This window comes from Bos indicus x Bos taurus, chromosome 17 (assembly GCF_003369695.1).
Source record: "Bos indicus x Bos taurus breed Angus x Brahman F1 hybrid chromosome 17, Bos_hybrid_MaternalHap_v2.0, whole genome shotgun sequence".
NCBI lineage: Eukaryota > Metazoa > Chordata > Mammalia > Artiodactyla > Bovidae > Bos > Bos indicus x Bos taurus.
In genome coordinates, this window is record NC_040092.1 from 56,508,876 (window position 1) to 56,653,054 (window position 144,179).

At 39.2% G+C, this 144,179-nt stretch overlaps 1 protein-coding gene across 4 annotated transcripts; it reads left to right on the forward strand.

The window, feature by feature from the left end:
• Positions 1–3,678: 3,678 nt before the first annotated feature.
• On the forward strand, positions 3,679–96,780 carry IL15 (interleukin 15). Of its 4 annotated transcripts, none has more exons than XM_027567412.1 (7): positions 3,682–4,696; positions 80,457–80,555; positions 81,674–81,771; positions 83,617–83,701; positions 90,788–90,832; positions 92,796–92,933; positions 96,376–96,780. In XM_027567412.1, the coding sequence occupies exons 2-7, from the start codon at positions 80,544–80,546 to the stop codon at positions 96,484–96,486; spliced, it is 489 nt and encodes a 162-aa protein (XP_027423213.1). In that variant the 5' UTR covers positions 3,682–4,696; positions 80,457–80,543; the 3' UTR covers positions 96,487–96,780. The 4 variants fall into 4 exon arrangements, 2 of the variants coding, with proteins under 2 accessions (XP_027423213.1, XP_027423214.1); XM_027567413.1 differs by lacking the exon at positions 3,682–4,696 and adding an exon at positions 34,479–34,600; XR_003515281.1 differs by lacking the exons at positions 81,674–81,771; positions 83,617–83,701; positions 90,788–90,832; positions 92,796–92,933; positions 96,376–96,780 and having other exon boundaries at positions 3,679–4,696; positions 80,457–80,535.
• Positions 96,781–144,179: the final 47,399 nt, after the last annotated feature.

The following is a 144,179-nucleotide window of genomic DNA, read 5'->3' on the forward strand; positions in this document are numbered from 1 at the left end:
TCTCCATTAGTAAAACGGAGATAATAGTTGTTCATATTTCATAGCATTATCATGAGGATTTAATGAGCTAATATTTGTCTTAGTAGGCACACTTCTAGGAACTACAGAAATAGAAGCTAGTATTGCTCTACCTCTGACAAAGCAGTAATTTAAGAAACTCTTAAAAACTTTCTTTAAGAGGAAGAATGTTGCTCTTTGTTGTCAGGACCACCAAAAAGACTGGAAGCAATCTCGAGGTAAGGTTTTAATCAAAATGGCACCTTGAGGGGTCCCAGTCTATGTTTTACATAGACCAGAAGGTCAGCTTTTTCTTGTTCTGTCATCTGCTCCTTAGGAGAACCATAAATAAGGTCACAGTCGTGGACTTTGAACACGAAGTCAGATGAGCTAACTTTCAACTGCTTCGATGTAGTCACCAAAGCTACAGAAAACATTCGTTAGCCATTTATTTTAAAGAAGACTAGCCAATTAGGTAATATTGTATTTTGAATGAAAAATCAGATGTTAAAATTTATTCCATTATTATTTTATTATTATTTTAATTCAAAGGAAGATTATTATCGTCACTTCTGTGAGATTTAGTTAATTTTTACTTCTTTCTACATGGTACTTTTATTAGTTACCTTTAGGCAATTTCATCAATCTTGGCCTTTGCTTTTAATTTATACAGTGGGATTTACTTGTTCATTGGTGTGAGCAATTTTTAATACCCTGCCAAACAGCCTGTGGCAACTGAAAATACAAGTTGCATACTTTAGATTTCTCTTTTTGAGGCACTGCAACAAAAACATGCTGAAAACCCAACCTCATTGAATTGCATGCATTTATATAACCAGTTCAAATATACATTTTTGTGTGTAATTGAGAAAACAAATTTGACCTACATGCTCAGGAGGCAAGTATGTAGTTGAGCAAAGTCTCTCCCATGGCCATCATCAGTTTCAATTTCAATTTGTCAATTTAAAAAATATTCACAACCTAACAGCTGAGAGTTATGGCTTTTTTCAATGGGAATTTTTAAACCTTTGAGCCTGGGAGACAGCATCTCAAGTGACCCTGAGAGAACTGTGCTGAAGAGGCAAGGGGAGAAGCCAGATTATATACAAGTTTTGCAACAAAGGGCAGGTAGTCTGAACGTCATATGATTGCTGTTAATTAAAGAAAACCAGATATCCCAAGTTAAGGAACTTAGAGCTTTCTATGTATGGGAAGATGCAAGAGTCTAAGCTCACGGAAATCATTCCTTTCCTTTGCATCTCAGCTATCTGGGGCCAGTTTCCAGTGTTTTTCACATCCTGAGCTTCCTTTCCTCAGGGCTCACCATAGGGAGTGGCTGTAGTCCCATGGCTGCTAGCTCGAAGGTATTCTTCTCCTTCCTGAGTGCCCTTAGGGTTCACCAGCTCGCACTGGAGGGTTGCAATCGCTGATGATTGTGACATCTTTGTTCACTGATGACGTCACATGTGTGTGTGCTCAGTTGTGTCCGACTCTTTACAACCCCATTGACTGTAGATGCCAGGTTTCTCGGTCTCTGGAATTTTCCAGGCAAGAATACTGGAGTAGGTTGCCATTTCCTACTCCAGGGGTCCTTCCTGACCCAGGGATCAACCTGCTTACCATGTGTCTCCTGCATTGGCAGGCAGATTCTTTACCACTGAGCCATAGGGCAGGAAATATTCCGTTCCTCAACTTTCTTGTCATTTGTGTATTTTATCTCCTGACTAAATGCTTCATATTTCATTCAGTCCATCTTGTTCTAGAGTTTATACATGTATTAGAAGCTCAATCAACATCCAGAGACCATTTATACTGATTGTATTTTACAGTTTGGCTACATGAAGAAAATTCCCATCAGTTTCACAGCACCATGAAAACTTCTCCAGTAGCTCAGAAAATTCATGACAGCCACGTATTAAAAGTGTGTTGTCAGACACTGATGTCTCTCAGCCCTGGGGTCAGCCAGAGCCACCAGGCTAGTGAGCTCCAGCTAAGAGTAACTTTTTTAAAGTGCTCTTAGGCAGCCAAGTGCAGCATGTAATGACCTGACCTCTGGTGGCGGTGATATTTACTTCTGCTAGTTGTTGCTGAGTGAAGCCAAAGAGGGGCCTTACTATCTGGACAACTGCTTCAGCCATCAGCTGCAGATCACACAACATTTGTAGGGGGGCTGAAGGAGGTATGGGAGTTCATCTTGCAGGAGCCAAGAAAGACTGAAGCAGTTCAAGTCGATGAGCAGACACAGATCCACTTCTCTGTCATTAATTTCCATATTCACATATACACATGCTTTGCCTTTAGGGCTGCCTATTGTAACAGAAACCAATCCTGTACACACCTGATCTCAGGATGCATGTTTGTTCTGCAAATCAGAGTTTCAGTGTATCGTTAGTCCCCTGCATACAAAAATCTCGGAGTTGAATTCCGAGAGCACATTCCTTAAGTCCAACAAAGTTAGCCTAGGTGCCCAACTAACACAGTCAGTTATATAGTACTGTACCATAATAGGTTTATAACACTTTTCACTCAAATAGTACATAACACATGCAAAAAATAAACATTTTAAATCTTATAGTACAGAACCTTGAAAAGTACAGTACCATGTATCAGTACCAACTACATCACTGTTACTTTTACCTTGCTTCCAGAGATTCTGAGCTTGAAATATACTGAGCTACTATACTCTATACAGTGCTGTACAGTAAAGTGCACAAAAGCAGTCACTTGTAGACAATGCACATACATGACAATGTATGCCAGACAAATGAACTAACTCATATGATTGGATGTGTGAATGCACATTTGCATCTTTGAAAGTTTACAACTTGAAAGTTTGTATGTAGGGGACTTAGCTTTGCCATGGACAAGTCTGATTGGATTTTAAATCACTGGCATTATCATAGGAAAAATCAGTATTACATTGTCTTAAAACAGAAAAGAATAATTGCTTTATTTCTTTAAATATAATTTCCAACTATGGTAAAATTTTGAATGGTTGTAAAAGAGTATTTACATTTTCATCTCATTTTGTTGACAGTGACTACCTAGAGCTCAAACTTTTCATAAAAAGTGAAGTGATTTTATATGGAACTTTAGGTACATTTAATATTTAAATCACTTCTAATATGTTTCTATTTTATTTTTAACATGTTTATGTGATGCAAAAGAAAGTTAGTTAAATGCTTTACCAAGCTCTGGGGAGCCTTATTTTTCCTATGACATAACTCTGAAAAATTTGGGGAAGCACCCTTCCCTTAGGGATTTTCAGTGATTCACAACGTGTGCAAGATTCTCCAAAGTGCCTCCAAAAAACTGAAACCTCTTCTGCAGGCTTTAAGGCATTAGAATACCTTAGCCTCAAGGAACTTGGTTCTTTCAGCAGTAACACCCTACAATAACAACATTTCACACGGTCCTATTGTAATATGTCACACTGGACTATGCACTAGACTGGGAAAGTGGCCGGCAGACAGGCTCCCTTCAAGTTCATTCACCCTCCGTGCCAACTGCCTTGGACAAAGTAGTCGCCTAGATGTCTTCCTTCCACGGTTTCTTTAGTAGAACTTCAGCTTCCAGTCTACCTACGGGGAGGGTCAAGGTCTGAGGCGGCCGCCCATCCCGACCCAACACGTTTTCCCTCTCCTGCAGACGCCTTGGACCTGCGCCGCACCCAGGTCTCAGTCGCAGCTCAGACAGCCTCGCGTCCCATGGGCCCGTGGATGCGGCAGATGGACTTCGGGTCACCTTCTCGCTCCTTCCCTGCATGTGTCCCAAGAGGGAGGGATAGGCCAAGGCCACGGCCAGCGTCCCAGGAGGCGGGGCAGGAGCGCCTAGCCTGCCTTCCTCCCCTCTGCCCTCCAGGTTCTGCGCCCCCGGGCTTGGCACTGGAGGACACCTCCCAGGGGGCGTGGAGCCAAGACACCTGGGGCACCCGGCAAAGAGCTGCTGCCACCCACCCCTCCCCCAGCCTGCGCTGGGGGTGTTTATCTTGGCCGTTCCTCCTCGCTCTCTTCTCTTTCACTTTTCTTTTCGTTGGGGGTTGGGACTCCTTGGGTTCCAGGCGCCCAGGGAAACCCCAGCTGATTTGTTTGTGGCCGCAGAGGCCCGACGCCCGGGAGGGGAGCCGGGTGACCGCGCCCGCCCCGCTGCACTGCCTGCCGCCCCTGACCCTGCAGCCCGGAGTCGATGGAGGTACAGAGCTTGGCTTCTCTGCTTCGGGAGGGGAGGTGCTGGTGGCTGGAAAGGGCAAGGGAATTTTCCCCGAAAGCCTTCGTCTCGGTCCCCTCCCAGCACTGGCCGGACCCACCCGTCTCCCCGCCGACTAGCTGCCAGCCGGGCCGCCCCGCCCTCTTACGGGGGAAACACTTGACCGCGACTTCGGTTTTCGGTGGCGCTAGGCGCAGAGGTTTTTCCCCTTCTGACCCTTTATTCCTGTCGCGGGCTCTCCACGCCATCCTCCGCTTCCAGCCGAGCACAGACTGCTAGTCCACTTGCGGCTCCCGCGCGGGTCCCCCGCGGCCCCGCGGTGCGCTCCGCTCTTTCTGCGTCGCGGGGTGCTGTGCGCTCCACCTACTCCGCGCCGGGAGGCGGAGAGCAAGGGAAGCGCGCCTGGCCGAGCTGCGGGGTTCGGAGAAAGGGAAGTCCTACCGCACAGAGCACTGAGTTCTGCACCTCATCCAGCTCAGAAAGTTCAAGTAAGGTACTGCAGTTCCCCGCTTCTTCCCTCCCTCCTCCCAAACCTCCCGCCGACCGTTGCCAACTCGCCAACCGGTGCCAACTCCTGTGTGAGCTTGCACGTCTGACTCTGTGTTTGTCAGTCAAATTGCCCTCCTCTTTTTTGATCAGGACACTTATCTGCCTTGGAAGAGGAATTTATAGAATGGCTACCTTTTGACAGTCAGGCCTGGCTTTATATTATTTCCGGAAAATCCGTGCTAGAAACTTCAAAGAAATGCAGGAGACTTGTACTGCTGTGAACTGCTTATTCAAAGGGGCTTTAAATGAAAATGCAGTTAATTTTTCCAAGTGTTGTTGAGATGTTGCAAGCATATACAATGTATTTGAACGTAGCTTATAATGTATTGAATTTAACTTGATTTTCTATGCGTTTAAAAGTTTCTTAACGTCGAAGTATACGTAAAGCAGGGTTAATTTTTAAATGATGCTTAAAATAGGTTCTTAAATAGGGTGAATCAGAAGTTTCAAAACTGGAAGTAAAGTGGTTGTCACTAGCGATTCCCATTATGTTTTTAAAAACTACCGTCTGATGTTATGACACTGGTGATGGCATCTCCTTGTAACTGATAGGCATTCTCATTTTGTCAGTGTGTTTAAAGCGGCTTAGTTGACTTGACTGAATAAACAGATGAGATCTAGGTGGTTACAGCATCCTACTCTGCAGAGGTGGATGTTCTATGATAATGCATCAAGGTACAAGATACATTAAACTCCTGTCATTTTATTGGAAAGCAGTGCAGAGGGCATGATAGCTAAAGAGGGAGCAGGTACAAAGAGACAAACATAAAGATATAGAAAGGAAAGGACTGATGACAAAGCAATAGCCATTTTAGAGTTAAAAAAGTGTGAAAAAAATTAAAATTTTGCTTAATAAAGTTAAGAAGTCTAGAAGACTGTGAAGGTTTGTTCTGGTAGGCAGAAAAGGCACATCCTTGTATTTCTTCCTCGGTTTTCTCCTCTCAGAATTTTGATCATACCCAGAATGGCCTTTCCAGCAGGATTGTCTGCTCTAGGACAGGGTGACAGAGGGGTTAGGTTGGGTGCTGGCCTGGACTTCTGGTAGGCAGAATGTTCACCGTTCTCTGCTGATTTGGAATGGAAACTCCAGAACCTGATTTAAAGCTACAGTTTCTGGAATTAGGAATTTTCCTACAGCTTACTAGGTGGGTTTAAGAAAAACAATTTGATGCTTTTTGTTTTAATCCATGAAATTAATATGTAAATGTCAACAGCTGTATCTCAGGACATAATGTTTGTCAGTGAAATACATGTTTATAAATTTCTTTGGAGGAAGGGGGAAAGCAGTGGTCTAAAGTTTGATAATTGAAAAATTTAAATCCTAGAAGGGTCTCCATCTCAGGTTTTATCAAACCTGGACTTTGGGAAGGCTGTGAATAAAGGGACTTTTTCTGAGGAAAATAGCCATAACTCTAACGATCTTTTTAAATGGATCTTGAACACAAAACAGTTTGAAAAACATTAAAAACTTACAAAACTGCCCTTTCTTCCTGTCTCCCATTGAGTATACTAAGTTCTATTCATTATGTAACAGTTCTTTTGCAGGTTAGTTAGTGATAGTGAAGAGAGTGATAATGCAGAGAGTCCTATTTCAGGTCCACAACTTGAACTATCGGAAATAATATGAATCATAGCTAACACTTGATGACTTCTTATTATGTCCCAGACATTGTTCTAAATATGTGTGTAGTTTTTTTTTTAAATATCATAATAAACTTTTGTGGTAGTAGGGACTGGATTTTATAACTGGGGAAATTGAACCATAGAGTAATTAAATAACTTTCCCCAAGTCACAGAGTGAGAAAGTGGTCGAGATTTAAGAACACCAGTATTTATGAAGGCTATTATTTCCATAGAAATATTTCTCACAATTTGATAGTGACAGCCATAATTTCATTGCAAGGTAGTGTGAGATAATGATGGAACACTGGTTTTATAGTAACACTTATATGGTACTTTCATTCTAACATTATTAATTATATATTTAAAGATTACATTTAGGAGCAAATAGTAGTCACATCACATGGATGTCTATATGAGTTTGGTCCTTGAAGAAAATCTTTTTATGGTTCCTGAATGAAAACATTTGTCCATTTCACCTAGTTTTTGCTGATAGAGCTTGACAAATGGTAGGCAAATGTGGATTGATGTATGTCTGTATCTTGCATTCATCCAAGTGAAAGGCTGGGATTGAGGGAGTCTTCAGAAGACACATAACACAGGGGAGGTGGGTGTGGTCAACTGTATGGGAAGTCTCCTTTTCAGAAGATATTTATGGTCTGAGGGTTGGCAAGAAGCCAGCTTCTTTCTTTAGCTCAATATTAGCTCTTATATTTCTTGATCCAGTGATTACAGATTATTGTGTGAGACTATTGAGTTGAACATTGTTTATATGCTGGCTGGTATCCTATTTTATGGATTGGGTAGAAACATCCCATAGGAAAGTTGAGAGAACATTTGTGAGTTTTGCTAGTAGTATTTACTCCTAATTAATGGTGAATTTTATTAAAATAACTGCAGTCAACTTTGTATGTGTTACTATTTACTAACTTGCTGCATGTTGGGGAATGTTACCCTTTTTTTAAGTTATTCAGTATTAGAATCAGAAATAGGAAATAAAATGCTCTGACCTCAGCTCAGTCCAATGGTAGTATTTGTACACATTCTATATCTGGAGGTAGAGTATGTATACACATATATTTTCCAGTGTTTTATCCCACTGAAAATCTAATGGTGCACGGCAGGTCATTTTTTGGAAGAGCAGAGAACTGTATATGGACCACATGAAAATGAATTAAAAAAAGTCAGAATGCCGATTAGGTGGCCATGTTCTAAGTCGTGTCTTTTCCAAATGCTGAAGGAGAGTGACAGAAAGTGTTTGGTTAAGTAAAGGAACTGAAACTGAAAATGATCCCAGAAGAGGAAAATATGATGACTGTAAGGTTGGGGGTGGGGATTCTAATGATCTTTGTGACATACCAGCCCAGTGACATAGGCAATGAAACCTGCACCACTGAAGTCTCCTTACCGGCTCTTCTGCTCATATGCCTTCTGACACAACTTTGGGAGAGGAAGTACTTTGGCCCTTGAATGACAGCAGTTTAAACTGTGAGATCTACTTATATGAGACTTTTTTGGACAGTAAATACCACAGTGCTAGGGTATCCATGGCTGGTTAACTCTGTGATGCAGAACTATGGACACTAAGGAACCGCGGTACCCAGGGCTTGCTGTAGGTTACAGCAGACTCTCCATAGAGCGGAGTGTTGGAGCCCCAACCCTGCATTATTCAAGCGTCATCTGTATCATTTGCACACTTTTAGCACTGACTGCTAACATTTTCAAATTATTTTCTAATTGAACATTTTAGTTAGATATTTAGCCATATATTTTTCCAACTTGTTTGCTCTCCTTACCCCTCCGTGAGCTTCCCAGATGGCACAGTGGTAAAGAATTCGCCTGCCAATGCAGGAGACATAGTTTCCATGGAAAACTGCATGGACAGAGGAGCCTTGCACCCTACAATTCATGGAGCTGCAGAGTCAGATGCAATTAAGCACACACAGAAATACACCTCAGCACCAAAAAAAAGCATATACTTCGAGATTTCATTTTAAAATAAATATTAATATTTATATTGTGAAAATTATTATTTATGTTATTTTAAGCATAGTTATTAGTACACAACTAACCAAAATAACCCATTCACTTTTGATAAGTAATTATTGCTGCTGCTGCTGCCGCTAAGTCGCTTCAGTCGTGTCCTACCCCCTGCAACCCATAGATGGCAGCCCACCAGGCTCCGCCGTCCCTGGGATTCTCCAGTCAAGAACACTGGAGTGGGTTGCCATGTCCTTCTCCAACGCATGAAAGTGAAAAATGAAAGTGAAGGCGCTTAGTCGTGTCCAACTCTTAGCGACCCCATGGACTGCAGCCCTCCAGGCTCCACTGCTTTGACTTAAAAAAGTGTCTCTAATAGTGTCTCCCCCTTTCCCCTATGTTTGACACCCTGGACAGGCAAGGCACGAAGTAGGATTCTGAGTGGGAGCGAGGTCCACCTTTCTTTTGTAAAATGGGAAAAGCATCGTTATGAAAGAGGAAGAGGGAAAAGAGAACTTGCTAGAAATCTGCTTGCTTCAGGGTCATTTCAGGCATACCATTCATAAAAAGGGGCTCCTATGGAAGTAGTGGATCTAGAAATTCATTTCTTTAGAACTCTCTGTGGTCGTTCAGACCTTGGAAAGTCATGGAGGTTCCCTGATGAGCTCTGATCTAGTTCAGCCTTTTCCCCAACAGCCCCTTCCCATGGTTTCCGGACTGCCAGGGCTCACTGTGCTTCAAAGCAAGTGTGTGTGTTTGTCCACACACATGCGTGAGTGCGCCTTGTGGGGCAGACAATAAAAGAGGGAATCTGGCTGCAATAGAGTCTTCCCAATGATAGGACTGAAGAGTAGGTTCTAGTCAGGCTTAGACAGCCTTTGTAGCTTCATTTCCAGTCACCTCTTCTGTGCTCCAGACACATTTGCCATACATATGCCTCATCACTCCTTGTCAGCCAAGTGTCCTGCTCACAAAGCCCACCCTCTCTAACTTTGGCTGCCCCTTTCTACTGCCCAGGAAAAATTATTCTTTTCCTCCTATGAATGTATTTGGTGCTGTCTACATTCCTCTATGGGCTTCCCAGGTGGCACTGGTATAAAGAACCTGCCTGCCAGTGCAACAGACATAAGAGATGCAGATTTACTCCATGGGTCAGGAAGATCCCCTAAAGGAGGGCATGGCAACCTACTCCAGTGTTCTTGCCTGGAGAATTCCATGGAAAGCAGAGCCTGGCAGGCTACAGGCTATAGGGTCGCAAAGAGTTTAACATAATTGAAGCAACTTAGCAGGCACACGAACATTCCCCTGTAATAGCGTTTCTGTCTGTGAATTCATCTTATTATGTGTCTCTACACTTATATTCTGAGTAAAGACAGGACAGTGTGTCCCATGTCCCCAGCCAGGGGTTGGACACGTAGGTGACTTCCATTGACCTCAGTGATCATTGAACAGTTTAACAGCTAGGCAGAGGCAATGCAAAACAGGTAGGAAACAAGCAACTCAGCAAAACACTTTGCTGGAACATTATCATATAGGCAGTATCTTAGGAAAATTAGTGTAGGATAGGCTTTACTGAAGAAAAGAAAGAATTGGAGCTAAGGAAACCAGCCAGAAGTCCATTCAGGGATATGCTCTTGTTCCTATCATCTTCTCAAGGACCTGCCTGTGTCATTCTGCCTGCTAAGTCGCTTCAGTCACATCCGACTCTTTGGGATCCTTTAGACTGTAGCTCGCCAGGTTCCTCTGTCTGTGGGATTCTCCAGACAAGAATGCTGGAGTGAGTTGCCATGTTCTTCTCCATGGGGTCTTCCCAACCCAGGTCTCCTGCATCTCCTGCATTGGCAGGCAGGTTCATTGTTACTAGTACCACCTGGGAAGCTGAGCTAATGCTAGCAATTCTTCTTTTTTTAAAATTTGTCATCAGTTTTTCTTCTGTCTCTAGTGAGTCTTTCCTTCACCATGCAGCTTTGCTATAATTTTTCCCATTAAAAAGACTCTCTTGATCTCGTGTTTCTCTCCAGCTACCACCTGGTTTTTCTGTCCCCGTTTTATAGGACAACCTTGATAGAACAACTCTGGTCCGTATCCAGTGTATCTTTCTCATCCTCTCTTGACCCAGCGAGATGGTCATCCCCACCATCCTGTGAAAAATGCACTTGTCAAAGGTACCAGGAACCCACGAGAAATCCAGTAACCAGAGCTTGGTCTGCTTCCTAGGTGCCACATTAGCAGAACCGGAAGGTTCTTTGTATGGCTTCCAGGGAATCCCCCCTCCTCATTGTCCTTTTTCCTCACCAGCATCAAATTTAGTCTCCTTTGCCACCTCACCTTCTTAACCTCTGAATAAAGGCATCTGAGGGCTCAGTTCATGGCCTTTTCTCTGTCTATGCTCACTCCCTTGGTAATCTTGGTCTCTTGGCTTTCAATACCTTCCTAAATGATGACTCATCAGTGTATGTGTTAGTCATGACCCCTCTCTGAATTCCAGTTATACACAAAAGTCCCTTCACCACCCCCAATCAGATATCTAGTGCTCATCGGATTCTTGTGAAGTGAAAGTCACCCAGTTGTGTCCAACTATTTGGGACCCCATGGACTGTAGCCCGCCAGGCTCCTCTGTCCATGGGATTTCCCAGGCAAGAATACTGGAATAGGCTGCCGTGCCCTTCTCCAGGGGATCTTCCCCACCCAGGGATTGAACCCGAATCTCCTGCATTGCAGGCGGGTTCTTTGCTGTTTGAGCCACCAGATGGTAAAGACCTGGATTCCTGAATTTACCCCCAAAATTGCTACACCCATGACAAGTCCATTCTTGTAATTGCACAGATCACCAATCAACCTATTAACCGTGGAGTATTCCTTTCTTCCCCTTCACACCCTGCCATTTATTCTGCTGAATCACTTAGCTGTGCCTTCAAAACAGATCCCATGTCTGCTGAGTCCAGGTCACTATTATCCTGTCTCGAGATACAGTGGCAAGAATGGGTCCCTCTTTTGCAACGCTTGTCCCTCCCTTCGGCCCTGCCAAAGTTTCAGTTATCTGTTTTTACTTACGTTTTTCTTATCTACAAACAGATGAAAACCACTGCAGTATGTCGTGGCTTAAAAAAGCAATATCATGTTATTTGTCATGATTCCGAGATTTGGGCTACATGCAGCTCCTCTAAGGCTGCCGGGAGTGACGCACCCAGGAAGATTTCCTCATCTTCCTGCCACACACCCAGGTGGATCTAGCACCTGGTGTCTACAGTCTAGCACTGGACTGGCTATGAAATTAAAGGCACCTCCTTTCTTTCTTCCTTTTCCATAAGAAATAGTTCTTATTAGCGGTTGAGCATGCCATTTCTTTAGAGATTTTAGGGATCTAGAGACTTTCTCTGTCCTTCTTTTTGTTTAGCCGGTGGTGCTTTTATGGGGGGTACATTTTTCTTATAAACCTTGGAGGCTTCCCATTTGTCTATTAAGGATCGGTCCATTGGAAAAGACATACCCAGAAAACTCTTGAGACAGGCTGCAGCTGACCTTGACTGTGAGTCAGAATGCTGTAGGGAAAACCTTCAAGGTCTTAGGAAACTGCTTTTCCTCCTGGACAGGGTCTATGAGGTGCCACCTTAAATCTCTTCTAGGTCTTAATGAGACATCTTCCAGCCACATGCTTGATTTAATATTTAACCTCAGGGGACACTGTACTAATAGACCCTGGATTTGATCTTTGTCCTAAGACTGCTTCTTTGAGAATCTTGTGTTGCCTCGAGAGGCAAGAAGGACAGTAATTTTTGTTTTCCAACCTAACAAGTCCTAGTTTGAATGATTTCCTCTAAATACAACTTGAACATTTTAGTTCCTCTTTCTCTTCCTGTAATTAATCCTAGGTCACAGAGTAAAGCCGATTATCACATTCAGAAATTTTCTTAGCCAGGTCCACAAGTTTTTATTAGACACATTTTCTTTTGTTCATACTATTGCAGGCGGTTGTGCAGCATGGAATCACCTTCTCTCCAGCTTCTAATAATGATTTCATCATACCGTTTTAGGCTCTAACAGTGAGTATCCTTGCTACATACTCCTCAGGTGTCTACTCCTCACCTGAGCTCATATCAATTTCAGTCAGTTATTAATTACTATGTATTTAACTACCCCCAAATTTAGTAGGGTAAGATAAGAATTATTTTATATGTTTGAAGCTCCAAGTGTAGAAATTTGGACAGGACCCCACGGCAATGGCTTGTCTCTATGTCAGAATGTCTGTGATCTCAGTTGTTATGACTCCAAAGGTCCAGGATTTTCTGAGATTGTACAAGAAATTGGGTCATGTGTGGGGCCTCGGTTCTGCCTGTTGCCTGGTTTCCTTTGTTCTTCTCCACTTCACTTTTTCTACGTGACTAGATTGGACTCATTCGCAACATAGTGGTCTCAGGGTTGTCAGACTCCTCACGCAGTACCCAGCTTCTATAAAAGAGGAAGTGGAAACTGCCAAGGCTCGGAAAGCCTAGGTCTGAAATTCCCAGACTGTCCAGTTTGTCTCATTTTATCAGGAAAAGCAAGTCTGGAGGCCATCTCGATTCAAGAGGAGAGGGCATAGACTCAGCCTCCTGCTGGGCTGTATGTTATGCTTGTTCCTAGAAGGAAGATGTTGCTTAGTGGCCACTGTCTTGGAGATCATCTGCCACACGTTGTGATCCTGTTAAAGCCTTGATCCGGTCATGCCACTCCTCTATTCAGAACTCTCCGTTGCCTTCTCATTTTACTTCAGTAAAAGCCAAATTCTATTATAGTAGTCAATAAGGCCCTCAGTGATTTGTCCCTCTGTTACCTCATCTTCTCCTCCTCTTTTAGCTCAAGGCTTTGGTAACTCTGACAACCTTTCTTTTTAAAAATCATGTATTTTCAATGGAAGGATAATTGCTTTACAACATTGTCTTGGTTTCTGCCATCTATCAACATGAATCAGCCATAAGTATGCATATGTCCCCTCCCTCTTGAACCTCATTCCCATCTCTCACCCCATCCCACCCCTCTAGTTTGTCACAGAGCCCCAGTTTGAGCTTCCTGAGTCTTACAGCAAGTATGGTAATGTGTATGTTTCCACTCTACGCTCTCCATTCGTCCCACCCTCTCCTTCCCCTCCCATGTCCACAAGTCCGTTTTCTATGCCTGTGTCTCCATTGCTGCCTTGCAAATAGGTTCATCGGTCCCATCTTTCTAGATTCCATATATATGCATTGATATATGGTATTTGTTTCCATTCATTGTGTGTACTGCGCTGTTCTTGTCTCCGGGTCTTTGAACTTGCTATTCTTCTGCCTAGAATGCTTCCTTTCAGGTGTGGCCCACTCCCTTACCTCATGCGGGGCTTGGCTCAAATACCCGCCTTGCTGGGAGGCTTTCCCTGACTGGTGTACTTCCTGTTGCATTTCCACGTACACTCTCTCTCAGCTCAAACATTTCTCCAGACACCCATAACCACCCGACATACCACCAGGTTTCTGCTACCTTATCCAAAACACTTAGGGTCAGATGTCTTTGGAATTCAGATTTTTTTCAGCTTTTGGAAAGGTAATTGCGATAGACTGAGTTGTGTCTCTCCCTCTCCCCACCAAATCCACATATAGAAGTTCAGCCTCCAGTGTGACGACATTTGGAGACAGTGCTTTCAGGAGTAATTCAGGGTAAGTGAGGTCAAAAGGTCAAAAGGGCGGGGCCCTAATGGACTAGAACTGCTGTCTTTATAAGATGAGGAAGAGACCCTAGGAGTCCACATGTACAGAGGAAAGGGTGTGTTCAGACCTAGTGAGAAGGGGGCTGCCTACAAGCCAGGAAGCAAGACCTCACCAGAAACCAACCATTCCGGCACCTTGATCTTGTACTTCCAGCCTCCAGAACTATGAGAAAATAAATTTCTGTTGTGTGACCCACCCCATCTATGGTATTCTGCAATGGCAATCCTAGAAGAACAGACTAATATAGTGACATAATGCCTTTGCTATATATCATGTGACAACTATGGTATATAGTAAGCTTATTCAGGAAAGCTACTCAAAAGTGAAACAGATACAGATCTAAGTAGTTTTATGCCAGTCCATGTTTTGTTAACCAACAAATTAAGCAAAACCTTCAGTTCTTAGAGTCTTTTCAATGTAAGATTTTCAGATAAGGGATGATGTTTTATTCAGTCATGTTTGTTAATTCCCACCTTTCCCCATTTGTACATGAGCTACAGGAGAGCATTTTTATTATTTTGTTCATTGGCATATCCCCATCATCTGTTAGTGCCTGGCAAATGGTTGTGCCTCATAAATATTTGCTGAATGAATGCCAAAGAATACGATATGTTCAAAGTAATGGGGAATAAAACAAGAGCTATGTCAAGGAAGGTCTAATTTATTCATATGTTTTATTTGTTCATAGAATTTATTTGTAATAATTTTGAGTGCCTACTATGGGCCAGACACTCTTCGAAGCCCTTGACTGGCTTTGATTCAGTTGGAGGTTCAAAGTGCAGGGAGGATCCTGACGACTTTCAGATTTTAATCTTGGGAGTCAGGAAAAGTAAACCCTGTAGGAACCGATATGGATTGTGGCTAAAATGTGAGGGGAAGTCAGGGAAATGGATGAGTTTCATTTTGGAAACCTCAAGATTGAGGAAAAAGTGGAAAAGAAAGCCAAAAATGTCCGGTGACTCATTAGAAGTACTGCACTAAAGACTGGGTGGGCTATTAGTCCAAGAGATGTTGATTTATGAGTTCACTGTCAGGAATTACTGACTGAAGCCAATTGTGTGAGTATTTCTCCAGGAGGCAAATGTAAGTAGAGAAGACCAGAGGCCCATTACTGAGCTGGCCACTCCAGAAAAGGAAATGCTCAGAAAGGATTTTCAAGAAAGGGTTGGCCAATTTCCAGGTCTTCAAAAAAGAATGTTAGGCTTTTCACATCTTCTAACCCTTGCTTGCATATCATATCCACACTGTCTGCTTCTGTTGTGATGGATTCCATACCCCCATAGGCCTATTCTTACACACAAATCTTTTCTTTTTCTAATTGAAGTATAATTGACATGTAAATTCTATGAGTTTCAGGTGTCTGACATAATGATTTGACTTTTGTTTATATGGCAAAATGATCACCACCATAAGTTCAGTTAATGTCTGTCACCACAGAGAGTTATCATTTTTTCTTATCATGAGAACTTTTAAGATTTATTCTCTTATCAACTTTCAGTTATGCACTATAATATTGTTACCCAGGGATTTCCCCAGTGGCTCAGTGATAAAGAATCTGCCTGCGGTGCAGGAGACACAGGAGACATGAGTTCTATCCCTGGGTAAGGAAGATCTCTTGGAGACGGACATGGCAAACCCACTCCAGTATTCCTGCCTGGAGAATGCCATGGACAGAGGAGCCTGGCGGGCTACAGTCTCAAAGAGTTGCAAAAAGTTGGACACGATTGAAACAGACGAGCAGGGCACAATTGTCTTATAGTCACCATTCTGCACATTACAACCCCGTGACTTATATTCTAACTAAAAATTTATGCCTTTTGACACCCTGCACACATTTTGTCTCTACCTCTGGAAACCACCCATGTGTTCTATGAGTTACTTCTTCTAATGTAGTTCTCTTGACAAAACCTCAAGTTTACCTGCTGTCTGTACATGGATTCTAAGTCGCCTCAGTCATGTCCAACTCTATGTGACTCTGTGAACTGCAGCTCGTCAGGCTCCTCTGTCTGTAAAATTCTCCAGGCAAGAATGGGTTGCTTCAGGGGATCTTCCGGACGCAGGGATTAAGCCTGAGTCTTTTATGTCTCCTACATTGGCTTACCTCCTCTCTAGCCAACTGGAAACATTGATCACATCCTGTTTTGTGCTCTCTCCACTGATGGATGCTTCTCTAAGTATCTGCAGTATTTTCTATATTGACTCATGTTCTTATTACCCATCTCCTCAGATAAATGATACCGGTGGTGCAAAGGATGACAAGAATCATGATGGAGTTGGAAGGGCTAAAGTTTGGAAAACACTGTGTCCTCATGTGCCAGGCACTTGCCTGGTACATGGTAAAACTCGAATAATGTTATTATTGTTGTCAGTAATCTTTCACATATTGCTGAGGGGTCAGGTAATAATACTAGGTTCTGAGAAAAGGAGTTTGACTGGAAATAAATCATGAGTGATCACATAGCTCTTAGAATGTCCCAGCACATACTTTTATTGTCAGGATCAAGAAGGGAGATAGAATTTTCTGAGAGTCTAATTTGGGCCAAACTACAGATAGAATCTTTACGTTCATTTTTAGATAATACAGGTGAGCTTCTTAGATTAGTGTGATGGTTTTTAGAATTGACTGAAAAAAATAGGGTTGTTTAATATTTCTTTTTCCAGTTTTATTATCTGAGAGGATAATTTTAATCAATTACAAAGTAAATGCTTCACTAAGTGAAAGGAAGTAGAAGCAAGCCACACCCTATTTTCTAAATTCCTTCAAATAGAAATTCTTTGGTTTTCTTAATTCAACAATATTTGCTAAGTATTTTGGAAAAAAAATATTCAATAGTACAAAAAAGATGAGAAAGCTTTTGTAAAAATAGTAGTAGCATTAATACTTAATTTATTTGATGCTTCTTTCCCTGGGAGGCCAAGAGAACAAATGTGCAGTCATAGCAATACTATTTGTCACTTTAAAATTTGCAGTAATTCTAAATGTGACTTTTTTAAAATCTATATTTCATATTTTAAACTTTACTTCTAGAAATAAAGATTCTCGTTTTGTTTTGTGAAGGACCTCTAAAACTTCAGACATGTGGTTTTATGTTGGCATATTACATTTAATATTGATATAGTTCTCTTCTATACTTTGACCTCTCAATTTAAGACACATTCCTCAGCCTCTGTAGTTCATAAAGCATTGGCTTGTAGGGATGGTTTTGAATCAGGTAGGATAACAACAGACCAGAAACTCTCCCAAACAATAGCAGATATTTATGATTTATTGAATACCTTCTCTGTGCTTGGGTGTCTATCAAGTGCTGTGAGAGATAAACACATGAACCAAACATGATGACTTTTAGGAACTTGTTATCTAGTGGAGCAATGAATATTTGTATATGAAGAGCCAAGTTACCCAGGACACACTGTCCATTCTCTGAACAATCCATATTTTCTTTCATTGCTAAATGCACAGACATGCACATCCCTCATTGAGAATACTTCAACCAACATCTCTTCCTCACCTCTTTGTCCTGACTCACTTACCTGGTCCAGGTGTCTCATTTTGATATTGTTTTCTCTGGGACTATTTCCCCTAAGACTCCAAGATTGGGTTAGGTATCTCCCATTCTTAATTTCATGTAATAAATATTTCAGAACAGTTGGCCTGCTCTATTTGTTGGGTGCCATAACCTCAGGATCAACCAACTGCAGATCGAAAATACTAAAAAAAAAAATCTAGAAGGTTCCATAAAGCAACTTGAATTTTTGGCTCATTGGCAACTATTTACATAACATTCATATTTAGTTAGGTATTACAAGTAATTTATAGATGGTTCAAAGGAGAAGGAAATGGCAACCCACTCTGGTGTCCTGGCCTGGAGAATCCCATGGACAGAGGAGCCTGGTGGTCTGCAGTCCATGGGCTTGCCAAGAGTCAGGCACACCTGAGCAACTAACACACTTCAAAGTATACAAGAAGATGTGTATAGGTTATAGGCCAATATGCCATCACTTTATATAAGACTAGTATCCATGGGGTTCCTTGGACTAGTCCCTGGTGTATACAGAAACAGGGCTGTGGTTAGCGTTTATTGTCAGCCACATGCGAAGCACTTCACTTGTGTAACCCTCCCAAGCTCCTTAAGGTGTTTACATCTTCACCACTTTTCCAGTGATGCAACTGAAGCCGCAAGAATTTAGGTGACTGGGCCAGGCTCCACAGTGAGATGGAATTAGACTTTTAACCCAGATCTCTCTCCAGAGCATGCACTGTTCACCTAGTTGGTGCTGCCTCAGTGTAAAAACTAATATGAGATATAAAGATTAAATGGGAGGAGATAAAATTATCATTGTTTATAAATGAAAGTTCTGAATATTAAGAAACTACTACAAGTAGTTGGCAAGTTCAGTAAGATTGCCAGGCAGAAGAACAATGGAAAATCAATAGCATTTTTCAACACTAAATAGAATGTTAGCTAACATAACAAACAATAATCACAGAGCAGACTGACTGAAAACCACAGGCACAGGAAACTAATCAATCTGATCACATGGACCACAGCCTGTCTAACTCAGTGAAACCATGAGCCATGATGTGTAGGGCCACCCAAGATGGACTGGTCATTGTGGAGAGTTCTGACAAAACGTGGTCCACTGGAAAAGGGAATGGCAAACCACCTCAGTATTCTTGCCTTGAGAACCCCATGAACCATATGAAAAGGCAAAAAAGATAGGACATTGAAAGATGAACTCGCCAGGTCTGTAGGTGCCCAATATGCTACTGCAGATCAGTGGAGAAATAACTCCAGAAAGAATAAAGAGATGGATCCAAAGCAAAAACAACACTCAGTTGTGGATGTGACTGGTGATGGAAGTAAAGTCCAATGCTGTAAAGAACAACATTGCATAGGAACCTGGAATGTTAGGTTCATGAAGCAAGGCACATTGGAAGTGGTCAAACAGGAGATGGCAAGAGTGAACATCAACATTTTAGGAAATCAGCGAACTAAAATGGACTGGAATGGGTGAATTTAACTCAGATGACCATTATATCTACTACTGTGGGCAAGAATCCCTTAGAAGAAATGGAGTAGCCATCATAGTCAACAAAAGTCTGAAATGCAGTACTTGATGCAATCTCAAAAATGACAGATTGATCTCTGTTCATTTTCAAGGCAAACCATTCAATATCACAGTAATCCAAGTCTATGCCCCAACCAGTAATGCTGAAGAAGCTGAAGTTGAATGGCTCTATGAAGACCTACAAGATATTCTAGAACTAACACCAAAAAAAGGTGTCCTTTTCATTTTAGGGGACTGGAATGCAAAAGGAGGAAATCAAGAAATACCTGGCATAACAGGCAAATTTGGCCTTGGAGTACAGAATGAAGCAGGACAAAGGCTAATAGAGTTTTGCCAAGAGAATGCACTAGTCATAGCAAACACACTCTTCCAACAAAACAAGAGAAGACTCAACACATGGGCATCACCAGATGGTCAATACCAAAATTGGATTGATTATATTCTTTGCAGCCAAAGATGGAGAAGCTCTATACAGTCAGCAAAAACAAGACTGGGAGCTGACTGTGGCTCAGATCATGAACTCCTTATTGCTAAATTCAGACTTAAATTGAAGAAAGTAGGTAAAACCACTTGACCATACAGATATGACCTAAATAAGTCCCTTACGATTATAAGTGGAAGTGAGAAATAGATTCAAGGGATTAGATATGAGAGACGGAGTGCCTGAACAACTATGGGGGGAGGTTCATGACATTGTACAGGAGGCAGGGATCAAGACCATCCCCAAGAAAAAGAAATGCAAAAAGGCGAAATGGTTGTCTGAGGAGGCTTTACAAATAGCTATGAAAAGAAGAGAAGCAAAAGGCAAAGGAGAAAAGGAAAGATATACCCATTTGAATGCAGAGTTCAGTTCCAAAGAATAGCAAGGAGAAATAAGAAAGCCTTCCTCAGTGATCAATTCAATGCAAAGAAATAGAGGAAAACAATGGAATGGGAAAGTCTAGAGATCTCTTCAAGAAAATTAGAGATACCAAGGGAACATTTCATGCAAAGGTGGCCACCATAAAGGATAGAAATGGTAGGGACCTAACAGAAGCAGAAGATACTAAGATGAGGTGGCAAGAATACACAGAACTGTACAAAAAAGATCTTCATGACCCAGATAATCACGACGGTGTGATCACGAACCTAGAACCAGACATCCTGGAATGTGAAGTCAAGTGGGCCTTAGAAAGCATCTCTACGAACAAAGCTAGTGGAGGTGATGGAATTCCAGTTGAGCTATTCCAAATCCTGAAAGATGATGCTGTGAAAGTGCTGCACTTAATATGCCAGCAAATTTGGAAAACTCAGCAGTGGCCACAGGACTGGAAAAGGTCAGTTTTCATTCCAATCCCAAAGAAAGGCAATGCCAAAGAATGCTCAAACTACCACACAATTGCACTCGTCTCACACCCTAGCAAAGTAATGCTCAAAATTCTCCAAGCCAGACTTCAACAGTATGTAAACTGTGAACTTCCAGATGTTCAAGCTGTATTTAGAAAAAGCAGAGGAACCAGAGATGAAATTGCCAACATCTGTTGGATCATGGAAAAAGCAAGAGAGTTCTAGAAAAACATCTACTTCTGCTTTATTGACTATCCAAAAGCCTTTGACTGTGTGGATCACAACAAACTGTGAAAAATTCTGAAGGAGATAGAAATACCTGCCCACCTTACCTGCCTCCTGAGAAATCTGTATGCAGGTCAGGAAGCACCAGTTAGAATTGGACATGGAACAACAGATTGGTTCCAAATCTTGAAAGAGTATGTTAAGGCTATATATTGTCACCCTGCTTATTTAACTTATCTCCAGAGTACATCATGAGAAATGCTGGGCTGGATGAAGCACAAGCTGGAATCAAGATTGCCGGGAGAAATATCAATAACCTCAGATATGCAGATGACACCACTCTTATGGCAGAAAGTGAAGAATTAAAAGAGTCTCAAAAGTGAAAGAGGAGAGTGAAAAAGCTGGCTTAAGGCTCAACATTCAGAAAACTAAGGTCATGTCATCTGGTCCCATCCCTTCCTGGCAGCTAGATGGGGAAACAGTGGAAACAATGACAGACTTATTTTGGGCTCCAGAATCACCACAGAAGGTGACTGCAGCCATGAAATTAAAAGACTCTTGCTCCTCGGAAGAAAAACTGACCAAGCTAGCCAGCATATTAAAAAGCAGAGACATTACTTTGCCCACAAAGGTCCATCTAGTCAAAGCTATTGTTTTTCCAGTGGTCATATATGTATATGAGAGTTGGACTATAAAGAAAGCTGAGTGCTGAAGCATTGACGCTTTTGAACTGTGATGTTGAACTCTTGCAAGGAGATCCAACCAGTCCATCCTAAAGGTAATCGGTCCTGAATATTCATTGGAAGGACTGATGCTGAAGCTGAAACTCTAATACTTTGGCCACCTGATGCAAAGAACTGACTCATTGGTAAAGACCCTGATACGGGGAAACATTGAAGGCGGGAGGAGAAGGGGGACAGGATGAGATGGTTGGATGGCATCACTGACTCAATGGACTAGAGTTTGAGTAAACTCCGGGAGTTGGTGACAGACAGGGAGGCCTGGTGTGCTACCGTCCACGGGGTCACAAAGAGTTGGACATGATTGAGTGACTGAACTGAACTGAACTGAAATAAGCTATACAGTAGGTTCTCATTAGTTATCTATTTTATCTTAAATAGAGCTTGATAATATTCGATGGGGTCATCCAAATAAATACATGAATGGATTAATGATATCCACTAAAAAATCTCTAGTAAACATCACACATATAGAACTTTAAAAAGCATTTTCTTTACTTTTTAGAGATTTCAACGCAACTATTTTAATCAGCAACTGAAGACCAAAATAATAGTAACAACGCATTTTCATGGAGTACTCACTATGTGCTAAGTAGTATTTTAAGTGCTTTCTATGTTTTGCTTATTTAAATATTAATAGACTCTTAAGGGGCTTCCCAGGTGGTGCTTGTGGTAAAGAACCCACCTGCCAATGCAGGAGACATAAAAGATACAGGCTTGATCCCTGGGTCGGGATGATCCCCTGGAGAAGGACATGGCAACCAACTTGAGTCTTCTCTCCTGGGGAGTCCCAAGGACAGAGGAGCCTGGAGGGCTATACCGTCTGAGTCGGACACAGCTGAGACACTTTGGATGCACACACACACAGACTCTTCTTTACTTATCTTTGTTTCCTCTATCTTCTTGCTTCCTCCCAAAATTATTTCACAAACGATAAATGAAGGGTGAATTTTTCAGAGGTCTCATATGCCTGTGGATATAGTCATTTTGTCTGCACATTTAAATAATGGTTTCCCTGGATATTTGATTTTAGGTGCAAGGCTATTTTTCTTCAACAATGTGGGGACTCTATTATCTTCTTGCATCTGGTGTTTCTTTCAAGAAGCCTGATGTCTGTCTGACTTTTGTCTGCTTTCGCTGTAATGAATATTTCCAAGGTTTCTCCTTGGCCTGAATATTCTTGAATGCACTAAAATATTCCTGACTCCGAGTTTTTAATTTAACTTCTTTGCTACTCTATTATCGTCTTTATTTTGAGGTCTTATATTTGCAATTTTAGCAACATCTTGATTATTGTATTCTCATTTCTGTCCTTTTTTTTGGTTTGCAGACCACAAGTGGACAGAAGTTGAAATTTCTGCTTTCATCTTCCATGTCATTTGACTCTTCCTTCCTTTTCCTTATGTAATTGTTAGCCCCAAATGCCTCTGAGGACAATGCCTGATGTAACTGTGTAGCTCATTCTTCCACTCTACCGTGGTTTTCATCCTGCATTCAAGCTATTTGGCTAATTCCTTACTTTATCACTTATTTTAAAAATATTTATTATACCCATTTATTTCTTCACAATTTCTTCCTCTTGACTCATGTTTCCAAAATCCTTCTTACTGCTCCAGTATTTATTATTTTAAAAAATTGTTGCAGTATAGTTAATTTATAATGTTGTGTTAGTTTCAGCTGTACAGCCAAATGAATCAGTTATACATATATACATATATTCAGTCTTTTTATATTATTTTCCCATTTGGGTCATTATAGAGTATTACCTAGAGTTCCTTGTACAAAACAGTAGGTTCTAATAGTTATTTATTTTATATATAGTAGTGTGTACAAAGCAACTATACCCCAATTAAAAAAAAAAGATGCATTCTGGGGGCAGGTGAGGGATAAATTGGGAGACTGAGATTGACAGGTACACGCTGCATGGTGCTTATTATTTTTTAAAATTCTTGTTTAAATTCTTAGTTCTTCCATTAGGCTTTCCCCATCTGGCATACATTTTTCTTTTCTTTTTTTTTTTTTGGCATACATTTTTCCAGTTTTTGTCACTCTTTTATGGAATTCCTACTAATATTGTTCCATGCAAGATTATATTTCTTAAATTGGTATCTTTGTTAGCTTAGTATTATCAGCTGAAAGACAAAGCCCTTGGCTCTTGATATGGTTCTCCAAATGCGTTGGGTGGGGCACCCTTCAGGTTGAAGATACTCTGTTGCCGTTGTTGCTCAGTTGCTAAGTTATGTCCAACTCTTTGCGACACCCTGGACTGCAGCATGCCAGGCTTCCCTGTCCTTCACTGTCTCCTGGAGTTTACTCAGTTTCATGCCCATTGAATCAGTGATGCTATCTAACCATCTCATCCTCTGCTGCCCCTTTCTCCTTTTGCCTTCAATCTTTCCTAGCATCAGGGTCTTTTCCAATGAGTCGTCTCTTTGCATCAGGTGGCAAAGGTATTGGAGCTTCAGCTTCAGTATCAGTCCTTCCAATGAATATTCAGGGTTGATTTCCTTTTGGATGAACTGGTTGGATCTCCTTGCTGCCCAAGGAACTCTCAAGAGTTATCTCCAGCACCACAGTTCAGAAGCATCAATTCTTCTGAAGACTTTTTACTGGATTTAACAATTCCATGGCTCTGTGCTCTTCCGATGCCTTGTTTCCCAAGTATCTTTCGCAGTCTTTTGCTGTTGGTGCCCTGCTCTCTGGCAGTTATGATGGAAAGATCCGTGTTCTAATGATAAGAGCAACGTTCATAATGTTCTAATGATGAAAAGAATAGAAGGATGCTAATCTGCATGGAGTCCAGTAAGAGAAAAGATAGTGACCATCACCATTGTTTACATAAGTCCAAAGAGACAGGTTTTATTTCTGCAAAGATGGATGTTTGTGATCCAAGCACATGGTTGTGATACTTTTAATGCTGTTTGCTTAGAAGGCTATGTCCTATAGCTGAATGAAGATAATTTTCCATCCCGTAGCTATATTCTATAAAACTATATTCTATAAAACTTTTTAGTTTCCTTTGCTCACTGAAGTTAATAGTGCAGCCTCTGTTATTTAGGGATAGCTGTGGTGCAAGAAGCAGCCTCCTACATTTACCTTTTTATAATCCTCTGTGATAACAAACAAAAAAGCTCTAAAAAAAAAAATCTAACATTTTAAACTACAAAAATGCAGCCATCTTGGGCATCTTGTACAAGTACACCCAGTAGAAAGGGTCAAACTCTTAAAGACTCTAACAAATATGTAACCCCATAGAAGGACTTGAGTATTTCAGTCCCATGGAGGCACACTGAATATTTGATGATGTCTATAGCTCCAGGAGTTGATGATGGACAGGGAAGCCTGGCATGCTGCAGTCCATGGGGTCACAAAGAGTTGGACACAACTGAACTGATAGCCTATTTTCTTGGAAGAAAAGCTGAGGAGCTTGGAAGAAGTAAAAAGCAGAGAAAAATGGAAAGCAAAGTTTAGAAAGAATAAAGGAATAGCAGTCTATTCATAGTAGTAGTTTTAGTAGCTATTAAATAAGAATATTTAATGATCTCATGTCTGTGTCTCTAATAAAATCATCTGTAACATTTTCTAGAGTTCATATATAAGTATTAATAATACTTATTAATAAATAATAGTTATTTATTGTACTTAATAAATACAATATTTATTTTTCTCTTTCTGACTTACTTCACTCTGTATGATAGTCTCTAGGTCCGTCCACATCCCTGCAAATGATCCAGTTTTGTTCTTTTTCATGGCCGAGTAATATTCCATTGTATATATGTATCAAGGGGAAAAGGGGAGGGTAGGATGAATTGGGAGGTTGAGAATGTATATACACTACTTATACCATGTATAAGATAGATAACTAATAAGAACCTACTGTATAGCTCAGGAGACTCTACTCAATCCTTTGTGGTGACCTACATGGGCAGGAAATCCAAAAAAGAGAATATACATGTATATGTATGGCTGATTCGCTCTGTTTACAGTAGAAACTAATACAGCATTGTAAAGGAACTGTACTCCAATAAAAATTCATTCAAAAAAAGAACATTTAATGAGGCCAATGAAAGAAGAGGTAGAGAGTTAAAACTGCTTTAAGTCTCCTAACTGAGGGGCAGCCATTCTGTTGGCTGTTCCCAGATAAGGACACACAGCTCTAGTGGAGAAGAAGGAACCCACCAGTGCTGAAAAGGTCGGGAAGTTCCACCATCGAGTCCAGGGAAGAGAAGGCCAGCAGCCCCACGGACCACATGGAACTTAGGAATGTAAGCATGCTGCCAGTTAAATAAACTTAACTGATAGAAACATCCAGCCACCTAGTTTTGTAAGCACTACTGACTTGAGAAGTTGAATCTACTTGTCAGGAAGGAACCTACAAGCAATACCTTAGAAATAAGACCTTTGGGATCACTACACCAAATCTGTGGCCATGATGTTGATTCAGAGATTCAATGCTTAGGATAAATCATTTGACCCATTTCATAAAAAGCCCAGTATTTGGAATGGGAAATATAAGAGGCCTAATCAGCAAGACATATAAAACCATAGGAGAATGGTAACCAGCTCTTGTGAACTGGAAACGGTTGCCGAGGAATTATTGGGCTAAAGTACATATGTGGTTAATAAAAGATCAAGTTTGACTTAGATTTTTATTTTCTTAATTTTAAGTGTTGTTTATGAGGATTGCGGTGATTCTCCTTTCTGCTTCTGTTAGGGATTGGTGAGAAGCAAGAGAAATGTTTGAATCCAGTTATTTGCCAGCGGGAGACGTGCTGTATAATTAAGCTGTCGTTTTCACTGATAGGTTATTATCAGCAGGTAATAAGAAATGCGCATCAGTATAAATTGTCACACGGCATTTCATGCCACAACAGATGAGGTATGTCTTCCACGGCAGCACCAAGCAATCATGTAGAGATTGGTGCCATTATGGCAGTTATAAATCACAACATACACTTTAATAGTTAAACAATTATCTGTAGTGGCAGTACTGGAAAATTGTTTAGTAATGATTGGCTGACTTTTATGATGAAGAATAATTTTGATATGGATCTTTTTCTATAAATACCTGAAGAAGGAAAAAGAACACTCATTTGAAACACGTACTTGAGAGCTTTTTGGTTTGGAGCTCATTTATCTTTAACTGCAAATATTTGAAGGATCAGAAAGTCGCCAAAATAGCTTTCCATATATAACTTTAGAGAGTTTAAAATTATTATGTATTTCATATTTTTATTCTAGGTAGATAGATACTGCATAATAGGACTAAGGATGCCCAAAATCAAGTCTATCTGATTTTCTCTTTGGAAAGCCATGAGTTAACAAGGGAATGTCTGGGCTTAAGGGATAAGAGGAAAATACTGCTTTGTTCTTGAAGGGCTAACGCTAAAGTCTTCTCTCCCATCTTTCTGTTTCCTTTTTCTTGATATTATTCCTTTGTTATTTTTCTTACTTATCTCTCTTCCCTCATCACAACTCTTATGTTCTTCAAAACTGAGCTCAGGGCTACCCACTATAAAAACTTCATTTGGCCTGACCCAGCTTTCTTTTGTCCTTTAATTCTATTGTCTTAGACTTTGCTCTCCTCATGGAAAAGTTTAATAGACTTCTTTGTGAGAATTTTTTTTTTCAAGAAGTATTATTATTTTTTAAATAAATTTATTCATTTTGATTGGAGGCTAATTACAATATTGTAGTGGCTTTGCCATACATTGACATGAATCAGCCACAGATCTACATGTGTTCCCCATCCTGAACCCCCCTCCTAGCTCCCTCCCTATCCCATCGCTCTGGGTCATCCCAGTGCACCAGCCCCGAGCACCCTGTCTCATGCATCGAACTTGGACTGGCGATCCGTTTCTTTGTGAGAAATTTAAAATCATATCAAGGGGTTTATGTGTTTCTAACTAGACCATTGCAGGCCAAAGTATCAAAATGTTTGTTCCCAGAATTTGGCCCCATGAAGAGCTTGCACCAGAATGTAAATGCACCACACCACTAACACGTATTTAGTTCAACTGAATTTTTTTTTTTTTAGCAAGACTTTTTTGAAGAAAGATTTAGTGCATGCTTCAGTTCAGTTCAGTTCAGTAGCTCAGTCGTGTCTGACTCTTTGTGACCCTATGAATCACAGCACTCCAGGCCTCCCTGTCCATCACCGACTCCCGGAGTTCACATAGACTCAGGTCCATCGAGTCGGTGATGCCATCCAGCCATCTCATCCTCTGTCGTCCCCTTCTTCTCCTGCCCCCAATCCCTCCCAGCATCAGAGTCTTTTCCAATGAGTCAACTCTTCGCATGAGGTGGCCAAAGTATTGGAGTTTCAGCTTTAGCATCAGTCCTTCCAATGAACACTCAGGACTGATCTCCTTTAGGATGGACTGGTTGGATCTCCTTGCAGTCCAAGGGACTCTCAAGCGTCTTCTCCAACACCACAATTCAAAAGCATCAAGTCTTCGGTGCTCAGCTTTCTTCACAGTCCAACTCTCACATCCATACATGACCACTGGAAAACCATAGCCTTGATTAGATGGACTTTTGTTGGCAAAGTAATATCTCTGTTTTTCAATATACTATCTAGGTTGGTCATAACTTTTCTTCCAAGGAGTAAGCATCTTTTAATTTTATGACTGCAATCACCATCTGCAGTGAATTTGGAGCCTCTCAAAAATAAAGTCTGACACTGTTTCCACTGTTTGCCCATCTATTTCCCATGAAGTGATGGGACCAGATGCCATGATCTTTGTTTTCTGAATGTTGAGCTTTAAGCCAACTTTTTCACTCTCTTCTTTCACTTTCATCAAGAGGCTTTTTAGTTCCTCTTCACTTTCTCCCATAGGGTGGTATCATCTGCATATCTGAGGTTATTGATATTTCTCCCGGCAATCTTGATTCCATCTTGTGCTTCTTCCAGCCCAGCGTTTCTCATGATGTACTCTGCATAGAAGTTAAATAAGCAGGGTGACAATATACAGCCTTGACGTACTCCTTTTCCTATTTGGAACCAGTCTGTTGTTCCATGTCCAGTTCTAACTGTTGCTTCCTCACCTGCATATAGGTTTCTCAAGAGGCAGGTCAGGTGGTCTGGTAAAACTGGTATTTGAATAGCACTGAGCTAGACTGTGAGAATGTTAAAGGCTACTCTGTGGGAGGGGTGGAAGAGCCTGTTTGGGAGGGACAAGATGACTGGCTCATGGTGAGGTGTAATATTCACAGTAGTGCTAGTCACTGAGAGGTAACACTTTACGTGTTCACTGTGTCCTGTGAAATCTGCATGAAAGAGCTCGTTTGAGCCTCACAATGACCCAATGACATAAGTTTTCTCATTTTCCCTATTCTCCAGATGAGGAAACTGAGGCTTTGAGAGATCAACTTTCCCTAAACTGTACTTCTAGTAAGTGCCTAAGTTGGAATTCAATCCATTAATGTCCAAAATCAATTTCTGTACTATACCTCAAACAGTGCTATCCAGAAGTTTCTGCAGTGATGAAAATGTTCTCTGTCTGCTGTGTCCAGTATGGTACCCACTAACCATGTGTGACTTTTTGAGCACTTGAAATGTGGCTGGCTCAACTATGGACGTGAATTTCTAGTTGCATTTCATTTTAATTAATTTACATTTATATGTAAATAGCCACATGTGGCTAGTGGTCATTGTATTGGACAGCGCTGCTTCAGATACTTTTAAGTGTTGCTGACTGTAGGCTTATAAGGGGAAAACCAAACCAGGAAAATACATTAAGAGAATGTGCTGGTCTTTCTCCATTTTTAGAATTTCCCTAGATCTCAAATTAAAAAAAAAATTTTTTTCAGGAAGGAAGGACTGCTTTAAATCTATTGCTATATAGATGCAGTAGGATTCAATTAAAAAACAAACAAATGATCTACCATCTCCTCTGGTCCAGGCACTCCATTGGGCTTTGGAAATTATGAATAAATAAATTAAATATGATTCATGTCTTCAAGGAGCTCCCAGTATAAGTAACTTTGTAGAGGATGTTATACATTTTCCAGAGTTTCTTCATATATGATTAGACAAAGTATTTAAATATCTGCTATCTAATATTTTGCAGTGTTTTGCTTTTAATTTGTAATAGTTTAATTGTTTGAAGAGGTCATCTATTTCCATGGTTTAAAATGAAAAGGTCAAAGTGCTTTTAATTTTCTTCTACAGAAACAGCTAGTGCTGTCATTTTCCAGAGTTTCTTCATATATGATTAGACAAAGTATTTAAATATCTGCTATCTAATATTTTGCAGTGTTTTGCTTTTAATTTGTAATAGTTTAATTGTTTGAAGAGGTCATCTATTTCCATGGTTTAAAATGAAAAGGTCAAAGTGCTTTTAATTTTCTTCTACAGAAACAACTAGTGCTATCATTTTCTAATGTATGCCTTTCCAAATATTTAATGCATGCAGAAGAAAATGTACACATATATTTAATCCTTCCCTTTTTTAAGAACAAGTACACACAGTCAGCTAACCTTGCTGTTTGGACTAAAAATATGTACTTCAGATACTTTTTCATTCTAGAACTTAAAGAATTTCTTATTTCTTTCTATAGATTCGTAATATTTCATCAAATATCATAATTTATATAAACATTCCTCTATTGTTTTCTTTATTGTTCCCCCATTGTTATTTCCCTTCTTTTGCCATTACAGGAGGGATTGACATGAGGAACTTTACCAATTATATTCTCATGTGAGCTAGAGTGAACTGCGTTCATGTTTCCCAGAGCATATTCCATAGAGTATGGATCTCAGAAGATGTTCGATGTAAGAAGAGCGTTCTGTGGTTAAATAACTTCTGGATATTCATTGAAGATTCACAGTGCACATTGTCAAATTAAAGGAGATTCTCCTCAATCTAAGCAGGGTTGATCCAAGTGTTTCTCAACCATACATTTTCTCAGCTAAGAGAGTATAATGTTTTTGTAGATTGGCTTCCCTGGGAAGCAGACTCTGAGACAGGAATGTACATGCAGGAGTCTCATGGGGTGTGTCTTCAGGAACACCCGATGGAAATGAGGGGGATGGAAGTAAGTGGGTAGAAGGACAAGTTGAACTGGGGTGCAGTTGGAGCAAAGACAGCCAGTCAATCCCATAAGGAGTTCTCTGAAGCTTGACGACCCTTTAGGAGTGCTCCAACTCCAGGGAAGGAGGCCAGGTCCCCAGAGAGGGGTCCATGGAGGGCATCTCTGCAGAGACTCAGTTCTGAGTTCTCAGCTAGTGTGACGACTGTCTCCATGTTCACGACAGTTCTGCCGAGCTTCTTTACATCTTTTATGGAAGGGCATAACAATCCTTAGATGGCTTTGCTGGTCAGAGGAAGACATTTCCTTTGGGAACCATTTATCCTCTTTGAAACACGGATGCCTGGATGGAAGTTGTTTGGAGTATCAAACACTCTTTGATTCTATTCCATTTCAGTGTGTACAAATTGAAGTCCAAAGTAAGAGACAAAAATGTTTCCCAAACATGCATTTGGCCACAGAGAGGCCAGTGATCTGGATCAGTCAGCCTTAACTGCAGTGTGGAGATGGAGGACATGCACTGTTAGGGCATTTTCAAGAGTGTGTTGCATTAGTTGAGGCAGGTTATTGGGGCAAATGGCAGCAGAACTGAGTTGAATTTGGTTTTTAAATATTTTGATTACCTCTTCTTAGGTATTTCCTGAAGAAGCTTGCCTCCTATTTTCTAGAAACATTATCCCTTGTTGCTAATAATTGGAACATTAGCCAACAGAGGACATGAAAGGCAGGGATCTATCTAGCTTTAAATCAGAGATGTAGGTGCTTTTATTCATCCTCTATTTTGAAGCTTAAAAGGGTGAACGTGCATGCGTGTGAAGTTGCTTCAGTTGTATCCAACTCTTTGCAACCCTGTGAACTGTAGCCTGCCAGGCTCCTCTGTCCATGGGATTCTCCAGGCAACAATACTAGAGTGGATTGCCATTTACTTCTTTAGGGGAGTCTTCCCAACCCAGGGACCGAACCCACATCTCTTATGTCTCCTGCATTAGTAGGTGGGTCCTTTATCACTAGAGTTACCTGGGAAGCCCAGGAGGTAGCCAAAAGTCATAGCAGCTCTCAGGGTCCTTCCTTTTGAGGATCAGATGGGTCTGCGTGCTCATCCTGTGCCTTTCAGCATATTTGCTGATTTCATTCTCACACATTCTGTGGAATTCTCAGTTGTGGTGCCTATCCAGGAAGCTTATTTCTTGGTTGCAGAGGGAAAATGCCCAAGGAAGTGATCTCTCTTAGGTGTTCCTGATCAAGTTGATGCATGTTTATAGAGTGGATGGGAAAATATCCAAGAAAAATCTCAAAGAATAAATTCTGAGATAATAGAGTTCAGTTCAGTTCAGTTTAGTCACTCAGTCGTTTCCGACTCTCTGCGACCCCATGGACTGCAGCACACCAGGCCTCCCTGCCCATCGCCAACTCCTGGAGTCTACCCAAACTCATGTCCACTGAATTGGTGATGCCATCCCCTCTCATCCTCTGTCATCCCCTTCTCTGCCTGCCGTCAATCTTTCCCAGCATCAGGGTCTTTTCAAATGAGTCAGTTCTTTGCATCAGGTGGACAAAGTATTGGAGTTTCAGCTTCAGCATCAGTCCTTCTAATAAATACCCAGGACTGATCTCCTTTAGGATGGACTGGTTGGATCTCCTTGCAGTCCAAGGGACTCTCAAGAGTCTTCTCCAGCACCACAGTTCAAAAGCATCAACTCAGCCTTTTTTATAGTCCAACTCTCACATCCATACATGACCACTGGCAAAACCATAGCCTTGACTAGATGGACCTCTGTTGGCAAAGTAATGTCTCTGCTTTTGAATATGCTATCTAGGTTGGTCATAACTTTCCTTCCAAGTAGTAAGTGTCCTTTAATTTCATGGCTGCAATCACCATCTGCAGTGATTTTGGAGCCCCCCAAAATAAAGTCAGCCACTGTTTCCACTGTTTCCCCATCTATTTGCCATCAAGTGATGGGACCAGATGCCATGACCTTAGTTTTCTGAATGTTGAGCTTTAAGCCACCTTTTTCACTCTCCTCTTTTACTTTCATCAAGAGGCTCTTTAGTTCTTCTTCATTTTCTGCCATAAGGGTGGTGTCATCTGCATATCTGAGGTTATTGATATTTCTCCTGGCAATTTTGATTCCAGCTTGTGCTTCATCCATCTCATGATGTAGTCTGCATAGAAGTTAAATAAGCAGGGTGACAATATACAGCCTTGACGTACTCCTTTTCCTATTTGGAACCAGTCTGTTGTTCCATGTCCAGTTCTAACTGTTGCTTCCTGACCTGCATACAGATAATACAAGTAGGAAGAAAAACCAGAACTAAGGAGTTGGCTGTTGTATGAACATGATGTAGAGGAGAAAGCAAAAAAAAAAAAAAAGAGAGAGAGAGAGACAGAGAAAGAGAGAGAAAGGTTTGTTAATGGCTGTGTCTTAAGATCAACTTTCGAGTTGAATAAACATTTTTCTCAAAAATCTTTTTTTCTTTCAACAAAAAGCTTCATAAGAATTCTTGTTATTCTTATTGTTATATAATAGTAATGGATTAGGTGAAAGATTGTTAAAAAGGGAATTTGAAAGGGAATAAACTTGAAAAGTGAATTCTAGAAAGTGGGAGAAATGATAGAATAGGAATTTGCCTTAAAGTGATCCAAAATGAGTTACTCTTTGTTGAACAGTCATTGCCTCTTCCTTTTTCCTTCATAACACGTGGTATCAAAGACCTAGGTATGCTGACTCTTCCGTGTTTCAGGTACAGCTTCTCTCATAATCCATTTGTAAGTATCCATTCACAAAATTGTCAGATCAGGTGGCATCTTGATCACTTCCAATTATTGAATTGTCTAATCCATTTAAAATTCCAGTCTCATCTCCAGATGATGTTCACTCAGCTCAAGTTAGGCCTCTGGAACCAGTTGAGGGAAGAGGGTGTGGTCAACATTTTCATGCCTTCTAACCTCCTTCTGGTTTTAACCACTGGAAGTTGAGGGCCAAAAGGGTGGTGAAGGACAGACATACCAGATGGCTCCTGACTTAACTAGGCTATACCCTGTTAGCTGTCGCTTCCCTTCCGAGCTAACAGGGACAGGTTATTGTTACGTTCTCTATGGAAGGTTCCAGAATTGGGCTTTTCCTGCCCTTTCAGATCCCTCCCCTGGGGGTACAGCACAAGATGAAGATGCCAGCTGATTGAGTTCCCTGGGGGAGGCCTCCCTTCCTGGCTTGCAGATGGCTGCCTTCTTGCTGTGTCCTCATGAGGTGTAGAGACAGAAGGAAACAAGTGCTCTAATACCACTTCTCATAACTCCATATTAATCCCATCATGAGGGTCCCACCCTTATAACCTCATTTAACCCTAGTCACCTTCCAAACCCCATCTTCAAATGCCGTTACAATGGGGGCTAGGGCCTCAACACAAGAATTTTGGTGAGACACAGCTCAGTTTATAACGCAGTGTCTCTTGTTGTGTATAGTCCCATAGAACTTCCTGTCATGTTGCTGACTGGTGATTCCAATCATTGCCTCTCACTTCCCATGCTAGTATTTTAGTCTTCTGTATATGGACCAGTCGTGGGATCTTGGAGCTGATGGTGTTGAAGTAGAAGTAGAGTAAGGGTTTGCCTGCCTCTGAATTCTCCCTGAAGTAGGTGTCTAGACATAGCTACAAAACTCTCTTTAGAATGTAGGGCAGCTTAATGCTTCTTTATCCCCAATATTTGGTTCTCATCACCAGTTCCAGGGCAAGAGTAAAAAAATCTTCCTTTTAAATAATGTCTGATTATTTCTTTTCCCAAATGAAGCAGCTATATTCAACATGGATGTGAGTTAAATTATGAGGAAGACTGAAGATTTCAGGGACAATTAATTTTAAAAACTTCCTATTGACTTCTGAAGCTTTCTCCATATGAGTCTTCCTGTCTTTTCCAGCATCATGAGATGCAGAAGTAATTATAAATTCAAGGAAGGGAAGATTATTCAGTACATAATTTTTAATCTCTTTATCCTGCCTTTGACTCCTACAGAATCCATTCCTACATATGGTCACATGGCTCTTCAAAATAATGTCTCATCATGTGCCATGTTGGTGATGTCACAGGAAGTCAAGAAGTCAATGTTAGCAGATAGCCAGCATATAGGAGGTCATGTAAGTAAGGTTTCAAGAATTACATCATGCAGTATAGACCCATTTATGTAATAATGTAATTAACAATAATGAAGATGTGGCAAACTAGCGGATATTATATATGTACCTGAGATTTTTAAGAAGTGAGCATCTTAGTAAAAACTAAAATGCCATTTGTCATAGAAGGTTGAAAGCATTTTCTGAGGACAGAGAACATTGCACATAACAGGTGGGCAAATTTTCTTCCGAAAAAAGCCAGACAGTAAATATTTTAGGCTTTTCAAGCCAAATTATGTCTCTTGCAACTACTCAACTCTTCCTCTATATACTGAAAGTATTGGGAAAGTATAGACATAGATGGGCATGGCTTTATCCTAACAAAACTTAACAAATGGCAAGTGAGATTTGGCCTGTGGGTCAGTTTGCCAACCCTTGGCATATTAGTTGAAGAAATTCTGCCTCTCACGTTTTGCTATTATTAAGTCAATTTTAAAGAAACTAGTGTTCTTAGAATTAGATAATAAAGGTAATACAGCGATCCAATCTCTGAATGATTTTACAAAGGTAAGGAGATCAGAGAATAATATAGATTAGAGTTCTAGAATGACTATTTGAAACTTTTGAAAAGTGAGAGCGATGTAAAATCAAGTAGTCTCAAGAACTAAACAAAATAAAGTCACAGAAATGGAAATCCAAGGAACTAGCTTCTTTTTGATAAAGTGAACACATGATTTAATTTTACTTTCAGTTATAACTCTGTTAGAAAAATTTCTGTATCATGTGTTTAGATCAGAATATGCAGTAGAGTAAATACAGGGGTTTATGAAAAGTGAAACCCTTTACAAGAATCCTAAGAGGGAAAAAAGTAATTCCTTTCTTATGCAATCATTTCTGGCATAATAAAATAATAAAGTAAATATAAATTGAAAGAAAAAGAATGAAGAAAATGTCATTTGTAATTACCTAAAAAGTAAGACATATCTTCTAACTTCATGTGTTTCTTTGAAACTGCTCTGTTTCCTAGAATCTTTATTAAGAATTCCCTAAACTTGAGAAACAACTTACTGATAATCTTAGAGATAAACACATTTTATGTGTTTATTTTATGTGTTGCTATCACTGAAGGCTCAAAGAAGACGTTGGAGAGTCCTTTGGATGTTGAGGAATAGAACTTGGGACATTGTTGTCACAGCAACATAGCTCTAAATTGTCACTGATTATGAAAATGAATAAACATGTTATTTTAAAAATTCTATTATGATCAATTCTGGGGCAAAAACCAGGGGAATTTCATTAAGTGAAATCATACTTGAAATATGCAAGAAATTAAGCAGGATATTCCCCTCAGTTGTTTTGAAGTCATAACAGAAGTACTTTCTGTTTATTGGAATTTTTTATTCCTAGTTTTTGAGCAGGTGGTTTCTTGAGTTTAGGGATTCTTAATAAAAATGCAGAGCAGCGTCCTTTGGGGTCCTTAAAAACAACCCTTTTGATGGTTTGTGGAGGCCTGCAATAGCTGTTCTTATCTGTGGAAGAGTGTCTCAAGATTTTTGTTTTGTTATCTTTCTGATTATCAAAGTAACATGTGCTCACTATCATAAGAGTGAAGAGTACAGAAAAGTATAAAGTGAGAGAAACATTGCCAGTAATGCAGTAACTAAGAGGCAGATTATTACATGATTCTTTCCAGGGCTATTTTTTTCTACATGGTTGATATAAAAAATATTGAAAATTTACCTTGTTTGTTTAACAGCAAACTGTGACATTTCCTTGTGATATTACATAAGTTGATATTATTTTTCATGTGTATATAATACTTCAATTTAAATATACCGTAACCTATTATAATGTCATTAACTTGTGGTTATTAAAAGAAAACTTCAGTAAGTATATTTTTTAATAAATCTGTGACCAGATTTTTGAAATTTTTATTAGGAAAATTCAAATGTTTAAAGTTATAAATGGTACTTCAGACATATTCCAAAAAATATGTACAGATTTATGTCTTCATCATCCCATTGTGAGTTTTGGTGACACTACATTCTCTTCAGTGCTGACATTTAACAATTTTAAAGCAATCTTTCCCGCTTCCATGATGAGCAGTGGATTGGACCAAATGTAATTCTCATCTTGGAAATCATGTATTAATAGAATGGGACTGGGGAAAGACTCACAAACTAAGTGTAAACAAAACACAGATAGTGAAAAAGCTGTAAAATCTAAAATGAAAAGCTGTAAAATCCAAACCTGTGGGCTGTAGACTAAAGCACCTGAGGCTGGTAGCATTTGCCAGGAAGTTTCCTTGAGGGACTGAGAGAAATGGAAGTACGGAGGGGGTCCTGTGATGACATTTGTCAGCAATCACCAATGGGAAAGAAAGAGCCCAGTTCTGTGTGGGTACTGAGCCTGAGCAAGGAGTCGTTGCCAGGGGAAACGGGGAAAGGTTCTTTGTCTCCGTGAGCGGACAGATCTCAGAAAGCACATTTTTCAAAAAGGAAGGAAATGCATTTGTACGAAGTGGCTGTGTCCTTCAGTGACAGGTGGGGTGGGTTACCAGCTCACATCCTGGATTTCCTGCATGGGGTTTCCTCCTGATGGAAATGTCGGCAAGTTAACAGGCTGTCTGGCTAATCTTTGCCCGTGGGTTGTAGGAGTTAGTAACACATTCTTGCAAATCTTGCCCCTTCCTCTGCCTGGGGGTGACTGCAAAGGTGCCCTTTGTGTAGCTCCGTGCACTTAAGAATGGCCAGCCTGCCTGGGCACTTCCTTCTAGGGGCTCGCCCCTGCCCTGCGGCTGCCCATTTTTACCTTCTCTTGCTTTCTTGGAAGTGCACCATTTACTAGAATCCTTTTTCTGTGCCTAATGATGACGTCATATCTTTTTTATTTGCTTGAATTCGTGAGTTCTTTAAGAAGTCTATTGTTTATTTTTCACACAGTTGAGAATTGAGGAAATAAACTAAGAGTTTATTATTGATTTCACAGCCAGAATTATATCCCATAATAAACACTGAATAATTTTAGTTCTTTAAATATAATGACTTGCTTTGTGGTCCAGCACATGGTCACCTTTGGCAAATATTCCAGAAGTAGAAGAGTGAATTTTTCCATTTTGAGGTATAATGCATCATACATGTCAGGTAGATCAAGCTTTTTTTTTTTCAAGCCTACTCTATCCTTGAATTTTGTTTCTCTGTTGTTCTGTTAGCTTTTGAGAGAGATATTTTAAAGTCACCCAGATGATGGTGAATTTGCCTTTTTCTCTTTTCTCTAGTTCTACTTAGCTTTGCTTTATAAACTTTAAAGCTATAATTTTTAGGAGGCTGCATTTTTTATCATGATATCCCCCTGGTGGATGGACCTTTTACAGGGTATGAAATGCCCGCCTATCTTTCTAGTAAGTGACTAGCCTTCAAGTCTGCTTTATCCAACATTAGTAGAGCTGCCCCAGCTTGTTTTTTTCAGTCTTTGCATGATACATATTTTCCCCTCCATTTCACCCTGACATTGTCCTTATATTACAGGTGTGTGTCCTGTAACAAGAGGTAGCTGTTTTACATTTTTGTTTTTAACTTAATCTGGCAATCCTAGTCTTTTACATATTTAGTCCATTTTCATTTAATATAATTACTGATATAGTTGGATTCATATCTACCAGCCTACTATTTGTTTCCACTTGACTCATCTCTTTATGTAGTTTTATCCTTCCTTTCTTGACTTTATATAGATTAATGAATTTTTTGCTATCCTTATTTCCTCTACTAATTTATTAATTAATATTATTTCACTCTTTATTTTTCCCTTAAATATTAAATGTATCTTTAAAAATTGTACCTCAACATATTAATTGTTACCTAGATATTACAGTATGCATCATTTGTATATTACACCCTATCTAATGATTTTTTAAAAGAAGAGAGTACTTCAGTGTGATTTAAACCCTTCCAGAGGAATATAAACTCAGCTTGTTTTAGTGAAGGGAGATTATCATTGACACCTAAATATGCTCAAAATTTCACAAGAAGAAAACTATTTTCAATTTTATTTATGAATATCAATGAAAAACTTTTCAGAAAATTATTTGCAGCTCATTAAAGGAATTATGTATTCATGATGAAGTAAAGTTCATTCCAGGATGAAAGATTATGAAGTCGATTAAAATATTTCATCGTAATAGTTGATCTAAGGGAAAAATTATATGTTAATTTCAACTCATTTGATAAAATTTAGCAACCATTCTGGATGTTTTAAAAAAGAGAGCTATCTCAATAAAGAAAGAGTCAAACATTTTATTACCATGACAAAACAACAAACTGTATGTTCACACATATGTATACACAAACATAACGGCTAAATGCTAGAGGTACTTCTGTTATTTACGCTCAAAGAACAAACAAGATAATTGTGTTTACCTCTCTCCCTTGCTAGTGATGTTGTACCAGAGATATTAGTTAACAGAACCAAAAAAGGCAAAGGAATTTGAGGTATGAAATTTTAAAAAGTGTAAGTAAAGCTGTTATTTGTAAATGACTTAATACTTAAAAAGAAAAATGGAATCTAGCTGAACATTTTCTATTGCTCAATTCCAGCATCTAAAAGAGAGAGAGCAAAAAGGTAAATACTTAAAAAGAAAAATGGAATCTAGCTGAACATTTTCTATTGCTCAATTCCAGCATCTAAAAGAGAGAGAGAAAAAAGGTAACTCTGACTCATTAAAAGAAATCCTTTGGTTCGCCAAAATACAAGCCAAAACAAAAGAAAAACTCTGGAGAAATTCTAAAGGAGAATGGTAAGCAGGGAAAAAATACTTGCCTCTCAAATGACCAGGAGTTTTCTCTCTTAAATTAAATACAAAGCACAGAACAGCATGTTAGTCCCTAACTTGTGTCCAACTCTTTGTGATCCCATGGACTGTAGCCCGCAAGGCTCCTCTGTCCATGGGATTCTCCAGGCAAGAATACTGGAGTGGGTTGCCATGCCCTCCTCCAGGGGATCTTCCTGACCTAGGGATCAAACCCAGGTCTCCCACACTGCAGGCAGATTCTTTACCAACTGAGCCAAGTAAGCAAAGATAAATGAACATTAAAAAATACAAATAGTGGGCTTCCCTGGTGGCTCCATGGTAAAGAATCTGCCTGCCAGTACAAGAGACACAGGTTCGATTCCTGGTTCAAGAAGATCCCACATACCACAGGACAGCTAAGCCCATGTGCCACAAATACTGAGCCTGTGCTCTAAAACCTACGTGCCGCAGCTACTGAAGCCCGAACACTGTAGAGACTGTGCTCTGCAACAAGAGAAGCTGCTGCAATGAGAGCCCCATTAACCAACTAGAGTAGACCCCACTCTCTGCAACTAGAGAAAAGCCCGTTCAACAACAAAGACCCATTACAGTCAAATAAATAATACAAATAGTGTTTTGATTCATAAAAAATATGTTCAACCTCATGTGAAGTGCTGCTTGTTATTTAAGTTTATTTGAGGAATGTGGAAATATAAGTATATATTACTAAATTTGCTTGCATTTCATAAGGAAACTTTTAAGTATTTGCAAGAACTAAAAATGTTTGCCTAAATCAAGGCAGGAAGGTGGAGGGAAAACAGGTGACCAGGGACAGGAATCAAGGTACAGTTTCTAAAATGAATATCTTTTCTTTTTGTTTTGTTTTTCAACTATGTACATTACTTTTATAAAAAATATAACAAACTGTAATTTTTTAATTACATAAGTTTCAGCTGTACAACGTTATAATTTGACATATGCATACATAGTGATCATTTCCTAATGTCAATAAAATGTAACTTTTTTCCCAGATTTGAAAAGTAAGAAATGCATTTGAGTCTAATTTGCTTTCTTGATTACTGTAGATACTGGATTCCATAAAGTGTTCATTTGTTGTTTGTATTTTTACTGCAATGATCTTTGTTATTTATATTTAGAGATATTTTTGTTTTTCTTACCAAATTTTATAATCCTTTAAAAATATAAGGAACAAGTACATTTTAGTATTTTTTTTTCACTTTTCTTAACTGTTTACCCTTTCATTTGGTTTATTGCACATTAACTTATAGAAATATTATTTTTATTTTGTCAACTCTATCAATTTTATTTTGTTGAATTTTTTAAAAATTGCTTTAAATCCTATCCCCAAATTAGGCTTTTATATATTTGTTTCACACCTATTAGGTCTGGTTCCTCTTTATTACTTTTCTACTTCAAAATTATTCTCACTGCTTTCACTAGTAGGTTTTTCTGAGATGAGTGTAAAGATTGTAATGTCAATTTCATTTCCTACGAAATAATTTGGAAAAATATCTCTGTAACACATAGTGTTTCTATCCAGGAATAAAGTATACTTCTCAAATTATTTGTCTTTTTTGCTTTTTGGTTTAGCTTTATTGATTTTTATGTAGTTCTAATATAGTTTTTATCATATTTATCCTAATTGTACACTTCTGTCAATAATGTGAGTTATATAATTTCCTCTACATATTGCTAACATATAGAATGATGAATATGAAAATTATGGTTATTCAGTTTTTATTTATCATTTGTTTTGCTCCAAACCATCTTAAAGAACTTGCCGTTTCAGTCTGTGATACCTCAAGTACTGTATTTAGCTTTGTTGTATTAAATGCTTGTTGAATTTATAAAAGTGATGGTCTTATTTTTTTGAGTAGTTGTAACTAGAATTTCTTATTTTTTATACTTTATTAATCAGAAATTCCAAAAAAAGTTCCAAAGAATAGCCACCAGGGTATCTTATTCTTAGTCCTGAATACAGTGGGGACACAGTGATTTGTTAGTAGGTTAGAAGTTGGTATTAGTTTAAAGAAGACTTGATTAGGTTAAGAAGTAACTATTCTATTCCTTTTATTAAGAATTACTTTTTTTTAGGAGAATGGATGCTGAATTTTGTGAACTGCATTGTGGGACACTATTAGAATTTGAAGCCCAGCTCTAGCACTTAGGAGCACTGTATCAAACGCAGGCTAGCTAATGCTACTCACAGCTTTATCGTTTGTAAAATGGACACAGCCGTTGTTGTATGGTTTAATTCATACCCTATTTTCTCAGAACACCACTCTTACTAAGTCACTCACCTTCAAAAAAAAATGTATTTGCTTCTTCTAGTCAGCAAGATTAAGAAATAAGTTTGTCTTCTGCTTTTCAAGGCTCTGTTTATTCAGGAAGGAAGGGTGGAGTTGAGTTAGATACTAATTCTTGAGATGTTTAAGTTCTCATAAGGTGGAGCATGTTTATTTTTGTCTTGGTGTCCTAATGTGCATAATATTCAAGAAGTTGTCAAAATACTCTGACTAGTTAGTCATCTGCCCATATGTATGGAGGGCTAGTCACAATATATATAAGCATGAACCTCACTGCCAGTCTATTGCTATCTATTTTACTATTAGTAAGCTTACTTATTCATCTTCTGCATGTGTGCTTCAGTCCTGCCTGACTCTTTACTACCCTATGGACTGTAGCCCGCCAGGCTCTTCTATCCATGGGTTTCTTCAGACAAGAATACTGGAGTGGGTTGCAATCCCCTCCTCAGGGGATCTTCCTGACCCAGGGATGGAACTTGCGTCTCTTATGTCTCCTGCATTGGCAGTTGGGTTCTTTACCACTAACTATTGCCACCTGGGAAGCCCCATTTTATCTTTACCTTATCTTAATTCTAATTTTCTTATACAGGTGATTATTTTAATATTCTGTGGAAACCTCACCTGAAATCTTAACATTTTTTATGAGGCAGTGGAGATTTGTCTACTGTGAGTAGTAGTAAACTTATGTTACAGAACTATAATTTGTGCATTAAAATGTGCAGAAAGGAGGTATACCTTTTATTAATACATATTGTATAATTGTGGTTAAAACACTTTGTGGTTTTATTAAAACTTGTTAAATTATTGATTTTGTGATAGAGGTAATACTTAGTACTACATATGCCAGGAAATGTAGGCACATCCTTGTTAAGAAATATTTTCTTTGGAATGAAGGATCCTTTTTTTAAATTTAAACCATTTAAAAAATTTTGTTTGTTTGTTCATTTACTTTTGGCTACCCTGGGTCTCGGTTACTGCCCACAGGCTGTCTCTAGTTGCAGCGAGCAGGGGCTGCTCTCTAGTCGTGATGGCCTCTCTTGCTGCGGGGCACCAGCTCTAGAGTGCTGGCTCAGTACTTGTGGCTCAGGGGCTTAGTTGCTCCATAGCATGTGGGTTCCCGGTCCAGCAGTTGAACCCATGTCCCCTGCATTGACCAGTGGATTCTTTACCACTCGACACCAGGGAAGTCCAATGGAGGACCTTTTGCAAGATAGCTCCTGCAGATCCTCTGAGCCTCGGTCTACCTATTCAGGCAATGCTTTTAAACTGTCTCTGCTTTAATTGGCTTATCTTCCTTTATGTCACCTCACCACTGCCTCTCCCATACAAGTATGGCTGTCTCCTTAGCTATCCTCACCATTCTTTTGTGGGTTTTGGCAGAAACTTCTGGATCTCTTCCAGTGAGGAGGCTTGGGTGTGTTAAATTCAGTCCTCTCTGCCTAGTTAACCCCCACCTTTATTTTTCTATCACATTTGGCTGCCTGTTTAGTGGGGGTACCCTTTTTGTTGATATCCATCAGGAATTCCAAAGCATGAGCCAGGACTAAGCCTTGTCACCAAATGTACTGTCAACCCACTCCACCAAGGGTACTGATCCCTCAGTGGAGAGTTTATCTCGCATCTGTCGTCTCCTACCTGTTTTCGCTTTCTCTCCGTCCTGGCTGAAGCATTCACTTGGATCACATCTTTCTGATCTTGAGAATTTTCTACCCGTCTCTTTCTACTTCTACTGTAAAAGAAACTCTATTTATACCCACTTTCATTTTCAAGGAGCCTCAGGAGAGCCAAGTGGTAGGAATTTTCCAAACAGGAGGTGACATTAGTTTAATTCTGAGAGGAGCAGGTGTAAGGAAGCAAGCCAGCCTTCCTGCTTTCCTGCCCTGGTGCTGACACTTACTAGCTGTGTAACTTTGGACCAGGAATCCCTGTTCCTCAGATTTCTTAACTTTAGAATGATGATTGTAACAATCCTTTCCTTACAAAGTTGTTGTAACAAAAAAATTGGTTCATATTATGTAATTGTAATAGCTTAGAACAGTAACTAAGTAGTCAGTACTTGATATTTGTTAGTAATTATTCTTTTATTATGATTTTAAATAATAGTTTAAAAATTCTTCTTTTATATATTCGAAGATGGAGAGCATAAGTAGAATACAATAAAGTGAAGAGTCTAACTGAAGGTAGGTAAGTGACTTCTTATTTGTGTGTGCTAAGTTGCTCAGTCTTGTCCGTCTCTTTGTGACCCATTGTACTGGAGCCCACCAGGCTCCTCTGTCCATGAGATTTTTCAGACAAGAATACTGGAGTGGGTTGCCATTTCCTCCTCCAGGGGATCTTCCCAACCAGTGATTGAACCTCATCTCCTGTGTCTCCTGCATTACAGGCATATTCTTTACCACTGAACCATCAGAGAAGCCCAAAGTACACAGATGGAGGAGGTGGGGGTTAAACCTGGGGCCTCGTACATGCAAAGCATGCAATATACCACTGAGCTACACCCCTTGCAACTTTTTATTGGCCACCATTTAATTGGAAAATAAAGTTAAAAATGCAGGTGTCTGGTTATGTAGGACTTTGAAAGTGCTATATAATTTATTTATTATCTTTAAAGAAACTTTTCCTTTTATTAAAGAAACTCTTTAAGTCATTCAGACTTCTTCGTAAACTCCTTTGTAAACTTTTCTTTGTAAACTCCTCTTATGGCTGTACCTCTGTCCTATAAGATCTCAACTCCTGAATAGGTACTTTTACCTGGGGTTTATTTTCCTTTTTCTTTTTTCAGCTTTTTGTTTTTTATCGGTGGATAGCCAGTTAACAATGTTGATAGTTCAAGTGAACAGTAAAGGGACTCGGCCATACATATACATGTATCCACTCTCCCCACAAACCCCTCTCCCATCCAGGCTGCCACGGAACATTCAGCAGAGATCCATGTGCTATATAACAGGTCCTTTGTTGGTTATCTATTTTAAATATAGCAGTGTGTACATGACCATCCCAAGCTCCCTACCTATCTCTGCCCCTCAGCAACCATAAACTCGAATAATGCCGTATAATTTATACAGACAATAGTAAGCAATGGAAAACCTGATACAGTTTAAGTGATCTATGATGATAATAAAGTTGTTGTTTTAAATTAACCCATTAGAGGCACAGACAGCAGAATTAAAGAGTGAAACAGAGATTATAGTTGTGGGAATTCAGCCTTAAGGTGATGCAAGTTTCGACTAAGTTGTTGAAAATAGCAGTGGTGAAGCTCAAAAGCATAGAAATGGTTATTGGGGCTCAGAGGGAGGCTCTGGCAATAGGTGCTTCTGAGCCAGGGGTCATGGTTGAAGCAAGTTGAATGAAAAGTTAGCAGAAGGTGTTGTCTCAGCAGAAGTTTGAGAAAGTGATACCCTATTTGGGTGGAAATACCATTGATGGCGATCAAACTTTTTGTGTAAAGGGTCAAATATTTTAATTGTTGTGGGACAACTATTGTCTCTGTTATATAGTCTTCTTTTTTAAATTTTTTTTTTTTTTTTTTTACTAATTTTAAAATGTAGAACAGAAGCTTCAACCTGATTTTCCCCATCAAGCCATATTTCCCAAAACCCCTGCTATAATTTATTGTCAGAGAACAGAATGATGGCAGACATGTCTGGGCTAGAAATCTAGATTTCCTAATCTTTAGCATATATATGTTTTGAAAAGTCATTACTGAAGTGGGTTGCCATGCCCTCCTCCAGGAGATCTTCCCAACCCAGAGATCAAACCCACATCTCTTACATCTCCTGCATTGGCAGGCTGGTTCTTTACCCTTAGTGCCACCCGGGAAGCCCAAAATTAATATAGACTTTTAAAAAAATTTTTAGAATTAACATAATAGTTTCTGAAAATTCTTAAGTTCATAATTCTAAAGAAATTAATGTAAAGTTTGGCTTACATTTGGTTTATGAGACCATGATGGTAAATGATAGAACAAAACAGCACATAATTGTAGCTAGCTGCACTTGGCATCAAGGATTGGGGATTATTTATGTTTTAACCATGGGATTAAAGAGTGTTATAATCTTTTAAAACTGACCAAAATAAATGCATTATAAAAAGCATTTAATAAAACAACTTGAGTTCTTTAATTCTATCTAAATTAACCAAAATCAATGGCACAGCTTAAAGAAGCCTCTTAAACTAGCTAAAATAAATGAGTCCATTTATTCCCTCAATTCAAGTAGATCACAAGAGAATAATTATATTTTCCTGACTGAGTTTTATTGATCTTAAGTTTAACTAAGGAATTTTGCTTCTTACAACAGATTTCTAGAGAGATTCAATCTCATCCCATTAGAACCAAGACATTATTTTATTTGTTTTCTTTAGCGTGATACCTTATTTCGGATAAACTTTTGAAATTTACAAAGCATTGCTTTCTTATAGATGCAGAATTCGGATTATAGAAAGGAGTTTTAGATAAATTCAATATTGTGTTTAGTTTTAGGTACTAAGTTTTGAGAAAAACATTGATATATTAGGTTTTACTTACAAGGAGACAATCAGGAATAGAAGCTATCTATTACTAACTCAAGTGAAAAATAGCCAAAACACCTAACAAAGAAAGACTTTGGATGGGCTGTGCATTTAAAAATATTTATAAGAGCAGAGGAAGTAACGGGTTGATTTATTCATCCATTTATCCATCCATCCACCCCACCATCCATCCATCCAACCTTTTAAAAATTTCCTTCTTTATGTTTGTCATCTTGCATGTGCTTGAGATTCAAAGATGAGTAAGACATCCCCTACCTAAAGAAGATCACAGATTAGTGAGGATATTTAGTTTTGTGGGCACAGTTTTAGCTAAGTAAACTAGTCAGCCTTTGTTTTCTCTTCTTTACGTCTGGATATTAATAATAACTAGCTCATACGGTTATGGTTAGGGGAAAAATTAGGTTGTGAAAAGTACTGCAAAGTGCTGTAGAAAGTTAGATGGTTTAACATTATAGGCTGAGATTTATTGACTAGAGATTACTAACTCATATTTTCTAAATCTTACAATTTATAAATATGTATATGGTGAATCAGTTATCTATTGCTAGGTAACAAATTATCCAAAATTAGTGGACTTAAAGCCACAGTACTTTATTATTTCTTACAATTCTGCTTGTTGACTGGTCAGTTTCTCTGTTGGTCTTGTCTGGACTTCCTCAAGATTCCTCACTCACATGTCTGGGTCCATGGGCTGGCTGTGATCTGAGTTTTTCTGTATATATGTTCATTTCATTTAGCAGTCTAGCTGGATTTTCTTTCATGACAGTGGAAGCATTCAAAGATAGAGAAAACAGAGAGGCATGGTTTCCTACAACCTAGCCCTGGAAATTCCTTTTTATTTTTGCCAATCTTCTCAAGCTCAGCAAGTTATAGAGATAGGTCCAGCCCAGGTTAATGGGACAGAAAAGAGATTCCATCCCTCCATGGAAGGAGAAGTGACATTACATTGCACAAAGGCACAGGGATGAAGGGATTGTTGTGGCCATCTTTGCAATATGATGAGTTTTCATTTCACCTTTGATAAAATCTTTCTATATACAGAGACTGACAGTTGTATTTTTTTATTTTGGTAATCATTACTAGTAAATAATTATATGAAATAAGATAAAGGAAATATTGCAGCTTCTTCTGACTTATGCATTCATTATGAGTAAAGGTTATATCTGTATATGAGTAAAATCTACTAATTTGAATTTTACATCCCATTAGTTGATCTTCAGTGGTTTAACAATAGAAATAAGTCCTACCTTTTACTAGCTGTCATTTTTATTCCTTCATAACAAAAAGAGAAATATATTTTAATTCAATTTTCCTTTTATTTCAGTGTATAGTTAAGGCTTAGAGATAATAGAGTGGAGATGGGGAGCAATTTTGTTTTATTTTTTAATCTAATAGTTTTAATGGCTTCCCCAATGACTCAGTGGGTAAAAGAATCTTCCTGCAATGGATGAGACTGGGTTTGATCCCTGGGTTGGGAAGGTCACCTGGAGATGGGAATGGTAACCCACCCCTGTATTCTTGCCTGAAAAATCCCGCTGGATAGAGGAATCTAGTGGGCTATAGCCTGAAGGGTCACAAAGAGTCAGACATGACTGAGCAACTGAGCAGAGCTGAGTAGTTTTCATGTCATTTCTGTTTTAATGTCATTTCCAGCTGTTTAGTCTCCTTGCTTTTTAAAATTTTTAATTGAGGGATAATTGCTTTGCAATGCTGTGTTGGTTTCTGCCATATATCAACATGCATCAGCTGTAGGTATGCATATTTCCCTCTCTGTTGAACCTCCCTCCCACCTCCCATCCCATCCTACCCCTCTTATGATCCTGTGTATTTTTGCATTGTCTTTTGTAATCTTTCCTTTTTCATTCCTAATTTTGTTGATTAGAGTCTTCTCCCTTTGTTGTTGTTGTTGTTTTTTTTTTTTTTGAGTTTGTCAATTTTGTTTATCTTCTTAAGGAACCAACTTTTAGTTTTATTGATCTTTGCTATTGTTTCTTTCATTTCTTTTTCAGTTATTTCTGCTCTTAACTTTATGATTTATTTCCTTCTGGAGTTCTTTTGTTCTTCTTTTTTCCAGTTGCTTTAGGTGTAAGGTCAGGTTATCTATCTGATGTTTTTCTTGTTTCTTGAGGTTGGATTGTATTTTTATAAACTTCCTTCATAGAACTGATTTTGCTGCATCCCATAGGTTTTGAATCATTGTGTTTTCATTATCATTTGTTTCTAGAAATTTGTTTTATTTCCCATTTTATTTTTTCAGTAACCTGTTGGCTATTTAGAAATGCATTGGTTAATCTCAATATGTTTGTATTTTACATATATACATATATATATATATATATATATATATATATATTTCCCTATAATTGATATCTAGTCTCATAGTGTTGTGGTCAGAAAAGATGCTTGATTTGACTTCAGTTTTTCTTAAATTTACCAAGGCTTGATTTGTGACCCAAGATGTGATCTCTCCTAGAGAATGTTCTGTGTGCACCTGAAAAGAAAATGTGTTCTTCTGCGTTTGGATGGAATGTCCTGAAGATATCAGTTAGATCTAATTAGGTGTAATATGTCATTTAAGGCTTGTGTTTCTTTATTTTCTGTTTTGATGATCTGTCCATTGGTGTAAGTGGGTGTTAAAGTTCCCTACTATTATTGTGTTACTGTCTATTCCCCCTCTTGTGTCTGTTAGAGTTTGCCTTGTGTACTGAGGTGCTTGTATGTTTGGTTCATAAATGTTTACAATTGTTATGTCTTCTTCTTGTACTGATCCCTTGATCATTATGTAATATCCTTCCTTATCTCTTATAATATTCTTTATTTTAAGGTATATTTTGTCTAATATGAGAATTGCTACTTTGGCTTTCTTTTGATTTTCATTTGCATGGAATGTCTCTTTTCATCATCTCACTTTCAGTTTGTATGTGTCTCTAGGTCTGAAGTGGGTCTCTTGCAGACAGCATATATATAAGTCTTATTTTTGTATCCATTCGGGTAGTGTGTGTCTTTTGGTTAGAGCATTTAATCCATTTACACTTAAAGTAATTATTGATATATATGTTCATATTGGCAGGGAAAACAAATTATATTTATTGATTATAGTCTCTCATGATAGGGAATGTCTTTTATTTATCTTAAAGATGAACACAATTTCTTATCTTTTGACTTTTATATATTCTGCTACTTTTGGATAGAATGTTTTGTATATGTCTGTTAGGTCGGATGACTGACCTAACATGTAGTTTAAATCAAGGGTTTCCTTATTGATTTTTTGTCTGGATGATCTACCCATTGATATCGTTGGGATGTTAAGTCCTTTGCTATTATTGTATTTTTTTTTTTCCTTTTCTCCCCTTGGGTACATTAATATTTGCTTTATACATTTAGGTGCTCCTATGTTGGTGGATAAATATTTACAAATGTTTTATCGTCTTGTCGAATTGCCCCTTGGTCACCGTGTAATGTCTTTTCCTTAACTCATGGCCATTTGTGTCATATATATGTAATATTTTGCTGTCATCCTGACAGTAGTCTCATAGATTCACTTTATTTTTAATCTTACTATATGGTTTATCGTCTTTCAAAGTATTCTAGTTTCTTTCTAACTTTATTACATGGTTTATCTTCCTTCAGAGTACTCTCATTTCTTATCCTATTCCTAATATTCCAACATAATTAATTTTCTGCTCTTTTCTCTCAAGCCACATTTCCACTTTCATAACTATGCGTTATTTTGACTAGTCAAACCATGTAAGCAAATTGAGCATTCACAAGGCGCTTAATCTTTCTTGTTTGGGTCCTAAAATTGAGAGAGTTTTGCTAAAGTTGACATTAGCCTTGCACAGGTTTCAGGTAATTCTTCAGTTGTTCTTTATTGTAATAGTGAACCAGAACCTAGAGCACTTGTGACTTTATTTATCAGGATTCTAATCTTGTTTAAAGATATCTTTAAAAAAAAAATTATTGTTATTTTCTATGCTCTAATGAATTGGAGCATGTATAGGATGAAAATACAAATGAGCCAAAATGATTTTCAAATGTACTTTGTGAATCATCTGATTAATTTAATGTGTTATCTCACATGACATTTCATTTTAATTACACCTGTTAAGTCTGTTTAAGGTATTGATGGTCTTGGCAGAAATAATAGCCAAAGAATTTTGCAGGGGATTTCAGAATGGTTGACTTCAAAAATGTGACAGTTATCTTTGAAATGTCATAAAATAAAATATTTAAAAGTACATTAATTGCTTCTTAATTTCTTATTGCATGCTAATTACTTTGCTAGGTTTATTGTGTGCATCATCTCTTTACTCCTCATTACAACTTCTTATGATTTATATTGTCATCTTTGGTAGTTTTCTATGCTGTGTAACAAATCATTACAAACTTATGGGCTTAAAATAACATCCATTAATTATATCACAGTTATGTCGAACAGAAGTCCATACAAGCTTGACTGGGTATTTTACTCAGGGTCTCACAAGATAGAAATCAAGGTGTTTTCCAGGCTGGGCTTTTATGTGGAGGCTTTGAAACTCCAAAAACATCCATTGCCAAGCATGTAAGTTAAATTTAATTATTCAGCATAATTCGTTGTGAGCATAATTCAATTCCCGTGGTTGTACGAGTGAGGTCCTTGTCTCCTTGATGGCTGTCAGCAGGGTCTACATACTAGTCCTAAAAACCACCCGTATTCCTTCTTACATGACTCCCTTCATCATGAGACCAGCAAAGGCACTGTGTAGTCCTTCTCATGACTTGAATCTCTCTGGCATCCCTCTGTGCCACCATCCAGAAAAAGTTCTGAGCTCATGTGATTAAATTAGTTGTCCTCCTTGCCCACTTCCCCTCATATAATCTCCCTATTAAGGTCAACTGTGCTATATAACATCTCCATATAACAGGGGTAATACCTCATCATATGCACATTTTAAGGTAGGATTTGGTAGGGGGCCGGGGTGAGGTATATAATTTTGCTTGTCATGCCCTGTTCCTCAAAATAGTAATTGACTGAGTTGGGCAAGCCTGGATTTGGTTGAACTACAGAACTTGGTCCCCATAGCACGTTCATCAGAGGGCCTGGTTTTATACACGGGGACTTTGGGAACCAACATTATTGCTACATAGCCAGACTGTGTTGGTTCCACATACTGCTGTGAAAAGTACTGCATTAGAGGGTGCCAGCACAAGCATTGCATGAGCACTGGTCCTATAGAGTAGGATATCCAGATGGTCAGGAGTAACATAAATTGGGTTTTGTTATGCTCTGGATATTTCTGTGATTTGCACTGAGCATCGGTTTAATCCACCCTATTGTATTTCAAGCTGTGGTTTCTGCTTGCACCCTGTCTCCTCTCTGCTTATCTTATAAATGCACTTTAAAGACTTGATTAACTGAGTCAAACTCATTTCAGTTTCTTTTGGAAATCAGAGTGCAATTGTAGTTTTTCTTTTTTATTCATATTCTTTTCAGAGGTAATTGAATTGAATGACTATAATTCCTTTAAGAGTGTGCTAAGGGAACTGCAAAAAATATAAAGTCAATGAAGAAAATTCCCACTCTTGAGGATACCAAGCTACCATTAACTAGAGACCACATGGAGTAGAATGTTTGATCTGGTGCACACACACACACATATACAGCACATAGTGTTATATTGAATATGTGATATATACTACTTAGGCTATTGAGTATAACTTTTTCTGAGAGTACTACTGATTTCTTTGTTGACTGCTTTTGAATCTTGTTTTTTCTCCCCATTAAGACAATGAGAGAATCTATTTTTCCCCCCATGATTTAGAGGTTGGATCCAGCTTCACAGTTGTGGGAACCAGCTCAGTTGTATTAGGAGCAGTATAGTTTATATGTGAAACAGTGTGCATTCTGGATTTCCATAATAATAATTATTTTAATAATTATTATTTACTCAGTAATTAAGTAATTTGGGACAAGTCAGTAGACATGTCTGGACCTCATTGTCCCAACTATAAAATGAATAACCTACTTTGGCTAGTTTCCAAATTGCTAGAGATTTTCAATTTATTTTGGTTTGACTACCTAGACTTTGTTGGATCTCAGCAAAACATATGAAGAAAATTTACAGATGAATGTTTGTGACTATTTTGTAAAATTTAATTAGGTCCCATTTGTTTATTTTTATTTCCATTTCTGTAGGAGTTGGGTGTGTGACTACTATAATAGTAAAATTGATTGGAAAGTGCATGGCGCCCGACATACTTAATCAAGTTATAGGATTGTTTTTCTTTCTTCACACAATGAAACTCTTTCTTAGCTTCCAGTTGTGCATGCTCTGCTCTTCTCAAGTGTTTCATTTTCTCTTTCTTTTATTTATTTTTTTTTTGCCTTTTCTGCATTTCACAAGACATATCTTTTATACTGATTATTTGATTATTTGGTTACAAGCTATGCATAATTATTCTCACTTTAAAGAGACATTCATATTCCTGCTATCTAGGATAAATTACCAAAATATTGAGACACAGGCATCATAATAGCAGACCAGAGCCAGAATAGTTATCACATATTGTCTTAGCAAAATTGTTTTTGCCTTTCTTTGTGAAATATGTTGTATGAAATACTAATGTCATTCTGACAGGCTCTCTCCCAAATTGATGGCCCAAGTCATAGCATCCACAGGACATTTTAAACTGTTAAAGAAAATTAAGTGAACGGTTAAATTAGAAATGGGGTCTGAGCTATAACTTCCCTCCCTAGAGGGGAGAATATTATGAGCAACATGCATCTAGGGAATGATTTTTCTGGTAATAAAGTTTGGAAAATAGCAACCCAAACAGAGCAAAACCATTCATGCTGCCGTTCAGTATGTAGGGAACAAAAAGACTTCTCACAATGCAAGAACCTTTACTATGATATGTTTGCAGTGATGCCTTCGTGCAAGGGGAAACAGCTGTTTATCTGTTTTTCTTTTGGTTTTATTTTCTTTTTACTCTGCCATTCTGTCAGCGCGTGTCTTCATAAAGCTGTAGGATTCTGATAGGAAAACTAGTGAGTCCATGTGCTTTGGAAGCCAATGTGTTGATTTTCTAGCTGGATAACAACATTTTATTATAGCTAGAGGGAGCGTGTGACTACAATCGCTAGAGGCAGGAAGCCTAACGCCACCCATATCATGTCCAGAGTGAGCTGTCTCCCGTGTTTTATGTGCTTCTCTCTACTGAATGAATATTGTAGCACTGCTTTTGTTTTTTTTGTTCTTTGAGTATCAGAGACTTGTCAGATGGTTCTGTTTCTGTCAAATACTTGATGGAAAGTAAAGCTTCCTGCATGGAGATGGCTTTACAACTTGGCTATAAAGGAAATCTCATAAAAGTTGATTGGCAATTGTCTTTATGAATTCTTCCCTCTGTGTTATTAAAAAGTTCATAGCACAGCATTGTGTTTGCCCAGTGTATTTGGACACATCTTTCGTCTGACCACCTTCTTCTGACAGAACATCTGTCCCACCAGCCTTTCTTTGAGGGCTCAATCAGTTCAGTTCAGTTCATTTCAGTTCAGTTGCTCAGTTGTGTCCGACTCTTTGCAACCCCATGAATCGCAGCACGCCAGGCCTCCCTGTCCATCACCAACTCCCAGAGTTTACTCAAACTCACGTCCATCGAGTTGGTGATGCCATCCAGCCATCTCATCCCCTGCCGTCCCCTTCTCCTCCTGTCCCCAATCCCTCCTAGCATCAGAGTCTTTTCCAATGAGTCAATTTTTCGCATCAGGTGGCCAAAGTATTGGAGTTTCAGCTTTAGCATCATTCCTTCCAATGAACACTCAGCACTGATCTCCTTTAGAATGGACTGGTTTATCTCCTTGCAGTCCAAGGGACTGTCAAGAGTCTTCTCCAACACCACAGTTGAAAAGCATCAATTCTTCGGCGCTCAGCCTTCTTCACAGTCCAACTCTCACATCCATACATAACCACAGGAAAAGCCATAGCCTTGACTAGACGGACCTTTGTTGGCAAAGTAATGTCTCTGCTTTTCAATATACTATCTAGGTTCGTCATAACTTTCCTTCCAAGGAGTAAGTGTCTTTTAATTTCATGGCTGCAGTCACCATCTGCAGGGATTTGAGAGCCCAAAATTATAAAGTCTGGCACTGTTTCTACTGTTTCCCATGAAGTGATGGGACCAGATGCCATGATCTTTGTTTTCTGAATGTTGAGCTTTAAGCCAACTTATTTACTCTCTTCTTTCACTTTCATCAAGAGGCTTTTTAGTTCCTCTTCACTTTCTGCCATAAGGGTGGTGTCATCTGCATATCTGAGGTTATTGATATTTCTCCCGGCAATCTTGATTCCAGCTTGTGCTTCTTCCAGCCCAGTGTTTCTCATGATGTACTCTGCATAGAAGTTAAATAAGTAGGGTGACAATATACAGCCTTGACATATTCCTTTTCCTATTTGGAACCAGTCTGTTTTTCCATGTCTACTTCTAACTGTTGCTTCCTGACCTGCATACAGATTTCTCAAGAGACAGATCAGGTGGTCTGGTATTCCCATCTCTTGAAGAATTTTCCACAGTTGATTGTGATCCACACAGTCAAAGGCTTTGGCATAGTCAATAAAGCAGAAATAGATGTTTTTTTGGAACTCTCTTGCTTTTTCTATGATCCAGCGGATGTTGGCAGTTTGATCTCTGGTTCCTCTGCCTTTTCTAAAACCAGCTTTAACATCTGGAAGTTCACGGTTCAATATTGCTGAAGCCTGGCTTGGAGAATTTTGAGTGTTGCTTTACTAGTGTGTGAGATGAGTGCAATTGTATGGTAGTTTGAACAGTCTTTGGCATTTCCTTTCTTTGGGATTGGAATGAAAACTGACCTTTTCCAGTCCTGTGGCCACTGCTGAGTTTTCGAAGTTTGCTGGCGTATTGAGTGTAGCACTTTCACAGCGTCATCTTCCAGGATTTGCAATAGCTCAACTGGAATTCCATCACCTCCACTAGCTTTGTTCATAGGGATGCTTTCTAAGGCCTACTTCACATTCCAGGATGTCTGGCTCTAGGTGAGTGATTACACCATCGTGATTATCTGGGTCGTGAAGATCTTTTTTGTACAGTTCTTCTGTGGATTCTTGCCACCTCTTCTTAATATCTTCTGCTTCTGTTAGGTCCATACCATTTCTGTCCTTTATCGAGCCCATCTTTGCATGAAATGTTCCCTTGGTATCTCTAATTTTCTTGAAGAGATCTCTAGTCTTTCCCATCCCGTTGTTTTCCTCTATTTCTTTGCATTGATTGCTGAGGAAATCTTTCTTATCTCTCCTTGCTATTCTTTGTAACTCTGCATTCAGATGCTTATATCTTTCCTTTTCTCCTTTGCTTTTTGCTTTTCTTCTTTTCACAGCTATTTGTAAGGCCTCCCCAGACAGCCATTTTACTTTTTTGCATTTCTTTTCCATGGAGATGGTCCTGATCCCTGTCTCCTATTCAATGTCACGAATCTATGTCCATAGTTCATCAGACACTCTATCTATCAGATCTAGTCCCTTAAATCTATTTCTCACTTCCACTGTATAATCATAAGGGATTTGATTTAGGTCATACCTGAAATAGTCTAGTGGTTTTCCCTACTTTCTTCAATTTAAGTCTGAATTTGGCAATAAGGAGTTCATGATCTGAGCCACAGTCAGCTCCCAGTCTTGTTTTTGCTGACTGAATAGAGGTTCTCCATCTTTGGCTGCAAAAAATGTAATCACTCTGATTTCAGTGTTGACCATCTAGTGATATCCATGTGTAGAGTCTTCTCCTGTGTTGTTGGAAGAGGGTATTTGCTATGACCAGTGCGTTCTCTTGGCAAAACTCTATTAGCCTTTGCCCTGCTTCATTCCCTATTCCAAGGCCAAAATGCCTGTTACCACGGGTGTTTCTTGACTTCCTACTTTTGCATTCCAGTCCCCTATAATGAGAAGGACATATGTTTTGGGTATTAGTTCTAAAAGGTCTTGTAGGTCTTTATAGAACCATTCAACTTCAGCTGCTTCAGCAGTACTGGTTGGGGCATAGACTTGGATTACTGTGGTATTGAATGGTTTGCCTTGGAAATGAACAGAGATCATCCTGTCATTTTTGAGATTGCATCCAAGTACTGCATTTTGGACTCTTTTGTTGACCATGATGGCTACTCCATTTCTTCTAAGGGATTCCTGCCCACAGTAATACATATAATGGTCATCTGAGTTAAATTCACCCATTCCAGTCCATTTTAGTTCGTTGATTCCTAGAATGTCGACATTCACTCTTGCCATCTCCTGTTCGACCAGTTCCAATTTGCCTTGATTCATGGACCAGGTTCCTATGCAATATTACTCTTTATAGCATCGGACCTTGCTTCTATCACCAGCCACATCCACAACTGGGTATTGTTTTTGCTTTGGCTCCATCCCTTCATTCTTTCTGGAGTTATTTCTCCACTGATCTCCAGTACCATATTGGGCACCTACTGACCTGGGGAGTTCCTCTTTCAGTATCCTATTATTTTGCCTTTTCATACTGTTCATGGGGTTCTCAAGGCAAGAATACTGAAGTGGTTTGCCATTCCCTTCTCCAGTGGATCACATTCTGTCAGACCTCTCCACCATGACCCGCCTGTCTTGGGTGGCCCTACAGGGCATGGCTTAGTTTCATGGAGTTATATAAGGCTGTGGTCCGTGTGATCAGATTGGCTAGTTTTCTGTGATTATGGTTTCAGTGTGTCTGCCCTCTGATGCCCTCTCGCAATACCTACCGTCTTAACTTGGGTTTCTCTTACCTTGAACGTGGGGTATCTCGTCACGGCTGCTCCAGCAAAGCACAGCCACTGCTCCTTACCTTGGTTGAGGAGTATCTCCTCACAGCTGCCCCTCCTGACCTTGATGGTGGAGTAGCTCCTCTTGGCCCTCCTGCGCCCGCGCAGCCGCCGCTCCTTGGACGTGGGGTTGCCCCTCTGAGCCGTCGCCCCTGACCTTCGGGCATGGGGTGGCTCCTCTTGGCCGCTGCCCCGACCTTGTGTGAGGGGTGGCTCCTCTCGGCCGCCGCCCCCGACCTTGTGTGAGGGGTGGCTCCTCTCGGCCGCCGCCCCCGACCTTGTGTGAGGGGTGGCTCCTCTCGGCCATGCTTCTGCGTGGTCCGTCATTGCCAGCTCGCTTCTAGTCTTGTTCAACTCACCCTTGCTGTGCATTAGAATCAAGCTTTTGGAGTGCTTTCCTTGGCTATTTGCACTGTCAAGGATCTAACATCATTTATGTTCAGTAATTCACCTCTTTTATTACTCTAGGCATAACTCCTAAGAAGTGCCTCAGACCAGGGAATCCTCGCTGAGCATTAATTAAACATCTTGGAGAGGTTTTTTTTTTTTTTTCCCCATTGAAATGAGCATACTTTAATGCCAGTTTTTCCTTATGAAAATTTCTGATTCTCCGCTTACCCTTTGTGGTTACATCACCTGGCTACGTATCCTTACTGGCTGACATTTCTGGTACTCAGCTCAGCCTTAACACCCTCCCAATAATTCTGTGACTCTAAGTGGTCCACTTAGAGTTTTACCTTAATTAAGCCAAGCCTGAGAGAATGCCTGTTTCTCTCACTGTACATTTTCCTTCTTTCCCCAGAACACTGCTTGATTCTTGCTCAGAACTCTTACATGAGATGCACTGTGAAACACGGTGCCTTTCCTTCTTCTGTTTTCTTAAGAGTTGCCATGTCTAATTAACCCGAGTTAAAAGAAGACATTTTTTTAAAGGGTTACTAGAAGTCATAGTAATCTTTTCTTTGCCTGGAAACAGGTTGTCCAGCATCCCAATGGAATCTAACAATACAGATATTTCTTCAAATTCTCCTTTAAAAAAAAATCAAAGGGTAGGTGGCAGTCTAGAGGGTCTATTTCCTTGTACCTTAATGACCCATGGTAGCCCAGATGTTGAAATGCTGTAAGTGGGGAAAGAATTTTCTTTCCTCATCTTTTCTGCTAATGGTGTTTATTTGATGCAAATATTCAGTTCAAGCATGATAATGGGTGCCCGAAGGAATCGAAGTGAAAAAACAAGATCTTTAACATATTTTTCATTCCAGTATAATTTATGTTTTATGTGTTTCTGTTGGAAACTGAGAAAGCTTTTTTTTTTTTTTTTTCTGAAGGCAATTACTCTGCATGGCCTTTTACTCTATTATGGGGCTTTCTTTCCTTTCAGATAATAATCCACAGACTCTTCAGGAGCTCAAGTTAAGTCATTAGTTGCTTGATAAGCGATCATTAGTTCAGAGCTTAATCTCCATTGGTTGTACAAAACTCCCTGACATCAAGTGATCCATTTTGTTGCTTCTGAGGCCAAGAATTACTATTTTCTCTTGGCATCATGCAGATTGTGTATTTCAATAGAATTCACAAATTTACAGCTCATATTGAAGTAATTTATGCTGAAGACTAATTTCTCTATACAGTTGTTCAGTTTTTTTAAAACAATTTTTTCCACTGCTGCTTTCTGAATTTTTGTTCTTAACTCTTCTTAATTTTTTTTGGACATGCATCCAGAATGCAGAATCTTTGTTCCCCCAATGGGGATAGAACCCATGCACCCTGCCGTTGAAACACAGAATCTGAACCACCAGACCACCAGGAAAGTCCCCAATTTTTTTTTATTAAGAAAGAAAGAATGAAAGAGAAGTCACTCAGTCATGTCCGACTCTTTGCGACCCTGTGGACTGTACCCACCAGGCTCCTCCATCCATGGGCTTCTCCAGGCAAGAATACTGGAGTGGGTTGCCATTTCCTTCTCCAGGGGATCTTCCTGACCCAGGGATCAAACCTGGGTCTCCCACACTGCGGGCAAATGCTTTAATCTCTGAGCCACCAGGGAAGCCAACATTAGATATGTTAGATATATTTGAATGGTATGTTCTGCTACAGAGATGATTAATGTTAATATTTTGTTCTTTTAATGTATTTTTTCCTTCAGGGATAGTTTGTGACATACTGTGAGTGTTTTCTTTTTTCTGTATTTATTTCTTTAGTTTTATTTTTGGGCTGTACGGGGTCTTCGTTGCTCTCTGTGGGCTCTCTCTAGTGGTGGTGATCAGAGGCTACTCTCGTTTGTGTGTGTGGGCTTTTCGTCACCGTGGCTTCTCTTGCTGTGGAACCCAGTCTCTGGGCACTTGGGCTCGGTAGTTGCGGCATGCACGTTCTAGGACACAGGGTCAGTGGTTGTGGCACAGGGGCTTATTTGCTCCGTGGCATATAGAATCCTCCGGAACCAGGGATTGAACCCATGTACCCTGCATTGGCAGGGGGGTTCTTATCCACTGGGCTACCAGCGAAGTCCATTGTGAGTTTTTTTCTGAACACTTATTAATGTTAACAATAAAGACAGGTTCAACTATTATCTTTCTATGTAGGTGACTACAACCATAATATCCAGCTTTGTTCTCCTTCTCTATACTTTCTTCTTAAATTCAGATCCATAAGAAATGTTAACAACTAGGTGAACTTGACTTAGTGAAATATGAGTTTTCTGTCAAGTCTAACCTTGGAAAATATTGATAATTGAATTCCACAAAAATTTTGATTTTATCTAATTACAAGCTTTTCCCCATCAAACTTTTGATCCAAACCATTTAAGGTATAAGGTACTCGCTAGGATTTTCCATCAGAAGGTCAGTGTTATATAGCTCCCCATAGCTACAGCACCCTTACAGAATAAATAGTCACATCCAAAAATATATAAGGTTTATAGAAGCGGAGACTTTTATCAGATTCTATGAAATGGGAAATTTGTGTGTATGTGCACATGCTGTGCACACACACACACACATGCACATGGATAGACATACAATGGCAAGCCCACACTGGGAAGTTTCCCGGACAGTACATGGATAGACATACGATGGCAAGCCAACACTGGGACGTTCCCCGGACAGTTAAGGAATAGTGAGAGACACCGTGATGTCATAGATAAAAGGTAGGAACCTGGTATAAATTACTTAACAACTTATGGCTCACTTTTATCCTATCTATATATTAGGACAGCATTCTCAAGTTTGGGGCTTCCCTGGTCGCTCAGAGGTTAAAGCGTCTGCCTGCAATGTGGGAGACCTGGGTTCGATCCCTAGGTCGGGAAGATCCCCTGGAGAAGGAAATGGCAACCCACTCCAGTATTCTTGCCTGGAGAATCCCATGGACGGAGGAGCCTGGTGGGCTACAGCCCACAAGGTCGCAAAGAGTCGGACACGACTAAGCGACTTCACTTTCTCAAATTTACTTCCACTTTCAGTCATTGAAATAATATTTGTTTGCCAGTGGAAAAGATGGTGCTTAAGGGGAAGAATAAAGTTTTTGGCTGGAGAGCAGGTGGTACAAATTTTCTGGGAAAGAAAAAACATTGTTTACTTTTTACTTTTGTCAATAGTTAGAGTTCTAAAGAGGGCTATAACCAAATGTACTCTGAAGGGATTTATAAAGAGAGTGAATGAAGGCTGGCTTTAGTAGGCCAGTCAAAATGCAGAAACACCATGAATACTTGATAAATTGAATGATGTATATGTAATACATTATGTATATTACAAGAGACAACAGTCACAACCCAGATGGAAGTTCCTATTGGGCATATGTGCTGGAGAGGCTGGAGAATTTTATGTTGGGAGGATTTTATGCTAGTTATGACCCAGTCCTCTATTTACCCATCTAATAATTAACATGTGGGTTCAGCATGCCATCAACTACAAATTTCACTCTTAAATAATCAACAGTCTCTATTTTCCTGGAACAAAAGGATGATTGTTGATGACCAGGAAACAAAAGCTAATTTTTTAAAGTAGAAGAGCTATCACTCAGATTAAGGTTATAGTTTGTTTAATAAGTAAACACTTGGTTGAGTATCATACTAGTTGATGTTAAAAAATGATGAATGATTTTTTTCTCTTCAGTTATGGGTTTAATTACTGACTAAGTCTTGTAAAGTATAATTGTTAGGTAACTTCACTGTCTAAGAATCTGAAGTTGTATTCTGTTGTCCAGAACAAATATCTGATTCTTCACCTTGACTTGGAAGGTCATATGGAGTCTCACTCCAATTCACCTATTCAAATGTATTTCCTTTGACTTCCTTCATTACTTTCCAGTTGGTGACTCCTCTTAGGCTTTCTCATCCTTGGATGGTATAATTTATGCTGGGTCTATATTAGCTGGAATAGCCTCCTTCTTCCTATTCAAATCATATTCACTCTTCAATAATAACCTCAATTGCCGCCCCCCGCCCCGCGATCCAAAAATCTCCATTTGCGGCAGCCTTTATCCTGTCTTATTTATTATTCATTTATTCATGTATTCACAATCCACAAATACTTGAGTACTGCCTATGTTACAGGTACTCTCCTCACCTAAACGTGAATTTTTATTGCATGTGTAGTTATATCCAAGTAGTTATACTGAGTTTGTAGTTTAATGTTTATTTTACTTCTGCTCTAAACCTGAACCCACAGTAACAATAATTATGTCTTTTTTTAAAAAAGGAAATCATGAAATAGTGTAAGATACAACCAGGCAAAGAATTACAAGGATGGTTCTGTGTCTTCTGTTGGCTACTTAGTTCTTGGGTAATTGAAATCAGTGGACATTTATTAAACTTCCATCATGTTAACTGCAATGTTAGGCACTGTAGGAGATAAACGAATGTATTTTATGTATGTGTTATGTATATGCATTAAAAAAAATCACTTTGCAGGGCCAACAATCTAGAAAAAAGGTATTCTGAAACCTCTAGAGGATTTAATGTTTTAGCCTCACATGATTTCATCCAAATTTTTGGATATGTGTTTATATGCATTTTTCTGAGGAGAGAGTGCATAGCTTTTAGATGTTAAAGGTGTCATTGATCATTTAAAAAAAAAAAGATTAAAGAGCTCATGTTTTCAATTTGTATAAAACAAGCACCCAACTAAAGAAGAGAAGCCTTGGAAAAACAACAATACTCTAAGCTGGGTTTTGTCTGCATACACTCAGATTTCCTCTTTCGTGTGATAATGATTCTTAATATTTTCTATAGGGAGAATAGAAGGAAAAGTTATTATTTCCTGTGGCAGAGTAGATTGAAAAAAAAAATTTTTTTTTGGTCGATGGTTTAGGAAGTATTCTTTACCATCAGAATGCATTACCAGAAGCAGTGCATTTTTAACCTTCTCCGGGGCTTCTTACTCAGGCAGTCCCTCTTGTTTGGAGCTAAGGCTCAGTGAAGTTCAGTTTTTGGGTTTCACTTGGCCTGATCTCAGACAGCCAGTGCCTCTCCAGTGGGTCCAGCCTGGCTATGTCCTCACTGCTCCTCTTGACTCATCATCCCCACCCTTGTGGGCAGGTTCAACTGTGAGAAGAGGGGGAAAACTCATTAGTTCAGTTCAGTCGCTCAGTCTTGTCTGACTCTTTGCTACCCCATGGACTACAGCACGCCAGGCCCCCCTGTCCATCACCAACTCCCAGAGTTTGTCCATTGAGTCGGTGATGCCATCCAACCATCTCATCCTCTGTCGTCTCCTTCTCCTCCTGCCTTCAATCTTTCCCAGCATCAGGGTCTTTTCCAATGAGTCGGTTCTTCCCATCAGGTGGCCAAAGTATTGGAGTTTCAGTTTCAGCATCAGTCCTTCCAATGAATATTCAGGACCGATTTCTTTAGGATGGACTGGTTGGATCTCCTTGCTGTCCAAGGGATTCTCAAGAGTCATCTCCAACACCACAGTTCAAAAGCATCAATTCTTCAGCGCTCAGCTTTCTTTATAGTCCAACTCTCACATCCACACATGACTCTGGAAAAACCATCGCTTTGACTAGATGGACTTTTGTTGGTAAAGTAATGTCTCTGCTTTTTAATATGCTGTCTAGGTTGTTCACAACTTTTCTTCCAAGGAGTAAGTTTCTTTGAATTTCATGGCTTCAGTCACCATCTGCAGTGATTTTGGAGCCCCCCAAAATAATAGAGTCTGTCACTACTTCCACTGTTTCCCCATCTATTTGCCATGAAGTGATGGGACCAGATGCCATAATCTTAGTTTTCTGAATGTTGAGTTTTAAGCCAGCCTTTTCACTTTCCTATTTCACTTTCATCAAGAGACTCTTTAGTTCCTCTTCACTTTCTGCCATAAGGGTGGTGTCATCTGCATATCTGAGGTTATAGATATTTCTCCCAGCAATCTTGATTCCAGCTTATGCTTCATCCAGCCCAGTGTTTCTCATGACGTACTCTGTATATGATTAAATAAGCAGGGTGACAATACAGCCTTGATGTACTCCTTTCCTGGTTTGGAACCAGTCTGTTGTTCCATGTCCAGTTCTGACTGTTGCTTCATTAGCACATATCTAAATAGAGCATCTGGGTTTCCTAGGTGGTACTAGTGGTAAAGAACTCATCTACCAGTGCAGAAGACATAAGAGACATGGGTTTGATCCCTGGGTCTGGAAGATCCCCTGGAGGAGGACATAGCAATGCACTTCAATATTCTTACCTGGAGAATCCCAAGAACAGAGGAGCCTGGCGGACTATGGTCTTTAGGGAGGCAAAGAGTCAGACATGACTGAAGGAACTTAGCACGCAATATACAAAAATAGAATATCTATATAAAGTAGCTGAAAGCCCTGAGGAATCAAGGCACCAGGCTTGGTATTCAGGTCCTTGAGAGTCATGGATAAGGTTTGGATTCCCCATGAGGTCTGCTGGGGTTAGGTTGTCATTGGAGTAAATGTAGATTGAGGGGCATGCTGGCAGCCTGCCTGCTGATAGGACCTGCTGTTAACCTGAGATGCCAACTAGGAGGTAGAATGTGACACAAGACTGGGGTCACCCTCCATGCCTCCACTACAGGCCTGGGGCTGTTCCTTCCTTGCCGTGTAAGATAGGAGCATTGGAACTTCAGAGCTACTAATTACATGATAAACCTACCTCATTCTAAGTGCTCAGAGAGTTAGAACTTAACCATTATTATTTAGTCTTTTGTCCCAAATAATGTTTCTGTCAGTCTCTGGGAATTTTGCAATGAGTGTCTTTTAAAAATCTTGTATATTACTTTAAATGTTCCAGAGTAATTCTCTTTCTCCACTTTGTGCCAAACAGGGTGGGATTCCAGATGATCTAACCTTTTACTAAAACAGATTTTTAAATGGCTTGTTCCAAGAAATATTTATGTTTGAAACTTCATGATCATATTAAGATCAAATCACATGGAGATAGAAGTGCTGGATTTCCTTCAGTCTTGAGAATCATCTGCAGTGGATGCCATGCTATGGCTGTATTTTCCTTAAGGAATGATGATTTTGCTCTCCCGATGGTTGGGAGTGCCACTTGCTGGAAATTCCTCTCTGGGAGAACCTCTCGTTGCCCAGGTCACGGCCACTCCTGGGGCATCATACATGCAGTGTTCTTTGCAGAGAGGGGAGTGTTACAAAAGCCCTGTTTTCTCCAAGATCGACAATGTCAAGGGCCATCCCAGCTTCAGTGCTCCACAGAGCCGAGAGAGACTGGGCCTTACTGGGCTTTCTCCTTCCCTATCCCATAGAGAGTGATCCCAAAGACCCTTCTCAATATACATCCTGCACAGAAATCTGTTTCAGAGTCTCCTTCCCAGAGAACTTGCCTTGAGATGCCGTCATTGTCTTTAAGAAGCACCTATCTTTTTACTATCAGCTTTTCTAGAGATGAGATTAGAGATCATTTATTAGATGGGACCCTACTTCAGAAATGTTTGAATTGAAAAAATGTGCTTTGTACATTCAAACAAATTGTGCTGAGTCCACAGGAGAGCTATAATTGCTGGCTGCGTGATCTTGTTTTTGATGCTCATTTGCTAAGTTGCGTCCAACTCTATTGTGACCCCATGGACTAGCCTGCAAGCCTCCTCTGTCCATGGAATTTCTCAGGTAAGAACACTGGAGTGGGTTGCCATTTCCTCCTCCAGGGAATCTTCTCTACCCAGAGACTGGACCTGCATCTCCTGCATTAGCAGGTGAGTTCTTTACCACTGAGCCACCAGGGAAGCCCAGGATCACGTTGTGGTTGTTCTTCAGTCGCTCAGTCGTGTCCAATTTGTGACATGGGGTCTTTGTGACCCCATGGACTGCAGCACGCCAGGCTTCCCTGTCCATCACCGTCTCCCGGAGCTCGCTCAAACTCATGTCCATTGAGCTGGTGATGCTATCCAACCATTTTATCCTCTGTCATCCCCTTCTCCTCCTGCCTTAAGTCTTTCCCAGCATCAGGGTCTTTTCTAATGAGTCAGCTCTACACATCAGGTGGCCAAAGTATTAGAGCTTCAGCTTCAGCATTAGTCCTTCCAATGAATATTCAAGATTGATTTCCTGTAAGATTGAATTGTTGAATGTCTTTCCAGTCCAAGGGACTCTCAAGAGTCATCAGTTCTTTGGCACTCAACCTTATTTATGGTCCAACTCTCACATTCATACATGACTACTGGAAAAACCATAGCTTTGACTATATGGATCTTTGTTTGCAAAGTAATGTCTCTGCTTTTTTTTTTTTTTTTTTAATATTCTGTCTAGGTTGGTCATAGCTTTTCTTCCAAGGAGAAAGTGTCTTTTAATTTCACAGCTGCAGTCACCATCTGCAGTGATTTTGGAACCCAAATAAATAAAGTCTGTCACTGTTTCCATTGTCCCATGATCATGTTAGCTGTGACTAACCCCAAGCAATTAGAAGCCTTTCACCAAAGCTATCATCTGAAGAAAGTTTAAAGATTATTCCTCCCATTTTTCACTGCAGTTTTCTCTTTATATGCTCTCCTAGCTTGCTCTGAACTCATGGTCTTAAGCCCATGCCTTGTATCGTCAGCCCTGCCATGTCTTAAGATTCTAATTTGCATATTCATCTGTCTGCCAAACCATTATCTTTGCTATCCCACCGCCCTCCCAAACTTCAACACTGAGTGAATCATCTTCCCTTCCAGCCAACCCTGTCTTATGTCCAGTCTCAATTAGTAGCTCCACTACTCTGACATTCCAAACCCAAAACCTGTGAGTCATTCAAGCCTCTTCCTGCTTTTTTCCTCTACATATCAGACAGTCAATGCGACCTGCCAATTTTTTCTGGGAAATGTTACTCCAATAAGTAACACTGTTACTACTTTGGGATTTCTATTACTACTTCTTCAAACGTGAACTATGTACTGTAACACATGAACTATCTATTATAATAATGTTTGATTTGTTTTGCTACCTTCAGTCTTGCTTCCTTTAAATATATTCTCTTCAGGGTGGTCAAGATATCTAAATCAAATGCAAGTTTTGATCATGCCTTGCACTTCTGAGCCAGTGAGCAGTAAGTTCTATCAAGCAAGGTTTTCCGTGACAACTCATTGATGATTGATCATACCATTTTCATAACACCATTGGGCTTCCCTGGTGGCTCAGCTGGTTAAGAATCCGCCTGCAATAGGGAGACCTGGGTTTGATCCCTGGGTTGGGAAGATCCCCTGGAGAAGGGAAAGGCTGCCCACTCCAGTATTCTGACCTGGAGAATTCCATGGGCTGTATAGCCCATGGGGTCTCAAAGAGTCGCCTGAGCGACTTTCAATTATACCACTTTTACCCCCTTTCTCCAACTTGATGTGCTGGTAAAATTGAAGTGCTTGGAGTTTACCTGAATGCTTCATAGTATTTCTTGCCTCCATGCCTTCCCCCACTATTTCCCTCTGCTTGAAAGGCCCTTTTCCCCTTTCTAAGATTGGCTAACTTTAATCACCCTTTAAGGTAATCAATTTTTGTCATCTCCTCTAGAATGCTTTCTCTACCTACAGACCTGGATATCCAAACTGGTTTAGCATTTACAGTATTGGGCTTCCCTAGTGGCTCAGTGTTAAAGAATCTGCTTGCCAATGCAAAAGACATGATTTTGACCCCTGGGTGGGGAAGATCCCCTGGAGAAGAAAATGGCAACCCACTTCAGTATTCTTGGTCTGGAGAATCCCATGGACAGAGGAGCCTGGCGGGCTACAGTTCATGGAGTTGCCAAAGAGTCGGACATGACTTAGTGACTAAACAACAGCAAGGAAAGTATGTTTGCTTTCTGTAATTTCTTCACAGACAGGGACTCTGGTTATTCACCTTTGTAATCCTAATGCCAAGCACACAGGGAATGCTCAGTAAATGTCTGGTGAACAGAACTGGAGAGTGAAGACAGCAGCTCTCTGGTTCCCTTTATATTTACTTATTTAAAGAGTCTGCTTGCAATACAGGAGGCCTGGGTTCTATCCCTGGGTCGGGAAGATCCCCTGAAGAGGGGAATGGCAACCCACTCCAGTATTCTTGCCTGGGAGATCCCATGGGCAGAGAACCCAGGCAGGCTACAGTCCTTGGAGTCACAAAGAGTCAGACACGACTGAGTGACTAACACACATTTTATTGCTTATTTAGTATATTATCAACATTCCCAGTATTCTTTTTGTGGTCTTTGTCTGGAATCCAGTTCTCGCTCTCTTCCTAACATCTTGAGAAAATCGGATACTTAACAGTTGTGGAATTTAATCTTTTCAAAACTGAACTCCTGACTTTTCTCTTACATCATCTCTCCCTGTCTCCCTCAGTTGAATAAACAGTAAACTGGCTCTTGCGATTTCAGGCCCAAATCTTTGACGTCATCCTTGACACTTCTCTTTCTTTTATAACTAACATCCAATTCAGCAGAAAATCCTGTATCTTCAAAATATGCATCCCCTCTCTCTCCATAACTGTCATCTTGGATTACTGTAGCAATATTCAAATCGTTTCCCCAAGCCCGTGCTTACCCAACCAAAGTCTTTCTCAGTATGGTAGCCAGAGTGTAGCTTTAACAATCTAAACCAGAACAGAATGGACAGTACTGCAAACTCAGCAGTTAGGAACAAAAAGAAATGAGGTGGATATTAAAGAAGACTTAAAAGACAAAGAAATATGAGAGTGAAAAAGGAAAGAACTTATTCCCATTAAAAATGGAATAGTGTTTACATTTAGCAGAAGGGAGGAGATTGTGTTTGAGTAGAGAAATGTAAAAGATTCCTTTCTCTGTTTGGAAAAACTGGCTTAAATGTACACAAGAATCTTTTGTTATTATTACAACCATTCTGTGACTCTAAAATTATTTCAAAATAAAAAACATTTTAATTGTAAAAAAAATAAATAAAATAAAAATCTAAACCAGTTTACCTGCTTCTTGTGCTCGATATGTTTCAAATAGATTTTCCGATGAAAGCTCAAGTACTTGCTCAGTCCGTACCTCTTGCCACTGTCCCCTACTCTCATGTCCCCTCACTTCCTGAATTTCTGGCTGAATTAGAGTCTCTTTGGGTCCAATGGTTAAGACTCTGTGCTCCCACTGCAGAGGGGTAGGGGGACAGGTTCGATCCCTGGTCTGGGAATTAAAATCCCACATGCCATGCAGCAAGGTCAAAAGGATTAAAAATAGAGCCTCCTTGCCTTTCCCAGCAAGCTTTCCCCATACAAGGGTCTTTGTATTCCTTGTTGCCTCTGCCTGGAAAACTGTTTCCTCAAACACTGTCTCTCTCACTCTCTTCCTTTAGGACTTTGCTTCAATTTCAGTTCAGTTCAGTTCAGTCGTTCAGTCATGTCTGACACTTTGTGACCCATGAATCGCAGCATGCCAGGCCTCCCTGTCCATCACCAACTCCCGGAGTTCACTCAGACTCATGTCCATCGAGTCAGTGATGCCATCCAGCCATCTCATCGTCTGTCGTCCCCTTTTCCTCCTGCCCCCAATCCCTCCCAGCATCAGAGTCTTTTCCAATGAGTCAGCTCTTTGCATGAGGTGGCCAAAGTACTGGTGTTTCAGCTTTAGCATCATTCCTTCCAAAGAAATCCCAGGGCTGATCTCCTTCAGAATGGACTGGTTGGATCTCCTTGCAGTCCAAGGGACTCTCAAGAGTCTTCTCCAACACCACAGTTCAAAAGCATCAATTCTTCGGCACTCAGCCTTCTTCACAGTCCAACTCTCACATCCATACATGACCACTGGAAAAACCATAGCCTTGACTAGACTGACAAATGTCACCTTATTAGTGAGGTCTTTCTTGCCCATCTCTTGTAAAATAGAGGTTAACTTCGCAAGTACTGTCTTCATTGTTTTCCATGGTAGTTTGTTTTGTCAGTCATACATTTTTTTTCTCGCTCCTTTAGTTATGTCCCAACTTCTTGGGTTGTTTCTTTTTTTCCTTTTTTCCATGCTGCGTCCTTAGAATAATGACTGACACTTAGTAGGGGCTTAATATATTTTTGATGAATGTGTGAGTGAATGAAGGAACCAGGAATAAACTCCAGTTATGTTTCTGCTTACCATGTGTAATGTTGGGCAGATGATTTCACTTCTCTGAGTTTTACTCTCTTTCTTTGTGAACAGAGGCTGATAATAATGGTGCCTGCCATATTTTTCTCAAAGGTTGTTGATGAGATGCCAGTGTAATATTCATAGATGATGTTGTGAGTCCTTACTATGCCTTGTGCACAATATAAATTGTAATCTTCACAGTAATCTTCACAATGATCGTAAGAGGTATGTTCTATGATCATTTCCATTTTGATGATTTGGAGGGGAAAAAAAAAAGAAGAACTAAGGCATATGCATGTCTTGAAGTCACCTAGAGAGTAAATGAGAGGATTCAAACCTGTATAGCTGTGACACGTCAGTGTTGACCGGCAGCCCTGAGTATGTGTCTCCTCATTCAGGGCCTGTACTTTGTGAAAATGACCCTAGATAGGAATCTTACAGGTTTGTATTAGACATTGTTTTTCAGTTGGATCTTATTTTGATATTTTAAAAATCTTGTGCTGAATTTTCTCAAATTATTTTTTCCATCTACAAAGGCTACCGTATGACTTTTCTCTTTTTATCTGTTAATGTAGTGAATATACAACTAAGGGCTTCCCAGGTGGCGCCCTGGGAAAGAACCCGTGGTCAAGAACCAGTCTGCCAATGCAGGAGACATAAGAGACGCAGGTACACTGGAGAAGGGCATGGCAATCCATTCAAGTATTCTTTCCTGGAGAATCCCACAGAGAGGAGCCAGGCTGGCAACAGTCCACAGGGTTGCAAAAAGTCAGACATGACTGAAGCAACTTAGCACGCATGCATGCACACAAGTAAACTTCCTGATGCTGACCATCTTTTCAAGGACAAATTTAATTTTATTCTGTTAACACTCTACTTAGTAAAATTTAATATTTTGGAAATTAGTATTCATGTTCCTATAAGAGATTGCTACATGATTTTCTTTCCTAGGTTATCATTACATAGTTTTGATGTTAGATTTTGGTGCCCATGAATTAGAATAATACTGTAATTACCATAAGGATTGTAAATTTCCTGAATTTTTGGTAAAAACCTTCATAAAGAATTCAGTCTTTTAATGCATGTCTGTGTTAGTCGCTCAGTAGTGTCCAACTCTGCAATCCCATTGACTGTGGCCCGCCAGGCTCCTCTGTCAATTGGATTCTGCAGGCAAGAACACCAGAGTGGGTTGCCATTTCCTTCTCAAGGGGATCTTCCCAACCCGGAGATTGAACCCGGGTTTCCTGCATTGCAGGTAGATTCCTTAGTAATCTGAGCCATCAGGAAGCCCCTTTTATTACATATATTTTGATTAATCTTTAATTAAGTTTTCCTTATTTTCATGAGTCCATTTTGATAACTTTCTTAGAAAATCAGTGTTCAAATAGATTTGCATGAACACGTAATTTACAGAAATTATACTCTAATGACCTTTTTGTATTTTAATACATATATATGTAATATGACATTTTGCTTTTTAGTTTTGATCAGGTTTATTTTTCAAAGCTATATCTCTTAGTTATACTAATTACCTTTTTCTACTTTATTACTCTTTTTATCTTTAGTAATACTTAATTCTCCTTTTAAAATGATTTTATAGATTCTTGAGATTAATAAATAGTAAAGTATTTCAATCTAGTTATTTTCTGTGAGAGTCTATAGAATTCTATATGTTATGCTTTTGCTATAATGTTTTTTTAATGACATGTAATTTTCAAATTGATTTTCTTTTATACCAGCTCTATTTAAAAGGGTAATTTACATTTTCAAGTGCATAATTCTTTTTATTTTCTATTTTTTATTGCTTTTTAATTCAACAGAATTGATCATATTTTAATTCAATATTATTCAATTCAGTCTTCCAATATTATTGATACTATTGATTTGTAGTTATAGCATGTGGCATATAGAATCTGATTTCAGATTTTTGTGTAATTTTTTTTGAGACATTAGGTTTAGCACATTGATGCTTTAGGCGTATGTCATAAGCAACCTCTTAGGAATGTCCTATGTATTTATTTTCTATGTGCTATGTCTATGGGGTAGAATGTTTCATCTATCTATAGTTAATCTAATATACATACACACTACCTAAAACATTGTTCATTGTGTTTTAAAATTTACCACAGGCAGTGGTGTGCTAGAGCCAGCTCTAATTGGCTTGTGAGAGCCAATGGTTAAATATGCAGAAATTTTGTGAGCCAGATGTTAAGACACTGTGACTTGAAATCAGTATGGTGAGGAACTTACAACACAGAAATTGGCAGATGCTACAGGATGGTGGTGGTGGTGGTGGTGGTGTTTTGAGAACTAGTTAACTCACATACCCAAACCACAGCCCTACTCATTTTTATGGTTAAATTTCTGAGCACAGTTCAAGATTTTTAAATGACTCCTTGTTTTTCTATTAGATTTTCCTTTATATAATTTGAAGCTATATTGTTATATATTTGAAACTATATTCTTAGAAGCATAAAGCTTCATATCCTCTTATAGATTGTAACTTTCATCCATATCCATTATCTTTGTATTGCTTAGAATTCTAATTGTATTTTTGTCTTAAATTCTAATTTTATGGTATTATTATTACTATACTCATATTTGCTTAGCATATCTTTTCTTGTACTTTCATTTTCAAGCTTTTGGTAACATTTTATTTTTGTTTCACTTTTTACAAATACCATATTAAAAAAACATTATCTGTTATCTTTCTGCCTCTCTATTTTTAAAACTCAATCCAAGTGTCTTTTAGTAATCAAATGTAGTTTTTAATCACATCTTTTCATGTATGGGTAATTGTGCTTGTATATTTAGATTTACTACTGCTAAGTTACTTTTTATGTGTGAACTTATTGTGATTTCTTTGTTTAATTTTCTCCTTTTATGCTTACCATTATCTTCTGTTAGTTTGCTTAAGTTTTCTTTGCTTCATTTTACTTTATTTTATTTTTAAGCTTGAAAATTACGATATATCCAGGATTTTTTTTTTCTGTGTTGAACTTTTGATTTCTGCAATTAATCATCATGAATGTGCTGCCTGTTCACCAAATAAAGTAATAATCTTAGCATGAGTTTTCCTCTTCTTTTCTCACAATATTTACCACATGGAATTTATCTGTGATTTTCCTTCCACACTGCTATCTGGAAAAGTACATATTAGGTCAGGAGTTGCCTGGTGTTAAGGTTGGGACTGGTATGACTGTAAAGGGGCATGGGAGAAATTTTGATGATTATAGCTGTTTTCTGTTGTTGTTGGAGCAATTTCATGGGTGTATACAGTTATCAAGACTCTGCATATCATATACCTAAAATGGGTATGTTTTATCACTTTGAAATTATATCAATAAAATTGATTTTAAAAGTATAGTGGGGGAATGTCAGAAAGAACCAGAAATCATTAGCAAGATGTAGAGAAGGCCCAATTAAAAATTGCATCTCAAAAAATTATAAGGGAACATTTTTTCCAACAATACTATGTAGCTTGGAATTGGACACTGGTAAAATAAAAGTATCAGAAAGGTGAACTGTGGAGAAAACTCAGTGGAGGAAGATTTCGATTCTCTTTAGGATAGTATTACGGTGGCCGACTGGGACACCTGCTGGATAGGGAAGCAAGTGCGGCTAAGAGTCTGATAGTTCTGAGTGTGTGTATGTGTGTTATGGGGGCAGTGTAATTGTAAAGAAGTGAAAAATAAAATCCAACAAACATGTGGTATGTGCTCGTTATGACCTAGTATGCTTTTTTGTTTTGGATTTCGGTAATGAACAAGATAAATAAGCTTTCTACCACAAGAATCTCACATTTTTGCAAAATTAAATGAATGAATGAGATTTATTAAAAAAAACTTAAAAAAAAAACGTGGTGGTTATTTATACCCAAGTGTGAATATGACATGTGTTGGGCTCCATGATTTCTTATATCCCATATTTTTCTTTTTCTTGGATAACTTTTTTTTTTTTTCCTAGAATGTATTTTCACATTATTATTTCACAGACATTCAGTGGATTTTAAATTTTCTGAGGTCTGGTAGGAAGAATGTTCTTTATCCTCTTTCTCAAATACTAATGTCCTTCTGTACTATGGTTTCATCCTCACCACTTTTTGGAACAAAGTGCTTTTGGAAACTAAGCTAGAGGAATAGATCTTATTGACCATTTCTGGACAGTAGGTTAAGTATTAAAGTTGTGCTGCTCTGCAGAAGCTGTCTACTTATACCTGCCCTAGAGTTAGCCTTTCTCAAAAACATTTACCCAAAACATTTTTCAACAGCTCTTACACCAAATGATAAAAAACGCGCATGAACATACTGCTGTGTAGAACTGTTATCAAAGAGTGGTAAGAGCATCGTTTGTATATGCCCTTTAGCTACATATATGCGTCATTGTCTGGAGAAGGAGATGGCTATCCACTCCAGTATTCTTGCCTGGAGACTTCCATGGGCAGTGGAGCCTGGCGGGCTACAGCCCATGGGGTCGCAGAGAGTCAGACACGACTGAACAACTACCATGTATACACACACACATGCATCATTGTTGTCTTTGATGATAAACTACCTTAGGTGTTTCTATATTCATTTTCTGTAATAGCGTCTGTCTAGTTAAGGCCTTTTGAGTTGTCATGGCAACTAAGGGGTCCAAAATTTATAACTACCATTGTCCTTGACAGTGTGATATTTAAATGGCTATGATGTGTTTGGAAGCATTTCAGGACAGTTAAGCAATTTAAGTACTCCAAGAACTTCATGTTGTTTTATTTAAAATATATATGTATATTATTTTACAGGTCTTATATGAAATAGCATTTTTTAAATACTAAAAACATCTTACTTAATCATTTATTTTTGTTGTTTTGATAAACTGTTGTGATTCATAGGCCTTAAAAACATATTGTGTGGAGTCATGAAAATTAAATGCCAACTTCAAATCTTGTTTTAATTTTTATTTATTTATTTTATTTTAATTGGAGGCTAATTACTTTACAATATTGTGGTGGGTTTTGCCATATATTCACATGAATCAGCCGTGGGTGTACATGTGTTCCCCATCCTGACCCTCCCACCCACCTCGCTCCCCATCCCACCCCTCAGGGTCATCCCAGGGCACCAAATCTTGTTTTTAAATGGAAGTAATTTTTAAAAGTCACCGTAGTAACTCATGGTAAGATAGTTCACATTGGATTATTTTAGCCTTAATATTGAACACAGATTGTGTGTTTAAGAAATTTATTTGAAAGTTTCATAATATTGGTGTCAGTTGAAATCAGCTTGAAAGAAGTTACTGAAAAAATGCCAGTACACTTAATGACAGGACAATTTAAGATGTTACAGATATCACTTCCTCAACTCTACTGAAATTGGGACTGCTTATGGAATCCATACGTGTCAGAGGCTGGCCTGTGGGTCAAATCCATCAACAGTCTATTTTGATAAGTAAAGTTGTACTGGATACACGCATTCATTCATGCATTGTATATGGCTGTTTTCACATTGTGTCAGCCTTATTAGATAGTTGAACAGAGACTACAAGATTTATAAAGCATGACGTTTACTATCTGACCCCTTACAGAGAATGTTTACTGACTCCTGCTATATACAATAGGGACAGTTTTGTTTACAATTTCCTCCCATTACTTTCACACTGTTATCAAATGACTCACTTTTCTCTGAGTACACAAGTCCTTGTCAGGCTCTTTTCTCCACCTAAAGTGTTGTTTTTCCTTTTGCTCATATCTAAAATCTATCTTCTCTTCAAGATATGATTCAATTGAAGTATTTAGTTCCAAAGTCTTGTCCAACTCTTTGTGACCCTATGGACTGTAACCCACTAGGCTCCTCTGTCCGTGGGACTTCCCAGGCAAGAATATTGGAGTGGGTTGCCATTTTCTTCTCCAGGGGATATTCCCCACCCAGGGATCAAACCCACATCTCCTGCTTGGCAAGCAGATTCTTTACCACTGAGCCATCAGGAAAGCCCCATGATTCCATTAACCCTTCCTTTATGAAGCTCCACAATTACAAAAAAAAAAAAAAAGCAATATTACCTAGATACATGTCTCTTATACTCCCGTACTGCTGCTGCTGCTGCTAAGTCACTTCAGTCGTGTCCGACTCTGTGCGACCCCATAAACGGCAGCCCACCAGGCTCCCCCGTCCCTGGGATTCTCCAGGCAAGAACACTGGAGTGGGTTGCCATTTCCTTCTCCAATGCATGAAAGTGAAAAGTGAAAGTGAAGTTGCTCAGTCATGTCCGACTCTTAGCGACACCATGGACTGCGGCCCACCAGGCTCCTCCGTCCATGGGATTTGCCAGGCAAGAGTGCTGGAGTGGGGGTGCCATGGCCTTCTCTGATCACATAGTTGGTTCTCCCTGAAACCAGCCCACATTCTTGGGTGGAGTCCAAAAGTCACCTCATTATCATAATAAAAGATCTCATCACTCTCAAAGACTCCTTATCGCCCTCATCACTAGAAATTCCTAAGGTTTTAGGAGCTGTGGGCCAGAAATGAGAATGAAGACCAAATATATATTACAAATCACAATATCCCAGATATCATCCTCACTTGCCTATTCAAGAATATCACTCTGACAATCATTTCCCTCTCTTGTGTGTGTTAATTGCTCAGCTGTATCCAAGTCTTTGGGACTCTATGTACTATAGCCTGCCAGGCTCCTCTGTTCATGGACTTCTCCAGGCAAGAATACTGGAGTGGATAGCCATTCCCTCCTCAGGGGATCTTCCTGACCCAGGGATTGAACGCGGGTCTCCTCCCTTGCAGGGAAATTCTTTACCATCTGAGCCACCAGGGAAGCCCTATTTAAGAGTGTCCCTCTGACAATTGTCCCCCTCTCTTCCATAATCAGTTTCTACGGCAGCATACAAATGTGCTGTTATTTCCCTCACTTTCTACCATCTATTATCACCTTTTGGAGCAATATTCTTCAAAACATTGTCTGCACCAGCAATTTAGAATCCTTTCCCTTTCCCTGATGCCCATTTCATGTAGGCTTCTGCCTCTATTACTCCCTTTAAGTGCTCTTTTCAGTGTCACCCATGACCTTCATGTTGCTAAGCACACTGGTAAGCACTCAGTCTGTGTTTTCCTTGACCTGTCAGCACATCTGACAGGCTCTTCATTTCCTTTTCCTGAATGTACTTTTCTCACTTGACTTCTGGAACATCACCCTTCTTAAAGTTGCAACCTTGTCCTTCTTACCTGTTTTCTTTTTCCTGTATCATTTAGCCACTCTTTAATGAAATATATAATCCATTTACTTATATGTACTATATATAGTCCATCTTTCTTCCTGAAACCAAGGTGCTTCTGTGTTCACTGATTTGCTTTGTGAACAGGAATGCCTTGGTCATACCGAAACGTCCAGCAAGTAGTAAGTACTCAATAAATGCATACTAAATGGTTAAGGACAGCCATGTAATCTTACATTTTTTATATTCCACGTAAGCATTCAACCTTGGTCTGCCCTCGGTTTTAGTTTTTTTTGAGTGATTAGCTGAATATGTGTACCAAATAAACCAATACTTATAGCCCTTCTTTTCTTGCAGAGTCTATTTAAGTTTATTTTAAATGTGTGACTAGGCAGGTAAATAATTAAACAGAATAAAGCAAAAGAAAACAGCAGTACGCTAGATTGTTTTTCCTCACTGGGAAAAACTACTACTGGTATAGAATAGGGGCTTCCAAGGTGGTGGTGGTGCTGCTGCTGCTGCTAAGTCGCTCAGTCGTGTCCGACTCTGTGGGACCCCATAGACCGCAGCCCACTAGGCTCCCCCGTCCCTGGGATTCTCCAGGCAAGAACACTGGAGTGGGTTGCTATTTCCTTCTCCAATCCAGCTGGTGCTAGTGGTAGAGAAACCACTTGCCAATGCAGGAGACTTAAGAAACATGGATTCAGTCCCTGGGTTGGGAAGACCCCCTGGAGGGATGGCAACCCACTCTAGTATTCTTGCCTAGAGAATCCCACGGACAGAGGAGCCTGGCAGGCTATAGCCCGTAGGGTCACTAAGAGTCAGACACAACTGAAGCAACTTAGCACGCAGAATATTTACAATTGTTTTCACAAGTCACTCCAGAATTAAAGCTACTGGAGCCACCCCGTTGTGTGGATTGTCCACTTTTCATGATGTCTAACTCTTAGGCAGTGACATAGATAGTATTGCTGCCGTAAGTTCAGGGAGTGCCCTGCAGTAAGACCCTGTCTCAGGAGTCCAAAAAAAATCAGCTTAAACTCTGATAGCCCTTTGAGAGTAGGGCTTGGATTTAGTCTTTTTTATTCTTGGATCTAAGTATACAGGTGAATGGACACTTCAAAGATGCTGATTGTTAGGGCCTTTCATGACCATATGCAAAGTGTGTGCCAGGATTAAACACTGCTTCCATAGTTCTCCACAAATATAACTTTATAAGGAAGTGGACAGTTTATTTCATCACTACGCTTCTAGTCTCAGAAAGTAATTAACTGATTTCAGCCTCTTTTATCTAACAGGTACTTTGTAGGGGTCAATGAGATGATGTTTGTGAAAGGACTTGAGTTCTGTTTCACATCACAACAGTTTCGAACATGTTTGTTTTTTTATTGAAGTACAGTTAATTTACAACATCTTGTTAATTCTGCTTACAGCAAAGTGATTCACACACACACACACACACACACGTATATAAATAAACATATGTGTTCTTTTTTATATTCTTTTGCATTATGGTTTACCTGAAGATATTGAATATAGTTCCCTGTGCTCTACAGTAGGACCTTGATGTTTACCCATTCTGTGTATACTATTTTGCATCTATTAATTCCAAACTCCCAGTCCATCCCTCGCTCACCTCCCTTTCCCTTGGCAACCACAAATGAAAGACTTGTTTGTACACTATCAGAGAGCAGTGACTTTTTATGATTCACATGTGATGGATCAGCTGCTTTCTATAGTAAGGACCTCCACTTCTCAACCAGAGTTTATTATTTCTTGCATCTCTCTTCTACCTGTGCAACCTGGATTGTGAGGTAGAATTTTGATAGCCACATGTATGACATTTATCTGAAGCAAGTCACTTAACCTCTCAGAACCTCAACTTCTTCACTGCAAAAGAAGAGTTATATCTCTCATATAAATATATTGCCAGGATTGAATATGATAATGTATATGAAATAATTTTGTAGACTTAAAAGCACTTGGTAAACAATTCCTACTCTAATTAGTATTGCCATCATGAGTGATAATTATATTAAATGTTAACACTGAGTCTTACTCAAAGAGAAAGTTACAGAGTATTTTACCTTTTTGGATCTTTACTCTCCTGGATTACACACACTCACATTCTTAGTAAAGTTATTGATCCGCAGAAGTATGGAATGTTGAAACTTCCAAAGCTGTTATGAAAATCTGTCTGTCAGCCAGAAAACCAGGTCAGTTCTTTTACCAAATTAACAAAGCTGTAAAAATATCCTCAGTTAACACTGGTTTTTATTATCATTATTTGTTAGAAGTCTTTGAGGTCATTTCCTACTTATTCTACCATACTTGGCATGGAGCATTCTGACTAAAGCTGTTAGTTGTCCTTGACTTACACCAGCTGCTGGTAGGTGGGCAGGACAGTGAAAGTCTGACTGGTAAGATTTTAACATCCTGCATGTGTGGAGACTCACTGATGCAAAAGCCCAGGATTGAAATACTCAGTGCTTACTCAAGCAGCTTCATGAGGCCTCATTAACAATTGTATCACCCTTTGTACTGCTTGGTCCCAGCTCAGGAAATCCTGTTTCTTGAACAATGTGGAGTGGGGGGATCCTACAACTAAAAAGGAAGTAGGGAATTTAAAAGAGTTTGAATGAAATGGTGAAGATAATTTTAAAGTTTTGCAAATAATTTGGAGCAGTGAGATAACATAGACAAAGAGAATGATTAAGATGAGAGTAACAGGTTGCTTTAATTAAACTGATTAATGGGTGGCTTAGATTACGTGTAATAGGAAGATTAGACTTAATATTTTGTTGTGGAATAGATGGCATTTTTATTGGAAATATACTTACACTCTCTTTTTTAATACTTAGTTAAATTCTGGTTTTTCTTTTAAAGAGTTATACATCATATATTATAAGGTAATCATTTTTACATTTCAAAAACATATGAAAATAAAATAATTATTTCAGTCTACAAAACTTAATTGCAGTGAATACTTACGTTGAGAGACATGGCAGATTTTGGTTTTTGAAGGGGAAGTCAACAAATACACACTATTTTAGAATGATGGCCAAAATAGTTGTTTAAATTTTATATATTTTGGTTTTAATTTTTTTTAATAAAGTGGAATTGGATATGGGAATGTGTAATCTTCATATACTTAATCACTTTGAATTAAAGAAAACAGGGTTTTGTTACTTATGAAATTCTCAAATGATGTTTCAGTTAACAGTGATATAAAGACTGAAGACATCTATTCAATGTCTATAGAAGTAGCTACTTCTGTTGTAAATTATATTAATAGTCAGTAGTTTATATGCATTAAGGTATTTGGCTGTCAGCTTTTCATTAATATGTCTTTGGAATTCAGTCAATTCAAGAACCTAATATAGTGGAAAGGACTTGGGCTTTGTAATCAGACAAACCTGGTCTCAAATCATCGCTGTCTTGTACTTCCTGTGGGGCCTGGGCGGCTCACCCAAAAGTTGCTAATCCTCCGTCATAGGATTGTTCTGATGATTAAATGAGATACACATTTCTAAGTAACAGAGTGACTGAAAAAGTTGGTGCTCAATAACTGTTAATTCTCTCCCCTTTCTTTCCCCCTACTAGTCCACTTGTGTTTTTATTTTTTTATTTTTTTATTTTTTTTTCTTCTCCCACCCCATGTTACTCCTGCCCCGGTGTCTCCACTTGTGTTTTTAATGGATCCTCTTTACTCTGGGTTGTATTGTAGGAAGTATTCTGGATGGATGGCTGCTGGAAACCCATTGCCATAGCCAGCTCTTCTTCGATACTGAAAGATTTACTCTGGCATTGAGTAATGAGAATTTTGGTAAGAAAAACTAGATGAAGATAGTATATGGACTTTTCTTAAAAGGTCATTTGTGTCTCAGATACTTCATAATAATTTATATGGTTCTTCTCTGGAGATTTTGGGATGTCACAGATGTCTGTTGACATATGGGTTATTCTTATTTTGAAAATAAATAAACTAGGTTTTTAAAGTCTATTAACACCGTGATGTGCTCTTCATGTTGTTTTTCACTTATCTCACTCTATTTTGTTCCTTAAATGTCTAATCAATAAGCTGTGTAGTCTTTGAAAACAAGGTCTAGCTGTTATTCATTCTTTCAGTGTGAATAACATGGAGCACAGATTCTTAGAAGTTAAGTCAACAGTGCTCTTTGGGGACTTCCCTGGTGGTTCAGTGGTTAAGACTCTGCCTTTCAATGCAGGGGGCTGTGGGTTTGATCCTTGGTTAGGGGGCTGAGATCCCATGGCCAAAAAATAGAAAAAGCATTGCTCTCTGAAACTATAAAGATTTTGATCACATGAAAGAGGCGGGCAGAAATATCAAAACTCCAGGAAGTTCTGAGATAAGTAATCTTCCTAAATCACCCAGAAAATGTATTATATATCAAGTCTTAAGATAGCATAGAGTATCTTTGGTTGGTTCCATTTCTATTCAGTTTGTCTCCAAATGATATTAATATGTAATTAATTTTCATATTGTTATGTGAAATTATGATATAACTAGCGTACCTATATTAGTAATTCATATAACTAACATGAAGTATGTTGGACAATTAAAAAGGAAGAAAGAAAAAAAGAAGAAAAAAGGAAATAAGGATGAGAAGGAAGTTAAGGATTATAGAAACAAATTATATTACCATATAGGTAAATTAGTAAATAACCATATTTTCTATGCATCATTATTATTGAAATGCATCTGGAGAAATATGTATTAAAAGAACTTTGCATGTAGGAGACAAAGTTGAAAGTAGGGGAGAAAGCAAAAAAGATACATTCTAATTTCATTAATTCCAATAAGGAATTCTGAAAGTTTGATATATTTATATTTTGGAACCTAAAAATATGATAAGGTATCATTTTGAATCTCATTTTTTCACTGAGAAGTTTAACCACTTTGTCTATGATTTTATTTTTCAGAAACCATATTTGAGAAGTACTTCCATCCAGTGCTACTTGTGTTTACTTCTGAACAGTCATTTTTTAACAGAGGCTGGCATTCATGTCTTCATTTTGGGGTAATTTTATTTTTCAGCATAGAATCATCATGTTAATAACCAGGATCATTGTTCTTCAATATCTTCTCTATTAAATTGGTTCATGTTCATTGCTTAAATCTTTAGGTTCTCAGTATGTGGGGTGTGATAGCAGATTATGGAGATTCAGAGGAGGTTTGGTAAACATCCTACAGAGAATTTCTATATTCTTATAAAATTCCAAATGAGTATTACATCCTGCAAATAAATTGGACTTCTTGGTATCTGACTAAACTTGGAAGGAAACTCTTTATTAACATCCTGTGTGATTTTGACACCAGTAAGAAAATAGATATTGAGGGCTTACCCATGTTACTTTTTTGTTTTATCTGCTGCTGCTGCTAAGTCACTTCAGTCGTGTCCAACTCTGTGCGACCCCATACATGGCAGCCCACCAGGCTCCCCTGTCCCTGGGATTCTCCAGGCAAGAACACTAGAGTGGGTTGCCATTTCCTTCTCCAATGCATGAAAGTGAAAAGTGAAAGTGAAGTTGCTCAGGCCTGTCTGACTCTCAGCGACCCCATGGACTGAAGCCTACCAGGCTCCTCCATCCATGGGATTTTCCAGGCAAGAGTACTGGAGTGGGGTGCCATCACCTTCTCTGTTTTATCTACCCCTGGCATTGACTCTTCCTATCCTTTGAGCCCTATCTTAGTTCAGTTTGAAACACTTGTTTCTTCATTTAGGCCTTTTGATTTTCCTCCTAATAAACATTTATATTTTGCCATGCCTATTAATTTTTTCCTTCTCTGTTAGAAGCAACTGCACTCACCCAACTTGTAGTTTTGCGATCTGACTTGCAGTTCAGTTTTATTCTGCCAATGCCTTCATGTTATGGGGAACCATAGGTTTGTGCAGGTAACTCCTCCTCTCAAAAACAGAATAGTTTTGGCTTGCATGCTTCTGTCCTGGATCCGTCAGGGAGCAACTATTTTTCCAGAAGCTCTAAGAATTATTCTTCAGTTACTTGGTCAGTGTGTGTATCTTTTGTCCTGATATTAAATTTCCATTTTACAAAACTAAGTAAGTTGTATGATCTAGTTTTGTGACTAGGCCCGAGTCCATAATGTTTATGGAGAAAGCTGCTATAAGGTGCATGTAAGGGGCATATATTTACTGTCAAAATCCTTACATGAAAAAAGTGATTGCTTATTTAATGATTTTACCCTCTTAGACTTAAAAATCTGGTGGGACTTCTACTTAAAGGAAAGTAAAATTTATTCAAAAACATATTCTGGGCACTGCCACATATCAAGCGATGTTTTTCTTTCAATGTGATAAATTGCACCAGCTTATCTATAAATTTGGAGAAGGCGATGGCAACCCACTCCAGCACTCTTGCCTGGAAAATCCCATGGACGGAGGAGTCTGGTAGGCTGCAGTCCATGGGGTCTCGAAGAGTCGGACACGACTGAGCGGCTTCACTTTCACTTTTCACTTTCATGCATTGGAGAAGGAAATGGCAACCCACTCCAGTGTTCTTGCCTGGAGAATCCCAGGGACAGGGGAGCCTGGTGGGCTGCCGTCTATGGGGTCGCACAGAGTCGGACACGACTGAAGTGACTTAGTAGTAGTAGTAGTATATATAAGTTATCCCTCTGAATTAGATTTTTCTGTAATCCAGGTTGGTCATCAAGCTAGCGTAAAGCACCAAAATTGTACTATATGTTCAGTGTTTATATTCATCTACGAGGCACAAAGGCAAAGATAGCAGTCATTTTTTCACTTGTTGGAATAAAAAGGTCTTGATTGCTCTTTTGCCAGTAGTATTCATCAAGACAGTATTATGTTCATTCAAAATGCTTTGCTCTTTGGTTTTGCTTTCAGCTGTATCAGTGCAAGTCTTCCCAAAACAGAAGCAAACTGGCAGTATGTAATAAATGATTTGAAAACAATTGAGCATCTTATTCAAGTAAGTACTCATTTTTCCATAAACTATTTTGTATAATTGCTATGGAGTCTGTTACACCCGTGTTTTGCTGTCAGTCCTAATGAAATATCACATAAAACAATAATGTTTCAGTAGAATTGTATGCCTCATAGAACCTCCAATGAAATCTTTTATTTAGAATTTTCAGATAGAATTACCTTTAAACCTCAATTTATGAGTGGCCTAGCATGAAGAGTTCTTTGTGACCACAGGCCAGAGAGACTCCCTTTTCCTGTCAGATATGTACCTGATATATCCTCCAGATAGAAAACAGACTGGAGAGGCTTGTTAGCAGAAAAGCCAGGTGGCTTGGTGACCCTTGTAGGGGAAATAGGCTGACCCAGGGAAGGACTCTCTGTGCCATGGGCTAGAAAACCCCCTCTGAGACAACAGTTGTTCTGGCAGAACTTGTAGAGGAGAGAAATAGGGGCTGTATTGTTGTGCAGGCAACACAAGAGGACCAGTGAGCGTCTCAGGGGCAGCAGGTGTACCAAACCTTCCAAATTTGCCCCACAAAGCTTCTGAAAACTAAACCATCATTGGAATCACAGCATACAAACTTAGGGCAGCACCTCTGTGCTGAGCCTACACAGAGTGGCTGCACGCTAAACTCTAAGACTTACGTAGGACCAGGGTCTCCTTACATAATATCCTAAATACCAGGATATATGGAAAACTCAGTTTTCAAACCAAAAAGCAGGAAAATCACAACTTGAATGAGAAGAGCGTCTGAAACAGACTCTGAAACTGAGATGGATTAGGTGTTGGAATTATTTGACAAGAATTTCAAAGCAGCCATCGGGAAGATATACCAGCAAGCAACTGTGGATATCCTTGGAACAACTGAAAATAAAACAGAAAACAACTCAGAAAGTCTTAGCGAAGAAATACAATATGTAAAAACACAGCAAATGGAAATTACAGAACTAAAAAATACAATAGCTGAGATATAAAACAGACTGAAGAGGCTCATTAGCAGAATGAATATGACAGAGGAAAGACAGTCAACTCGAGGGTGGAATAGAGAGAAAACAGATTAGAAAAAAGTAAATAAAGCCTCAGGGATTTTGGGGACAATAAAAGAGCCAGTCTTCCTGGCATTATCATCCTAGACGGAAAGGAGAAAAAGAATACTAACAAAAAGACATAGATCAGCCAAATCGTTGACAAAATACAAACTTATTTTGTGCTGTCTACAAGGAAATGGGTAGGTTGAAATTAAGAAAGGGAAAAGAATATGTCATGCTGTAGTAGACTGAATAGTGTCCACCCCTAAATTCACATTCACCTAGACCTCACAAGTCTTTGCAAGTATACTCAGTTAGGGTGAGATTACAGTGAGGCGGGGTGGGCCCTAAATCCTTGACTATTGTCCTTATAAGAAGAGAACAGGATACATAGACACAGGGAAGAAGGCCCTGTGAGAACAGGCAGCCACAAGCCAAAGAAGATTGGAATGACTGGCACGATGTGGCAAGGGCTGGGGAGCCAGGAGTGACAGTTCTCTAGTACCTGCACAGGGAACAGGCTCAGTGGAATCCCTGGCTTTGAACTGTAGGAGTATGAATTGTTAGTTGAAGGCCCTCACTTTGTGGTACCTTGCTACAGCAGCTCTAGGAAACTGAGGCACACACACACAGTCATACACACAATAATTTTAAAAATCAGAAATGGCTATATTCATATCAGAGAATGCAAACAACAGCAGATAAAATTACTAGAGTCAGGAGAGACAGTATACCTTGGTAAAAAAGATTAATCACCAGAAAAACATAATGATCTTAAATGTGTACCCACCAAACAGCAGAGCCTCAAAATGGAAGAAGCAAAAACAAATAACAGATCCAAAAGGAGAAGCAGACGAGTCCGTAAATATAGTTGATTTTAGCACTTCCTCAGTGACAAACAGAACTACTAGACAGAAAATCAGAAAGGATATAGAAGAACTGGATAGCACAGTCTACCAAGAGTATCCAATGTCATGGATAGAACACTTCACAGAACAGCAGCTAATAAACATTCTTCTCAGGCACCACTCACCAAGACTGGACGTATCCTGAGCCATAAAATAAACCTGAACACATTTATCAGGACTGAAATCATGCAGTATATGTTGTCCAACCACAGTGAACTCAAGTAGAAGTTGATTACATAAATACAACAGGAAAATCTCTTGGAAATTAAATTATACACTTAGAAATATTGCATGGGTCAAAGAGCAAGTCTCAAAGGATATAAAGTATAGAACTGAATGAAGACAAAAATGCACCATAGGAAGATCTGTGGGATTTAGCTAAAGCATTACTGAATGGAAAACTGATAAAATTAAATGATTACGTTAGAAAAGAGGAAAGATCTCAGATCACCAATCTAAATTAGTGCCTCAAGAAACTGGGGAAAGAAGAGCAAAATCAATCTAATCCATGCAGAAGGAAGGAAGTAATAAAGACAAAAACAAAAAGTAATGAAATTCAAGTTAGGAAAGCAATAGAGAAAAATCAACTAAATATAAAGCTCATTACTTGTGGAAAAAATCAATAAAATTGATAAACCTTTAGAAATCCTGACAAAGATAAGAGATTATAGATACCATTAGTATCAGGACTGAAACTGGGGTCTTACTACAGAACCTACAAACATTAAAAGGATACCAAAGAAAAACCATGAGCAACTTGATTCTCATAAATTTGATAATTTAGAGGAAATGGACAATTTTCTCACAAACCACAACCTATCGAAATGTAGCCAAGATGAAATAGATAATGTGAACTCTCCTATAACTACTAAATACTTTGAATTCACCATATACAAGCTCCCCAAATAGAATCTCCAGATCAGCTGGTTTCAGTGGAGATCCACACACAACTGTGTAAAAATAGTGAATGGGGTAAACAAACTGTAGTTCATCCATACATGCAACGTTACTCAGTAGATAAAAAGAAATGAGCCACTTAGCCATGAAAAGGTAAAGAGGATCCCTAAAACCCATTTGCTAAGTGTAAGAAGCCAATCAAAATAGGCCATATACTGTGTATGATTCCACCTATGTGACATTCTGGAAAAGGTTGGATACGATAAAATCATCAATGATTACCAGTGGTTAGGAAAAAGGGACAGATGAGAGACTGGAGAACAGGTGATTTTTAGGGCAGTGGAACTAGTTTGTATGTAACAATAATGATCAATGCATGTCATTACACATTTTCAATAACTATAGGTGTACAATACCAACAGTGAACCCTATGTAATCTCTGGACTTTAGCTGAAAATGTATCAATATTGAATCACCAGGTGTAATAGATGTACCATCCTAATATAAGGTATTAATAATAGGGGGAACTTGGGAAGGGGCCTGGGGCCATATGGGAACTTTTCTGGTCATGTCCTGCAAACCTACAACTGCTTAAAAAATAAAGTCTATTAACTTTTTCAATAAGCCAGTTTCAAAAGGTTACCTACTGTATGATTCCATTTATATAATATTCTTGAAATGATATCATAGGAATGAAGAGCAGAGAAATGGTTGACGGTATATAGAAGGATGGTGGGCGGAATATGAATGTTTTGGGAGAAAGGTGATTTTAGCTATAAAAGAGTAACGGAATCTTTCCTATGGTAATGGATTGTTCTGTATCTTAAATATGGTAGTGGTTACATGAATTTACACATCTGATAAAATTGTAAAGAACTATACACATACACACAAAAACTGGTGAAATCTGAACAAAGTGGGTAGACTGTATCCATGCCAATCTCCTCATTACGATATTGTGCCATGTTATGCAGGGCAAAATGTGGTCTACAGGAAAAGGAAATGGCAAACCACTTCACTATTCTTGCTTTGAGAACCCCATGAATGGTACAAAAAGGCAAAAAGATAGTACACTGAAAGATGAATTCCCCAGGTCAGTAGGTGCCCAATTAGCTACTGGAAATCAGTGGAGAAATAACTCCAGAAAGAATGAAGAGATGGATCCAAAGAGAAAACAGCACCCAGTTGTGAATGTGACTGGTGATGGAAGTAAAGTCTGATGCTTTAGTAAAGAACAGTATTGCACAGGAACCTGAAATGTTAGGTCCATGAATCAAGGCAAATTGGAAGTGGTCAAACAAGGAGATGGCAAGAGAGAACATCTATATTTTAGGAACCAATGGACTAAAATGGATGGGAATGGGTGAATTTAACTCAGATGACCATTATACCTACTACTATGGGCAAGAATCCCTTAGAAGAAATGGAGTAGCCATCATAGTCAACAAAAGAGTCTGAAATGCAGTGCTTGGATGCAATCTCAAAAACAGAATGATCTCTGTTCATTTCCAAGGCAAACCATTCAGTATCATAGTAATCCAAGTCTATACCCCCACCAGTAATGCTGAAGAAGCTGAAGTTGAACAGTTCTATGAAGACCTACAAGACCTTCTAGAGCTAACACTCAAAAAAGATGTCCTTTTCTTTATAGGGGACTGAAATGCAAAAGTAGGAAGTCAACAGATTCCTGGGGTAACAGGCAATTTGGCCTTAGAATACAAAATGAAGCAGGTCAGAGGCTAACAGAGTTTTGCCAAGAGAATGCACTGGTCATAGCAAACACCCTCTTCCAAGAACACAAGACTACACATGGACATCTACATATGGTCAATATCAAAATCAGATTGATTATATTCTTTACAGCCAAAGATGGAGAAGCTCTATACAGTCAGCAAAAGCAAGACCAGGAGGTGACTGTGGCTAAGATCATGAACTCCTTATTGCCAAATTCAGACTCAAATTGAAGAAAGTAGGGGAAACCACTAGACCATTCAGGTATGACCTAAATCAAATCCCTTACAATTTTACAGTGGAAGTGAGAAATAGATTTAAGGGCCTAGATCTGATAGATAGAGTGCCTGATGAACTATGGAATGAGGTTCATGACATTGTACAGGAGACAGGGATCAAGACCATCCCCAAGAAAAAGAAATGCAAAAAGCAAAATGGTTGTCTGAAGAGGTCTTACAAATAGCTGAGAAAGGAAGAGAAGGTAAAGGCAAAGGAGAAAAGGAAAGATAGAAGCATCTGAATGCAGAGTTCCAAAGAATAACAAGGAGAGATAAGAAAGCCTTCCTCAGTGGTCATTGAAAAGAAATAGAGGAAAACAATAGAATGGGAAAGACTAGAGATCTCTTCAAGAAAATTAGGATACCAAGGGAACATTTTATGCAGAGATGAGCACAATAAAGGACAGAAATGATCTGGACCTAGCAGAAGCAGAAGATATTAAGAAGAGGGGGCAAGAATATACAGAAGAACTATACAAAAAAGATCTTCATGACCCAGATAATCACAATGGTGTGATCACTCACCTAGAGCCAGACATCCGGGAATGTGAAATCAAGTGGGCCTTAGGAAGCATCACTAGAAACAAAGCTAGTGGAGGTGATGGAATTCCAGTTGAGCTATTCCAAATCCTAAAAGATGATGCTGTGAAAATGCTACACTCAATATGCCAGCAAATTTGGAAAACTCAGCAGTGGTCACAGGACTGAAAAAGGTCAGTTTTCATTCTAATCCCAAAGAAAGGCAATGCCAAAGAATGCTCAAACTACTTCACAATTGTACTCATCTCACATGCTAGCAAAGCAATGCTCAAAATTCTCCAAGCCAGGCTTCAGCAGTATGTGTACTGTGAACTTCCAGAAGTTCAAGCTGGATTTAGAAAAGGCAGAGGAACTAGCGATCAAATTGCCAACATCTATTGGATGATTGAAGAAGCACTAGAGTTCCAGAAAAACATCTACTTCTGCTTTATTGACTACGCCAAAGCCTTTGACTGTGTGGATCACAACAAACTATGGGAAATTCTGAAAGAGATGGGAATACCAGACCACCTGACCTGCCTCCTGAGAAATCTGTATGCAGGCTTAAAGCACCAGTTAGAACTGGGCAAGAAACAACAGACTGGTTCCAAATTGGGAAAGGAGTATGTCAAGGCTGTATATTGTCACCCTGCTTATTTAATTTATATCTAGAGTACATCATGTGAAATTCTGGGCTGGATGAAGCACAGGCTGGAGTCAAGATTGCCGGGAGAAATATCAATAACCTCAGATATGCAGATGACACCACCCTTATGGCAGAAAGCGAAGAACTGAAGAGCCTCTTGATGAAAGTAAAAGAGGAGAGTGAAAAAGTTGGCTTAAAAATCGAAGTTCAGAAAACTAAGATCATGGCATCTGGTCCCATCACTTCATGGCAAATAGGTGGGAAAATTAGGGAAACAGTGACAGACACTATTTTGGGGGGCTCCAAAATCACTGCAGATGGTGACTGCAGTCATGGAATCAAAAGACGGTTGCTCCTTGGAATAAAAACTATGACCAACCTAGACAGCATATTAAAAAGCAGAGACATTACTTTGCCAACAAAATCCATCTAGTCAAAGTATGGTTTTTCCAATAGTCACGTATGGATGTGAGAATTGGACTATAAAGAAAACTGAGCACTAAAGAATTGATGCTTTTGAACTGTGGTGTTGGACAAGTCTCTTGAGAGTCCCTTGGACTGCAAGGAGATCCAACCAGTCCATCCTAAAGGAAATTAGACCTGAATTTTCATTGTAAGGACTGATGTTGAAGCTGGAACTCCAATACTTTGGCCACCTGATGTGAAGAACTGACTCATTTAAAAAGACCTGATGCTGGGAAAGATTGAAGGTGGGAGGAGAAGGGGACGACAGAGGATGAGATGGTTAGATGGCATCACTGACTTGATGGACATGAGTTTGAGTAAGCTCTGGGAGTTGGTGATGGACAGGGAGGCCTGGCGTGCTGCAGTCCATGGGGTCGCAAAGAGTCGGACGTGACTGAGCGACTGCAGTGAACTGCTGATGCACGACATTGTCACTGGGGGAAGTAGTGAAGGGGCACACAGGATCTTGCTGTATTTTTCTTATAACTTCACATGAATAAAATTATCTCAAAATAAAGACTTTAATTTAGAAAGTTTAATTTAATGTTTTCAGTAGGTTGTTCCCATTATATCTAAAGCAGGGAATAGTTTCTCATATTGCTTCTGTTTCTTTTCAGTCTATACATATGGATGCCACTTTATATACTGAAAGTGATGCTCATGTGAGTATATTTTGTTTTCAACATTGCTGTCTTTTCCAATGTTCAAAGGCTTGGAAATATATTTTTATAAATTTACTGAAACATGTATAGTTTTAAAATCTAATGTTCGGATGTTCATATGATCAGTGAATTTTATATGCAATTGTTGAAATTATAGCACGGTAGGGAGAAAGAGCTACATAGATACTATTTACATTGTAGCATCCTTGTCAAATCAAGACATAAAAAAGCCTTTTTCTATCAATGTCAAACAAAACATAGTACATATTTCTATGATGCAAGTAAAACACAATGCAATTGATTCAAGAATCAAGTTAGTCAATTTAACAATATCCAACATATCAATTTTATCCAGTGCTATCACTTTTAATCATATTTTTTACAAATTGTTTAAGTATATTCCTGTTCTACATTTTGCCTGAATCACTACAGTTGTCAGAAAAGGATTCTGATTGGTTATTCTTTATGTGAGAAAAGAAACTAACACAACCCATAAAATCTATCAGAATTCAAAAATGATCTTAAATCGCTTCATTAATATGCTGACATTGCTTAAGGCATATAGAATTTCTGTTGAGTTGCTGGTCCATTCTCTCTTAATTGGTTACTAAAACCAAGACACAAATCCCTGACATCTTCTCTTCATGGAAAACAAACTCTGTGTTGTGTGTATTCACAACAGTGAGTCTTCTATTATTCCTTAATTAGAACTTCTCCGAAATAGAAGGTTTACCCTACCGAGACTTCTTAAGCATTAGAAAGAAGCCACAGCCAGAAATTAGGTGGGGAGGGGAAACAGGTATCTATCAATCACTTGGATATAGTACTGCTGCACTAGAATAGTCTCCTTTTTTGGCTTCAACATGTTTTCCATTTTTCTTTGCATTTTCTTCAAAGTAGAAAGCAGTCAATTAACCGCCAACACTCAGAATCCTGAGATTGCTGTTTTTGTAAGAAGATAACCTTGCTGCTCCTGGGGTTGTAGCTCGCAAGAAGCTGAGACCGAAATTTAGATTTAAACCCTGACTCAGCCACTTTCTAGCTTTGTTGCCTTGGAAGACACTAAATACTTCTGAACCTCAGTTTTATTATTTATATTTTAGTTGTTATTTATTTTATTGACATGCTGACAGTATTTACCCTTTCAATCCAGAGCAGCGGCTGTGGGAGGATAAGGAGTATTTCCAGGGCCAGCTAGGTGGCTGTGTCCTTTCCTTCCTTCCTTCCTTCCTTCCCTCCTTCATTCATTCAGTAAGCACTTGCCAAGTGCCTGCAGAGCTCCAGGCACTACGCATGGCATTGAGAACAAGAAATCAGACAGTCTCTATCAAATCCCCCACACGCTGGTTAAATACTTCGGTTTGAAGTTTAGGTTTTTGTTAAAGTAATCATCTTGGGAAATGTATTTTTATGGGACCTGAAAAGTACCTTTCTGATTTGGCCAGCCTGTACATAGGCCATACTCCTGCTTTGATTTTTCTAAGAAATTTCTTGGAATCATGTGTGCCACTGGAACTTGCAAGAATAGGATGATTAGCAGCTACCAATATTTAAAATGTTAACAATGCAGTCTGATTCTAAAAAATTCTTCCATATGCACCATCTATATTCATGTTTTGAGAGTTCCAGGTCAATATTATCACCCCTTTAGACAGAGGAAATGTGCTTAGTGGGGAAAAGTGGTGTATTATTTCTACATTTTCTAGTTTTATGTTCTTTCTTCAGCACAGCATCCCCATCTTTCCTGACTGTTTTTTGTTCTCAGTTTGTTTTGGTTTTGATTGCAAAGCCAAAAGAGAAAAATAAGTGAAGCTGTTTCCTATGTAAAACGTCTTAGGAGTATTGTGTTTTTTTATAAAATAGTTGGATTGACTTTTTACAAAATCAGAATTGCATCTGTGTGAAACTGAAATAATGGGAAAATAATTGTTTTCAAAAATGATTCTTTGTAATTCTGTTTTAGCCCAATTGCAAAGTAACAGCGATGCAGTGCTTTCTCCTGGAGTTACGAGTTATTTTACACGAGTCCAAAAATGCCACCATTTATGAAATAATAGAAAATCTTACCATGCTAGCAAACAGCAATTTATCTTCTATTGAGGTGAGTTATCCAGTAGTTGTCCAGAGTTGCATCAGATGCTCTTGGATTGACTGGGGGAAATCATTAGCTGGATGGGAATGGACAAGGAGACCCTTGGAGGGAGCACTTGGGAAAAGGAGTTAATTCCAGCAGAATGGCTGCCAGAAGCTGCACCATCACTCCTGTGCATACAATCCTAAGCGTTTTATTGATTTATTCATTCAACACACATTTCCTACAGCTCCACAGTGTGCCTCAGTGCACACAGGGCTGTGTGTGTGTGTGTGTGTCCACGTGTGTGTCCACGTGTGTGTGTTAGTCACTCTGTCCTGTACAACTGTTTGCAACCCTGTGGACTACAACCCACCAGGCTCCTCTGTCCATGGAGTTCTGCAGGCAAGAATACTGGAGTGGATTGCCATTTCCTTCTCCAGGGGATCTTCCCAACCCAGGGATCAAACCTGGATGTCCTGCATGCAGGCAGATTCTTTATGTCTGAGCCAACAGGGAAGATTCTTCATGTCTGATGCCCAATTGTTGAGCACCCATAGAGTAATATTTGGGTTATTACTCTGTGCCAGATACTGTTCTTCCAGGGTCAGATGGTAACTCGTTGAATTCCTGCAGTCAATCTGTGAGATATGGTTATCATTGTTTCTATTTGAGGTTTAAGAAATTGGGGCTCTGGGAGCTTGCATCTCTTTCTCCAATTCATGCAGTTAATAAAACGAGGAGCCAGGAATCCCCGAGCAATTTCTCTCCAGAGTCTACCTTCTTATCTACTCAAAGGATAAATGTTGCAGAAAGATAATAATAAAAATCTGAATACTTGGAGTATAAGGTATACTCCTAGGTAGCAAGAGCAGTATAGGGCTCCTGGAGAGCAAATGCCAGGGACCCCTATGCTAGGCTGGAGCATCAGCTCTGCAAGGCCCTGAAGTACAGACGATCATGGATTGTATGGCAAAACACTAGTGGCCAAAGGAAAGTGGACTGAAGAAGTTTCATAAACAAACAAAGCCATCATCATAATTTGTTCACTTAACAAATACGCTTTGGGACCCATTGTAGGCCCTCAAGATAGCAGAAGTTAAAACAAACATACTCTTCCTGCTCTTACAGAAGGAGGAAACACGTAGTAATCAATAAGCAAATAAATAGTAGGTCAAGTGTTTATTAATAACTGTAGTGGCCACAAAAGAGGCGGGTCAGGGGAAAGTTATGATCAACCTAGGTAGCATATTCAAAAGCAAAGACATTACTTTGCCAACAAAGTTTCATCTAGTCAAGGCTGTGGCTTTTCCTGTGGTCATGTATGGATGTGAGAGTTGGACTGTGAAGAAGGCTGAGCACCGAAGAATTGATGCTTTTCAACTGTAGTGTTGGAGAAGACTCTTGAGAGTCCCTTGGACTGCAAGGAGATCCAACCAGTCCATTCTGAAGGAGATCAGCCCTGGGATTCCTTTGGAAGGAATGATGCTAAAGCTGAAACTCCAGTACTTTGGCCACCTCATGCGAAGAGTTGACTCATTGGAAAAGACTCTGATGCTGGGAGGGATTGGGGGCAGGAGGAGAAGGGGATGACAGAGGATGAGATGGCTGGATGGCATCACCGACTCGATGGATGTGGGTTTGGGTGAACTCCGGGAGTTGGTGATGGACAGGGAGGCCTGGCATGCTGCGATTCATGGGGTCGCAAAGAGTCAGACATGACTGAGCGACTGAACTGAACTGAAGGGGACTGAGGCTCTAGAGAAGATTTGCTTACATAACTGACAATTGGCAAAAACATGAGAGAGAATGAGCTTCAAGGATGCCATGGGGAAGTATGTTCAGTCAGAGGCAACTGAAAGAGCAGAGACCCTGAGCTAGTGTGGCTGGACACCGTTGATTTTCCCTAAAGTATCAAGCTACTTTAGGTCTTTATTTCAATGTCACCATCTCATAGCAATGTCACTTCTTCACAACTGCAATCCCGTCCCTACCTCAACATGCCTTACCCACTTCTCTATATGTCCCACCATCTTAAATACTATATATTTTGCTTGCTGGATATTGTCTGATTTTTCCGTAGAATTTCAGCTTCAGAGGGGCAGGTGTTTGTTTCCATTTTTTTGCTGTTTGTTTTTAGTGCTGTATCCCAACTCCTAGAACAATGCTTGACATGTACTAGGATTCTCATCTATTTCTGAAATGAATATATTAATGTTTAAAATACTCTTGTGATATGTTATCTCTCTGTTATTGGTGGAAATGCTGGGCCATGCAACAGATAATTCATAGCAAATGTCAATGGGGAACTCTTTAATGTGCATTTTTATAGTCCCCCTCATCATGACAGAGTGTGGCCTGAATGCACAGTCAGAAGACCTGGACGTGGAGAATTTCACTGATTATATCAACTAAATGAGTCATTTACTATCTCTGCCTTCCTATCTGACATGATTACTTTCAGAATCAAATAGGACAGCATTATATGGAATATGACAGCACCTGGCAGAGGGTATGTGCTTGATAAACGTTGGTGAATTTGAATTTTAAATGCCTAATGGATGGAAAAATCTCATTTTGATTTTTCCTGAAACAGCTTTCACAGTTCAGATGATCCCTGGAAAGTTCATTTTGTAGATTGCTACACTTGTAGAAACTGTGTTTACAGTACAATAATTTATGGTATTCATCAAAATAGTTCAAATTAGCCAATAATAATTGGGCGAATATCATGTGCCAGACCATTTGCGAAGCAACAATACATAGCCTTGACTTCCTGGAAGAGCCTAGAGCAAACAGTGGTCTGAGAAGCATAAAGCTCCTTAATATCAGCCTAACACATGATGTGATATGAGAGCGAGCCTAAATACGGAGTTCTTAGAATGAAGAGATGGGATGTTTAGTCCAGCCTCGGGAGTTCCCGAGTTCAGAAAAGCCTTCCCAGTGGAGACAGCACCTGAGTGATCTTAAGTGTGAGTGGTTGTAGCTAAAATAGAAGTGTGGAAGGAAGAGAGAAAAGCAGACAGCGAAACACCTAATAGGTTCATGTATGTATGGGACCAAAAGGCATGAGGCCAGTGTTCCTAGGGCTGAATCTTTGAGCCGTGGAAAAAGTGAAAGAAATAGGTAAGGAACAGCTCAAGGAGAGGCGGCATGCCATGCAGGGGGCCAGGGACTTCATGCTGCGGTAGATGACCAGAAACTACTGAAGGCCTCTAAGCAAGACGTTTGTGGTTCAGTAGATCTTTTTTCTTTTTCAATTATATTTTTCACTGTCCTTAATTCACTCTAGGAAAAAATCAGTCCTTATCAAATCTCTCCAGTTCTCTTTTGCCTTAATTCTTCCTAATATGGTAATTAATCTGCCAAGTATTTATGTCTGGACACCTCACCATGTGGTTCAAAGGATATGATATTCACAGGAAAGGCATATTTTAGATTTTCCAATCTAATCCTTTCTTTTTATTTGCAGAATAAAACAGAATTGGGATGCAAAGAATGTGAGGAACTGGAGGAAAAAAGTATCAAAGAATTTTTGAAGAGTTTTGTACATATTGTGCAAATGTTCATCAACACTTCTTGATTGCAGCTGATCCTTTTCCGCATTTCTATTATTAACAAACATCTTTCCGCGGCTTAGAGGCAACAAAGCACTCAGCATTTCAAATGTGCTGCCAAAAGAAATTCTCCTGGCAAGACGATGCTCAGGATCTTGGTTGGGATGGATTCATAAAGATAAAAGTCAAAACATGTCACCGAGACCACGTTGTCTGCCAAGGAAGGACTTATTTTGTTCATTTATTTTTAATTTATTATTGAAATTGTACATATCTGTAGCATAATGTAAAATGTTGAATAAAATTATGTACATATTTTATCCTTTGAAATTGCACTGATATTTTACATCTTATAAGAAAACAGAGGGTGTTTGGTTCAAGGGTGAGAGTCAAATTATTAAACAATCTGTACCACTTGATACTATGGCTATAGACATAGAGGATGCCCCAACCAATTGGAAATTGACTACCAACCTTCATTTACTTCTTCTTCAGCTGTGGCACTTGGAAGGAGAATTGACTACCAACAAGAAAGGAGGAACTAGGTAGAAACCAATCATTTCATTATTGATATATAAAGCCCTTCTTCTTGCTATTGTTGTTGTTTAGTCACAAAGTCATGTCCAGCATTTTGTGACCCCATAGTCTTTAGCCCTAGAACATGGCATCCAGTCCCATCACTTCATGGTAAATAGAAGGGGAAAAAGTATAAGTAGTGACAGATTTTATATTCTTGGACTCCAAAATCACTCCAGACAGTGACTGCAGCCATGAAATTAGAAGACGCTTGCTCCTTGGAAGAAAAACTATGACAAACCTAGACAGTGTATTAAAAAGCAGAGACATTACTTTGCCAACAAAGGTCCATAGAGTCAAAGCTATGGTTTTTCCAGTAGTCATGTATGGATGTGAGAGTTGGACCATAAAGAAGTCTAATTGGCAAAGAATTGATGCTTTCAAACTGTTGTGATAGAGAAAACTCTTGAGAGTGCTTGTAACAGCAAGGATATCAAACCAGTTAATCCTACAGGAAATGAACCCTGAATATTCATTGGAAGGACTGATGCTGAAGCTGAAGCTCCAATACTTTTGGCCACCTGATGCAAAGAGCTAACTCATTGGAAAAGACCTTGATGCTGGGAAGGATTGAAGGCAAGAGAAGAAGAGGGCAGCAGAGGACGAGATGGTCAGATAGCATCACCAACTAAATGGACATGAATTTGAGCAAACTTCAGGAGATGGTGATGGACAAGGAAGCCTAGCATGCTGCAATTCATGGGGTTGCAAAGAGTCAGAGACATGACTTAGCGACTGAACAACAACAGACTGTAGCCTGCCAGTTTCCTCTGTCCAGGGGATTTTCCTGGCAAGAATACTGGAGTGGGCTGCCAATTCCTTCTCTAGGGGATCTTCCTGACCCAGGGGTTGAACCTGCATCTGCTGCACTGCAGGTGGATTCTTTACCACTGCTGCTGCTGCTAAGTTGCTTCAGTCGTGTCTGACTCTGTGGGACCCCATAGACGGCAGCCCACCAGACTCCCCCGTCCCTGGGATTCTCCAGGCAAGAACACTGGAGTGGGTTGCCATTTCCTTCTCCAATGCATGAAAGTGAAAAGTGAAAGTGAATTCACTCAGTCATGTCCGACTCTTAGCGACCCCATAGACTGCAGCCTACCAGGCTCCTCTGTCCATGGGATTTTCCAGGCAGGAGTACTGGAGTGGGGTGCCATTGCCTTCTCCGCTTTACCACTGAGCCACCAGTAAAGCTCTTATTATGAGAGAGAGTTTGCAAGTGCCTGGCATGGAATATGCACCAGTCCATCTATAATAAACCTTTCCTGTGTCTACAATAAACCTTTACTGATAGGTGAAATTGTGTATCAAAGCTAATGGTTGCAACAATGTTTATATTTCATTCTTCCCTCATGTACAAGTATTTTACTTTCCTACATTGTTTTTGTCATGTTTGTATAATAAAAAGCTGCTGATGAGAGCTAACATGATGTGGCATGAAATAATTGTTTCTATTATTTTTAGTATACTGTCTAAAATTTTCAAACTCTCTTGAAGCTGAACTGACTGAAATGAAATATGCTCATCGCATCACGGATGTCTTGCCCCTAGTTCACTTCTGGCAGACTTTACTGAGAGATCAAAGAGTAGGAATTTATCTCAAGAATTTGATTTATTTTCATGTCATAGTGCAAACCATTTCTCTATTGAATCATTCTTTAGTAGTCCAGTGCCCCATCCCTGCTCATGTATCTCATTCTTTCAGTCAATGTATGCTTAATATTTTCTTTCAAGATAGTTTTGGAGAAATCTGTATTCCATTTGACCTTCAAAGAGTCATGTATTGGCTCTTAGTCTGTCCCTTGACCTCAATCCAGACAAATAATATTTGGCAGCCATTGAGCTTGTGGCTCTTTTTTTTTTTTTTTTTAGTTTCATCTGAAAAGGAATTTTTTTTGGACAGGAAAATTGTTTTATTTATTGTATCAAAGGTATTAAGCAGACATTTTAAAAGTTTAAATACAGATGTTTGGATATTCATTAAAGATCAAATTATTTAATATGTTAAAATTTTACCATGTTCATTAAACCCAATTGAAAGAAAGAAAGTTGAAAGTGAAGTCGCTCAGTCGTGTCCCACTCTTTTCGACCCCGTGGACTATAGCCCACCAGACACCTCCGTCCATGGGATTCTCCAGGCAAGAGTACTGAAGTGGGTTGCCATTTCCTTCTCCAGAGGATCTTCCTCACCCAGGCATTGAATCAGGTCTCCTGCATTAGAGGCAGATGCTTTAACCTCTGAGCTACCAGGGAAGCTGGGTATTAAACCCAATACATTATAGGAATTCTGTTTTTAGTTGAGTCTCCGTAGAAGTGTCTAAAACATGATCGTATATTTCTCTGAGATGAAACTATTCTAGATGGAATGATGGCATTTGTAAAACAGAGCCATGATCACGCCTCCACCTTTTTATTTTGGGTCTTTTGTGTCTCCATACAGGTTTTAAGATTTTTATTTTGGGTCTTGTGGTACATTTTGGTCTGTGACTTGGATAAAGATAGAAGGTATGTGTTTATCAAATCTGTGGAATATGCAATGAAGATTTACAGTTCCCTCAGGCTAGAAGGGAGTGCCAGTGTAACAAGATGAAAATGAATAAGGATATACAAAGAGTTCTGTACTTGGGCCACAATAATGAACGGCAGGAGTAAAGAATAAGGAGGATGCAGCTGGAGTCAGCAAAAAAGATTTTAGGGTTTTTATGCACTAATAACTCGGTGTAAGTTGACAGTTTGATATGACTATCAAAAAGGTAATTGCAATTGTTAGCTACTTTAATATAAATATATTACCTAGGGAAGTATTTTTGAAGTGTACCCGGTGACATCAAAATCACCTGGAAGGTTTTTGTTTGTGTGTTTTTTTTTTTTAACAGTTTTATTGAGAAATAAATTGGCATACATCACTATAGAAGTTCAATCATGAATTTTGATTTACATATATTGTAAAATGATTAACATGATAGGTTTAGCTGACATAACCTTCTCCTATAGATACAATAAAGAGAAAAGAAAGGAAAAAACAGGGAAAAACTTTTCTCCTTGAGATGAAAACTTACAGGATTTACTCTCAACAACTCTCCTGTATAACATACAGCAATGTCAGCTATTATAATTATATTGTCCATTACATCCCTAGTAATTATTCATCTTGTGACCGGACGTTTGTATCTTTTGACCACTTTCCTCCTATTTCCCGTCCTTGCACTCTGCCTCTGGTAACCATGAGTCTGATCTCTCTCTCGCTCTTTTTGTTTGTTTGTTTTGCTTTAAGGTTTCACAAATAAGTGAGATTATACAGTATTTGTCTTTCCCTGTGTGACTTATTTCACTAAGCATAATGTCTTCAGGTTCTACTCATGTTGTCACAAATGGTGGAATTTCCTCATTTTTATGGCTAAATAATATTCCTCGCTCTCTCTCTTTCTCTCTCTTCATCCACATCTTAGGTCGTTTCCGTATCTCGGTTATTGTAAATAATGCTAGTATGAACATAGGGGCACATATATATTTTCAAGTTAGTCTTTTTGTTTCCTTTGGATGTGTTTCTAGAAGTAGAATTGCTGGATCATATGGCAGTTCTTCTATTTCTAACGTTTTGAGAAACCTCCATACTTTTCTCCATAGGGGTTGCACCAGCTTAGAATCCCACTAACAATGCATAGGTTTCCCTTTTCTCTACATCCTTGCCAGCACTTGATATTTGTTGTCTTTTTATAGAAATCATTCCTATAGATGTGGATATAATTTCTTATGGTTTTAATTGGTGTCCCTGATGGTTAGTGATTTGAGCATCTCTGTTGGTTTTGTACAATATCTCTGTTGGTTTTGTACATTTTCTTTGGAGAAATGTTTATTCAGGTCCTTTTCCCATCTATAATTGTGTTTGTTTTTTATTGAGTTGGATGAGTTCTTTATGTATTTTGGATATGAAGCCTCTATCAAATATATAGTTTGCAAATATTTTCCCCAATTCTATAGGTCACTTTTTCAGTTTGTTGATAGTTTCTTTTGGTGTGCAGATGCTTTTTACTTTGACATAGTCCCAACTTTTTTTTATTTTTTAGTTGCTCACCCATTAGGTGTCATATCCAAAGAATCATTACCAGAACCCGTGTAAAGTAGCTTATGTTCATATGTTTCCTTCTGAAAGTTTTATTATTTCATATCTTACATAGAAGTTTTAAATTCATTCTATTTCATTTTTGTGAGTGGTGTTAAGATAGGGGTCCAGTTTTGTTCTTTTACATGTGAATATCCAGCTATCCCAACACCATTTACTGAAAAGACCTTCTTTTCTCCATTGAGTATTCTTGGCTCCCTTATCAAATATTAGTTGACTATATATGCCTGGTTTTATTTCTGGGTTCTCAATTCTGTTTCTTTGGCCTATTGTTTTTATCCCAGTATTCTTTTATTTTTTATTTTTTTCTCTCTTTTAAAAAAATTTTTTTTAATTTTATTTTTTAACTTTACAATATGGTATTGTTTTTTGCCATATATCAACATGAATCCACCACAGGTATACACGTGTTCCCCATCCTGAACACTCCTCCCTCCTCCCTCCCCGTACCATCCCTCTGGGTCGTCCCAGTGCACCAGCCCCAAGCATCCAGTATCGTGCATCGAACCTGGACTGGCAACTCGTTTCATATATGGTATTATACATATTTCAATGCCATTCTCCCAAATCATCCCACCCTCTCCCTCTCCCTCTCCCACAGGGTCCAAAAGACTGTTCTATACATCAGTGTCTCTTTTGCTGTCTCATATAAAGGGTTATTGTTACCATCTTTCTAAATTCCATATATATGCATTAGTATATTGTATTGGTGTTTTCTTCCTGGCTTACTTCACTCTGTAAAATAGGCTCCAGTTTCATCCACCTCATTAGAACTGATTCAAATGTATTCTTTTTAATGGCTGACTAATACTCCATTGTGTATATGTACCACAGCTTTCTTATCCATCCATCTGCTGATGGACATCTAGGTTGCTTCCATGTCCTGGCTATTATAAACAGTGCTGCGATGAACATTGGGGTACATGTGTCTCTTTTAATTCTGGTTTCCTCGGTGTGTATGCCCAGCAGTGGGATTGCTGGGTCATAAGGCAGTTCTATTTCCAGTTTTTTAAGGAATCTCCACACTGTTCTCCATAGTGGCCGTACTAGTTTGCATTCCCACCAACAGTGTAAGAGGGTTCCCTTTTCTCCACACCCTCTCCAGCATTTATTGCTTGTAGACTTTTGGATCGCAGCCATTCTGACTGGCGTGAAAAGGTACCTCATAGTGGTTTTGATTTGCATTCCTCTGATAATAAGTGATGTTGAGCATCTTTTCATGTGTTTGTTAGCCATCTGTATGTCTTCTTTGGAGAAATGTCTATTTAGTTCTTTGGCCCATTTTTTGATTGGGTCATTTATTTTTCTGGAGTTGAGATGTAGGAGTTTCTTGTATATTTTTGAGATTAGTTGTTTGTCAGTTGCTTCGTTTGCTATTATTTTCTCCCATTCTGAAGGCTGTCTTTTCACCTTGCAATCTCTTTAACAAGTGGTGCTGGGAAAACTGGTCAACCACTTGTAAAAGAATGAAACTATAACACTTTCTAACACCATACACAAAAATAAACTCAAAATGGATTAAAGATCTAAGCATAAGACCAGAAACTATACAACTCCTAGAGGAGAACATAGGCAAAACACTCTCCGACATACATCACAGCAGGATCCTCTATGACCCACCTCCCAGAATATTGGAAATAAAAGCAAAAATAAACAAATGGGACCTAATTAAACTTACAAGCTTCTGCACAACAAAGGAAACCAGTATTCTTTTATTTTGATGGCTATTGTTTTATAGGACAACTTGAAATCAGGAAGTGTGATGCCTTCTGCTTTGTTTTTCTTTCTCTGAATTTCTTTGACTATTTGGGAAATTCTGTGATTCCATATAAATTTTTGGAGTGCTTTTTCTATTTGTATTAACAACAAAGGCCATTGGAATCTTGAGAGGGATTGTATTGAGTCTATAGATAGCTTTTGGTAGTATTGCTATTTTAAAAATATTCTTCTAGTTCCTGAATATAGGATACCTTTCCATGAATTTGTTTCTTCTTCAGTTTCTTTCAGCAGTGTCATATAGTTTACAGAGTACTTTCACCTCTTCAGTTGAACATTACTAAGTATTTTGCATCTATTGTGAATGAGATTGATTTCTTTATTTTTCAGAAAATCTGTTGTTAGTGTGCAGAATACTACTGATTTTTTTTCACAGTCTATCATTCTGTCATTTTTGAGACTGCACCCAAGAACTGCATTTCAGAATCTTTTATTGACTAGAAGGGCTACTCCATTTCTTCTAAGTCATTCTTCCCCATAGTAGTAGATATATAGATATACAGTCATCTGAATTAAATTTGCCCATTCCCGTCCATTTGAGTTCACTGATACCTAAAATGTCGATGTTCACTCTTGCCACTTCCTGCTTGACCATGTCCAATTTACCTTGATTCATGGACCTAACATTCCAGGTTCCTATGCAATATTGTTCTTTACAACATAGTGAAGGTGATGGAATTCCAGTTGAACTATTAAAAATTCTAAAATGCCAGCAAATTTGGAAATCTTAGCAACGGCCTGAGGACTGAAAAAGGTGTTTTCATTCCAATCTCAAAGAAGAGCACTGCCAAAGAATGTTCAAACTACCTTACAATTACACTCATTTCACATCCTTGCAAGGTAATACTCAAAATCCCTCAAGCTAGGCTTCAGCAGTACATGGACTGAGAACTTCTAGATGTACAACTTGGATTTAGAAAAGGCAGAGGAAATTGCCAACATCAGTTTGATCATAGAAAAAACAAGGGAATTCCAGAAAAAAAAAAAATCTGCTTTATTGACCATGGTAAAACCTTTCACTGTGTGGATCACAACCAACTGTGGAAGATTCCTAAAGAGATGGGAATACAAGACCACCGTACCTGCATTCTGAGAAATCTGTATGCTGGTCAAGAAGCAACTGTTAGAACTAGACATGGAATGACAAACTGGTTCAAAATTGGGAAGGGACTATGTCAAGGCTATGTATTGTCACTCTGCTTATGTAACTTATTTGCAGTGTACATAATGCAAAATTCTGGGTTGGATGAATCACAAGCTGGAATAAAGATTGCTAGGAGACTGATATGGTTGATTCATGGTGATATTTGGCAAACAAAACAATTCTGTAAAGCAATTATCCTTCAATTAAAAAATTAATTTAAAATTTAAAAAAAGATTGTAAGAAATATCAACAACCTCAGATATGCAGATAATAACAATCTAATTGTAGAAAGTGAAGAGGGACTAAAGACCCTCTTGGTGAGGGTGAAAGAGGAGAGTGAAAAAGCTGGCTTAAAATTCAGCATTCAAAAAACTAAGATCATGGCGTCTAGTCCAATCACTTCATGGCAAATAGATGGGGAAAAAGTGGAAACACTTTTTTATTTTTATTTCCTTGGGCTCCAAAATCACTGTAGACAGTGACTGCAGCCATGAAATTAAAGGACACTTGCTCCTTGGAAGAAAAGCTATGACAAACCTAGACAGTGTATTAAAAAACAGAGACATCACTTTGTCAACAAAGATCCATATAGTCAAAGCTATGATTTTTCCAGTGGTTGTGTACAAATGTGAGAGCTGGGCCATAAAGAAAGCTGAGTGCCAAAGAATTGGTGCTTTCAAACTCTGGCTCTGTAAAAGACTCTTGAGAGTCCCTTGGATAGCAAGATCAAACCAGTCAATTCTATAGGAAATGAACCTGGAATGTTCACTGAAAGGAATGATGCTGAAGCTGAAGCTCCAATACTTTGGCCACCTCATGCAAAGAGCCAACTCATTGCAAAGACCCTAATGCCAGGAAAGATTGAGGGCAGGAGGAAAAGGGGGCAACAGAGGATGAGACAGTTGGATGGCATCACCAACTCAGTGGACATGAGTTTGAGCAAACTCCAGGAGACAGTGAAGGACAGGGAAGCCTGGCATGCTGCAGTTCATGGGGTCACAAAGAGTTGGACACGATTTAGTCACTGAACTATAAAAACAAATCCTTTATTGACATATTAAAATTTCAGTGGATGTAGTATAGCTTATTTAACTGGAGTTGTTCTAGTCCCCTAAACAGTTTAATGAAAATTTTCTACATGCATAAAAGGAAAATTTTACAATGCAGATGTAAACTGCTATGCTAAAATTAAAATTAAGTTGAATTTAGATGTGAATATTATGAGAAGTGGGCTTCCTAGGGGGCTCAGTGGTAAATAATCTGCTTACCAAGCAGGAGACACATATTTGATCCCTGGGTTGGAAAGATCCCCTGGAGAAGGAAATGGTTACCCACTCCAATAGTCTTGTCTGGAAAATCCCATAGACAGAGGAGCCTGGCAAGGCTACAGTTCACAGGGTCTCAAAAGAGTTGAACATGACTTAGTAAATCAACAACAACACAGGATCATGAGAAGTGTTACCAATGGTATAGGAATACATTTTTGTGACATTAAACTAATGTTTTCTCTTCAAAAAATTTCCATTAAAAATAAGGATGAGTGAGCTTGTGTCCTTTGTAGAAATTTATTATATGATTTACTAAGTTTATATTAAGGTCCTACCAAAAAAATGAAACATATGGGATGATTTTTTATTTGAATTTTTGTTTCTTATATCAGACTTCATCAAGATGAAGTCGTATTTATTTCTCTGATTAATGATAAGTCAGACTTCTAATTTGAGTATCAATTTATGCTCAAGCTGGCAACTGAAGAATGAAACAGCTATCCAGACAACAGGCAAAATTGATTTTTATCCATCCTCTTTGTATTCCAGTAAATGTTTTCCAAATGTGCTTTTCTGTTTCCAGCAAACTAAAGATTATAATTTTATTTCTCTCAGCCATTAATTAATTACTTCTGAGAGTGAAGAACTTCTTAAAGCACAAGAGTCCTTTTTTTTGTATTTTAATTTTGTATCCTGGAACTTTACTGAATTCATTGATTAGATCTAACAGCTTTTTTGGTTGAGTTTTTGGGATTTTTCTGTATATAAAATCATGTCATCTGCAAACATAGACAGTTTTACTTCTTCCTTTACAATTCCGAGGGGTTTCCCCATGGCTCAGATGGTAAAGTCTTCCAGCAATGTGGGAGACCCGAATTCAATCCCTTGGTCAAGAAGATCCCCTGGAGAACAAAATGACAACCCACTCCAGTATTCTTGCCTGGAAAAACCTGTGGACAGAAGAGCCTGGCAGGCTACAGTCCATAGGTCACAAAGATTGGACACAACTGAGCAACTTCACTTTTACAATGCTGATAACTTTTTCTTTCTTGTCTGATTGCTCTAGTTAGGGCTTCTAGTACTTTGTTGAATAGGAGAGGCAATGTGGGCACCCTGTCTTATTCCTGATTTTAGAGGAAAAGCTTTCAACCTTTTACCATTGAGTATGATGTTAACTGGAGAAGGCAATGGCACCCCACTCCAGTACTGTTGCCCAGAAAATCCCATGGATGGAGGAGCCTGGTAGGCTGCAGTCCATGGGGTCGCTAAGAGTCGGACACGACTGAGCGACTTCACTTTCACTTTCCACTTTCATGCATTGGAGAAGGAAATGGCAACCCACCCCAGTGTTCTTGCCTGGAGAATCCCATGGATGGAGAAGCCTGGTAGGCTGCAGTCCATGGGGTCGCATAGAGTCGGACACGACTGAAGCGACTTAGTAGTAGTAGTATGATGTTAACTGGAGACTTGTCACATATAGCCTTTATTATGTTGAGATATGTTCCTTCCATGCCTAATTTGTTAAGAGTTTTTTTTTTTTTTTTTTTAATCATGAATGAATGGATGTTACATTTCTAAATCAATTTCCTACATTTATTAAAAGTGCCATATGGGGAGAGGAGGAGCTAAGATGGCGGAGGAATAGGACGGGGAGACCACTTTGTCCCCCACAAATTCATCAAAAGAACATTTAAACGCTGAGTAAATTCCACAAAACAACTTCTGAATGCCGACAGAGGACATATGGCACCCAGAAAAGCAGCCCATTGTCTTGGAAAGGAGGTAGGAAAAAATATAAAAGGCCAAAAAAAGAGACAAAAGAGGGAGGGATGGAGCTCCATCCCGGACAGGGAGTCTTAAAAGGAGAGAAGTTTCCAAACACCAGGAAACACTCTCACTGCCGAGTCTGTGGAGAGCCTTGGAAGCACAGAGGGCAACATAACAGGGAGGAAAAATAAATAAATAATTAACACCCACAGATTACGAGCCCAATGGTAACTCCCCCAGCAGAGAAGCAGCACAGACGTCTGCACCCACCACTAGCAAGCGGGGGCTGGGCAGGGAGGCGTGGGCTGCATCGCTTAGAGTAAGGATCTGGCCTGAATACCCTGAGTGCTATCTGAGTGAACTAACTTGGGCTAGCAAACCAGATTGTGGGATAACTACCACGCGAAAAGCCAGCCCTAACCTGACACCGCCAGGCCTGCGCACAGAACAAAGGACTGAACAGAGATAGCCGGCTGCAGACCATCCCCCTCCAGTGACAGGCAGCCAGAGCCAGAAGGGGGCAATCGCAGCCCCAGAGAGACATTATCTACCAAACTGCAAGCAGGCTTCTTTACTAACCAAGACCCTTTGGGGTTCTGGACGGTCAACATCCGCCTGAGAAGGTGCATCGGTTGTACACCCAGAAAAATGAGCAGCAGGGACCAGGGAGGCGATAAGTTGCAGCGACCGTGCTCGCCAAACACATCATCACCTGAGCTGCTCGGACCTGGGAAGGGCCCAAAACGCAGGCCCAACCAAGTCGAGTCTGCACCTCTGAGGACTACCCGAGTGCCTGAACCTGAGCGGCTTGGACCTGGGAGGTGCATGCAGCCCAGGGCCGGCCTCGGATGGTTCCCAGCAGAGCAACCTAGAGCCTGAGCAGTGTGGGCAGGGAGGGTACATGTGCCGTGAGCGGGGGCAGGCCCAGTGTGGCTGAAGCATTGTGAGCACACGCCAGTGTTATTTGTTTGCAGCATCCCTCCCTCCCCACAGCGCGACTGAACAAGTGAGCCTAAAAAAAAAGTGTCCACCACTGACCCCTTTGTGTCAGGGAGGAAATCAGACGCTGAAGAGACCAGCAAACAGAAGAAGCTAAAACAGAGGGAACGGCCTTGGAAGCAACAGGTGCAATAGATTAAAACCCTGTGTTAGTACCGACTACATAGGAAGGGGCCGATAGATCTTGAGAAATATAAGCCGGACCAAGGAACTAGCTGAAAATGAACTGACCCCACAATACCCACAACAGCAGAGAAAGTCCTAGATATATTTTTACTATTTTTACGATCATTCTTTTTTTTTTAATTTTTAAAAAAATTTAAGTCCTCTATTACTCCTTTAATTTTCACTTTTATAACCTACTATTACTTTGCAAAAAAAAAAAAAAGACCTTTTTTAAAAATCAAACTTCATATATATATTTTTTATAATTTTTGTGACTTTTTTTTTTCTTCTTTTCTTTAACATTGTATTTTTGAAATTCCAAACTCTACTCCAGACTTTTAATTTTTGCTTTTTGGTATTTGTTATCAATTTTGTACCTTTAAGAACCCAATCTTCAGTACCCATTTTTACTTGGGAGTAAGACTACTGGCTTGACTGCTCTCTCCCTCTTTGGACTCTCCTTTTTCTCCACCCAGTCGCCTGTGTCTCCTCCCTAACCCCTCTATGCTCTACCCAACTCTGAATTTCTGTGTGTTCCAGACGGTGGAGAACACTTAGGGAACTGATTACTGGCTGGATCTGTCTCTCTCCTTTTCATTCCCCCCTTTTATCCTCCTGTCCACCTCTGTCTCCTTCCTCCCTCTTCTCTTCTCTGTATAATTCCATGAACATCTCTGAGCGGCCCAGTTGTGGAGTGCACATAAAGAAGTGATTACTGGCTAGCCTGCTCTCTCCTCTATTGATTCCACCTCATCTCATTCGGGTCACCTCTAACTCCCTCCTTCCTCTTCTCTTCTCCATGTAACTCTGTGAACCTCTCTGGGTGTCCCTCACTGTTGAGAAACTTTTCATCTTTAACTTAGATGTTTTATCAATGGTGGTGTACAGAAGGAGAAGTTTTGAGACTACTGTAAAAATAAGACTGAAAACTGGAACAGGAAGCTTAAGTCCAAACCCTGACTCCAGGGAACATTAATTGACAGGAGCTCATCAAACGTCTCCATACCTACACTGAAACCAAACACCACACAAGGGCCAAGAAGTTCCAAAGAAAGACACACCACACAAATTCTCCAGCAACACAGGAACACAGCCCTGAGCTCCAATATACAGGCTGCCCAAAGTTACTGCAAAACCATAGACATCTCATAACTTATTATGGGGCACTTCATTGCACTCCAGAGAGAAGAAATCCAGCTCCACCCACCAGAACACCGACATAAGCTTCCCTAACCAAGAAACCTTGACAAACCACCTGTACAAACCCACCCACAGCAAGGAAACTCCACAATAAAGAGAACTCCACAAACTGCCAGAATACAGAAAGGACACACCAAACTCAGCAATATAAACAAGATGAAGAGACAGGAATACCCAACAGGTAAAGGAACAGAATAAATGCCCACAAAACCAAACAAAAGAGGAAGAGATAGGGAATCTACCTGATAAAGAATTCTGAATAATGATAGTGAAAATGATCCAAAATCTTGAAATCAATACGGAATAACAGATAAATGGCCTGGAGACAAGGACTGAGAAGATGCAAGAAAGGTTTAACAAGGACCTAGAAGAAATAAAAAAGAGTCAATATATAATTAATAATGCAATAAATGAGATCAAAAACACTCTGGAGGCAACAAACAGTAGAATAACAGAGGCAGAAGATAGGATTAGTGAATTAAAAGATAGAATGGTAGAAATAAATGAACCAGAGAGAAAAAAATAAAAACGAATTAAAAGAAATGAGGACAATCTCAGAGACCTCCAGGACAATATTAAACACTACAACATTCAAATCATAGGAGTCCCAGAAGAAGAAGACAAGAAAGACCATGAAAAATACTTGAGGAGATAATAGTTGAAAACTTCCCTAAAATGGGGAAGGAAATAATCACCCAAGTCCAAGAAACCCAGAGAGTCCCAAACAGGATAAATCCAAGGCGAAACACCCCAAGACACATATTAACCAAACTAACAAAGATCAAACACAAAGACCAATTATTAAAAGCAGCAAGGGAAAAACAACAAATATCACACAAGGGAATTCCCATAAGGATAACAGCTGATCTTTCAGTAGAAACTCTTCAAGCCAGGAGGGAATGGCAAGACATACTTAAAGTGATGAAAGAAAATAACCTACAGCCCAGATTACTTTACCCAGCAAGGATCTCATTCAAATATGAAGGAGAAATCAAAAGCTTTACAGACAAGCAAAAGCTGAGAGAATTCAGCACCACCAAACCAGCTCTCCAACAAATACGAAAAGATATTCTCTAGACAGGAAACACAAAAAGGGTGTATAAACTCGAACCCAAAACAATAAAGTAAATGGCAATGGGATCATACTTATCAGTAATTACCTTAAACGTAAATGGGTTGAATGCTCCAACCAAAAGACAAAGACTGGCTGAATAGATACAAAAGCAAGACCCCTATATATGTTGTCTACAAGACACCCACCTCAAAACAGGGGACACATACAGACTGAAAGTGAAGGGCTGGAAAAAGATTTTCCCTGCAAATAGAGACCAAAAGAAAGCAGGAGTAGCAATACTCATATCAGATAAAATAGACTTTAAAACAAAGGCTGTGAAAAGAGACAAAGAAAGTCACTACATAATGATCAAAGGATCAATCCAAGAAGAAGATATAACAATTATAAATATATATGCACCCAACATAGGAGCACCACAATATGTAAGACAAATGCTAACAAGTATGAAAGGGGAAATTAACAATAGCACAATAATAATGGGAGACTTTAGTACCCCACTCACACCTATGGATAGATCAACTAAACAGAAAATTAACGAGGAAACACAAACTTTAAATGATACGATAGACAAGTTATACCTAATTGATATCTATAGGACATTTCACCCCAAAACAATGAATTTCACCTTTTTCTCAAGCACACACGGAACTTTCTCTAGGATAGATCACATCCTGGGCCATAAATCTAGCCTTGGTAAATTCAAAATAATTGAAATCATTCCAAGCATCTTTTCTGACCACAATGCAGTAAGATTAGATCTCAATTACCAGAGAAAAACTATTAAAAAATCCAACATATAGAGGCTGAACAACACACTGCTGAATAACCAACAAATCACAGAAGAAATCAAAAAAGAAATCAAAATTTGCATAGAAATGAATGAAAATGAAAACACAACAACCCAAAACCTGTGGGACACTGTATAAGCAGTCCTAAGGGGACAGTTCATAGCAATACAGGCATACCTCAAGAAACAAGAAAAAAGTCAAATAAATAACCTAACTCTACACCTAAAGCAACTAGAAAAGGAAGAAATGAAGAACCCCAGGGTCAGTAGAAGGAAAGAAACCTTAAAAATTAGGGCAGAAATAAACGCAAAAGAAACAAAAGAGCCCATAGCAAAAATTAACAAAGCCAAAAGCTGGTTCTTTGAAAGGATAAAAAAAATTGACAAACCATTAGCCAGACTCATCAAGAAACAAAGGGAGAAAAATCAAATCAATAAAATTAGAAATGAAAATGGAGAGACCACAACAGACAACACAGAAATACAAAGGATCATAAGAGACTATCAGCAATTATATGCCAATAAAATGGACAACGTGGAAGAAATGGACAAATTCTTAGAAAAGTACAACTTTCCAAAACTGAACCAGGAAGAAATAGAAAATCTTAACAGACCCCATCCCAAGCACGGAAATTGAAACTGTAATCAGAAATCTTCCAGCAAACAAAAGCCCAGATCCAGACGGCTTCAGAGCTGAATTCTACCAAAAATTTAGAGAAGAGCTAACCCCTATCCTACTCAAACTCTTCCAGAAAATTGCAGAGGAAGGTACACTTCCAAACTCATTCTATGAGGCCACCATCACCCTAATACCAAAACCTGACAAAGATCCCACAAAAATAGAAAACTACAGGCCAATATCACTAATGAACATAGATGCAAAAATCCTTAACAAAATTCTAGCAATCAGAATCCAACAACACATTAAAAAGATCGTACACCATGACCAAGTGGGCTTTATCCCAGGGATGCAAGGATTCTTCAATATCTGCAAATCAATCAGTGTAATACATGACATTAACAAACGAAAAATTAAAACCATATGATTATCTCAATAGATGCAGAGAAAGCCTTTGACAAAATTCAACATCCATTTATGATAAAAACTCTCCAGAAAGCAGGAATAGAAGGAACATACCTCAACATAATAAAAGCTATATGTTACAAACCCACAGCAAACATTATCCTCAATGGTGAAAAATTGAAAGCATGTCCCCTAAAGTCAGGAACAAGACAAGGGTGCCCACTTTCACCACTACTATTCAACATAGTTTTGGAAGTTTTGGCCACAGCAATCAGAGCAGAAAAAGAAATAAAAGGAATCTGAACTGGAAAAGAAGAAGTAAAACTCTCACTGTTTGCAGATGACATGATCTTCTACATAGAAAACCCTAAAGACTCCACCAGAAAATTACTAGAACTAATCAATGAATATAGTAAAGTTGCAGGATATAAAATCAACACACAGAAATCCCTTGCATTCCTATACACTAATAATGAGAAAATAGAAAGAGAAATTAAGGAAACAATTCCATTCACCATTGCAACGAAAAGAATAAAATACTTAGGAATATATCTACCTAAAGAAACTAAAGACCTATATATGGAAAACTATAAAACACTGGTGAAAGAAATCAAAGAGGACACTAATAGATGGAGAAATATACCATGTTCATGGATTGGAAGAATCAATATAGTGAAAATGAGTATACTACCCAAAGCAATTTATAGATTCAACGCAATCCCTATCAAGCTACCAATGGTATTCTTCACAGAGCTAGAACAAATAATTTCACAATTTGTATGGGAATACAAAAAAACCTCGAATAGCCAAAGCAATCTTGAGAAAGAAGAATGGAACTGGAGAAATCAACCTGCCTGACTTCAGGCTCTACTACAAAGCCACAGTCATCAAGACAGTATGGTACTGGCACAAAGACAGAAATATAGATCAATGGAACAAAATAGAAAGCCCAGAGATAAATCCATGCACCTATGGACACCTTATCTTTGACGAAGGAGGCAAGAATATACAATGGATTAAAGATAATCTCTTTAACAAGTGGTGCTGGGAAAACTGGTCAACCATTTGTAAAAGAATGAAACTAGAACACTTTCTAACACCATACACAAAAATAAACTCAAAATGGATTAAAGATCTAAGCATAAGACCAGAAACTATACAACTCCTAGAGGAGAACATAGGCAAAACACTCTCCGACATACATCACAGCAGGATCCTCTATGACCCACCTCCCAGAATATTGGAAATAAAAGCAAAAATAAACAAATGGGACCTAATTAAACTTACAAGTTTCTGCACAACAAAGGAAACTATAAGCAAGGTGAAAAGACAGCCTTCAGAATGGGAGAAAATAATAGCAAATGAAGCAACTGACAAACAACTAATCTCAAAAATATACAAGCAACTCCTACAGCTCAATTCCAGAAAAATAAATGACCCAATCAAAAATGGGCCAAAGAACTAAATAGACATTTCTCCAAAGAAGACATACAGATGGCTAACAAACACATGAAAAGATGCTCAACATCACTCATTATCAGAGGAATGCAAATCAAAACCACTATGAGGTACCATTTCACACCAGTCAGAATGGCTGTGATCCAAAAGTCTACAAGCAATAAATGCTGGAGAGGGTGTGGAGAAAAGGGAACCCTCTTATACTGTTGGTGGGAATGCAAACTAGTACGGCCACTATGGAGAACAGTGTGGAGATTCCTTAAAAAACTGGAAATAGAACTGCCTTATGATCCAGCAATCCCACTGCTGGGCATACACACTGAGGAAACCAGAATTAAAAGAGACACATGTACCCCAATGTTCATCGCAGCACTGTTTATAATAGCCAGGACATGGAAGCAACCTAGATGTCCATCAGCAGATGAATGGATACGAAAGCAGTGGTACATATACACAATGGAGTATTAGTCAGCCATTAAAAAGAATACATTTGAATCAGTTCTAATGAGGTGGATGAAACTGGAGCCTATTATACAGAGTGAAGTAAGCCACAAAGAAAAACACCAATACAGTATACTAACGCATATATATGGAATTTAGAAAGATGGCAACAATAACCCTGTATACGAGACAGCAAAAGAGACACTGATGTATATAACAGTCTTTTGGACTCTGTGGGATACAGAGAGGGTGGGATGATTTGGGAGAATGGCATTGAAACATGTATAATATCATATATGAAATAAGTAGCCAGTCCAGGTTCTATGCACGATACTGGATGCTTGGGACTGGTGCACTGGGATGATGGAGAGGGATGGTACGGGGAGGGAGGAGGGAGGAGGGTTCAGGATGGGGAACACGTGTATACCTGTGGTGGATTCATGTTGATATATGGCAAAAACCAATACAATAGTGTAAAGTTAAAAAATAAAATAAATTAAAAAAAATAAAATTGCCATATGGTTATTTTATTTCATTGTATTAATGTGCTATATCACATTGATTGATATGTGTATGTGTATGTTAAATCACAGATATTTGTAAGGCCTCCCCAGGCAGCCATTTTGCTATTTTGCATTTCTTTTCCATGGGGATGGTCTTGATCCCTGACTCGTGTACAATGTCATGAAATTCTGTCCATAGTTCATCAGGCACTTTGTCTATCAGATCTAGTCCTTTAAATCTATTTCTCACTTCCACTGTATAATCATAAGGGATTTGATTTAGGAAACTCCAGTACTTTGGCCACCTCATGTGAAGAGCTGACTCATTGGAAAAGACTCTGATGCTGGGAGGGATTGGGGGCAGGAGGAGAAGGGGACGACAGAGGATGAGATGGCTGGATGGCATCATTGACTCGATGGACGTGAGTCTCAGTGAACTCCGGGAGTTGGTGATGGACAGGGAGGCCTGGCGTGCTGCGATTCATGGGGTTGCAAAGAGTCGGAGACGACTGAGCAACTGATCTGATCTGCTCTGATACCTGAATGGTCTAGTGGTTTTCCCTACATTCTTCAATTTAAGTCTGAATTTGGCAATAAGGAGCTCATGATCTGAGCCACAGTCAGCTCCCGGTCTTGTTTTTGCTGACTGTATAGAGCTTCTCCATCTTTGGCTGCAAAGAATATAATCAATCTGATTTCGGTGTTGACCATCTGGTGATTTCCATGTGTCTTCTCTTGTGTTTTTGAAAGAGGGTGTTTGCTATGACCAGTGCATTCTTTTGGCAAAATTCTATTAGCCTTTGCCCTGCTTCATTCTGTATTCCAAGGCAGATGACACCACGCTCATGGCAGAAAGGGAAGAGGAACTAAAAAGCCTCTTGATGAAGTGAAAGAGGAGAGTGAAAAAGTTGGCTTAAAGCTTAACATTCAGAAAACTAAGATCATGGCATCAGGTCCCATCACTTAATGTCAAATAGATGGGGCAACAGTGGAAATAGTGGCTGGCTTTATTTTTCTGGGCTCCAAAATCACTGCAGATGGTGATGGCAGCCATGAAATTAAAAGACGCTTGCTCCTTGGAAGGAAAGTTATGACCAACCTAGATAGCATGTTGAAAAGCATAGACATTACTTTGCCAACAAAGGTCCGTCTAGTCAAAGCTATGGTTTTTCCAGTGGTCATGTATGGATGTGAGAATTGGACTGTGAAGAAAGCTGAGGCCCGAAGAATTGATGCTTTTGAACTGTAGTGTCGGAGAAGACTCTTGAGAGTCCCTTGGACTGTAAGGAGCTCCAACCAGTCCATTCTAAAAGAAATCAGTCCTGGGTGTTCATTGGAAGGACTGATGTTAAAGCTCAAACTCCAATACTTTGGCCACCTCATGCGAAGAGTTGACTCATTGGAAAAGACTCTGATGCTGGGAGGGATTGGGGGCAGGAGGAGAAGGGGACGACAGAGGATGAGATGGCTGAATGGCATCACCGACTCGATGGACATGAGTTTGAGTGAACTCCGGGAGTTGGTGATGGACAGGGAGGCCTGGCATGCTGTGATTCACCAGGTCACAAAGAATCGGACATGACTGAGCAGTTGAACTGAACTGAACTGAAACTTCCTTAAGAGGATTATTCTAAATTGTTTGATAATCACAGATCTTCATTTCTTTAGGGTTTATTGAAGCTTTAATATTTTCCTTTGGAAGTGTCATATTTACCTGATTTTTCATGGTCTTTGATTCTTTAATTTAGTGTCTGTGCATTCAATAATCCGGCTCCTTTTCCAGATTGCACAGGTTGCTTTGGCAGAGATAGTTCTTCAACAATCAGCTTGGATTGGGTTTCTGGATGTGTCTGCTGCTAGTGTCCTTAAGCAGGTAGGAGCTGCTTTTATGGTCTATGCTTTTTGGAGCAGGGCAACTTTGAGTATGGGGCTTGATGGGATGTGCCACTGGCTGAGAATGGTTGGACAGGACTACTCACTTGGTTTCCTACCAAGTTGAGGCTGTAGAATGGGCTCTGCAGTTGCCTACATTCTCTGGTCAGACTTACTAGATGGTCTGGAATGGGTACCACTGTCAGGAGTACATGAGGTTACAAATTAGTTTCCCTACCCTGGCAGCAGAATGGGACCCAGGGCCTGCACAGCTCATTGTTTGAGGACCAAAATCAAGCCAAAGTGTGCACTGAATTCCCTAATCAGGTGAGGCCACTCGTTTTGCTCTGCAGGCTGGGGAAGCCAAGGGCTGTGCTCTCTGCTCAAGTGCCACTGTACACAGGCTGTTGAATGGGCTCTGCACTTCCCTGTGTGCTCTGGTTAGGGCTTCTCAGTAGGACAGGCTGCAGGCTGTATTCAGCAATGAGTAGAGCCGTGAATTAGAATCCTTGCCAGGATGCAGTGGGAGGAGCAGCACTAAAGTCAGTAAAGCTCTTTTCTGTTTGTCTTAACTCAAGCTAACCCACACCCCCAAGTTTCTCTACACAGTAGGGACACTGGCTTTATTCAGCAAAGTCAGCTCTGCCTGCCTGATTCTTGGCTCAAGTGCCACTGGTCTGCACAACCAGTTGTGTTCAGCCCTTCTGATCGGTTGGGATCAGAGGACAGTCTCCATGGTGGGTGGAGAGCTGAGATATAGCTATATCTCAGCTCCCTGGCCTGAATGAAAGGGGAGGGCCTGCTCCAGTCTACTCTCAATAAGATGAAAAATTTTTAGGTTTTATTTTATTTCCTAGCCTTTTTATTGATGGAAAATAGAAAAATGTGCCATTTTTAACTGCAAGTTTCTAGTCCAGTCCTTACACAAAGATTGGCCTCTCTTCACTGCTTGTTGGGATGGAGGAAGGAAAACCATAATGGTGGTCACATTACCAATACAGTCTACAGTGACCAGTCATCTATTCTGGTTATATAAGCACAGAGTTGGTTTAAATTTTGGCATTTTCCAGCGCTCAAAATTAGAATTCCTCCCACATTAGTTACTTAATATGGATCAGTTTAGTTAATCTTAAGAAACTCAAAGCATATATATGCAACTTCTTGAAACATTCTTAGCTAACTTAAGAAAGAAAGCAATCACATAAAACAATCTAATTTTTATTTCTCATGCTTATATTCTTACCAAATTAGTCTTTCATTTGTGTTTCAAAAATTTCCTTTCTTGAGCCGTTCTCCTTAATTAACCAGCCCGATGCTATTTGCCTAGACTGGAATGCAATGTTTATGTCTCATCTGCCTTAAATGCTGAAGGTATTTGTCTTATGTTACATATAATAAAGAAAGCACAAATTCATAGACCTAGGATCTCAAATAGTAAAGGTAAGTCTAATAAAAATCAGGTTTGCAGCCCAAAGTCGTATTGATAAATGACATTCTTGCCTTTTCTTAATTTCAGATAAAGAAAAAGATACATGAGAGAATATTATTTGTATACTCTTCCTGGCAATAGGCAAAGGACAAGGAATACAAACAGAACCAATAATAATTTGTGAACCCAGAGATTTTAAAGCCCAATCACAAGTTTAGTTTTATAGGCTCTCATTCTTTATCTTAGAACAGAGGATCTGTGAGATTGTTTTATTTTGCTGCTGTTGTTATTGTTATGTTGTGAGAAAGACTTATAAGTTTTGATGTGTTACTGTTTCTGTCCATCAAAGTCAATGGCTCCTAAGTTCAAACTGACATATGATATAAAAATCAAGGAATGTGATTGATCCCTCTCCTCTTCCCACATACACAAATATACTGAAAATGCATTTTCCCCTTCATGTGCATTATATCAGGCTTAGTATAAGCTCTCTGTATTCATATGTGAGTCACGATTAACATATGCATTTCATGTATAAATATTTTGCCCAGAAGAAATCCCATTTCCATAGAGATGTGGTTCAATGCTTCTGAATATCTGACGACTAAATTTCATCTTCACTGAGGAATTTATTATGCAAGGTAAACTTTAGCTTTATTGAATATTCCCCTAATTGTATAATCTCTCTGATGCAACAAAGAAGAAAAACTAATGAATCATTAATAAGGAGTCACAATTTTGTCCTATATTTTACTTTAATCCTGGATTTCAAAGTAAGTTAACTGTTGGAGAAATTAAAAAGAAAATTGTTACACAGAAGCAGATTTGAAAATTGTACCTTTAATTTTTACAAATTGTATCAACACTCCCAAAAAGTGATCATCAGAGAACCCAGTGTCAGTCTCTCGGCACTTTGTCTTCATCATTGTTATCATTAAGGAGTTCATTCCACCAATCACGTTGTAACTCCATTTATGGAAAACCTACTGTGTGTGGACTTTATGCTGGGTTCTGCAGTTACATCTGTGACTAAGACAGCCATTATCTCTGTTTTCATGGAGTCTACATTCCAACGGGAAAGCCATATTATCAAATTAATCACTCAAGTGTTTATTCCGGTATTTTGAGTTCTAGGAAGGGTACCAGTTGGGCATATGAAAAGAAAAGCAGTTGTATTCAAGATGTCAGAGAGCTTCTTTTGAGACAGTGATATCTGAGCTCTGCTATGAATTGTAAAGAATCAATCAGAGAAACAGTCTGACCGACCTTCATTCAGGAAGGATGATGGCATGTTCAAAGAGCAGAAGGAAGGCCAGATGGCTTAGGGTCAGAGAAAGCACTGAAAGAAGCTGGTAAGATAAGTATCAACTGGTCTCATAGGCTCTGATAAAGTTTTTCATTATACTCCAAAAAAGGGGATTCTTATTCTGACACATGTGAAAAATATATGACACATTGTTTCTGCCTTTGAAAGAAGAGTCAGAGTCAAAATTGCCTTACCACTAAATTCCAGCATAATAAAATTATTTCTAATACCATCATCTTACATGGGCCTCAGGATTGCAGTCATTTAACGAATTCTTTGCAACACCTAATAGAAATCAACTTTAGCAAGTAATTGTTCACTGCCCAAAATAACAAAACTGTTTGCAGTACCTCTGACCTGAGAGGCCAGTGTCATGAGAATTAGCACCTAAGTCTATCTAACACTGGGATCCCAGGACAGTCAGTATTGATGTGTGGTCCAAATATGAACTCTGGGAAGGCTTCTCGAAAGAAGGACTTTCTACATAATTTTTTAATGAAAACTATTTGAGGGAATGGAGGCCATTCATTCTCATTAAGAAAAATAGGGTAGAGGAAGGCACCAGGATATAAAGAGAGTGCTCATTAGGGCACAGTTAAAATGAGAAGTGGAAAGAAGCAAGAGCAGCAGGGCCAGGTGGAGACAGAGGAATCTTTGAACACACAATTTCAGCAACGCAATAAGGGACTCGTGGGATCAGGCTGTACAGGGTCTTGGAAGAGACAAAAGCTGATTTTTTTTTTTAAAGGAGATGATATGAAAGAACCAACATTTCTGAATCTTAGTGACAGCTAAGAGCCTAAAGGTAAGCCAAGAATGTCAGTACAATGATCGTTCCACATGACAAGTATCATCTTTTCAAGGGTTTTAAAGATCATGGTCGTCAGCCAGGTTCAGTTTTCTGAGTTGATTTAATAAAGTCAAAGACCTCTCACCCCAGTGGTCTATGGATTCTGTTCTCTTAAGGACACACAGATGCTGCTGGAAATAATATGATCTTCTTACACTTCCGTGGTGCTTTCAGTTCAGTTCAGTTCAGTTCAGTTGCTCACTCGTGTCCAACTCTTTGTGACCTCATGGACCGTAGCACGCCAGGCCTCCCTGTCCATCACCAACTCCCGGAGTTCACTCAGATTCACATCCATCGAGTCAGTGATGCCATCCAACCATCTCACCCTCTGTCATCCCCTTTTCCTCCTGCCCTCAATCTTTCCCAGCATCAGGGTCTTTTTAAATGAGTCAGCTCTTTGCATCAGGTGGCCAAAGTACTGGAGTTTCAGCTTCAGCATCAGTCCTCCCAATGAACACCCAGGACTGATCTCCTTTAGGATGGACTGGTTGGATCTCCTTACAGTCCAAGGGACTCTCAAGAGTCTTCTCCAACACGACAGTTTGAAAGCATCAGTTCTTCGGCACTCAGTTTTCTTTATAGTCCAACTCTCACATCCATACATGATGCTTAAACATTCACAAAGCACTTTTATCTTACTATCTTATTTGATAAGAGTTTTTGACCCTCATAGGCATAGGTGAAGAGAGGCAGAACCTATGAAAGTTTTGCTTATGTTTGTAATATATTAAAAACCAAAAAGAAGGAAAGAAATCAACCTGAAACTCTTGTCCACATTCAGCTGTGTATTTTTCTATGCCTTATTGTCTTTTATATTTCTTTTCAAAGAGGCATGAGCATAATACTTGGGGTGGAAAATTATTTGTTGTTAAGGAAATCAAAACAGAGTTTAAGCATGTATTTTTATTCCATATTTTGATTATTTTTTCTTCACACAATTCTATTCTGGTGTTTTGTTTGCTTTACCCAGATGGCAAATGCACCATTAAGTTTATTCAGCCTGAATTAATTATCTTTTTATAGTAAAAGAAAATCCTCTCCTTTTGACAAGTAAGATGTTTATGCTCTATTTATGAATAAATAGAGGCAGCTGTTATACACAGCATTATTAATAGCATTGCTTTAAACATCTTATCTGAAAAGAAATCCAGTCTTCAATATAATGTAAGCTCTTGGTGTCCCAGAGTTTATTAAAGAGTGAAAAACCACAGACCTCTTATCCACATTACAGCATAATGAGAAAAATAGCATGCTTTCTATAGAAGAGGCACTGAATTCAAATTGCAGGCATAAAGCAGTGCTCTTAAATGGTCATTGTCTTTGCTGGTCACTGGGCCCTGATTTTTCAGGGTTTCTCAGGTTAAGAGTATTGCTGAAGCTGCTCTCCCTGGAAACAGAAAGCTAACAGAAGTCACACACTTCGTCTAAATGACCACAGTGATGCTATTTCTTAATTTCTCAGTTGAATGGCATTTGATATAACCATAGTAGAAGGGATTTTTCCTTTGGTTAAGAGTGTGTAGTTTTGCAAAGCAGAGAAAATTTTACTCCCTCAGAAAGGTCTTCTGAACTCTCAGCCAGAAAAAAAAAGATGAAGTATTTAACACTTTGTCACCACAATGAGATCATAATTCTCCAAGGCATCTGATTGGAAATTTCCTGTTTGAAGGAGTTTGCCTTTCCAGGAGGCCATAAAGCCAGTTTTTTTTTTTTTTTCCCTCAATAAAGCCAACTTGTCTAAGGATTCCTTTCATTTCATAGTCATCTTTATTTTATCTTCAACAACAAACATAAATGGTTCAAGGGAATGAATATTTGCTAGCAGTGTTATACCAAGAATTCAAGTGGGTACATTGTCTTTAGAGAACTAAAAACAATAGTAAAACTGACTGAAAGTCTGTCTGCCTTTAGGATCATGATGTGCTGGTGATTCTAAGGAATGCCAGTGGAAGAATTGTTGTTCAGTCGAGTCTGACTACATGTGACTGCATGGACTGCGGCACTCCAGGCTTCCCTGTCCTTCACTATCTCTCAGAGTTTGCTCAAATCATGTCCATGGAGTCAGTGATGCCCTTCCCTGAAAAATAATTGGAGAAATCTAAGACTTAAAGGATTACATCAAAGCTGTATATAGTCACCCTGCTTATTTAACTTATCTGCAGAGTACATCATGAGAAGTGCTGGGCTGGAGGAAGCACAAGCTGGCCAGGAGAAATATCAATACCTCAGATATGCAGATGACACCACCCTTATGGCAGAAAGTGAGGAAGAACTAAACAGCCTCTTGATGAAAGTGAAAGTGGAGAGTGAAAAAGTTGGCTTAAAGCTCAACATTCAGAAAACTAAGGTCATGGCATCTAGTCCCATCACTTCATGGGAAACAGATGGGGAAATAGGGGACACAGTTGCTGACTTTATTTTGGGGACCTCCAAAATCACTGCAGATGGTGATTGCAGCCATGAAATTAAAAGATGCTTGCTCCTTGGAAGGAAAGTTATGACCAACCTATACAGCATATTCAAAAGCAGAGACATTACTTTGCCAACAAAGGTCCGTGTAGTCAAGGCTATGGTTTTTCAAGTGGTCATGTATGGATGTGAGAGTTGGACTGTGAAGAAGGCTGAGCACCGAAGAATTGATGCTTTTGAACTGTGGTGTTGGGTAAGCCTCTTGAGAGTCGCTTGGACTGCAAGGAGATCCAACCAGTCCGTCCTAAGGAAGATCAGTCCTGGGTGTTCATTGGAGGGACTGATGTTGAAGCTGAAACTCCAATACTTTGGCCACCTGATGCAAAGAGCTGACTCATTTGAAAAGACCCTGATGCTGGGAAAGATTGAGGGCAGGAGGAAAAGCGGATGACAGAGGATGAGATGGTTGGATGGCATCACCGAATCAATGGACATGAGTTTGTGTGGACTCTGGGAGTTGGTCATGGACACGGAAGCCTGGTGTGCTGTGGTTCATGGGGTTGCAAGGAGTCAGACACGACTGAGCGACTGAACTGAATTAAAGTCTTAAAGAATTGTTTGTGCTGTGCTGTGCTTAGTTGCTCAGTCTTGTCCAACTTTTTGTGATTCCATGGATTGTAGCCTGCCAGACTCCTCAGTCCATGGGGATTCTCCAGGCAAGAATATCCAGGGGATCTTCCCAACCCAGGAATCAAACCACGTCTCCCACATTGCAGGTTGATTTTTTGTCTGAGGCACCAGGGAAGCCCAAGAATACTGAAAAGGGTAGCCTCCGTTCTCCAGGGGATCTTCCCTACCCAGGAATCAAACCGGGGTCTCCTGAATTGCAGGTGGATTCTTTACCAGCTGAGCCATCAGATCAGATCAGTCGCTCAGTCGTGTCCGACTATTTGCGACCCCATGAATCGTAGCATGCCAGGCCTCCCTGTCCATCACCAACTCCCGGAGTTCACTCAGATTCACATCCATCGAGTCAGTGATGCCATCCAGCCATCTCATCCTCTATCGTCCCCTTCTCCTCTTGCCCCAATCCCTCCCAACATCAGAGTCTTTTCCAATGAGTCAACTCTTCGCATGAGATAGCCAAAGTACTGGAGTTTCAGCTTTAGCATCATTCCTTCCAAAGAAATCCCAGGGCTGATCTCCTTCAGAATGGACTGGTTGGATCTTCTTGCAGTCCAAGGGACTCTCAAGAGTCTTCTTCAACACCACAGTTCAAAAGCATCAATTCTTCAGCGCTCAGCCTTCTTCACAGTCCAACTCTCACATCCATACATGACCACAGGAAAAACCATAGCCTTGACTAGATGGACCTTTGTTGTCAAAGTAATGTCTCTGCTTTTGAATATGCCATCTAGGTTGGTCATAACTTTCCTTCCAAGGAGTAAGCGTCTTTTAATTTCATGGCTGCAGTCACCATCTGTAGTGATTTTGGAGCCCAGAAACATAAAGTCTGACACTGTTTCCACTGTTTCCTCATCTATTTCCCATGAAGTGGTGGGACCGGATGCCATGATCTTCATTTTCTGAATGTTGAACTTTAAGCCAACTTTTTCACTCTCCACTTTCACTTTCGTCAAGAGGCTTTTGAGTTCCTCTTCACTTTCTGCCATAAGGGTGGTGTTATTTGCATATCTGAGGTTATTGATATTTTTCCCAGCAATCTTGATTCCAGCTTGTGTTTCTTCCAGTCCAGCGTTTCTCATGATGTACTCTGCATATAAGTTAAATAAGCAGGGTGACAATATACAGCCTTGATGAACTCCTTTTCCTGTTTGGAACCAGTCTGTTGTTCCATGTCCAGTTCTAACTGTTGCTTCATGACCTGCATACAAATTTCTCAAGAGGCAGATCAGGTGGTCTGGTATTCCCATCTCTTGAAGAATTTTCCACAGTTGATTGTGATCCACACAGTCAAAGGCTTTGGCATAGTCAATAAAGCAGAAATAGATGTTTTTCTGGAACTCTCTTGCTTTTTCCATGATCCAGCAGATGTTGGCAATTTGATCTCTCGTTCTTCTGCCTTTTCTAAAACCAGCTTGACAATCTGGAAGTTCACAGTTCATGTATTGCTGAAGCTTGGCTTGGAGAATTTTGAGTATTACTTTCCTAGCGTGTGAGATGAGTGCAATTGTGCGGTAGTTTGAGCATTCTTTGGCATTGCCTTTCTTTGGGATTGGAATGAAAACTGATGTTTTCCAGTCCTGTGGCCACTGCTGAGTTTTCCAAATGTGCTGGTATATTGAGTGCAGCACTTTCACAGCATCATCTTTCAGGATTTGGAATAGCTCAACTGGAATTCCATCACCTCAACTAGCTTTGTTCATAGTGATTTCCTTCTAAGGCTCACTTGACTTCACATTCCAGGATGTTTGGCTCTGGGTCAGTGATCACACCATCGTGATTATCTGGGTCGTGAAGATCTTTTTTGTACAGTTCTTCTGTGTATTCTTGCCACCTCTTCTTAATATCTTCTGCTTCTCTTAGGTCCATACCATTTCTGTCCTTTATCGAGCTCATCTTTGCATGAAATGTTCCTTTGATATCTCTGATTTTCTTGAAGAGATCCCTAGTCTTTCCCATTCTGTTGTTTTCCTCTATTTCTCTGCATTGATTGCTGAAGAAGGCTTTCTTATCTCTTCTTGCTATTCTTTGGAACTCTGCATTCAGATGTTTATATCTTTCCTTTTCTCCTTTGCTTTTCGCTTCTCTTCTTTTCACAGCTATTTGTAAGGCCTCCCCAGACAGCCATTTCACTTTTTTGCATTTCTTTTCTATGGGAATGGTCTTGATCCCTGTCTCCTGTACAATGTCACAAACCTCATTCCATAGTTCATCAGGAACTCTATCTATCAGATCTAGGCCCTTAAATCTATTTCTCATTTCCACTGTATAATCATAAGGGATTTGATTTAGGTCATACCTGAATGGTCTAGTGGTTTTCCCTACTTTCTTCAATTTCAGTCTGAATTTGGCAATAAGGAGTTCATGGTCTGAGCCACAGTCAGCTCCTGGTCTTGTTTTTGCTGACTGTATAGAGCTTCTCCATCTTTGGCTGCAAAGAATATAATCAATCTGATTTCGGTGTTGACCATCTGGTGATGTCCATGTGTAGAGTCTTCTCTTGTGTTGTTGGAAGAGGGTGTTTATTATGACCAGGCATTTTCTTGGCAAAACTCTAACAGTCTTTGCCCTGCTTCATTCCATATTCCAAGGCCAAATTTGCCTGTTACTCTAGGTGTTTCTTGACTTCCTACTTTTGCATTCCAGTTCGCTATAATGAAAAGGACATCTTTTTGGGGTATTAGTTGGCTGAGCCATCAGGGAAGCCCAAAGAATTGCTTAGGTTATAATTGTAATAATACACATGAAACCTGCAAATTGGGCTTTCCTGGTGGCTCAGATGGCAAAGAATTTACCTGCAATGCAGGAGACCTGGGTTTGATCCCTGGGTTAGGAAGATCCCCTAGAGAAGGGAATGGCTACCAACTCCAATAATCTTGCCAGGAGAATTCCATGGATAGAGGAGCCTGATGGGCTATAGTCCATGAGTTTTCAAAGAGTTGGATATGACTGTTCAACTAAACAACAACAACAAAACCTGAAAATTAGCTTAAATTTACCTCTTAGCTTTTAATAAGCCTTGTATTTTACATGGAAGTCAGTTTGGAGACCTTATTTATGTGGCTGGCCATCAACCCCAGTGGATTCAGTTGACCATGACTTCCAGAGTTCAGGCTTGTTCATACAGTTGATGTTTTCACCACTCTGGTCTTGCATATTCTTTAAATAGTTTGAAATAGACAATGATAACACAGTGATTGCAAAGATTAAGAAGAAAAATTTTACCTCAATTTTGATTTGTATTTAACACTTAAAACTGAAAAAGAGAACAAGCCATGCAGCATAATAGTTCACCAAATTCATTCATGAAGTAGTTTATAAATGTGACCAATATCTTTAACTTTGAAATATCCTATTTTTGAGTTGTTAATTATTCCATTTAACATTTTTTTAAAAAACAAAGAAAAGAAAATGTCCCATCTGTGGTTTGATTCATTAGTTGTATCTTTGGAAACATTTGTTTTATTAAAATTTAATTATTAGTATTAGTTAATTATGTGAAAATAAATAGAGGAAATATCATTTTAATGGAGTCAGGGAGAGACTTCCCTGGCAGTCCAGTGGTTAATGCTGCACTTCCACATCCGGGGATATGGGTTCAATCCCTTGTTGGGGAACAAAGATCACACGTGCCTCACTACACAGCCAAAAAATTGAAAAATTAAAAAATAAATGGAGTCAGGGATTCCTGATGAGGGGGCTCTCATTCAGATCCCAAACAGGAGGAAGCTTACCTTATGAGTCTGCAGGATAAAGAAAGAATTTCTCCTTGCGCATCAACAGGCCTGCTAATGAGAAACCGCCGTACACAGCCAATGAGAAATGATAATCACTGAACTGTTTGAAACAGCCTCTCCCAACTTCCTCCTTTGCCACTATAAAAGCAACTACTTTCCCTCTGCTCCCTAGTCTTACCTATGGTTCACAATACTTGGCTGGGCCCAAATCACAATTACTCTATTCCCAAATAAGGGCTTCTCTGGCAGTTCAGTTGGTAAAAAATCTACCTGCAATGCAGGAGACCCTGGTTCAATTTCTGGGTTGGGAAGATCACCTGCAGATGGAAATGGCAACCCACTCCAGTATTCTTGCCTGGAGAATGCCATGGACAAAGGAGTCTATTAGGCTACAGTCCATGAGGTCTCAAGAGTCAGAAATGACTTAGTGACTAAACCACTACCACCACCATTCCCAAATAAACCCATATTTTGCTGGAAAAATAACTGGCTCTTTTGTATTTTAAGGTAAATATTTGCATAAAATGTGATTTTATGAAATTGTTAATAAAGAATCAAATTCTAAACAGTTATGTAGATTTAAATCAACTTAATAGCTTTAGATTTTTTTCTCCAGACGTTTTGAGGTACTTATAACTATTTATAGTAATTTTTTTGTGAAAGTAGCAACTGATTCATAGTTATTCTGAATTTTGTAAAGAAATTTATGTGAGGGATCCATAACCAACATGAAATTACATTGACAGTGAATCCTTTTCTAGGGGCACTGATGGTAAGGAAGAGAAAAGAAACATTAGCAAAATTCAAAACCAACAAGAATATTTTTTTATAGGGAAGAGAAAGGTACCGGTAAAGGACAAATAAGACTAGACAAAGGCACTAGGAAAGACCTGGGCAAGATCAAAACTTTTTTAAAGAAGAGAGGATGGATAAAATCTACTTTTATATCTTTATCTATCCAGAACTGGCTTCAAATGCCTTAAGAGTTATTCTGGTTAGGAGGGAAGTGAATCTCTTCAGAATAAAAGCAAACATTTATTTGAAGTCCAGGGAAAAGTCAAAAGGGCAAAGGAGGGAGCCAACATCTGATGACTTTATGGCTTTAGAAATATTTTTAAAATGGTGAAAGGGGTTGAGCACTTGGACAGCATATTCAAAGTAAGAAAAGTATTTATTTTTGCTGCAGACTTCCGTTGTTTAGACAATAGCCAAAATATCCAGCTTTATAACTAGCTAGATAGTTATAAGTTAACTGAAATTTATTTTTTAAAACATAATTGAAATTATATCCAAAAGTCTAAGAATGTGGTATCTGAACATCATCATAGAAAAAAAAATGTTTATCAATATGAAAGATCTTGACCCTGGGACTGAAACTCCAAATAACTATGGATAAGATTCATTGAGAAGAAGTGAGTAACGAGAGAAATAAGTGGAGACAAAATATCTAGGAAAATCCATTGTGTCCACATTAAAATGAGTTAAAGCAAATGTTCTGCCAGTGTCTAGGAAGATGTAAGTTGTTCAGTTTGTATACAGTGTCGATGATTGAAAGGGTAGACTTTTTCTTTGGTCTTGGTTTTTTGCTTTTTGCATTCTTTATTATTGCTTTAATTTCTCCATTATCTTAATTGCCTCTCAAAGGTGTCTTGAACTTGGAGTCTACAGACAACTGGGTTGCCCATGAGTGTGTTTTCAGAGGTCTCTAACACTCAGGAAATAAATCTAAGTGTGGTAATGTGGTTTAGTTGCTAAGTCGTGTCCAACTGTTTTTGACCACAAGGACTGTAGCCCGCCAGGCTCTTCTGTCCATGGTATTTCCCAGGCAAGAATACTGGAGTGGGTTGCCATTTCTTTCTCCAGGGGATTTTCCCAACTCAGGGATTGAACCCAAGTCTCCTGCATTGCAGACAGATTCTTTACCACTTAACTGCCAAGAAAGCCCACATCTAAGTGTGTATCCATATGCATATATTATTTTCAAGAGCAGGTCCTTAGTGCTCATCAGGTTCATAGAGTGTTCCACGAATCAAAGTTTTCAAGATGCCCCTCTAAGAATCCCTTTTTCTCCCTATCAAGTCAAAGGGTCAGGCAGTTTTATATCTTGTAAAACTTGCCTTCATACTTTAATGTACATATCAGGATCTTCTTAAAATGCAAATTCTGGCTCATTAGCTCCCAGGAGATCCAATTCTGTTGGTTCATGGGTTGTCCTTTGAGAAACAAGTGTTTGACATCAGTGGGCTTTTGCCTCTAAGCTTTTCCAGAATGCCATCACCATTACTGAACAGACACCACCTGGAGAGACATGGAACCAATTGTGGCCTCAGTCATTGGAGCCCTGGCAAGCTGCCTAGCTGCTTTGGGATTCTTTCCTTGTTTCTGCAAAGCAATAACAATATTATTCGACTACCAGGATGGTTGTTAATTAAATTAGATGCTGACTCCAGTTCTTGGTACAGAGTAGTGAGGAAATAACTTTCTTCCGTCCCTCTTCCCTTGAGTACTTTGTCATTTCCTTTTACTCTAGTGAGGCGATTACTTAGGAGTTATACAATCAACGAATCTGAGAATAACCTCGGGTTGAAAATTAAGTACAGTATTACATATGACCAGAATTTCCTTGAAAGCATTCTATTTCAATACCCCCTGGTCTCAAGCAAAATTAGAATTCTAGTTTTTTTCTGCCTATCAAATTTCAACAGTAAAATGCCAAAGCAAATTGTTTATTTGGCGTGGTTTTGGCTTAGCAACTGGTTGCCTGGGGAATGTTGCCTTTAAATCAGTGTGACCACTTCTTTTACCGCTATTTCTACTTCGACGCTATTTGCACCAGTTATATTAGTTAATTGTCACCTATTACAACAAATACTGCAACATTCTCAAATTCTTATCTTTTCTCCCGACTCATTTTCAGGCTATTCTATTTGTTAGATTTCACTTGTCTCACTGCTACTGAATGTAATTGCTTATACTATTTATATTAATTATTTATTTAATGTACAACCTTGGTTACTCATCTGATTTTTTTGTCCATCTCAGATTGTCAGTAATCAAATACATCTAAGCTGCATTGCATCACAGCTCCCATGAGTCAGGTGAAGCTGGGGCCTTAGATGCTTTTGGTCAAGGTTATTCTTTTTTGTAGTTTAGTTTACTGCCCTTGCTAATAAATGATTTTGTGCTCTCATCTTTAAGCTACAAAAGCAGGATAATTTGGTCACTACTTTTTTATTAGCAAAGTAACAAAGTCATGATTAACATGAAATTTGCTATCAAATTCTCACCATTGATAAAGTCTCTGAGAGGGTCGTAGTAAACAAATGGGGCAGAAAACAGATATCCTGATTCATAATTTTTCAACTCTTTAAGTTGCCACTTGTGAAGAAAAAAAAAAAAAACAGCTTAAAAAAATGGAGAGAAAGAAAGACTGTTCTGTTATTCTTGAAGACTATTAGGCTCAAGGTTACCAGCCAAGCATAATTCTTGTTTAATTCTTCCATTAACACCTAATCCTGTTTATGTCAAGAACACCTTTAATAGAATGTCACTTCAAATCACTGAAATACAAAGACAAGCACTGTAATTTACATTAGCTACAAAATGAATGCCCTTTCCACAGGGACCCCTCAGCTAGCAAGTACATGAATGACAATGCAGGTTGCCTCTGAGATCTCCCTAGAAGCCAGAGCCATTAACTTAATGGATCCCACCCCACACATAAAGGTCATGTCTTTTTCTGTGACATGAGTCAGCGCGTTCTCTTCCTCCTTTCTGAAGGAGGTTCTGAGTATTCATCTGGGGAAAAACTGTGGTTTCTAGCATTATTGTTTAATTTGAGTCTCTGTCTAAAAAGAGAGGATATGACTTATTATGCAGGTCCTGGGTGTTAGTTCTGTGGTGGGGTGTTTTGATGTTCCCAAGGGACTTTGGCTATCTTCAGTGAGTAGTGTGACCCCATGAGAGGAACTTTCAGAATAATTGACTGCGCAGATATAATTAAAGAAATCTGTACTAGCTTCTTTAATACTGCATTGGTTATATATATATATATATATATATATATATATATAGCCATGTATGGCTTTCTCAGGTGGTGTAAGTGGTAAAGAACCTGCCTGCCAATGCAGGAGACCTAAGAGATGTGGGTTGGATCCCTGGGTTGGGAAGATCCCCTGGAGGAGGGCGTGGCCACCCACTCCAGTATTCTTGCCTGGGAAATCTCATGGATAGAGGACCCTGGCGGACTGCAGTTCACGGGGTTGCAGAGTCAGACACAACTGAAGTGACTTAGAACATACATGGCCATGCATATAGTTGGCTATTGGTAATTAGAGAACAGAAAATATAACAGAGTAGAGTTTGTTGATAGGACCTCAAAGAAACAATTTGAGGAACAAATCTCTAAAAATAAAAATGCTTACACAAGTATCATATTATTTTTTTCACTAATTCAATTGTCACATTGATATAAATTGCCTACTATGCCCTTTGAGAACAGGAAGAACCTAGAGATTGGTCTCAGCCATAAATTGGGCAGCAGTATATTCTTTGAGGAGAAGGCAATTGCACCCCACTCCAGTACTCTTGCCTGGAAAATCCCATGGACGGAGGAGCCTGGTAGGCTGCAGTCCATGGGGTCGCTAAGAGTCAGACATGACTGAGCGACTTCACTTTCACTTTTCACTTTCATGCACTGGAGAAGGAAATGGCAACCCACTCCAGTGTTCTTGCCTGGAGAATCCCAGGGACGGGGGAGCCTGGTGGGCTGCCGTCTATGGGGTCGCACAGAGTTGGACACGACTGAAGCAACTTAGCAGCAGCAGTAGCAGTAGCAGCATATTCTTTGATTCTAGAAATAATTGAAGTTTATGGAAATCATTGCTAGAATGGCTAATAGAATTTATTTCATGGCCAAAAAATTCCGACAGCAAATTTACCATCTGATAGGTACCCTACTATTAGACATTCTTTGCAAATACAAAATCACAACAGCAGTTTCCCTTAGTCTCTATCATGTGTACTACAGAACTTTGAGTGTCATAACTCTGAGTTTTTCACTTTTCAAAACTCCCCAGACTTCAAAGAGGACAGGATGGGGAAAAAGGATGCAGAGACATACTTCCGCCTATCTCTAATTCAATAGAGTCCTAAGTGGAAGTGTACTGTAAGATTTATTCTTGGGAATGTTAGAGGAACTCAAAAGATTTTTTTTTTCATTTTTAAAGAATTTTGGGCACATCCTGTGGAATGTGGAATCTTAGTTCCCTGGTAAGGGATCAAACCCACACCTCTTGCACTGGAAGCATAGAGTCTTAAACCTTGGACCACCAGGGAAGTCCCAGGAACTCAAGCATCCTGAAAAGACCCTGATGGAGGATAAAGCATCTCTTGAAGAAGGGAACATCAAAAATGTAAAGGATGAGTAGACACTGACCAAAAAGCTTGGTGAAGGACATTCAAATGTCCTTTACCCTGACTTCAGGATTTTTTTTTATCTGTCATCTCTGCCCTCATCATTTTCTCTTGAGTACTTTTCCTCTGTTCCTATTATTGTTTCAGGCTCCCTGACTCTTACAGAAGAGTGGAAAAAGGCAAGCATCCTTTTTGGTGTATACATCTGTCATTCTAAGCTCATACTGGAGTAAAATTTTTCTGATCTTTTGACCTTAAAAGAGCTGCACAGATTGTTCTCTGTTAGAACAAATACAGAATTATTTTTCATTTTTTCCTCGCCATTGTCTTCCCCAAGGACTAATAATTTGCCCTTTTCTGTACAGCTGTTCCCCAAATAACTTTAGGACAAAATTGTTACTCCAGATGATTTGGTTTTAAGGACCATCAATCACATACAAGAAAATTAATCAAACCGAAATGATGATTGGTGTTTGAAAAGCAAGGCAGGGTCCAGAGAGAGGCTGATCCTAAACAATCTGCCTGGGAATTTAGATGGTTTCTCCGGCACCCAGCTGCTGTATTCCGGGAAAAGTGATCAAGAGTGCAAGCCCCATGGCTTTTCTGGTAGTCTTTGAGAGTAGCTTAAATTCTTTTGTGTCCTTGACATTTCAGACATTTCTGAAAAATGCTGTTGACTTTTTGAGGCCACTTGTGGTTCTATAAAGCACTCAACTTAGTCCAACATCAATAGGATAGGCTCTCTGCGGTCATAGACCCCATCACATTCCTGGTTTTCACATCTATATAACTCCCTACTCTATGCAGCCATTTGATTGTACAACCGCTGAAAGGTCATGACACTTTTATTTTACTGATTTTTTTTATTAAATGGAAAATTCTTTTGATTCTATAAGGTTTTACAATTTTCAGAAGTTTCACGCTCATGATTTCATATAATCTTGTAATAACCCCTTTCCCCCCATTGCCCCTCCCCCTCCTTCTCCCCAGTAGTAACCAGTAGTTTATTCTCTGTATCTGTGTCTGATTCTTTTTTTTTTTTTTTTGCTGTAATTCACTAGTTCATTGTACTTTTTTAGATTCCACATGTAAGTGAGCTCATGTAGCACTTGTCTTTCTCTGACTTATTTCACTTAACATATTACCTGCCAAGTCCATGTATGTGGCTGCAAATGGCAACGTTTCATTCTTTTTTATGGCTAAGTAGTATTCCATTGTATATATGTACCACATCTTCCCACTCATTCATCTCTTGATGGACACCTAGGTGGCTTCCACACCCTAACTACTGTAAATTGTGCTGCTGTGAACATTGGGGTGCATATATCTTTTCAATTTAGTGTTTTTGTGTTTTTTTTTTTAGGATATATGTCAAGGAGTGGAATTGCTGGGTCATACGGTAATTCTATTTTTAGTTTTTTGAAAAACCTCAATACTGTTTTCCATGCTGGCTACACCAGTTTACATTTCTGCCAACAGTTGTATGAGGGTTCCTTTTTCTCCACATCCTTGCCAACATTTGTTATTTGCATTCTTTTTGATGACAGCCATTCTGACAGATGTGAAGTGATATCTCATTGTGGTTTTGATTTGCATTTCTCTGGATAATTAGAAATATTGAGCATTTTTTCATGTGCCCATTGCATGTCTGCATTTCCTCTTTGGAAAAATAGCTATTACATTTTTCTGCCCATTTTTTGATTGAGTTGTTTGGTTTTTTGATGTTGAGTTGTGTGAGCTGTTTATTGGACACATATTTTATACTGAAGGGTCATCATAGAAACCCTGAACTCAGAGCACAAATCCTGATTGCTAGTGCCAACCCTTTCAGAGAAGTGTCTGAAAAATAAAGTACAAAAAAAGAAGACAGACAGTAACTTATATTAGCAGCTATCACTGGATTAGGGTTTGCCACCTTCAAGCCCCACTATGGAAGTTTTGTGGGCTATGCTGGATGATGGAACTATGATCTCACTTACATAGTAAGCCCTACACTGTAAGCCCATCCCCTCAATCTCAATGCTCACTACCAAGGCTGAGAGAGTGAAATAAACTATCAGAAAAATCAAATAAAGGATGGACCATTTCCTTAATCCTTAGTTAGAGGAGAGTTAGCTTGGCTATCCAGGCCAAGAAGTGTTAAGGAGGCTTACATTACCAGCTTCATGAGGAGAGGAGAGTCTCTAGAGAAAAGGAGAGTCAAAAAGACATCCTCCCACGCCCCAGCCATACACACGCAATGCATACTTGATGACTCAGAACTTTAAATCCTCCTTAACACAGAGGTCTAGAACAAGCATCTTTGAGTCTAGCCCTGCTATGTCTTGGGTTTATAGGGTGTTTCTGTATGGTTAGAGATTGTTTAGGGTTCATATTGTATAGTGGTCTCATTGGTTGACATTGATATTACCTAGAAGTGGTAAAATAGAAAAGCAGCAGCCTTGAGCCCCCTTAGAGTCTCCAAAAATGGGTTCCATAGAACAGTTGTGGGACAACTATGGAAACTTGAATGATGGGGCCAGTTCAAAATTTTTTCTTAATTTTTCAGTAAAATAGAAATTCCTCAATTTGAATTCTGCAACTTTTGATCCAGTGGACCCACTTTAATTTTCCAAAAACTTTCCCCTCTATTTCCCTAAACTTTTCCCTTCCCCTAACTTCATCAGTTGCACCATCATGGAATAACTGTCTTTCCTTTCCGCAAATCCAAATTCTATGTACTCTGCATGCTCAGGGTAAGCCATTTCTCCTCCAAGAATATTTTACTATAATACTCTAGGACATCCAAATCTATCCCACTCTTCAAGGTGCTCAGGAAAAACCTATGCTTCGTGCCACATTATCATATTATCTTGGGAGTGTAATCAAGTTATTCTAAGCAAGTGTGATTTGTTTCCCAAAATAAGCATCAAGTTTGCAGCAAGTTTCTCTCAGGAGAAGTCTTTCTCTTTTTTGCATCCCCAGGGCACTAGTAAATTATGCATTCATTCCACTTGCAAATGTGTGTGACTAGTTGGATAGATGAATGAATGTGCAGATCTCCAATAGGGTTCATTTGAAAGGAAAAGGTAAAACCAGACAATATTTACCTGAAAAAAGACACACAAAAGTGAGATGTCCATAGCAATTCCTAATAGATAGTCCAAATCAAGCTTTTTGAATCGATTATTGAATTGATTGGAAGTGGCTCCTGCATAAGGCTCCTGCATAAGTCAAATGTTTACCTTGTTCCCCAGTTGAGGAACACAATTGCACCTTCCCTTGTAATTGACCCAATCACCTGTTTTTTCATTAATTTTTTCTTATATTGTGTAAGTTCTATATGTTTGTTATGGGAAGATTAGATAATTTAGATTTTAATGAAGAAAAATTAAAATCACATGTAGTACTACCACTTAGAGATGATCACTATGAACAACTATTTTTAGAAGATTCCATTCTTGTGTATGTATACTTCTTAGATATAAAAATAAAATTATACTATCTATAATATTTTATGAATTATTGCTACCTAATTTGTTGTAAATTTATTTTAATGGCCATAAAGCAATCTATTGTATTAATGTAACATATTTTCTTGCTTAAAGCCCTTTTAAAAATATTCTACTGTTTTTAAAAAGTTTTACTGTTGGATATTGGTAACGTTATATTCTTTCATTGCTACAAGTTCTCTTCAATGAGTATCCTTGAGACATATCTTAGTGTATACATTTAATCATTCTTTTAAGATTTTTTAAAATAAAAATACATGAGTTTAAAGAGGCAGTGAAATTAAAAGATGCTTACTCCTTGAAAAGAAAGTTATGACCAACCTAGACAGCATATTCAAAAGCAAAGACATCACTTTGCCAACAAAGGTCTGTCTAGTCAAGGCTATGGTTTTTCCTGTGGTCATGTATGGATGTGAGAGTTGGACTATGAAAAAGCTGAGCACCAAAGAATTGATGCTTTTGAACTGTGGTGTTGGAGAAGACTCTTGAGAGTCCCTTGGACTGCAAGGAGATCCAACCAGGAGATCAGTCCTGGGTATCCTAAGGAGATCAGTCCTGGGTATTCATTGGAAGGACTGATGTTGAAGCTGAAACTCCAGTACTTTGGCCACCTCATGAGAAGAGCTGACTCATTTGAAAAGACCCTGATGCTGTGAAAGATTGAGGGCAGGAGGAGAAGGGGACAACAGAGGATGAGATGGTTGGATGGCATCACTGACTCGATGGACATGGGTTTGGATGGACTCCGGGAGTTGCTGATGGACAGGGAGGCCTGGCATGCTGCAGTTCATGGGGTTGCAGAGTCCGACACGACTGAGCGACTGAACTGAACTGAACTGAAAGAGGCAGTATTGTTGAATGGGACCGTCCTCTTTTCCCAGTTCTGCCCATTCCCATAAGAAAGACTGAGTATGCCCCAGCTTCTTCATTTAGGGGAATGTGTTGGAGGAAATACAACTGACCTTTCTCCACTTCATTCTCCACCATCTCTTAAGAGGAAGAATGGCTAATTGATCAGAAGGCTCTTTCCACTAGTAGCTTGGATCTATAAATTAAAAATTCTGGCTTGTCTCATTCTTCCAGCACCTTGCATTTAAGTCTGGGCCTGACTGTATGTCTAGATGTTTTTTGAATCAGCCATGCTCTCACTCTCCTTGTTCTGATTGAGTAGGGTGGTTAGCTGAAACCACAATTCTTTGTCTTGGTTTCAGGTTTCCGGTTCAAAGATTAGAGGTTAAGAAATAAAAAGTCGTCCCTAATACTCCTGTCTAAGCCATGATGTCAGCTTGTTCCAGTGCGTCAGTGTTTATGTGATGGGGATGAAGGCATGTTGGTATATATCACTGGAAAATATTAATTAGACCAACAACTTTTTTTTTTTTATCATTTCTTTTGTGCATCCTCTCTCATTAGTGAAACCTAGGGTAGAGAGTGGGTGAGTACTGAAATTTAAAAATCTATGCCTACTTCCTTCAAAAGGGCTGTGAGCATGAAAAGAACTCAGAGCATATTGAGCATATTATCAAGCACATTTGTCATGTTTTTGATAGGACATTTTTTCTATGTCAATATAGTTGTGGTCAAACAGACCAAATATTTTATACATGGTTCAAGTCATTGTGTCTTGCTTGGAAAGGATTTCCTCAGCCCTAATTCAAGTAAGGTAACTTTACTACAGGTAGGTTTCTGTTTATAGTCTAGTTTTTGAGACAATTTTAAAATAATTCAAAGTGAGATGGATGGAGTATCTGCTAATTATCCCTTCTCGAATTTACCATTTTCTTTTTATTAAATGATTATTCTTCCACATATATACTTACAACCGTCTCTTGACTCTCTCTTTTCTTTATTCTTCATCTATCTGTTATTCTTGTTACTTGAGCAGACCAAGAACATTCTGCTAGTATTAGTGAAATGAACAAATTGGTATGTGGAAAAAGGACTTTAAATTTTAGATTTGGAAGAAAATATAAGGGAAAAGTATTACACTGCAGAGAATGATGAATTCAGAATTTTTCAAAGGCTTAAACAAAACAAAACAAAAAAGCAATGAATAGAATATAACTGAATGGATAGAGCTACCATAACTGAGAAAGGAGTGTGCTCATGATAAGAAAGAAAGTGAAAGTGAAGTCTCTCAGTCGAGCCGACTCTTTGCCACCCCATGAATAGTAGCCTGCACCAAGCTCCTCCATCCATGGGATTTTCAAGGCAAGAGTACTGGAGTGGGTTGCCATTTCCTTCTCCAAGGAATCTTCCCAACCCAGGGATCGAACCCAGGTCTCTCACATTGTAGACAGATGCTTTACTGTCTTTGGTCATAAATGGAGAAAAGATAAAGAAGAATCCAGAAGCAAATAGATGTTGGAGAGGCTCATGTGTTTGCTCCCTACATAAAGTCTTCCTTGATTGAGGTTTGAATTATTCACTGCCAGAGATGGGTATATTCCTTTTTCTGTAACACATGTACCAGCTTCTCAGATCCCAAACTTCACTAAATTTTATTTGCTCCCTTTGCTCTGACTTGCTGCTCCAGGAGCAAATCTTTGAATAAAAGCTGGCTTCCTACTATCTTGCCTAAAGAAAGAGAAGATGCTGGCCTGAGGATGCATGTGTCTGGTCCCATGGCAGATACAAGTCTCCTTGTAAAACTTTAAACTGTCATCCTCTTGTGAGCTCGTTGATGTTGGTGTCACTGAGATTTGGGTCTGCACCAACAGAAGCAACACAATAACTCTAAAAGAGTTTTCCTCTAAGAAGAGCCAGCAGAACTTATGTAATAATCAGATAGTCAACATTCATCTCAACTGAACCAAACCATTTAGGTACCTAAGAGTACACTTTCTCTATTTCCATAAATTAGAGTTCATTTTCATTTTTTTGGTGTATTTTAAATGGGAAGAGAATAAAGTTTATGGGACTCCCTCCTTTAATAATGCCAAATTATTTTAAAGAAAATGTAAGATAAGAGCTCACAGATGTCACTTCTTTACCCTAGTGAAGAATATTCAAGTTAAAAAAGTACTCACTCCTTTTAGAAAAAGACTTCAAGAAAATTATCCTCAGTCAAGGCCACGTGCATTGCATCAACTCCAAGAGGTGCTTAAGACTAAAAAAAAAATTGTAGACTACTCAAAGAAAGAAATGTTGGCATCAATAAGTAGGAGAATTCTATTTAATTTGCTTTTGAAATCCTGAAAAACAAACAAAAGGATCTAATTGCTCAGCAATTCTTGACACATCAGGTGGTTCAGTTCAGTTCAGTTCAGTTCAGTCGCTTAGTCATGTCTGACTCTTTGCAACCCCATGAGCAGCAGCACGACAGGCCTCCCTATCCATCACCAACTCCTGGAGTTCACTCGGACTCACATCCATCAAGTCAGTGATGCCATCCAGCCATTTCATCCTCTGTCGTCCCCTTCTCCTCTTGCCCCCAATCCCTCCCAGCATCAGGGTCTTTTCAAATGAGTCAACTCTTTGCATCAGGTGGCTAAAGTATTGGAGTTTCAGCTTCAACATCAGTCCCTCCAATGAACATCCAGAACTAATCTCCTTTAGGATGGACTGGTTGGATTTCCTTGCAGTGCAAGGGACTCTCAAGAGTCTTCTCCAACACCACAGTTCAAAAGCATCAATTCTTCGGCACTCAGCTTTCTTCACAGTCCAACTCTCACATCCATACATGACCACAGGAAAAACCATAGCCTTGACTAGACGGACCTTTGTTGGCAAAGTAATGTCTCTGCTTTTCAATATGTTGTGTAGGTTGGTCACAACTTTCCTTCCAAGGAGTAAGCATCTTTTAATTTCATGGCTGCAATCACCATCTGCAGTGATTTTGGAGCCCAGAAAAATAAAGTCAACCACTGTTTCCCCATCTATTTGCCATGAAGTGATGGGACCAGATGCCATGATCTTAGTGTTCTAAATGTTGAGCTTTAAGCCAACATTTTCACTCTCCTCTTTCACTTTCATCAAGAGGCTTTTTAGTTCCTCTTCACTTTCTGCCATAAGGGTGGTGTCATCTGCATATCTGAGGTTATTTATATTTCTCCAAGCAGTCTTGATTCCAGCTTGTGCTTCCTCCAGCCCAGCGTTCTCATGATGTACTCTGCAGATAAGTTAAATAAGCAGGGTGACAGTATACAGCCTTGACGTACTCCTTTTCCTATTTGGAACCAGTCTGTTGTTCCATGTCCAGTTCTAACTCTTGCTTCCTGACTTGCATACAGGGTTCTCAAGAGGCAGGTCAGGTGGTCTGGCATTCCCATCTCTTTCAGAATTTCCTACAGTTTGTTGTGATCCACACAGTCAAAGGCTTTGGCATAGTCAATAAAGTAGAAATAGATGTTTTTCTGGAACTCTCTTGCTTTTTTGATGATCCAGCAGATGTTGGCAATTTGATCTCTGGTTCCTCTGCCTTTTCTAAAACCAGCTTGAACATCAGGAAGTTCACAGTTCACGTATTGCTGAAGCCCGGCTTAGAGAATTTTGAGCACTACTTTACTAGCGTGTGAGATAAGTGCAATTGTGTGGTAGTTTGAGCATTCTTTGGCATGGCCTTTCCTTGGGACTGGAATGAAAACTGATATTTTCCAGTCCTGTGGCCACTGCTGAGTTTTCCAAATCTGTTGACATATTGAGTGCAGCACTTTCACAGCATCATCTTTCAGGATTTGAAATAGCTCAACTGGAATTCCATCACTTCCACTAGTTTTGTCCGTAGTGATGCTTCTAAGGCCCACTTGACTTCACATTCCAGGATGTCTGGCTCTAAGTGAGTGATCACACCATCAAGTGGAAGGAGGTGAGAGAAAAGGGGAAATTTCATTGCATATCTGTCTTTTCTTCTTGAGACTGTCTAGTTCAAAGAGATGGCTCATAAAGCTCTTGTCTCTCAAATACTTTTCTCTGTGATCAAATAAAAGTGGAAATATTTTTAAAGATTTGTTATGCCAACAAAGGTCCGTCTAGTCAAGGCTATGGTTTTTCCAGTGGTCATGTATGGATGTGAGAGTTGGACTGTGAAGAAGGCTGAGCGCCAAAGAATTGATGCTTTTGAACTGTGGTGTTGGAGAAGACTCTTGAGAGTCCCTTGGACTCCAAGGAGATCCAACCAGTCTATTCTAAAGGAGATCAGCCCTGGGATTCCTTTGGAAGGAATGATGCTAAAGCTGAAACTCCAGTACTTTGGCCACCTCATGCGAAGAGTTGACTCATTACAAAAGACCTTGATGCTGGGAGGAATTAAGGGCAGGAGGTAAAGGGGATGACAGAGGATGAGATGGCTGGATGGCATCATTGACTCAATGGACATGAGTTTGAGTGAACTCCGGGAGATGGTGATGGACAGGGAGGCCTGGTGTGCTGCGATTCATGAGGTCGCAAAGAGTTGGACACGACTGAGCGACTGAACTGAACTGAACTAGGAGGATAAGGGCTTCCTTAGTGGCTGAGTGGTAAAGAATCTGCCTGCATTGCAGGAGACTTGGGGTCAATCCCTGGGTTGGGAAGGTCCCCTGGGGAAGGAAATGGCAACCCACTCCAGTATTCTTGCCTGAGAAAATCATGGACAAAAGGGCCTGGCAGGCTACAGTCCATGGGGTTGCAAAGAGTTGGACACGACTTAGTGACTACACAACAAAAGGTAACAAAATATGGTGTTTCTTTGGTCTTAAACTCTGAGGTGAGGGATGGTGCTTTGTAGCAGGCAGTGGCACCCCACTCCAGTACTCTTGCCTGGAAAATCCCATGGATGGAGGAGCCCGTTAGGCTGTAGTCCTTGGGGTCGCTAAGAGTCAGACACGACTGAGCAATCTCACTTTCACTTTTCACTTTCCTGCATTGGAAAAGGAAATGGCAATCCACTCCGGTGTTCTTGCCTGGAGAATCCCAGGGATGGGGGAGCCTGGTGGGCTGCTGTCTATGGGGTCGCACAGAGTCGGACACGACTGAAGCAACTTAGTACCAGAAGATACTGAAAAGTTTCTAACTAGATCATATACTAACCTTCTCTTTTCTTTTCTCATTATTTCCAACCCATTTAAATTTCTTTCCTCATGAAGTCTTGTAAAAAGGATTGAAGTTCCTGCTTATAAGTATGCCTGTTCAGCTATCATTGTGACCTCTTTTCCTTTCTAGTTGTTGCCATAATGGTGTTGTTACCTGTACAAGATATTAGAAAGAGGGGGCCATTTATTTAGAATGTTGTCATGATGATCTAACCTTAAGAGTTGGTATTACAAAATAAAGCACAGTTCAACCTATTCATGTGATTTTTTTCCCTACAAATGGTTTTCCTCTCCTTACTTAAAAATAAAAGGATTATCGTGCATCAGACCTGGACTGGCGACTCGTTTCATATACGATATTATACATGTTTCAATGCCATTCTCCCAAATCATCCCACCCTCTCCCGACCCAGAGGGATGGTATGGGGAGGGAGGAGGGAGGAGGGTTCAGGATGGGGAACACATGTATACCTGTGGTGGATTCATTTTGATATATGGCAAAACCAATACAATATTGTAAAGTTAAAAAATAAAATAAAATTAAAATAAAATAAAAGGATTAAAATCTCACTAATATTCAAATTGAGAAATTATGTTTCACCATAAAAATTATCAAGAAGAAAAGTTACATTACAGATCTTTCTATGAGACCCACACAAAAGAGGATTCTATGCTGTTAAGTTTGTCTCTTTTTTAATGAAAATAATCTGTGTACATAATTTTTCACAAGCTAAATAATATACAAAGATTCACGACTGAAACAAAAGCAGCCACATATGCTTGTGTGTGAATCCTATTCCAAGGTGATATTTCCTATCAGTTAATTTTAACACTTTCTTGTTTCTCTTTATATTTCTAAATGCCACATTATGTTTTACTTCTAAATAGAACAGAATTTTTCATCCTAGATTGTTTTTTGACTCTTTACTCTGGTAAATGAAAATTTTGTACTTTCACTTATCCCTGTTCAACCACACACTTCTGCTCACGCCAATATAGTGGTAGCAGAATTTGGGGTTAATACTCAGAAAGCATTAACCTTCCAAGAAAAATATTGACAAACCACACATCATCAAAACTAAATATTGGGACTTCATTGGCATTCCAGTGGTTAAGACTTTGCCTTCTACTGCAGGGAGTGTGGGTTCAGGTTCGAGATCCCTGGTCAGGGAGTTAAGATCCCACCTGCCTCACTGCCAAAAAACCAAAACATAAAAAGCAGAAATGATATTGTAACAAATTCAATAAAGACTTAAAAAAAACTAAATTAAATCTTCTGGTCATAAAAGTTCCCCATTAAGAAAATAAACACACAAGATTCTGGCTACAGAAAGTATTCTCAACAAAAATACACTAGAAAGAGTAACCCAGCAAGTGGGCACCTTGTCTTTGCATAACAGAAAGAATAAATACAGAGGCAAGAGTCTTCTGCAGGAAGAGAAATGGCTATTCTGCCATTTCTCCAGCCAAGCAAGGAGAGGAGTCAGACAGCAATGCTCAGATAGCTCCCCATCATCTTTCTGAGTGCAGTATTAATTGTGGAAGCAGAGAGTAGAAGGGAGAGGAGGCTTGGGAGTGATTGGTGAAAAGTAATTCTAAATTTCAGTTCTTTGTGCAGGTGAGACTGTCCATCGTACTTTTTATTGATCACATGTACAGATTCAGAAGTATTTTTTGTGTTGTGTTGCATGCTGTGAGCTTTCAGCCTATAACATCTAAAGTTCACTATGGTCATTCTAAGTCCCTCAGAACACCTGCGCAAGCTCAGTGGGCTGTCAGCAAATTGTTTCTGTGGGGTTCCCTATTGTTCTACAAAAGCTTGGGGCTCTCAGTTAATCATTTTGTTTCATTTTTGCTTCTACTTCAGGGGCCTTGAGTGTGCAAGATGCAGGATGTGGTTATAAAAAGATTTTTTTCCTACCAGAAAAAACAAACTGTCAATGAAAAATTAATCAGTTGATCTAAGAAAGGAATGAAAAATTGTATTCAAGCCAAATTGAGAATCATAACAGGTAACAGATTCTCAGGAAACTGTGAGAACAGTTCTGTCCATTAGAATTCAAAGCACAGTTATATGGGTTTTTTCAGACAGAGGGCTGTACGTTAAATGACATGTTAGTGACAATTTGCATACTCCAAATCTGTAAGTACAAAGTAGTGGGTTATTGCGGTCCCATACAATATCAAGAAGAAATGTTATCTTAAAAGGACT

Bases quoted from the DNA above. Each gene is read 5' to 3' on its own strand.
- IL15 (XM_027567412.1), top strand. The intron at 83,702-90,787 runs GTAAGTACTCAT...GTTTCTTTTCAG, and splicing joins CAATTGAGCATCTTATTCAA to TCTATACATATGGATGCCAC. The intron at 92,934-96,375 runs GTGAGTTATCCA...TTTTATTTGCAG, and splicing joins GCAATTTATCTTCTATTGAG to AATAAAACAGAATTGGGATG.